This window comes from Vulpes vulpes, chromosome X, assembly GCF_048418805.1.
Source record: "Vulpes vulpes isolate BD-2025 chromosome X, VulVul3, whole genome shotgun sequence".
In the NCBI taxonomy this organism is placed as follows: domain Eukaryota; kingdom Metazoa; phylum Chordata; class Mammalia; order Carnivora; family Canidae; genus Vulpes; species Vulpes vulpes.
The window spans coordinates 40,838,170-40,982,348 of NC_132796.1; the positions used below are offsets into that span (position 1 = coordinate 40,838,170).

The 144,179-nt window shown below is 41.0% G+C and overlaps 3 protein-coding genes and 1 pseudogene across 15 annotated transcripts; 1 reads left to right on the forward strand and 3 right to left on the reverse strand.

Annotated features, from left to right (window-relative positions):
- Positions 1–5,571: 5,571 nt before the first annotated feature.
- Positions 5,572–54,084, forward strand: ZNF157 (zinc finger protein 157). 4 transcript variants are annotated; one of them, XM_072743279.1, is made up of 6 exons: positions 5,603–5,792; positions 7,579–7,785; positions 17,267–17,430; positions 47,440–47,566; positions 47,773–47,954; positions 48,942–54,084. In XM_072743279.1, the coding sequence occupies exons 5-6, from the start codon at positions 47,882–47,884 to the stop codon at positions 50,162–50,164; spliced, it is 1,296 nt and encodes a 431-aa protein (XP_072599380.1). In that variant the 5' UTR covers positions 5,603–5,792; positions 7,579–7,785; positions 17,267–17,430; positions 47,440–47,566; positions 47,773–47,881; the 3' UTR covers positions 50,165–54,084. The 4 variants fall into 4 exon arrangements, with proteins under 4 accessions (XP_025838273.1, XP_072599379.1, XP_025838271.1 ...); XM_025982488.2 differs by lacking the exon at positions 17,267–17,430 and having other exon boundaries at positions 5,572–5,792; XM_072743278.1 differs by lacking the exon at positions 17,267–17,430 and having other exon boundaries at positions 5,585–5,792; positions 47,485–47,566; positions 47,859–47,954.
- Positions 54,085–73,834: 19,750 nt separating this feature from the next.
- ZNF41 (zinc finger protein 41) lies at positions 73,835–119,986 on the reverse strand. 10 transcript variants are annotated; one of them, XM_072743241.1, is made up of 6 exons: positions 119,903–119,986; positions 101,294–101,334; positions 99,134–99,473; positions 86,421–86,547; positions 85,842–85,937; positions 73,835–80,708 (listed from the first exon to the last, which is right to left on the reverse strand). In XM_072743241.1, the coding sequence occupies exons 3-6, from the start codon at positions 99,203–99,205 to the stop codon at positions 78,679–78,681; spliced, it is 2,325 nt and encodes a 774-aa protein (XP_072599342.1). In that variant the 5' UTR covers positions 99,206–99,473; positions 101,294–101,334; positions 119,903–119,986; the 3' UTR covers positions 73,835–78,678. The 10 variants fall into 10 exon arrangements, with proteins under 10 accessions (XP_072599342.1, XP_072599349.1, XP_072599341.1 ...); XM_072743248.1 differs by having other exon boundaries at positions 99,422–99,473; positions 119,903–119,974; XM_072743240.1 differs by lacking the exon at positions 119,903–119,986 and adding an exon at positions 119,183–119,409.
- LOC140596048 (protein archease pseudogene) lies at positions 77,888–78,634 on the reverse strand (annotated as a pseudogene).
- Positions 119,987–140,337: 20,351 nt separating the features above from the next.
- On the reverse strand, positions 140,338–141,645 carry NOL12 (nucleolar protein 12). Its single transcript, XM_072743496.1, is given in 6 exon segments — positions 140,338–140,626; positions 140,628–140,748; positions 140,751–140,820; positions 140,822–140,983; positions 140,985–141,110; positions 141,478–141,645. Coding segments are annotated over 6 exon segments (936 nt in total).
- Positions 141,646–144,179: the final 2,534 nt, after the last annotated feature.

A 144,179-nucleotide genomic window follows, 5' to 3' on the forward strand; every position in this document is an offset into this window, starting at 1 on the left:
AGGAAAGGAAGTTTTCCAGGCTGGTCTCTTGCTGTGTCTACATTCCTCTTACAGCTTCCCCTGCCTGCTGCAGTGTGGTGGGGGAGGGCAGTCTCAGGCCCAGTGGGGAAAGAGAACTTCTCATGGCCACTTATTGTAAGCAGACTCTCAATCCATCCCGTTGTGGTTCTTGGGTTTGCCTCATGTTGTCAGAGGGACTTTCTTTTGATCCAGGGGAGAAATGAACCCACTTAAGCTGCCTCATGTTGCTAGGTGGGGCGTCATGTTGCTAGGCAGGGCCTGAATTCCCTTCTGTTGGGTGGGGAGGATATAAGATGCCCTGCAGTTGTACTGTTCCTCTAGTCCAGGAATAGTCCTATCCTAAATGAATTCACCTTTTTTTTAAAAATATTTTATTTATTTATTCATGAGAGACACACAGAGAGAGAGAGAGGCAGAGATACAGGCATAGGGAGAAGCAGGCTCCATGCAGGGAGCCTCATGTGGGACTTGATCCTGGGACTCCAGGATCACGCCCTGGGCCAAAGGCAGGCGCTCAACCGCTGAGCCACCCAGGGATCCCCGAATTCACCTTCTTTTTGCCACCCTTTCTAGTTTTCTGTTGATGCTTTCTTGTTTTATTTCTAGGGTGGATAGTTGTGCTTAGCAGGGAGAAACAGGCCTATGCTACCTTGTCTATCTTGTGGAGACTGGAAACCTCTTTTTTAACCATCAACACCTCTCGGGGCTGGCCTCAAACCCAAGCTTCTGTTAATTCTTCCACCAGCAGTGCTGCTTTGATCTATCCTTTAACGTGGGTTTCTGTCAACAACTCATCACCATTTCCCATCTTTTATAGATCTTCAACCCTGGCCTCTATGAACACTTTTACCATCCATGCCTACTGGTCCACAACTCAAAACCATGCCTTTTTAACTCGACCACCATCAGTGTCATATTGTCTAGAATCATGCCATTTGAAATGGGAGACACTAGCATAACATGTGATTATGCAGTACTTGAAATGAAGCTAGTGAGACTGAGAATCAAATTTTAAATTTTATTTCTTTTAATTAATGAAGCATTTAAAATAGATACTCAATTCAGTGAATGGAAAACTTTTCAAGTACGTTTGAACTAAAATGTGAATTTTTTTTTTATAGATTTTATTTATTTATTCATGAGAGACACAGAGAGAGGCAGAGACACAGGCAGAGGGAGGAGCAGGCTCCATGCAGGGAGCCCGATGCAGGACTGGATCCTGGGACTCCAGGATCACGCCCTGGGCCAAAGGCAGGCGCTAAACTGCTAAACCACCCAGGGATCCCTAATCTGTGAATATTAATCTAGGTTTTCAAATTTAAATTTTATGAAATCTAAAGACAGATCAAGTATTTCTGGTGGAAATTCAATATTCCAACAGACATGTTGTAAGTGTAAAATACACATCTGATTTTGTAGACTTATTTGCAACAACAAAAAACCCACCAAATAATCTCATTCATAATTTAAAGAATTGATGACAGGTCAAAATGATGTTTTGGATATGTAGTTTAAATAAAACACATTATTACGTTTCATTTGTTTCTTTTTCTTTTCAACAGGTCACCTGTCTGCAGCCCCTCATGCTAAGTTTCCTCCTTTTCTTACCCTTGGGTTGGACACTGAGACTGTCGTTTTGCATCAAAGTGATTTAGATTCTCCAGGCAACAGTGAGAGGCTTCATTCTTACTGATATGATTTGGAACGGCAAAGTTATTGCTGCATAGTAACAGGGATGTTCACATTTCATTGGCCAAGGAAACTAGAGTCTGCCTCGCATAGCCCCTCAGACTATGCCCTGCCCCCTCCCTGCATTGGACCGTGGGGACTTTGCTGGTTTACAGACCTAGCAGCCTTATTTGAGTAGGGAGGCCAGAGCCAGATTCTTAACGCTCAGCAACTCCCTTAAGTGCACCTTCAGTCTACAGTTTCTCAGGTGCCACTTTGGCTGCCTCATTTCCCATGGTCTTGGCGCTTGTGGCATAGTAACAGTTCACCATAGGCTGAAGAGGCTAAAGTCCATCTTCTCCAGCAGTCATTGGCTATTTGTCTGGAGCTACTCAAGTTAGACCCTGCTTCTCCTTGGCACATAGCAAAAGGGGCTTCGCCTTAGTAACAGGCTGCTGCTTCATCTCATTGGCCATCAGAGACTAGACCCCACCTCCCTTACACAGCCATTGGCCAGTTGTACCATCTATCTACAACCCACAGACTTGGTCTAGACAAGAGAGCTCAAATTGCTGGCTTCTGTTAACTCTTCCCCCACCACTTCTCATCCAGCTGGCCCTTGAACTTGGTCATTTGTTATCTAATCCACCATCAATAACTCTCTTGTCAAAATCTAAAATCCAGGCCCCTTTTAACACTTCTACCACTTCTGGACCCGTTTCTAACTTTATAGAATATTGTTCTAGTCTCTGACTTTAGAGCTCGGATAACTCAGTGCTTTTCTGGCATGGTTTAACGTTCAGCCTACAATTAATCATTCCTCCATCAATGCCCCTTTGATCTGGAGCTTCAGTCCAGGTCTGTGAAAATTTTCACCATCAGTGCACAGTAGGACTGATCTCAAACATGACCTCTGTAAACCCTTCCAACATTAACGACCTTGATAAAGCCTACCTGATAAAGACCCCTGGGGTCACATACATAGTCTGACATTAATGGGCTTATTAACTTGCTGCAGCAATGGAGACCACACATCATAAGAACTGAGGAGAATCTCACCTAGGGTGGCCAACTTGTTCAAGTTTACTTGCGACTTTCCTGGTTTCAGCAATGATTGTCCCTTGTCTCAGTTAATCCTTCGGTCTTGGGCAAACAGGGACAGTCAATCACCTTAGTCTTTGCAAACAAAGGAGGAAATGGGATTACTATAGGGTTTTGGGGAAGAGTTGAGTTTAGTTAAAATTTTAAATGAAAAAAAAATTTTTTTAATTGAAAGCAGAGTTTGGATTAGGCCAAAGCAAAGCAAGTTGGTATATAAGAGAGTCAATGTTTCTTTTTTTAAAAGATTTTATTTATTTATTCATAAGAGACACAGAAAGAGAGAAGCAGAGAACACAGGCAGAGGGAGAAGCAGGCTCCATGCAGGGAGCCTGATGTGGGAATCTATCCTGGGATTCCGGGATCACGCCCTGAGCCAAAGGCAGATCTCTGCTCAAGTGCTGAGCCACCCAGGCGTCACAAAAGAGTCAAGTTAAGTCTGGACTGTGAAATGGATTCAGGGGCCTTTTTATTTAGAAACACTACAGTAGGGCAGCCTGGGTGGTTCAGAGGTTTAGTGTTGCCTTCAAGCCCAGGGTATGATCCTGGGTCTCCAGGATCGCGCCCTGGGCCAAAGGCAGGCGCCAAACCGCTGCGCCACCCAGGGATCCCAGAGTAGGATGTTTTATTCTTACTGGTATAATTTAAAATAGCAAAGTTTCTGATAGTCTTTGATTACAGAGAATAAGTTTTCTTGGCAGAGCTGGGACTAGGGCGAGGCACTCACCTCAAAGTACAAAATTTAAGGGGGCACCAAAAAAACCCTCAGTAATCAAGATAAACAACATTTTAGTGCAGTGTTTTCAAAAGTCAGAATCAATACAAAAATCCACGATGAACAAAATACTAAAACTTAAAATGCCCTTATTGTTACCTATTGTGGCACAACCAATTACTCTTAAAACACAGAAATTTAACAAACATTTATTATCTCACAGTGTCCGTGGGTTTAAGAACTTGGGAGTGGCTTGGCTTAGAGATTCTGTCTCAGGGTCTCAACTGATGCTATCTTAAAATTGTAGCCTGGGGCTGTAGTCAGCTGAGGCTGGACGTTGGCTCATTTAGATGGCTAGAGGCTAGAGGCCTCCGCTCCTCACTGACTATGGGCAGGTGTGCTTGGCACTGGGGCCTCTCCAAAGGCTGCCTGCCTGGGTGTCATTATGACATAGCAGCTGGCTTCTCCCAGAGTGTGTGATATGAGGGATAGAAGGAGAGAGAGAGAACAAGATGGAAGCCTCAGTCTTTTATAATCTATTCTCTTAAGTGACAGACCATCACTTCTGCCTTTGAACTCTGGGCCTCCATTAACCATTCCATGTCTATACCTTAGGAAAACATGAACTTTTCAACATTTCTATCAGTCTCCCTGGTTTGAGCTAAAAACATGTTTATGGTTTTGCCAGAAATTACCATCTTGTTTTACTGGCTCTAAGTCCCAGCTTGTGAGCAATCTTCTACCATGAATGCACTTGTACCAGGATTTGAGATATTGCCCAGAAGTCACAACAAGAATGTTTTGGAAATTTCTGTAGAAGTGTGTGTGTTACAAAAATGTTCTCACATTTGCTACTTTCTTCCACTCAATTCACAAATAGAGGGTTACACTCTAACTTTCCAGGTTGTTGGGCTGAGACCTAGAGAGAGGGTATGAATGTCCTTAGGGGACCCAGCAATCCATACCCAAGTTTAGCTAGGGCCTGCCTATCTGTTCTGTTTGAAATGCCTGCAGCAGGCAAAAGAGCCCTCTACCTCTTGTCAGAGAAGGCCTACTGAGGAGTATATGTAGGAGTAGGCTTTGAAGAATGTTTAGGATAGGAGTTCAGAGGTGAAGAACCCCCCCCCTCCATTTTTTAAAGATTTTATTAATCTATTCATGAGAGACACAGAGAAGGAGGCAGAGACATAGGCAGAGGGAGAAGCAGACTCTCGCAGGGAGCCCAATGCGGGACTGGATCCCAGGACCCCAGGATCAGGCCCTGAGCCAAAGGGAGACGCTCAATCGCTGAGCCACCCAGGCGCCCGAAGATTTCTCCCTTTCTTCCAAGAGTACTAGTAGCTCCTAAATTCCCACGTAAGAGAGGTTAAGGGGCTGCAAACTGGTTGACAGGAGGAGTTAGGAGTGTGTCCCGGAGATGTGTTTTCAGAGAAAGTACATTTATGATGTTTTCTAAATATTTTTCTATTGATAATTTGCTTAAAAATATTAGTTGTCCATATCAATAGCTATTATTATTATTCCTAGCCATTATTATTTTAGTGGGGATAATGGAGGTAATGGAGATTGAGGGGGTTTCCATTACCCTCCAACCAACTGTCCAGCACATCAAAACAATGTATCCCCATGACTCCTCCCCACTCTTCTCCAGCGGTACCTCCAGGAAGAGGGCTGAACCACAGCGACGCCTCCCCTCTCTTGCCCAGCGGTATCTGCCAGGAGGGGGACTGTACCATTCTAATTTCTCCTTTCCTTCGAGTGACATCTTCCCAGGGGAAACTAATCCTGACTCCCCCCTCCCACGCCGTGTGGTATCTCCCTTAAAGATCAGGACACCTCTCCCCGAGCCTCGGCACCTCTGCTTTTGTAAACTTTGTACAGACCCAGAGAACCCAGTTCCAGACCAGCTCCTCCCGGAATGCTTGCCCGTAGGTTTCTACCCCGGAACTTCGCCCCCAGCCCCCGCCTCCCATGGAACAGCCCACTGTACGGAATGGGCGCAAAGATGGCGGCCCCCACGGAGGAACGCCTTCGCACAGCCATGTTCCTTTCCCGACACCACCACTCAAGGGCAAAGTCTCCGCAGATCCGTAAGCGTACGTCTCAGAGCGAGTAGACCGCAGCATCACAGCCCTTAGGATCCTGTGCGAGACCAGCACCCCAGAAGGGGCACTGTCGGGGTGGACAGGAAACGGAAGTGGCCCTCAGAGGACGTTTAAGTCTTGTTGGCGCGCGGCGCTAAAGCGAGTGCACGAGGTTTTATGGCGTGACAGTCATCAGTGATTTTGAGGTGATGGCTTTGTTGGCTTTGGGAATGATGAATTGTCAGTTCGTGAAGGTCCATTGGTGGGAAGTTAAAGACTGGTGAATGGGAATCTGTGCATGTCAGGGATGGGGCTTCTGGGGCAGTCAGGTTTCAGATTCCTCGCTGCGTCTTGTCAAGTCTTAATAGAGTGTGTGTTTAGATTTTTCCTTATCAGTCTCCCCGGAGGTGTGCTGATCTTACTAGTCTTTCCAAAGAACCAACTTTTGGCCTTGTTGATCCTCTCTGATGTACCTTTGTTTTATATTTCCTTAATTTCTGCTCTTTTCTGTATCATTTTAACTTTTTAAATAGTATGTTAATTCACTAATGTTCAGTCTTTCTTCTTTGTTATAAGCCATTTAGAACATGAATTTTTCTTTAAGGATCTCTTTAGCTGCATTCCACAACATTCTATATACACCATCTTATTATTGAGAGTTGTGTTTTTTTAAATTTATTATTATTTTTAAAGATTTTATTTATTTATTTATTATGAGAGAGACACACACACAGAGGCAGAGACACAGGCAGAGGGAGAAGCAGGCTCCATGCAGGGAGCCCGACGTGGGACTCAATCCCGGGTCTCCAGGATCACACCCTGGGCTGAAAGTGGCGCCAAACCGCTGAGCCACCAGGGCTACCCTAAATTTATTATTTACATTACTATAATGCTTTTGGGAGGGTTGACATTTTTATAACATCTTCTTATCCAAGGATATGGTATATTTGTGTGACTACTTTATATTTGTCAATTTTTTAATCGTAGAAGTTCAACTCCTTCAATGTATTTTGCGTATTTCCTGCTGTTACTAATTGGTCGTTCCCCCCCCCCCCCCATTTTCATTTGACCATTGCTATTATAGAGGAAAAACTATATGCTCTTATAATTTTATGCAGTATCCAGCCCCTTATCAAATTGCTCTATGAATGCTAGTACTGTCTTTTTCTATGTATAAAATCATATCATTGGCAAAGAAAGCCACATTTCCATTTCCTTACAACATTCATTCTGATTGTTTCATCTTCCATAGTGTGAGCTAGAGCCAGCAAAACAATTTTGAGCTGTGTCAGACATCCCTATGTTGTTGATAATTTTAATGGCAGTAGCCTCATCATTGTATTTTTTAGCATCATAGTTCAGGGCTATGTTTAGTAAATGATTTTTGTGATATTAAGTGATTTACATCTTCCCTAATTTTAATTGGCAGTCTTATTGGTAATGTCTCCTGAATTGTGTCATATGCTTTTCTGGTGTAAGTTCATAGCAGCATGGCCGTCCCCCCATTTGTTGATTAATAAATAATATTATTGATGTTGAACCGTCTTCTGGAAAGAAGAGGCTAAGAGCTTCCTGTAGAATTCAGGAGGGATTTTTCACCCTAAAATGGCAAGATAATTAAAGAGAGCAGAAAGAGATACCTTTCATTCAGATTGCCAGGTCTCCAGGTTTCCTGCCTCCACAGATACCCACCAAGTCCCCATGGACAAGCCCTCCCTCTATCCAGGGCTTAGGGCTTTAGCACCATTTGCTGCCCCATTTCTGCCTGCAAACCCAGATCTACCTTGAACCTGGAGTTGAGGAATAGGCTGGCTAGATAAGGTATGAAGCTCCCTGTGGAGCCACCCCAGTATAAAGGACTCTGAGATCATTAATTTGACTTCAAATATCATGATTGTTTCCATAATCCACCCTAACACTCAGAGTGGGGGTTGCTGAACTTTGTGGTGTAGATATGGAATGACACTGATGACATGGATACTGTCCTTTTAGGATTTCTTGGTGTCTCTGTGGAGCTGTTGAGCTTTCTCCTTACTGGAGGCTGCGGGATCTTCCATTCATTCTGATCGCAGCCCACATACAGACTCCCCTCCAGCTTTGGAAGGTGGTCTGAGACCCAGGGTGAACATGCCAGCTAATGGGAAATCACCCCAGAGGTTCCCTGCCTTGGTTCCAGGACAGTCTGGCAGATCATTTGAGGTAAGGAGGAGGAGCCTACTTTAAAATTTTTTTCTTTTGTTTTTTTTTAAGATAAATTTAATTTTGAGATAATTGTAGATACAAATGCAATGTACCATTTACTCAGTGTCCTCCAGTAGGAACGTCCTGCAAAACCTTGGTATAGTGTCACAGCCAGGATATTGACATAGGGAACATTTCCATCACTACAAGGACCCCTCATCTTGCCTTTTAATAGACACAACCACTTCTCCCCCACTCTGTCCTTAACCTGTAGCCATCATTAATCTGTGCTCTGATTCTATAGTCTTGTCACTTCAAGTAATGACATATAAATGGAATAATACGGTATATTACCTTTTCGGACTGGCTTTTTTTACTCAGCATAATTCTCTGGAGATTTGTGCAGATTGTTGTGTATATGGATAGCTTGTTCCTTTTTATTACCGAACAGTATTCCATGGCATAAATGTACCACAGTTTGCTTAACCAACCTCTAGTTGAAGGACCTATTGGTTGTTTCCAGTTTTTGACTATTATGAATAAAGGTGCTATGATTCGGGATGCTTGGATGACTCAGTTGGTTAAGCATCTGCTTTTGGCTCTGGTCAAGATCCCAGGGTCCTGGCATTGAGCTCTGCATTGGGCTCCTTGCTCAGCGAGGAGTCTGTTTCTCCCTCTCTCTCTGCCTGCCACTCCCCCTGCTTGTGCTCTCCCTCCCTCCCTCTTTGTCAAATAAATAAAATCTTTTTAAAAAAAGATGCTATGATTGTTTGTGTAAGGATTTTGTATGTGTTGAATGCAATTGCTGGATTGTATGCTAAGTGCATGTCAAACAATTAATTGATTTAATTTTTTTAGTAGAATTTTAGATTTATAAAATAGTAGAAAAAATAGTACATATACTTCCATGTACCACTCTGTATTTCCCCAGTTTCCCCCTGATTAATCTCTTGCATTAGTTTAGTACATTTGTTATGATGAATGGATTCGGATACCCTATTATTAATTATAGTCTACGGTTTTGTAGTAAGGTTCATTCTTTGTGTTGCACATTCTGTAGGTTTTGATAGAAGCATAATGACACATATCCAACATTATAGTTTCAATACAGAACAGTTTGATCTGTGCTTCAGCTACTCATCTTTTCTCTCCTATGCTTGGACTTCTGGCAACCACTGTTTTTTTTTTTTTTTTTTAATTGTCTCTATAGTTTTACCTCTTTTAAAATGTCATAGTTGTAATCATACAGTCTGTAGCCTTTTCAGATTAGCTTCTTTTGCTTAGCAATTTGCATTTTAACTTCCTCCATGTCTTTTCATGGCTTTATAGCTCATTTTTATCATTGAATAATAATTCTATTGTATGGATGTACCACAATTTGGTTATCCATTCATCTATTGAAGGACATTTATGTGTTCCTGGTTTTGGGCAATTATGAATAAAGCTGCTATAAACATTTGTATACAGGTTTTTGTGTGGACATAAGTTTTTTTTTTTTTTAGGATTTTATTTATTTATTCATGAGAGACACACATAGAGAGGCAGAGACACAGGCAGAGGGAGGAGAAGGCAGGCTCTATGCAGAAAGCCCAATGTGGGACTCGATCCCGGAACTCTGGGATCACACCCTGAGCCAAAGGCAGACGCTCAACCACTGAGCCACCCAGTTGTCCCTGGACATAAGTTTTTTTTTTTAATTTTTTTTTTAGTTTATTTATTCATGAGAGACAGAGAGAGGCAGAGACAGGGAAAAGCAGGCTTCTCACAGGGAGCCCGATGTGGGACTCGATCCCTGGACCCGAGATCATGCCCTGAGCCAAAGGCAGATATTCAACCACTGAGCCACCCAGGCATCCCTGGATGTAAGTTTTTAATTCACTTGGGTAAATAAGTAGGAGTGCAATTGTGGGTCATATGGTAAGACTGGCTTTATAAGAAACTGCCAAACTGTCTTCCAAAGTTCTTCACCATTTTGCATTCAAACCAGCAATGAATGAGAGCATTCCTGTTGCTCTACATCCTTGTCAGCATTTGATATTGTCGGATTTTTGGATTTTAACCATTCCAATAGGTGTGTAATGGTATCTCATTGTTTTAGTTTACAATTCCGTAATGATGTTGAATATAGTTGTATGTGCTCATTTGCCATTTGTATATCTTCTTTGGTCAAGTGTCTGTTTAGATCTTTTGTCCTTTTTAAAAAGATTTATGTATTTATTTGAGAGAGAGAACATGAGCAGGGGAGGGGCAAAGGGAGAGGGAGAGAGAATCTTCAGCAGGCTCCCTGTTGGGCATGGAACCCAACATAGGGCTCTATCTCACAACTCTGAGATCATGACCTAGGCTGAAATCAAGAGTTGGACACTTAACTGACTGAGCCACCCAGGTGCCCCCCTTTTTATCCATTTTTTTTAAAGATTTTATTTATTTATTCATGAGAGACAGAGAGAGAGAGGCAGAGACACAGGCAGAGGGAGAAGCAGGCTCCATGCAGGGAGCCCGACGTGGGACTTGATCCTGGGTCTCCAGGATCAGGCCCCGGACTGAAGGCGGCGCTAAACCGCTGAGCCACCTGGGCTGCCCCTTTTTATCCATTTTTAAAAAATATTTTATTTATCTATTCATGAGAGACACACAGAGAGAGGCAGAGACATAGGCAGAGGGAGAAGCAGGCTTCCTGCTGGGAGCCCAGTGTGGGACTCAATCCCAGGACTCTGGGATCACGCCCTGAGCCAAAGGCAGACCCTCAACCACTGAGCCACCCAGGCGTCCCTCTTTTATCCATTTTTAAATTGGGTTGTTTATTTTGTTATTGTTGAGTTTTAAGAATTGTTTGTATGTTTTAAATACAAGTCCTTTATCAGATGTGTGTTCTGTAAATATTTTCTTTCATTCTGTGACTTGTCTATTTTCTTAATGGTGTCTTTCATAGAGCAGAATTTTAAAATTTTAATAAAGTCCAACTTGTCAGTTTTCCTTTCATGAATCGTAATTTTGGTGTTGTATTTTAAAACATTTCCAAACCCAAGTCACTTAGATTTTCTCTTATTATCTTGTAGAAGTTTTATAGTTCTACATTTTACATATAGGTCTAAGATCCATTTAGAGTTAATTTTTGTGAAAGGTAAAAGGACCGAGTCTAGTTTTTTTGTTTGCATATGAATGTCCAGTCGTTTCAGCACTATTTATTTCCTCCACTGAATTGCTTTTTCTCGGGGATCCCTGGGTGGTGCAGCGGTTTAGCGCCTGTCTTTGGCCCAGGGCGCGATCCTGGAGACCCGGGATTGAATCCCACGTCGGGCTCCCGGTGCATGGAGCCTGCTTCTCCCTCTGCCTGTGCCTCTCTCACTGTGTGCCTATCATGAATAAAAAAAAAAAAAAAAAATTAAAAAAAAAAAAAGAATTGCTTTTTCTCCTTTGTCCAAGATCAGTTGATTATATTTGTGTGGGTCTATTTCCTGTTTCTTTTTCTTTTTCTTTTTTTTTCCTGTTTCTTTTTAAAGATTTTATTTATTTTGAGAGAGAGAGAGTGTGCACAATTGTGCAAGCGATACGGGGCGGGGGGGGGGGTGGGCAGTGGAGGGAGAGGGATAGCAGACTGATACTGAGCGTGGAGCCTGATGCAGACCTTGATCTGAAGACCTTGAGATCATGACCTGAGCTGAAATGAAGAGTCAGATGCTTAACCGACTGATCCACCTAGGCGCCCAGGTCTACTTTCTTTCTGTTTGTTCCATTGATAAAATTGTCTATTCTTTCTCCAATATGTTGTTCTTTTTAAAAAAGATTTTATTTATTTATTCATGAGAGATATAGAGAAAGGCAGAGACATAGGCAGGGGAAGGAGAAGCAGGCTCCATGCAGGAGTCCGATTCAGGACTCAATCCCAGATCCCGGGATCATGTCCTGAGTTGAAGCTGACGCTCAACTGCAGGGCCACCCAGTCATCCCTACCATGCTCTTTTTAAATTGAGGTATTCTTGACTTCAACATTATATTAATTTCAGGTATACAACATAATCATTCGATATTTGTATGTATTGCAAAATGATCACCACAATAAGGCTAGTTAATATCCATCACCAGGGATCCCTGGGTGGCGCAGCGGTTTGGCGCCTGCCTTTGGCCCAGGGCGCGATCCTGGAGACCCGGGATCGAATCCCACATCGGGCTCCCGGTGCATGGAGCCTGCTTCTCCCTCTGCCTGTGTCTCTGCATCTCTCTCTCTCTCTCTCTGTGTGACTATCATAAATAAATAAAAATTAAAAAAAAATATCCATCACCATATATAGTTAATTTTTTTTCTTGTGGTGAGAGCTTTTAAGATTTAGTCTCATAGCAACTTTTAAATATGCAATACAGTTTAATTAACTATAGTTGCCATGCTGTACATTACATCCCCATGACGTAATTTATTTTATAATGAAGTTTGTACTTTTTGACTCCCTTCCCCCATTTTGCCCCATATCTGGCATCCACCAATCTGTTCTCTGTACTGTGAACTTGTTTTTTGTTGTTTTGTTTTGTTTTTAGAACCCACATATAAGTGACCTCATACAGTGTTTGTCTTTCTTTCTTTCTTTCTTTTTTTGCATTTTAATATAGGTCTTTAATATATTTTTTTTATTGGAGTTCAATTTGCCAACATATAGCTTATCACTAGTGCTCATCCCATCAAGTGTCCCCCTCAGTGCCCATCACCCAGTCGCCCCAAGCCCCCACCCATCTCCCCTTCCACCACCCCTTGTTCATTTCCCAGAGTTAGGTGTCTCTCATGTTCTGTCACCCTCACTGATATTTCCCACTCATTTTCTATCCTTTCCCCTTTTTTCCCTTTCACTATTTTTTATATTTCCCTTATTTCACTTAGCAGAATGCCTTCAAGGTACATCCATATTCTTGCAAATAGCAAGATTTCCCTTTTCTTTTATGGCTGAATAATATTCTATTGTGTGTATACCGCGCATACACACCCCATATTTTCATTATCCATTCATCTGTTAATAGACACTTAGATCGGTTCCATATTTTGGCTATTGCAAATAATGTGGCAATTAACATGGGCTGCATATATTTCTTTGTTACTGTTTTTTTTTCTTTGTTACTGTTTTATTCCACTTTGAATAAATACTCAAGTGGCATTGCAGGATGATATGATAGTTCTAGATTTAATTTTTTTAGGAAACTTCATACTGTTTTCCACGGTGGCTGTACCAGTTTCTGTTCGACCAACAGTGCACAAGTGTTCCCTTTTCTTCACATCCTCACCAACACTTGTTATTTCTTGTCTTTTTGATACTAGCCATTCTAACAGGTGTGGGGTGATGTCTCACTCTGGTTTTATTTTGCATTTCTCCAATGATTAGATTAGTGATTTTTTTTTTTTCAGTAGGCTCCATGCCCAGTGTGGGGCTTAAACTCAACCCTGAGATCGAGAGTCACATGCTCTACAGACAAAGCCAGCCAGGTGCCCCTAAATTAGTGATGTTGGGATATTTTCATGTACTTGTTGGCCATCTGCATGTCTTCTTTGAAAGATCATTTATCTATTCATGAGAGACACAGAAAGAGAGAGGCAGAGACATAGGCAGAGGGAGAAGCAGGCTCCATGTAGGGAACCCGATGTGGGATTCAATCCCAGGACCCTGGGATCATGCCCTGAACCGAAGGCAGATGTACTCAACTGCTGAGCCACCCAGGCATCCCTCTGCCTGTTTTTAAATAAGTATTTTTTTTTTTTTTTTGCTATTGAATTGTATGGGTTCCTTATATATTTTGGATATTGCCCCTTATCAGATATATGATTTACAAATATATTCTACCCTTCAGTAGGTTGCCTTTTCATTTAGTTGGTAGTTTCCTTTGCTGTGCAGAAGCTTTTTAGTTGGATGTCGTCCCATTTGTTTGCTTCTGTTGCCTTTGCTTTTGGTATTAAATCCAAAAAAGCATCACCAAGACTGTCAGGGAGCTTACTGCCTATGTTTTCTTGGATTTTTTGGCTTAAGGTCTTAGGTTCAAGTCTTTAATCCATTCTGAGTTGATTTTTGTGTATGATATAAGCTAGTGGTCCCCAGTTTCATTTTTCTGAACTGGCTGTCTAATTTTTCCAATGCCATTTATTGAAGAGACTGTCCTTTCCTCATTGAAAGTTCTTGGGTCCTTTGTCATAAATTAATTGGCCATATATGCATGGGTTTATTTCTGAGTTCTCTGTTCTATTCTGTTAACTTATGTGTCTGTTTTTATGCCAATACCATATTGTTTTTTTTTTACAATATTGTTTTGATTACTATATAGCTTTTGTATGATAGTTTGAAATCAGCACAATGCCTCCAGTCCTATCCTTTTTTTTTCAAGATTGCTAGCATGTTGTTATTGATTTATAAGTTTTCTACATGTTTTGTTAGATTTATACTTGAGTATTTCATATTTCTAAGTGATTATAAATGATTTTATATTTTTAAATTTTGTTGTTTTTTTTTTATATTTTAAAATTTTTAAGTCCACATTTTCATTGCAAACAAATACAGTGAGTTTTTGTATTGTATCCTGTTTCCTGTGACTTCATTGAATTCAATTATTAGCTCCAGGAGGTTTTTATTTTTATTTTATTTTATTATTATTATTTTTTAAAGATTTATTTATTTATTTATGTATTCATGAAAGACACAGAGAGAGGCAGAGACTCAGGCAGAGAGAAGAGCAGGCTCCCCACAAGGAGCCCGATGTGGGACTTGATCCCAGACTCCGGGATCACACCCTGAGCTGAAGGCAGATAGATGCTCAACTGCCGAGCCACCCAGGCGTCCTGAGGTTTTTATGTTTTTAGAGATTTTTTGGTGATTTTTCTCCATAGGCAATCATTTCATTTATAAATAGGGGCTTTTTTCTTTTTTATTCTGTATACCTGTCATTTCCATTTCTTGCCTAATTTTACATTATTAGAACTTCTAGGACTATGTTGAATAAGAATTGTGAGAATGGATATTCTTTTTTTTTTAAGATTTTTAAATTTATTCATGAGAGACACACACAGAGAGAGAGAGACAGAGACACAGGCAGAGGGAGAAGCAGGCTCCATGCAGGGAGCCTGATGTGGGACTCGATCCCGGGTCTCCAGGATCAGGCCCTGGGCTGAAGGTGGCATTAAACCACTGAGCCACCCGGGATGCCCCTTGGATATTCTTGCCTGCTGTTTTTTTTTTTTTTTCTTGCCTGCTGTTAATATTGTCTTTCACCATTAAATATAATATCAGTTGTAGTTTTGGTTTAGATGCTCTTTATCAAGTTGAAGAAGTTCCTGTCTATTCCTGTTTCTGTTCATATTTTTGGCAGAAATGAGTTGAATTTTGTCAAAATTTTTTTTACATTGGTTATCATGTGATTTTTAAGATCCTGTTAATGTGAATTACATGGATTGATTTTTCTTTTTTTATTCATTCATGAGAGACACAGAGAGAGAGAGAGGCAGAGACACAGACAGAGGGAGAAGCAGGCTCCATGCAGGGAGCCTGACGTGGGACTCGATCCCAGGTCTCCAGGATCATACCCTGGGCAGAAGGCAGCGCTAAACTGTTGAGCCACCCGGGCTGCCCATGGATTGATTTTTTAAAAAGATTTTATTTATTTATTCATGAGAGACACACAGAGAGAGGCAGAGACATAGGAAGAGGAAGGAGAAGCAGGCTCCATGCAGAGAGCCCTATGTGGGACTCGATCCCAGGACTCTGGGATCACGCCCTGAGCCAAAGGCAGACGCTCAACTGCTGAGCCACCCAGGTGTCCCTCACCTGGATTGATTTTTGAATATGGAACCTGCCTTGCATTCCTGGAGTAAACTCCAGTTGGTCATGGTGTATAATTCTTTTAATATATTGTTGAATTATATTTGCTAATATTTTATCAAGAATTTTTTCCTACATATTCATGAGTGATATTGGTGTGTAGTTTTCTTTTTTATATTGTATTTGTCTGATTTTGTAATCAGGGAATGTATTAGTTTCATGTGTTTTCTGCAACAAATCACCACAAACTTGGTGGCTTAGAATAACAGAAATTGATTCTCTCATAGTTCTTAAGGAGGCCTTAAGTCCAAAGTAAGTATCCTTGGGCCAAAATAAAGGTTTTGGCAGGGCTGTCTGTACTCCCACTGGAGCCTTTAGGGGAGAATCTATTCCTTGCCTCTCTTCTAGCTTCTGGCTGGCTGCAGCTATTCTTTGGCTTCATTGTTTTATTCTTATGGCCAGCATCTTCAAATCTCTTGGCTCTGTCTTCACATCACTGCCTTCTGTGTGTGTGTGTCAAGTTCTTTTGCCTCTCTCTTATTGGGATACATGTGATTGCATTTAGGACCCACCTGGATAATTCAGGTTACTCCTCTCAAGATCCTTAATCACATCTGCAAAGACTCTTTTGTTCTTGCCCTATAAAGGTGATATTCACAGGTTGCCAGGATTAGGATGTGAATATCTTTGTGTGTGTGAGGTCCCTTTTTAGCCTGTCACAGGCAAATGGCATCCTAGAATGAGTTTGGAAGAATTACTTCCTCTTTTTCCTGTAAGAGGTGTTGTAATTGGTGTTAATTTTTTTTAAAGATTTTATTTATTTATCCATGAGAGACAGAGAGAGAGAGAGAGGCAGAGACTCAGGCAGAGGGAGAAGCAGGCTCCATGCAGGGAGCCCGGGTCTCCAGGATCACAACCTGGGCCAAAGGCGGCGCTAAACCCGGGCTGCCGGTGTTAATTCTTTAAAAGAATTTGGTAAGGGACACCTGGGTGGCTCAGCGATTGAACATCTGCCTTCAGCTCCTGGCATGATCCTGGGGCCCCAGGATGGAGTGCGCATCAGGCTCCCTGCATGGAGCCTGCTTTTCTCTCTGCCTATGTCTCTGCCTCTCTCTCTGTCTCTCATGAATAAAATAGAATCTTTAAAAAAAAAATTGGTAAAATTCTCCAGGAAAATCATCTAGGCCACAGATTGATTGATCGACTGATTTCTTTTTTGGTGAGTTTTAAATTATGGATTAAATTTCCTTAGTTGTTTTAGGGCTATTCAAATTATCCATTTCATATCAGTCAATTTGTGGTAGTTGGTGCTTTTTTTTTTTTTTTAAAGAATCAGTCCATTTCATCTAAATTATCAAATGTATATATGAAGAGTTGTTTATACTTGCTTCATCCTTTTGGTGTCTGCAGGGTCTTTAGTGATATCCTTTGTTTCATTCTTGATATTGGTAATTTGATTCTTCTCTTTTTTTCAGTCTTGCCAGAAGTTTCTCAATTTTATTGACCTTTTCAAAGAGCCACCTCTTTGTTTCATTGATTTTTTTATCTATTATTTTTCTGTTTTCAACCTTATTAATTTCTGCTCTTTTCTATTTCCTTCTGCTTGCTCTGGGTTTATTTTGGTCTTTTTAAAAAACTAAAATATAATTGTTATATAACATATAAGTTTGAGGTGTACACATATTGGTTTATTTTTATTTTTATTTTTTTTAAAGATTTTATTTATTTATTCATGAGAGAGAGAGAGAGAGAGACAGAGACACAAGCAGGCTCCATGCAGGGAGCCCGACACGGGACTCGAACCCGGGTCTCCTGGACTATGCCCTGGGCCGAAGGCAGACAGACACCCAACTGCTGAGCCATCCAGGGATCCCCTGAGGTATACACATACTGATTTGATGCATTTATATATTGCAATATGATTACTATTGTGTTTGCTAACATCTCTATCTCATTGCATAATTATCATTTCTTTTTTGTGGTGGGAACAATTTAGGTCTAGTTTCTTGACGATTTTGAAGTTTGGGGTGCCTGGGTGACTCAGTCGGTTAAGCATCTGCCTTTGGCTCAGGTCATGATCCCAGGGTACTGGGATGGAACCCTGAGTTGGGCTCCCTGCTCAGCTGGGAGTCTGCTTCTCCCTCTCCTGCTCCCCCTTCCCCCACCTTGTACCCTCTCTTTCTCAAATAAATGAATAAATGAATAAATCTTTAAAAAACAACTTTGAGGGATGCCTGGGTGGCTCAGTGGTTGAACGTCTTCCTTGGGCTCAGGACGTGATCCCAGGGTCCTGGGATCGAGTCCCACATTGGGTTCCCTGCAAGGAGACTGCTTCTCCCTCTGCCTGTGTCTCTGCCTTTCTCTCTCTCTCTGTGTCTCTCATCAATAAATAAAAAAAATCTTAAGAAAAAGCAACTTTGAAGTTTATAATGTATTCTATCATCAACTTGCTGTGCGTTAGCTCTCTAGTACTTATTTATCTACTAGTTTCAAATTTGTACCTTTAAACAACATATCCTTTTTTTTTTTTAATTTTTTTATTTTATTTTATTTATGATAGTCACAGAGAGAGAGAGAGGCAGAGACACAGGCGGAGGGAGAAGCAGGCTCCATGCACTGGAAGCCTGATATGGGATTCGATCCCGGGTCTCCAGGATCGCGCCCTGGGCCAAAGGCAGGCGCCAAACCGCTGCGCCACCCAGGGATCCCACAACATATCCTTAATATGGTCTTTTTTCTTAGGTTTTTGAGGTGCGACCTTAGACTTTTCGAGACTTCTCTCTTTTAAACGTACGCATTTAGTGCTGTGTACTTTTTTCTCAGTGTTTGTAAACACCATAGTGTTTTCTGCGGTGGCTGTACCAATTTATGTTCCCACCAACAGTGTGTGAAGATTCACTGAGCTTTTCTCTAAGATCCGGAAGAAGACAAAGATGTCTAGATTGATCTCTGACATTTTGGGAAGACATAACAGAGTAAGAAGTGCAATCAGACACATGTATTACAATGCCTCCATAGGGAAATCAATAATTCCTCTATAGTAAAGATTTCATGATACTTGAGGGTCAAAAAATCTTTTGATAGATCTTCATATGGATGATGGAAATAAGATCTTCAATTATAATCTATTTTTAATGATTTTATTTTTAAAATTTTAATTTTTTAAAAGATTTTATTTATTTGTTCATGAGAGACCCAGAAAGAGAGACAGAGACCTAGGCAGAGGGAGAAGCAGGCTCCCTGTGAGGAGCCTGATGTGGGACTTGCTCCCAGGACCCCGGGATCACAACCTGAACCAATGGTGATCACCATTGAGCCACCCAGGTGCCCCCTTTATAAAGATTTTATTTATTTATTCACAAGAGACAGAGAAAGGAGGCAGAAGCAGGGAGAAGCAGGCTCCCAGCTCTGTGGGGCTCCATCCCAGGACCCTGAGATCATGACCTAAGCTGAAGGCAGATGCTTAATGGACTGAGACATGCCGACATCTCTCTTTAATTACAGTCTTATTATGAATGGTATCACAGCTTTTCTGTGGCTTTTTTTATTTTTGAAAAGATTTTTCATTCAGTGTTTATAATTAAAAATGAGAAGATCTTCCTTGCAGTTGTTGTGTAATAAAAGAAAGGCTAAAACAGATTATCATATGATTGGTTAATGAAAATGTATCTGACCCAGAGTCAAGTTATTCATTGATATACCAGTTACTATGTGTGGACTTAAGAGTTTTAGGGCAAAATATTTCTTTTTTTAAAATTTTTATTTATTTATGATAGTCACAGAGAGAGAGAGAGAGAGAGAGAGAGGCAGAGACACAGGCAGAGGGAGAAGCAGGCTCCATGCACCGGGAGCCCGATGTGGGATTCAATCCCGGGTCTCCAGGATCGCGCCCTGGGCCAAAGGCAGGTGCCAAACCACTGCGCCACCCAGGGATCCCCAGGGCAAAATATTTCTAAGCAAAACATGCCATCTAAAAGCGTAGTGATACTGGGTATATGATATACTACATAAGAAAGCTGTTGGAAGTTACTTGTGTCAGACCTTTAGACTCTTTAGGCTTCTGACAGTTGGTTACCATATGCAGGGACTTCATAGCCAGTTAGTTATTTATCTTTTGACTTTTTCTAGTTACTCCTACTCCAGGGAAATTTATAGATTATAGATATAGATTTTTTAAAATTTTTATTTATTTATGATAGTCACACACACACACACACACACACACACACACACACAGAGGGGGGGGGGCAGAGACATAGGCAGAGGGAGAAGCAGGCTCCATGCACCAGGAGCCCGACGTGGGATTCGATCCCGGGTCTCCAGGATCACACCCTGGGCCAAAGGCAGGCGCCAAACCACTGCGCCACCCAGGGATCCCTATATATACAGATTTTTAAAATTAAAGCATAATTAACATACCACATTATATTAGTTTCAGGTGTACAACATTGATTCAGCAATTTTTTTAAAGATTTTTTTTATTGATTCATGAGAGACACACAGAGAGAGGCAGAGACATAGGCAGAGGGAGAAGCAGGCTCCCTATGGGGAGCCCAATGCTGGACTCAATCCCAGGACTACAGGGTCATGACCTGAGCCAAAGGCAGATAGATGCTCAGCCACTGAGCCACCTGGGAGCCCCCCAAAGCACTTATTTTAAATATATTCAAACAACAAAAGAAAATAATACTTTAACAAAGGTTTGATGACAATGTCTCAGCAAATAATAGAATCTCAATAATGAAAGCAGTGGGATAACATATTCAATATAACGAAAGAAAATAACAGTTAACCAGCAATCTAATATCCAGCAAAACTATTTTTCAGAACTGATTCAGCAATTTTATATTTGACTCTGTTCACCACATAAGTGTAGTCACTATCTGTCTCTCTATGTTATTACATTATTTTTAACTATATTCCCTATGCTGTTCTTTTTTTTTTTTTTTAAAGATTTACTTAATTATTTTAGAGAGAGAGTGAGAGAGCATGAAAGCAGAGGGAGAAAGAATCTCAAGTAGACTCCTCATTGAGCGTGGAGCCCAATCTCACAAACCTGAGATCATGACCTGAACTGAAATCGAGTCGGACACTTAACCATCTGAGCCACCCAGGTCCCCCCTCTGTGCTGTACTTTTCATCTGTGTGACTTATTTATTTTATAATTGGAAGTTTCTGCCTCTTAGTCCTCTTTATCTATTTTGCTTGTTCCCCCATCCAGCTATATATACTCTGGCAGCCATCAGTTTGTTCTCTGTATTTTGAGTCTGTTTTATTTTTTAGATTCCATGTATAAGTAAAATCATATGGTACTTGTACTTGTCTTTCTCTGCCTGACTTATTTCACTTAGCATAATACCTTCTAGGTCCATCTGTGTTTTCGCAGATGGCAAGATCTCATTCTTTTTTTTTTTTTTTTTTAAGATTTTATTTATTCATGAGAGACACACAGAGAGAGGCAGAGAAACAGGGAGAGGGAGAAGCAGTTTCCCTGCAGGGAGCCAGATGTGAGAATCAATCCCAGGACCCTGGGATCACACCCTGAGCCAAAGGCAGATGCTCAACCACTGAGCCATCCAGGCATCCCTCATTGTTTTTTTACGGCTGAGCAATATTCCATTGTGTGTGTGTATATATACATACCGTATTTTTTTTTATCCATTCATCTGTGGATGGACACTTGGGTTGTTTCCATATCTTGGCTAGTGTAAATAATGCTGCAGTAAACATATATCTTTTCAAATTAGTGTTTTCATTTTCTTTGGGTAAATGCCACTAGTGGAGTTACTAGATCAAATGGTATTTCTATTTCTAATTTAAAAAATATATTTTATTTATTTATTTGTCAGAGACAGCATGCATGAGCCTGAGCAGGAGGAGGGGCAGACAGAGGGAGAGGGGAAGTTGAGTTCTCAGGCAGGGAGCCCATTGTGTGGCTTGATCCCAGGATCCTGGGATCCTGACCTGAGCAGAAGGCAGACACTTAAATGATTGAGCCACCCAGGCACCTCTATTTCTAATTTTTTAAAAAGTACTTCCATAGTGTTTTCCACAGTGGTTGCACCAACTTACATTCCTATTAAGGTTCACTAGGATTTCTTTTTTTCCACATCTTTGCCAACACTTGTTTTTTCTTTTTTTTCTTTTCTTTCTTTCTTTCTTTCTTTCTTTCTTTCTTTCTTTCTTTCCTTCCTTCCTTCCTTCCTTCCTTCCTTCCTTTCCTTCCTTCCCTTCCTTCCTTCCTTCCTTCCTTCCTTCCTTCCTTCCTTCCTTCCTTCTTGATTTTATTTATTTATTCATGAGAGGCACAAAGAGAGAGAGAGGCAAAGAGACACAGGCAGAGGGAGAAGCAGGCTCCAATGCAGGGAGCCTGATGTGGGACTCGATTCCAGGACCTGGGATCACGCTTTAAGCTGCAGGCAGATGCTCAACCGCTGAGCCACCCAGGCGTCCCTGTTTCTTTTCTTTTTGATACTAGCCATTCTGACTGTGTGAGGTGCTATCTCATTGTGGTTTTGATTTATATTTCCCTGATGATGAGTGATTTTGAACATCTTTTTGGTGTCTGTCGGCTCTCCACCTGTCTTCTCTTGAAAAATGTCTTTTAAGTTCTCTGCCCATTTTTAATTTTTAATTAATTAATTTATTTTAAGAAATTTTATTTATTTATTCATGAGAGACACAGAGGCAGAGACATAGGTAGAGGGAGAAACAGACTCCTTGCAGGGAGCCCGACGTAGGACTCAATCCCAGGACCCCGGGATCACTATCTAAGCCAAAGGCAGATGCTCAACCACTGAGCCACCCAGGTGCCCCTTTCTGCCCATTTTTTAATCAGTTTTTTTAGTGTTGTGTTGTATAAGTTCTTTGTGTATTTTGTATATTAACCCCTTATCAGATACATCATTTGCAGATATCTTCTCCCATTAACAGGTTACCTGTTCATTTTGTTGATGGTTTTCTTTGCTGTGTGGAAGCTTTTTATTTTGATGTAGTCCCAATATTTTGTTTTCTTTCCTTTGCCTGAGGAGATATATCCATAAATATGTTGCTAAGGGTGATGTCCATGAAGTTATTGCCTATGTTGTATTTGAGGAGTTGTATTATTTTAGGTCTCACATTTCAGTCTTTAATCCATTTTATTTTTTTGTATGGTGTAAAGAATGGTCCAGTTTCATTCTTTTGCATGTAGCTGTCCATTTTTCCCAACACTGTTTGTTGTAAAGACTGTCTTTTTCCCATTGTATATTCTTCCTTCTTTGTTGAATATTAATTGACATGTATGTGTGGGTTTATTTTTGGACATTCTGTCCTCTTCTATTGATCATGTGTTTTTACCCACACCCACTAAGGGGATTAAGGATACATTTCAAAATATAGATTCCTTGAAAAAGGAAAAGGAGTTCTACTTCCCGAGTAGAATTTTTTAAAGTTTTATTTAAATTCCAGTTAATTGGGCAGCCCCAATGGCGCAGTGGTTTAGCACCGCCTGCAGCCCGGGGTGTGATCCTGGAGACCTGGGATCGAGTCCTGTGTTGGGCTCCCTGCATGGAGCCTGCTTCTCCCTCTGCCTGTGTCTCTGCCTTCCTCTCTCTCTCTCTCTCTCTGAATAAATAAATAAAATCTTTAAAAAAAGAAACTCAAAAAAATAATAGTATTCTGTAATAGTATATTACAGTATAATACTAGTTTTGGGTGTACAATTTAGCAATTCAAGACTTACATATAATACCCAGTGCTCATCACAAGTGCACTTCATTAATTCTCCCAGTAGAATTTTAGTTGCATTAAATTATTTATTTATTTATTATTTTTTTTAATTTTTATTTATTTATGATAGTCACACACAGAGAGAAAGAGAGGCAGAGACACAGGCAGAGGGAGAAGCAGGCTCCATGCACCGGGAGCCCGACGTGGGATTCAATCCCAGGTCTCCAGGATCGCGCCCTGGGCCAAAGGCAGGCGCCAAACCACTGCGCCACCCAGGGATCCCTATTTATTTATTTTTAAACAGATTTTATTTATTCATGAGAGACACAGAGAGAGAGAAAGAAGCACAGACACAGGCAGAGAGAGAAGCAGGCTCCACACAGGGAGCTCGATGTGGGACTCGATCCCCGGTCTCCAGGATCACACCCTGGCTGAAGGCCACGCTAAACCGCTGAGCCACCCGGGCTGCCCTAGTTGCATTAAATTATAAGTGAAACAATTATTAGTGTACATATTGTACTAATCTCATTACATCTGTTGAGTAGAATTTGAATTCCAAGTGTTTTCATCTTCACCATCATCTTGAGTCCTTAATCTATTACCTTTCATTTTTTAAGTCTTTCCTGTGCTTTTATGACACTCTGTTCTGGCTGTTTCTTTCTTTTTTTTTTTTTTAATATTTTATTTACTCATTCATGAGAGAGAGGCAGAGACACAGGCAGAGGGAGAAGCAGGCTCCATGCAGGGAGCCTGACGTGGGACTCGATCTCAGGACGCCAGGATCACGCCCTGGTCTGAAGGCAGGCAAGCCGCTGAGCCACCCAGGCGTCCCTGGCTGTTTTTTTTTTTTTTTTTTAGTTTTTTTTTTTTGTGAATTTCTGTATGGTGCACAACTTGAGAGCTGTGATGGTGTTCTGATGATGTTGTCCAGTCTGTGCAGGTAATCAGTATCCAGTTGCTAATCGATATTCAGATGACAAGTCATGGATAAAATACTGTCCCCAATAGTGCCCAAATGTCCCATTGGAAGAGTGAACCATAGAAACCAAACCATAGTTTGACTTTCTGCCTGTGCAGCAAACTGCCATGCTTTTTCCCTGATTAGAGTCCAGGGGAAACTGATTTATAAAGGAAGAACCATCAGGAAGACAGAATTGAGTTATCACAATAGTATTTCTTTCTCTTGCATAATTCTTGAGCTTATAAGATTCTTCCTTGATCTTGTGCACCTATTGCAACACTTCTAGCCTCTGCAATGCCTGCAGTGGCTCCATTGGCCTCTGCTTCTGGTCCCACTCTGATGCACCTGAGGCTCTCTGCCTTTTAAGTCATTCTTCCTTTTTTCTGGCACAGTGGCACACATTTACAGCTAGGTAGTTCCATCAGCTGGTTTTCTGCCTATAAAATTTTGGAAGGCTGGCAGCCTTGTCTCATTTTTTTTTGATGTTTGCCAGTTTATTAAAGGATAGGATAAAGTAAGCAAGCCAACAGCCAGATGAAGAGATGCATAAAGCAAGGTATGGGGATAGGGTGCAAAGCATCCATGCTCTTTAGGCACACCAGTCTCCCCACCTCCACATGTTCACCAACCTGGAAGCTTTCAGCATTTTCTCATTTTGTCCTGTATCTTTCTCTTTCAGTTCAAGCTGGCAGCGTTTCTATACATATAATGTTCTCAAAAGCCTTGTGACTCTCTTATGTATGTCTGCATTAGACAAAAGGGACCCCAATGATCTGTACTGGATAATCCCATCTCTGTTCCTAGATTTTTAAAAAGATTTTATGCATTTGACAGAGAGAGAGAGAGCGTGCGCACAAGCAGGGGGAGTGGCAGGGAGAGGAAGAAGCAGGCTCCCCACAGAGCAAGGAGCCTGATGTTCTGGACTTGATGGGATCATGATGATGTTCTGGACTTGGATCATGACGTGAGCTAATATCAAGAGCTGGACGCTTAACCTAGTGAGCCACCCAGGCACCCTCTATTCCTGGATCTTGCTGAGATGGTTCAGTGGATCCATTAGCCACATACCTAATCTTTCCAGGAAAAGATTATCTAGCTACACCCTTGGCTTTCCGCAGAAAATTTCCACAGACCATTGTTCTCAACAATGAATTGTCTAACCTTAGCCTTCATTACAATATGGGTAGGTTGAGAATATACCAAATCATCAAGTGTCGTTTCTTTTCTGTTAAATAGTTCCTTACTCAATGTATTCCTTTTGTCCTACTTTTTTACTATAAGCAGCAAGACGAACCCGGGCTGCGCCTTCAATACTTTGCTTGAAAATCTCTCAGCTAAATATCCAAGTTCATTCCTTACAAGTTTTAGTTCCTACATAACTGTAGAACACAATTCTCCCAAGTTTTCTGCCATTATATAACAAGGATAGTTTTTCTTTCAGTTTCCAGTAACATGTTCCTCATTTTATCTGAAACCTCACCAGAAGCACCTTTAATGTTCATATGTCTGTTAGCATTCTGTTTGTGATATATGTATTCTTTAAAATGATAGAAACTGGAGCGCCTGGGTGGCTCAGTCAGTTAAATGTCTGCCTTCAGTTCATGTCATGATCTTAGGGTCCTAGGATCAAGGCCCACATCAGACTCCCTGCTCAGCTGGGGGTCTGCTTCTTCTTCTCCCTCTGCCCCTCCCCCTGCTTGTGCTCTCATGCTCCCTCCCATGAATAAATAAAATCTTAAAAAAATAAAATGATAGAAACTTATCCTACTGTCTTTTTCACTTCCTTCTGAACCCTCTCCAGCAGTGCCTTTAACGTCCATATTTCTTCCCAACAGTCTCTTCGGGGCAGTCTGGTTTTTTTTCTGTCACTTGCTTGAAAATTCTTCTAGCTGCTACATAGTAGCCCAAGCCATAGCCACTTGCACGTTTTTAGGTATTTATTATAGCAGTACCTGACTTCCCAGTAAGAAAAATTTGTGTTGCTTTCATTGTTGTGCCATAACTAATGACCATAAACTTGGTGGCTTAAACAACAAAAATTTTTTCTCTCACAGTCTGGAGGCCAGGAATCTAAAATCAAGGTGTTGGCAGAGCCATGCTCCCTCTGAAGGCTGTAAGGGAGAATCCATCCTTGCATCTTCCACCTTCTTATGGGTATACATATTCCTTGGTTTGTGGCTGTATCACTGTAATCTCTGCTTTTGTTACAAGACCCTCTCCTTTGTGTCTGCCTTCTCCTCTTCTGTGTCTTACAAGGATTAAAGGCCCAACTGGGTACTCTGTATCAGTCAGAGTTCTACCAGAGAAATAGAGCCAGTAGGGGATATACACGTGTAGTGCTTTAAGAGATTTATTGCAAGGAATTGGATTAAGTAATTGTGTGAGTTGGCAAGGCAAGTCCAAAATCCATAGGCAGGCCAGCAGGAAAGTGGCGGGAGCTGACATTGCCATCCACAGGTAGAATTTCATCCTCAGGGACACTTCAGTTTTGTGGTTATCTTTTTAAAGATTTTATTTACTGGGATCCCTGGGTGGTGCAGCGGTTTGGCGCCTGCCTTTGGCCCAGGGCGCGATCCTGGAGACCCGGGATCGAATCCCACATCGGGCTCCCGGAGCCTGCTTCTCCCTCTGCCTATGTCTCTGCCTCTCTCTCTCTCTCTCTCTCTGTGTGACTATCATAAAAAAAAAAGATTTTATTTATTTATTCATGAGAGACACACACAGAGAGAGGCAGAGAGAGAAGCAGTTTCCTGGCAGGGAGCCTGATGTGGGACTCGATCCTGGGACTCTAGGATCATGCCCTGGGCCAAAGGTAGGCACTCAATCACTGAGCCACCCAGGCATCCCTTCAGTTTTGCTCTTAAGGCCTTTCAACTGATGTATAAAACTGGATCCAGATAATCAAGGATGATCTTTTCTACTAACGTTAGCTAATGGTACATGTTAAACACATCTACAGAAGAACTTCACAGCAACACCTAGATTAGTGTTTGATTGAGTAACTCAGGATTATAGCAGGCCCACTTGACACATAAAACTGACCCATCACAGTCCACCCCTTGTCAACTTGGTGCCCACATGCATCATCCTGAACCATACTCAGTCCCCAAATAAAGACAACAAAGTCATCCTTCTGCCTAACATGATACAGCCATCTTGTGTATAACCGAAAACAGGCTAATTCTTTCCTCAGAAGAGGATGCAAAGTCATTGAGTGATGTTTACTCTTCTCTTTGATATACCATGCATTTACATAAGTGACGTAAAGCTAACCATTATTATTTTTTTAAAGATTTATTTATTTATTTATTTATTTAAGATTCTATTTATTTATTCATGAGAGATGCAGTGAGAGAGAGAGAGGCAGAGACACAGTCAGGGGGAGAAGCAGGCCCCATGCAGGGAGCCTGATGTGGGACTTGATCCCAGGTCCCCAGGATCAGGCCCTGGGCTAAAGACAGCACTAAACCGCTGAGCCACCAGGGCTGCCCAAGACTTATTTATTTTAGAGAGCATGAGCAGGAGGGACAGAGGAAGTGAGACTCTTAAACAGACTGCGCACTGAGCGTAGAGCCCTACGTGGGGCTCAGTATCACGACCTGAGCTGAAATCAAGAGTCAGATGCTCAACTGACTGCATCACCCAGGTGCCCCAAAGCTAAGTGTTATTAATAGATTTTATGTTGGGTGATAGAGGATAAGAGAGGGCACAAAGCAAAAATAATTGTCTTATACACAATGTTCATAACAAAACAAGGAAGAAATACTAAAAAATTATAGCACTTATTTTTCTAACTGGTCAGGTAGTCATAACTGGTATTTATAAGTAAATCCTACTACCCATTACATATTCCCTTTGCTCTCAGCAATTACCTTGGTTGGTTCTTTATTTAGCGCAGTGACCCAAACTTTCATTCCTGCAGGGTCCAGCTATTAATAGTCTTGCCTGAATTGTGTTGTATAGTTTTCCATCGACTTTAGTCACAGAACATGACACAGAGTATGCCTTAAGGGGCCTTTTTTTTAAAAAAAGTAGGCCCCAAGCCCAGTGTGGAGCCCAACATAAGGCTTGAAATCACATCCCTGAGATCAAGACCTGAGCTGAGATCAAGAGTTCGATGCTTAACTGACTGAGCCATCACCCAGGTGCCCAAGGGGTCTTCTGTATTTCAGGCATATAATTCCTTAACCTCCGTTGTGTAGCAGCAGCCCAATTTTCTGCTGGGTGGCAATCTTAGGTTCTAGTGAAATGGAATCATTGTGTTTCCTGGTAGAAGCATTCATCCCTTTGGAAATAAGATTTCTATACTAGCAGAGCATAAGGTCATATGGATGAAAAGGGAAATTTTTGCTAGTTTTTCATTATGGGTAATAGTGGGTGGTGCCATTTTCCAATTCCACCCCTTGTGTTCTGGATCCTTGACTCCTGTCTATGGGAGAAACAGTACCATATATCAGATGCTGATTCAGAGGGTGTACAGCCTATTGGAAGACATTGCCTCAGCTTAGCAAGGTGTTACCACCTAGTTGGCACTGCAGCTGAGTCTTCTAAAGGCTATTCCACCATTCTGTCAAAGCCAGCTGCTTGGGGATGGTGGGAAACCTGGTAAGACAAGTGAATTCTATGAGCAGACTCATTGCTGCACTTCATTTGTTGTGAAGTAAATTCCTTCATCATTAACAATGTGTTGAATACCGTCATAGTGGATAAGGCATCATGTAAGTCTACAGATGGTAGTTTTGGCATGGTGTACAGGAAAGGCAAATCCATATCCAGAGTAACTGTCTATTCCAGTAACAAGAATGTGCTCCCCTTTCCATGATGGAAGTGGTCAGTGTAATCAACCTGCCACCAGGTAGCTGGCTGATTACCCCAGAGAATGGTGCCATATCAGAGACTCAATGTTGATCTCTGCTGCTGGCACCTTGGGCACTCTGCTGTGGTTGTAGCCAAGTCAACCTTGGTGAGTGAAAGTCCATGTTGCTGGGTCTGTACATAACCTCCATCCCTGTCACCATGGTCATTTTGCTCATGAGCCTCCTGGCCTCCTGTCTTCATTAGTAAAATTGGAGACAGTTCTAAAATCATATCTGAGTGTGGATCATAATGGCCAAAGGCATCAAGAGAGCTACTGTTCCCTTTCGTGAAGATGGCACTGAAGGCAAATAAGAAATGTAAATGTCCCTCCCAAAACTGCAAGTTTGACCACTATGCCATCATCAGGTTCCCCCCTGACTACCGAGACAGCCATGAAGAAAATGAAGACAACACACTCGTATTCATCGTGGATCTCAGGGCCAACAAGCACCAGATCACACGGGCTGTGAAGAAGCTCTAGGACATTGATGTGACCAACATCAACATCTTGATCAGGCCGATTGGAGAGAAGTCATATGTTTGACTGGCTTCTGACTATGATGCTTTGGATGTTGCCAATAAAAATGGGATCATCTAAACTGAGTCCAGCTGGCTAAATCTAAATATAAGTTTTTTCACCATTAAAAAAAGAGCTCCTGCTTTTTGCAATTGAGACAGCTTACTTTTTTTTCCAGGATCTTATTCGAATATGACCGTATTTGGGTAATTTTATAGATAGGAGTTAGTAATATCCATAGACATGGAACATGTGTCTTGCAGAATCCAAGTAAGCTGATTAGGTGCTATGTTGTTTTGCTTAATACCAGCAGTAGGCAACTATATATATATATATATATTTTTTTTTTTTTTTAATGTGTTCACTTATTTTAGTTACACTACATTTACCATGTTATCACCATGGAATGTAAATTCAGGTTAGACAAGAGAATTTCACAAGTTGCAATAACATATTCTGGAGTATACCAAGGTTTGTGTGTAATGTTTGACCAAACAAGCTTGCTCATAAGTCATTAATCACTTCCACTGTAGGTAATTTGTTAACATTTATGAGTCTTATAGGAGAAATAAACATACTTCATACGTTTAAAAATTGTTTTTCATTTACCTTTGCATTAGCACTTAAAAGACATTTCTATTTCAAAAGGACATTTAAAAATTATTCTAATATAACAGCAGCATAAATATAATTCTGCAGTTGCAAAAGAGCTAAACTGGGATCCATAATTATTCTCATGTTTGCAACTATGATCCTTCTTGAAATAAGCACTACTTCTAAGCAGCCATTTTATCAGCTTTTTAAGGTTTGGTTTAAACACACATTTTCAATTATGGGGAGGCTTATAATGTTATATTAACGCATTGTTCTAAAAGGGATCATCAATAGCTTACCAGCCCTAAAGTACTCAGTCCACAGAGCAGGCAGAGAAAAGTTAAATTAACTGCAATAAGTAGGATTCCTACATAACATGAAATGCATGTGATATTCTGCAGCAACTGGAAATACATCAGGACTGGCATGTTGTCCTCTTTAAAACTAATTTCGTCAGAAGAGTTTAAGAAGGTAACCATTTTGCCACTATCAAGTGCATTTATGTATTTATTTATTTTAAATATTTTATTTATTCATGAGAGACACAGAGGCAGAGAGAGAGGCAGAGGGAGAAGCAGGCTCCATACAAGGAGCCCGATGTGGGACTCGATCTCAGGACTCTAGGATCACTCTCTGAGTTGAAGGCAGACGCTCAACCACTGAGCCACCCAGGCGTCCCTATGAAGTGCATTTAAAAGTAACTTTTTTTGGTACTAATGTGACTCCCCTGAATGACCTGGTTAGTGAACTAGTCACTAGTAATTTGGTCACCGGGGAGATCAAGCCTGCAAGAAAGGAAGTCAGTATTCAAATCACCATGTTCTTGTCTGACCCACTCTAATGATTTATTTTATTTTATTTTATTTTTTTAAGATTTTATTTATTTATGAGAAATACAGAGAGGGAGAGAGAGAGAGAGGCAGAGACACAGGCAGAGGGAGAAGCAGGCTCCATGCAGGGAGCCCGACGTGGGACTTGATCCTGGGTCTCCGGGATCACGCCCTGAGCTGAAGGCGGCACTAAACCGCTGAGCCACCTGGGCTGCCCTCTAATGATTTATTTTCAACATGAACATATAACCTCAAAATGAGATGTCTAGCTAAAGCAACTACCACCAAGCATCTCTTCTTCTAAGGTTTAGGCTTTGCTCAGAATTCCTTATGCAGGATTAGCCCATACCAAGAGTCATTGCTCCCACAGCAAAGCCTTTGGCTGCTAGGCACATGTGGATCAGGTGAACAGAAAGGTACGGTTTTACCGTACCTTTTAGCATTTGCCTTGCTCTTCAATTTAAATAATACACACAAAATGCTGCAAGACCCGCCATTCCAATGGGAACACATGGTACCTCTCTACCTTTCTGGGTAAGTTTAGATCCCTGGTCTTTATCGTAGGAAGAGAAGTATCTGTGCTGGTTGACAAAGTGACTGCAGAATCCTCCTTTCAGGAAGAAATGTAAATTTCATCACAGATGCTTTATACAGGGCCTGAGGCCTGCTTATGTTCCAAGAATGACAGCCAGTTTCTGGCTCTCGCCCATGCTCACAGTCCAACAGTAGTTCATTATTTGTTGCCTGTGGAATGTCATGAAGAGCTCCTGCCCTGGGGATTCTGATGAATTTCACCATTTGAGTGGGCCCTTGGATTTTCGCTGGATTTATCAACTCAACTCTGTCCCCGTGTGTCACTCACTGCTGGTCAGTCCTGGCTTGATTTTCAGTGTCTCTCGTATCATGATGTCATCAACGTAGTGTATTATTATCCTTGGGACCTGTATCAAATCCAAATCTCTTCTAACCAAGTTTTGACAGTTGGATTATGACATCTGGTGAATTCAGAGAACACTGTGGTAGTACTGTAAATGTAAATTAGGATCCTTCCCATATGAAAGCAGAGGGCTGCTTACTGTTTTCCTATCTCAATAGATGGAGGACAAAGCCTTTGCAGGATCAGTCACTGAGAACTAGTCTCCTTAGCTTTCTTTGTTTTTCCATTGTGGAAACCATATCAGGAGCTACTAACGCTGTCAGGTGTTACTAATTTATTTAAGCCGTGACAGTGTGGTGTTGTCTGTGTCAACCACCTTTTTCACAGGGCACACAGGGCTATTCTAGGAGAATTTTTTGGACCAGCAATTCAGCCTCTAACATGCCACTAAAGTCGTCATCTCTTTTTGTCCACCACGTATTTTTTTTTTTAAGATTTTATTTATTTATTTGAGAAGGAGAGAAAGAGATAGTGAGAGAGCACGAGCAGGGAGGGGGAGAGTCAGGGGCAGAGGTAGAGGGAGAAGCAGATTCCCCGCTGAGCAGGGAGCCTGATGTAGGGCCAAAGGCAGATGTCTGATCGACTGAACCACCCAGGTGCCCCCTCACCACGTATTCTGTACTGCTTCAGAATAACAACTTGTATGGGTTTGGGCAATTCTAAAGACTCTCATTTATCATGTACAATTAATACTGCCCAAAGGGTGAACTTACATTCTTTTTGTTTTACCGTACTAGACAGGAGAAATATTCCCTAGTCAGACATAATATCCACCTTAGGAATATATTTATTTAATTTTTAAAAGATTTTATTTACTTATTCATGATAAACAGAGAGGCAGAGACATAGGCAGAGGGAAAAGCAGGCTCCCCACGAGAAGCCTGAAGCGGGACTCAATCCTAGAACTGTAGGATCATGACCTGAGCTAAATAAAGGCAGATGCTCAACCACTGAGCCACCTAGGTGCCCCTAGGAATACATTTAGATGAAGGAGATGCATCTACATGTAAAGTCCATTCAGACATTCCTATTTTCATCCAAACTTCCACCTTAATTCCATCAACTGTTGTATCCCTCTATCCTTCTGATCTGACTATGGCCCCTGTTAGGACTTCGCCAGCAGATTTTGGAATTACAGTTTTGTGTAGCACCAATTAATAATGTGGGAAGATTGAGAGTTAGAAAAATAACCATTTTGAAACTATTAAAGTAATAATTGAGTCAAGCAAGAATCACTGATGGATGCCAAAGTTATTGGGTGAAAGTTGAATGAGGAACAAAATATTTACATTGTCTCAAGTTACATCCCCACAGATTAGTCATTGGTTACATAGGGACAATTGGTAACTTTATAATGGAGAAACCTGTTAGTTACCACCTTCACTAAATGACCAGAAATATAAAAATTTTAATTTGAACATTCCTCATAGTCTCACCTTCTGGAGATAATCAGTCTTAACAGTTGAATAAGATCCTTCAGGAATTCTGAAGTTTTTTGGATATGACTAACCAGTTGTCCAGAGAGATTTGTTGAGAAGAGTGTTCTTTCTTCCCTGAATATCCTTGACACCTTCGTCAGACATCAATTGACCCAATATGTGGGTTTATTTCTAAACCTTACATTGTCTTGTGTATATCTTTACAAAACTGCCACACTGTCTTGAGAACGATAACTTTATAAGTCTTAAAATGAGGTAATATAAGCTCTTTAACTTTTTTTTAAGATTTTATTTATTCATGAGAGACACAGAGAGAGGCAGAGACATAAAAAGAGGGAGAAGCAAGCTCCCTGCAGGGAGTCTGATGTGGGACTCAATCCCAGGACCCTGGGATCACGCCATGAGCCAAAGGCAGATGCTCAACCACTGAGCCGCCCAGGTGCCCCTTTTCTTCTTTTTCAAAATTGCTTTGGCTATCTAGGCTCTTTTTTCCCGTTTTTTTTTTTTTTTAATATATGAATTTTTTTTAAAGATTTTATTTATATACTTATTCCTGAGAGACAGAGAGAGAGAGAGAGAGAGAGAGAGAGAGAGAGGCAGAGACACAGGCAGAGGGAGAAGCAGGCTCCATGCAGGGAGCCTGACATGGGACTCAATCCCGGGGCTCCGGGATCAGGCCCTGAGCTGAAGGCAGACGCTCAACTGCTGAGCCACCCAGGCATCCCTAATATATGAATTTTAGAATCAGCTTATTAACTTGTAACTCTTAAATTTCTTTACTGATTGTAATTTGTGTTTGTAATAAATATTTTAAGGAACCTACTGAGATTATCTTTTTTTGTGTCGTACTGTATGATCAGTTTTTGTGACTGCTGCATGTGTGCTCAAGAGAAACTATATTTTGTATGATCTGGGTATAGTGTTCAATATATATAGATCCAAAAGTTTCACCTTATTGATTATATTGCTTGGGTCTTTTGTATCTTCACTTATTTTTTTGTCTACTTAATCTGTCTCATTTTGTAAGTGGTATGTTGAAAGTCTTCCCTTCCTTAGGGAATGCTTGTTTTTTGCATTCCTAACATTTTTGGTTTATATAGGCTTTTGCTGTGTAAGTTTGTGCATAGGTATCTTCACATATTTTGTTGTTAAAGCTTCATTTCTTAAAAAGATTTTACTTACTTATTCATGAGAGAGACACACACACACACAGAGGCAAAGACATAGGCAGAGCAGGAAGCAGGCTCCCTGCATGGAGCCCAATGTGGAACTCAATACCAGGACCCTGGGATCATGCCCTGAGCCAAAGGCAGATGCTCAATCACTGAGCTGCCCAGGCATCCCTAAATCTTCATTTTGGACAGGGCTTTTAACATTACAAAGTATTCTCCTTTGGCTCATATAACTTTTGGAATGCTACTTTGACATCAGGATTCCAGTTCCTTCTTTTATATTGTTTTCATTTGGTAAATGTTTGTCCATCTCTTTAATTTTAGCCTGTTTGAATGACTGTGTTGTAAACATGTCTCTTGTGCACAGCATTTCTGGGTTCTGCTTTATGAGGCAGTGTGGAAACCTTTCTTGCTTAATAGGTGAGATAAGCCTATTTACACTTGTTTCTGTTACTGTTTGATGATATAAACAATTCAAATGTGTTTCATCTCAATTCTTTCATCTTCTGATGTAATTACTGTGCATATGTGTTATATTCACTGTATTTTGTTCTCTGTTGAGTGTTTCTTCTAATTTTTTTTTTGTAATTAGGAAGGTTGTATTTAAAAAAAAAAGGAAGGTCGTATTTTTATGTTGTTAATCTCCTTTGTGTTAATACTTTTTTTCTTTTTAGAGAGAGAGTGGGACAGGGGAGGGGCTGGGGGAGAGAGAATTTTTTTTAAAGATTTTATTTATTTGTTTTAGAGAGCATAGAAGTGGGGAGAAGAGTGGAGGGGGGAGCAAGATGGAATGGGAAAGAATCTCAAGCAGACTACATGATGAGCATGAAGCTCAAGGCAGGGCTTGATCTCAAAACCCTGAGATCATTACCTAAGCTGAAACAAAGAGTCAGCCCTTTGACTGAGCCACCCAGGTACCCCATAAGAGAAAAGGAATCTTCGGTAGGCTCCATGCTCACATGGAGGCCATAATAGGCTGGATTTCATGGCTTTGAGACCATGACCTGAGCCAAAATCAAGAGCCAGAAGCTTAACTGACTGAACCACCCAAGCGTCCTTTGTGTTAATACTTCTTATAGTACCCTTAGTCAACCCTTCTCTCCTTCTATTTACTTATTCATAAAATTTGTATATATATTCAAGGTATACAACATGATTTGATACACATATACATATCGAAATGATTATTATAGTCAAGCTAATTAACATCTCCTCATATGGTTACCATTTTTATTTATTTATTTATTTTATTTATTTCTGATAGTCACACACAGAGAGAGAGAGAGAGAGAGAGAGGCAGAGACACAGGCAGAGGGAGAAGCAGGCTCCGAGCACCGGGAGCCCGACGTGGGATTCGATCCCGGGTCTCCAGGATCGCGCCCTGGGCCAAAGGCAGCCGCTAAACCGCTGCGCCACCCAGGGATCCCGGTTACCATTTTTTAAAACTTGTATTTAAGTAATCTCTACACCACATGTGGGGCTTGATCATGAGATCAAGAGTCACATACTCCTCCAAATGGGCCAGCCAGGCACCTCCAAAGTTACCATTTTGTGTGTGTGTGATGAGTACACCTATAATTTAGTTTTTTTAAAACATATTTATTTCTATTGTTCAATATAGTATTATTGAGTATAGATAGACTTCATGCCTGTATATTAGATCTCTAGAATTTTTTTTTTTAAGATTTTAAGTATATCTCCATACCCATTGTGAGGCTTGAACTCACAACCTTGAGATCAAGAGTTTCATGCTTCACTGACTGAGCCAGCCAGGTGCCCCATAGATCTCTAGACATTCATTCTACATAATTGACTTTGTATTCTTTGACCGACATCTCATTTCCCCCATAACTCTGGTAACATTCTACTCTGCTTCTATGAGTTTAACATTTTTTTTTAAAAAGCTTTCCCATATAAATGAGAACATACAATATCTGTCTTTCTCTGTCTGATTCATTTCACTTAGCATAATGTCCTTCAGTTTCATCCATGTTCTTCCAAATGGTTGAATTTGCTTCTTTCTCATAATTGAATAATACTCAGAAATATCCATCTTTATCCATTCATCCATCAGTGGGCACTTAGGTTGTTTTCCATATCTTGGTTATTCTGATTAATGCTGCAGTGAACATGGGATTACAGATATATCTTTGGGATACTGATTTCATTTCCTTCAGATATATACCCAGAAGTGGGACTGCTGGATCATATAGTAGTTCTATTTTTAATTTTTAAAAAATATTTTATTAATTTATTAATTTATTTATTCATTCATGAGAGACACAGAGAGAGAGAGAGGCACAGAGACACAGGCAGAGAGAGAAGCAGACTCCATGCAGGGAGCCTGATGTGGGACTTGATCCCGGGGCTCCAGGATCATGCCCTGGGCCAAAGGTGACGCTAAACCACTGAGCCACCTGGGCTGCGCTATTTTTATTATTTTTTTTAATATTTTATTTATTTATTCATGAGAGACACAGACAGAGGGAAAAGCAGGCTTCCTGTGGGGACCCCAATGTGGGAATTGATCCCAGGACCTGGGATCATGACCTGAGCCAAAGGCAGATGCTCAACCGCTGAGCCACCCAGATGTGCCTATTTTTAATTTTTTGAACAGCCTCCATACTGTTTTTCCATAAGGGGTGTAGCAATTTACCTTTTTTAAAGATTATTTTTAAGTAATCTCTACATGGACTGTGGGGCTCGACCTTATCAAATCCATCTAATTTGTCTCTCACCTTTCCCTTTATAGCAGTCCATGATCTTTTTTTTTAAGATGTAAAATTTGTTCACTATTTTTTATTTTTATTTTAAAAATTCTTATTTATTTATTTATGTACATTTAAATTCAATTTGCCAACATATAGTAGAACACCCAGTGCTCATCCCATCAGGTGCCTTCCTCAGTACCCATCACCCGGCTACCCCATCCCCCCACCTACCTCCCCTTCTGCAACCCTTCTTTTCTTTTTTTTTTCTTTTTCTTTTTTTATTTTTAAAAAATTTTTATTTATTTATGATAGTCACATACACACACACAGAGAGAGAGAGGCAGAGAAACAGGCAGAGGGAGAAGCAGGCTCCATGCAGGGAGCCTGATGTGGGACTCGATCCCGGGTCCCCAGGATCACGCCCCAGGCTGCAGGTGGTGCCAAACCGCTGCGCCACCGGGGCTGCCCCTCATTGTGGTTTTGATTTGTATTTCCCTGATGGCAACTGGTGTGGAGCATTTTCTCATGTGCTTCTTGGCTACGTGTATGTCTTTGGAGAAATGTCTGTTTGTCTTCTGCCCATTTCATGACTGGATTGTTTGTTTCTTGCATGTTGAGTTTGATAACTTCTTTATAGACCTTGGATACTAGCCCTTTATCTGATACTTGGAAATGTCTTCTCCCATTGTGTAGGTTGTCTTTTAGTTTTTTTTTTTTAAATTTTTTTAAATTTTTATTTATTTATGATAGTCACAGAGAGATAGAGAGAGGCAGAAACACAGGCAGAGGGAGAAGCAGGCTCCATGCACCGGGAGCCCGACGTGGGATTCGATCCTGGGTCTCCAGGATCGCGCCTTGGGCCAAAGGCAGGCGTCAAACCCCTGCGCCACCCAGGGATCCCAGTCTTTTAGTTTTGTTGACTGTTTCTTTTGCTGTGCAGAAGCTTTTCATCTTGATTAAGTCCTAATAATTCATTTTTACTTTTGTTTCCCTTGCCTTCCTAGATGTATCTTGCAAGAAGTTGCTGTGGCCAAGTTCTCCTCTAGGATTTTGATGGATTCTTGCCTCACATTTAAATCTTTCAGCCAGGGCAGCCCCGGTGGCGCAGCGGTTTGGCGCTGCCTGCAGCCTAGGGCGTGATCCTGGAGACCCTGGATCGAGTCCCACGTCGGGCTCCCAGCATGGAGCCTGCTTCTCCCTCTGCCTTTGTCTCTGCCTCTCTCTCTGTCTCTATGAATAAATAAATAAAAAATTAAAAAAAAATAAATCTTTCAGCCACTTTGAGTTTATCTTTGTGTATGGTGTAAGAGAATGGTCCATTCTTCTGCACGTGGCTGTCCAATTTTCCCAGCACCATTTATTGAAGAGATTATCTTTTTTTCAGTGGATATTCTTTCCTGCTTTGTCGAATATTAGTTGACCATAGAGTTGAGGCCCATTTCTGGGTTCTCTATTCTGTTCCATTGATATATCTGTCTGTTTCTGTGCCAGTACCACACTTTCTCGTTGATCACAACTTTGTAATACAGCTTGAAATCAGGCATTGTGATACCCCCAGCATTGGTTTTCTTTTTCACTCTTCCTCTGGCTATTCGGGGTCTTTTCTGATTCCACACAAATCTTAAGATGATTTGTTCCAACTCTCTGAAGGAAGTCCATGGTATTTTGATAGGGATTCCATTAAATGTGTGAATTGCCCTGGGTACCACTGACATTTTCACAATATTAATTCTTTCAACCCATGAGCATGGAATGTTTTTCCATCTCTTTGTCTCCCTCAGTTTCTTTCATAAGTGTTCTGTGGTTTTTAGGGTATAGATCCTTTCCCTCTTTGGTTAGGTTTATTCCTAGGTATCTTATGCTTTTGGGTGCAATTGTAAATGGGATTGACTCCTTAATTTCTCTTTCTTCAGTCTCATTTTTAGTGTACAGAAATGCCACTGATTTCTGGGCATTGATTTTGTATCCTGCCACACTGCCGAATTGCTGTATGAGTTCTAACAATCTTGGGGTGGAGTCTTTTGGGTTTTCTATGTACAGTATCATGTCATCTACAAAGAGGGAGAGTTTGACTTCTTCTTTGCCAATTTGCATGCCTTTTATTTCTTTTTGTTGCCTGATTGCTGAGGCTAGGACTTCCAGTACTATGTTGAATAGCAGTGGTGAGAGTGGAGATCCCTGTTGTGTTCCTGATCTTAGGGGAAAGGGTCTCAGTTTTTCCCCATTGAGAATGATAATCCCTGTGGGCTTTCCATAAATGGCTTTTATGGTATTGAGGAATGTTCCCTCTATCCCTACACATTGAAAAGTTTTAATTAGGAATTGACGCTGTATTTTGTCAAATGTTTTCTCTGCATCTATTGAGAGGATCATATGGTTCTTGTTTTTTCTTTTATTGACGTGATCTATCCCATTGATTGTTCTACGAATGTTGAACCACCCTTGCATCCTGGGGATAAATCCCACTTGGTCATGGTGAATAATCCTCTTAATGTATTGTTCCATCCTATTGGCTAGTATCTTGTTGAGAATTTTTGCATCCATGTTTATCAGGGATATTGGTCTATAATTCTCCTTTTTGGTGGTGTCTTCGTCTGGTTTTGGAAGTAAGGTAAGGCTGACCTCATAAAACGAGTTTGGAAGTATTCCATCCCTTTCTATCCTTTGGAACAGCTTTAGTAGAATAGGTATGGTTTCTTCTTTAAACTTTTGATAGAATTCCCCTGGGAAGCCATCTGGCCCTGGACTTTTGTGTCTTGGGAGGTTTTTGATGACTACTGCTTCAATTTCCTCCCTGGTTATTGGCCTGTTCAGGTTTTCTAATTCTTCCTGTTCCAGTTTTGGTAATTTGTGGGTTTCTAGAAATACATCCATTTCTTCCAGATGGCCTAATTTGTTGGTATATAGCTGCTCACATATATTTTTAAAATCATTTGTATTTCCTTGGTATTGGTTTTGATCTCTCCTCTTTCGTTTATGATTTTATTAATTTGAGTCTTTATTCTTTATAGTAAGACTGGCTAGGGGTTTATCTATCCTATTAATTCTTTCAAAGAACCAACTCCTGGTTTTGTTGATCTGTTCCACAGTTCTTCTGGTCTCTTATTTCATTGAGTTCTGCTCAAATCTTTGTTATCTCTCTTCTTCTGCTTGGTGTAGGCTTTATTTGTGGTTCTTTCCCCAATTTCTTTAGGTGCGAGTTTAGCTTGTGTATTTGGGTTTTTTTCCAATTTTTTGAGGGATGCTTGTATTTGTGATATATTTCCCTCTTAGGACTGCTTTTGCTATATCCCAAAGATTTTGAATGGTTGTATTTTCATTTTCATTAGTTTCCATGGATCTTTTAAATTTTTCTCTAATTTCCTGGTTGACCCATTCATCATTTAGTAGGATTCTTTTTAACCTCCACGTGTTTGCGTTTCTCCCAAATTTCTTCTTGTGATTGAGTTCTAGTTTCAAAGCATTGTGGTTTGAAAATATGCAGTGGACAATCCCAATCTTTTGGTATCAGTTGAGACGTGGTTTGTGACCCAATATTTGGTCTATTCTGGAGAAAGTACCATGTGCACTTGAGAAGAATGTGTATTCTGTTGCAATAGGATGGAATGTTCTGTGTATATCTGGGAAATCTCTTTGGTCTAGTGTATCATTTAAGGCCCTTGTTTCTTTGGTGATGTTCTGCTTAGAAAATCTGTCATTTGCAGAAACTGCCATGTTGAAGTCTCCTGCTATTAGTGTTTTATTACCTAAGCATGTCTTTACTGTGGTTATTAATTGATATGCTTGGTAGCTCCCATATTAGGGGCATAAATATTCATGATTGTTAGGTCCTCTTGTTGGATAGACCCTTTAATTATGACATAGTGTTCTTCATCTCTTATTAGAGTCTGGTATAATCTCTAATTTATCTGACATGAGGATTGCCATCCCAGCTTACTTTTGAGGACCATTTGAATGGTAAATGGTTCTCCACCCTTCATTTTCAGGCTGGAGGTGTCCTTAGGTCAAAAATGAGTCTGTTATAGGGATCCCTGGGTGGCGCAGCGGTTTAGCGCCTGCCTTTGGCCCAGGGCGCAATCCTGGAGACCCGGGATCGAATCCCACGTCGGGCTCCCAGTGCATGGAGCCTGCTTCTCCCTCTGCCTGTGTCTCTGCCTCTCTCTCTCTCTCTCTCTCTCTCTGTGTGTGTGTGTGTGACTATCATAAATAAATAAAAATTTAAAAAAATGAGTCTGTTATAGACAGCATTTAGATGGGTCTTGCCTTTTTATCCTGTCTGATACCTTGAGTCTTTTGATGGGATCATTTAGCCCATTCATGTTCAGAGTAACTATTGAATGATATGAGTTTAATGTCAGCATATTACCTATACAGTCCCTGTTCTTGTGGCTTATTTCTTTGGGCTTCCTCTTTCTTTTACAGGATCCCCCTTAATATTTCTTGCAGAGCTGGTTTGGTGGTCACATATTCTTTCAGTTTCTTTCTATCCTGGAAGCTCTTTATCTTTCCTTCTATTCTGAATGAGAGCCTCGCTGGATAAAGTATTCTTGGCTGCATGTTTTTCTCACTTAGTACCATGTATATATCCTGCCAGCCCTTTTTGGCTTGCCAGGTGTCTGTGGAGAGGTCTATTGTTAATCTGATGTTTCTCCCCATATGAGTTAAGAATCTCTTGTCTCGAGTTGCTTTAAGAATTTTTTCTTTATCTTTGAAATTTGCAAGTTTCATTCTTAAATGTCAAGATGTTTAACGGATTTTATTGTTTTTGTTAGGAGGGGTCCTCTATCTCTTGGATCTGAATGCCTGTTTCCCTCCCCAGATTAGGGAAGTTCTCAGCTATGATTTGTTCAAATATACCTTGTGGTCCTCTTTCTCAGCCACTTCTGGAATTCCAGTTAGACATATGTTCTTCCTTCTGTAGCTATCATTTATTTCCCTAAGCCTTTTCTCATTGGTTCTTTTTTTTAATTTTTTTTAATTTTTATTTATTTATGATAGAGAGAAAGAGAGAGAGAGAGAGAGAGAGAGAGGCAGAGACACAGGCAGAGGGAGAAGCAGGCTCCATGCACCAGGAGCCTGACGTGGGATTCGATCCCAGGTCTCCAGGATCGCGCCCTGGGCCAAAGGCAGGCGCCAAACCGCTGCGCCACCCAGGGATTCCTTTTTTTTTTATTTTTTTTTATTTATGATAGTCCCTTCTCATTGTTCTTAATTGTTTTTCTCTTTTTTACTCAGCTTCCTTCCTTTCCATCAACTTGTCTTGTATGTCACTCACTCTCTCTTCCATCTCATTACCCTAAGAGTTAGAACATCCAGTTTCGATTGCATTTCGGTTAAAGTATTTTTAATTTCAGCCTGATTAGATCTCAATTCTGTAGTAACACAGTCTCTCGAGTCTTTATGCTTTTTTCCAGAGCCACCAGTAAGTTTATAATTTTGCTTCTGAGTTGGATTTCTGACATGGTATTTAAATCCGCGTTCAGTAATTCTGTGGCAGAGCATATTGCTTCCGGTTCTTTCTTTTGTGATTTCTGTCTTCTAGTCATTTTGTCTAGTGCAGAGTGGCTATATGAGTGAGCTGAGTCAAAAATATGAACCATGACCTATGTAAAAATACACCCTAGACAATTCCAAAAAGGTCAGAGACCAGAAAATAAAAGAAAAAGAAGAGCAGAACAAAATAAAACAAAAAGGCCACTAAAATGAAAAAGAGATTTTAAAACGAAATAGTAAAAATAAGAAACCAAAAGCAAAGAATAAGAATAAGAAGAAGAAGAAGAACGGGTGGTGGTGGTGAGGAAGTGGTGGTAGAGAGAGAATATCTCCCCGAGGGGACCTAGAGGGTGAGCCTCTTGGTTCTGAGTGTATTTTGTTATGTATGTTAGAAGATGCTCAATTCCAAATTCATATAAACCAGTAAAACTTATATAAAGACCCAACATCGACTCCCCAAGCATAAACAATATAAGAGGGGGGCAGAATGGGAAGGAAGAGAGAATATAGTCTCACATAATGAACCAAAATGGTGTTCCACTTGGTTCTGGATGTATTTTGGTCTGTGTGTTAGGAAGTACTAACTTGCAGCATTGTGAAACAAAACAAAGTGGAAAAAACAGCAGACCAAAAATCCATATCTCATATATCTACCAAAATTAAATTGAGCATGTTGAAGGGAATCCAGAAATAAAAAATATATCTAGGACATATAATTGTAGAAATATGAAATTCAAAAAGGAAGACGCTTAAAAACGAAGAGTTGATAAAATATTATAGTTAAGGTGGGAAAAGAGAGAAAATATTGGAAGTTTTTAACCTGATATAAAAATGGGTTGTAATGAAAAAAAAAAAAAACAACAACCCTCTAGTTCTATATATTATTTTCCTTCAGTCCTAGATCTTTACAGTGCTGCTTGTTCAGTAAACTTGCTTTTCTGTTATTCTTCCTGGAGTTCTTCTGGGGGAGGGGTCTGCTGTGCTGACTCCCAGGTGTCTGTGCCTGGGCAGAGATGCCCGGCCCCTTGCCAGGTGCCAGACTCAGTATAAGCTGTTTATCCAGTGAGGCCTTTGTTCCTTAAAGGCCCCGCCTCTCCCAGTGAAAAAAAGTGGTGGCCAGATTTTCAGCTCCAGAGCCAAGGGCTCCCTGTCAGTACCTAACCGCAGCCTCCCAGTCCACACTGCCTAGATGCTCCTGGGGTCAGTCATGGATGCACTGATCTGCACAGCTTGCCAGGCACCCAGTGGCAGAGTTCTCGCTTTCCTGTGACCTCCCTGCTTCCGCCTGTCCTGGGGTAACGGACGATGGCTTTGTCTGCTTCGGCGCCCTCTGATCATGGACCCTGTGCCACGGGACCCGCACTCCCAGGGATCGCCTCTGCCAGAGAGAACTGAGGCCAGCCGCTTCTGTCCATTGCTGGGCTCTAGGGTAAAGGGAGCTCCAGAGCCACCCTGCATAACCGGCCAGCTTCTCCCAAATGCCCTGGAAGGTTGTGGACCATGGTTTGCGGTGAGCTTTCTCCTGGGCGCCCCTCCTTTTACAGTATCTCCTGGAATCTTGATGCTTCTCTGCCCTCCTGCGTTTCTGCCCTATTTCTCTGCTGAGCACTTTTCAGTCAGGGAAAACTCAGGGGCGGATTTTTATAGTTCCCACTCGTCCAGGGCTGGGCTTTTGTGCCCTGGCGGCGTTTGTGGCTCCGCTTTTGCCCAGCTTGTCATGGCTTCTCTCCCCCACTTAATTTTTTCCACCTTCCTACCATGTCAGAAGTGAAAACTTTTCTCTCTGTAGCGTTCTACCTGTTCTGTCTTTACATCTCAGGTCAAATTCGTAGGTGTGCAGGATGTTTTGAAAGTTATCGAGGTTTGGGATCCCTGGGTGGCGCAGCGGTTTGGCGCCTGCCTTTGGCCCAGGGCGCGATCCTGGAGACCGGGGATCGAATCCCACGTCGGGCTCCCGGTGCATGGAGCCTGCTTCTCCCTCTGCCTGTGTCTCTGCCTCTGTCTCTGCCTCTCTCTCTCTCTGTGTGTGTGATTATCATAAATAAATAAAAAAAAATTAAAAAAAAAAAAGAAAGTTATCGAGGTTTGTTAGTGGGACCAGATGAGTTGAGGACGCTACTCTTCCGCCATCTTGCCTCCCTCCTCCTTAGCGGTCAATGATCATATTCATCTTTTCTCTTTCTCTTTCTATTCTCCTTCTATTTTTGGTTGTTTTTTTATTTTGTCAGAACAACTTAATGTTTATGCATTATCCTTCAACCCATGACCCCAGCCTTGTTTCAGCCTTAGCTTTACAGCTTTACAGCTTTAAGTATATGAAATGCTTGCTGTTAGGCTTTTTCCAGCATTTTCCCATTCATTGGTTTTGTTTGGATGAAACTCATTATTTGGTGTAATTTTGGTCAACAGAATTTCCTGCAGTGATGAGCATGTTCTGTATCTATGCTGTCTAGGATTGTAACCAGCTCTGTGTGGCTGTTGAACCCTGGAAATATGCCTGATGTGACTGAAAGACAGGATTTTCTGTGTTGTTCCATTTTAATTAATCAAAACTTAAAAATAAATAGCCACATGTGGCTAGTGGCTGCCAAATTAAATGGTGCACCTCTATTAAATTCCTTAGGAAGGTCACAAGCACTTTGGCATACTCAGCTGTTCTTCTAATAGCCTTGGTACTTGAAGAGTATCTTGGCTGGATATAATTTCCTTCATTTGTACTCTTCCCCCTTAACTTTCTTGACAATACTGTATTACTATTACTTTGTTTTTGATAAATTAATGGCAGTTTAATTCTCTTGACTTGGCATTATTTCATCTTTTTGGCTTTGAGACCCTGAGGAAAATTTTCTTTGTCTTTAAATTCTAATTGTCTGATTAAGATATAGCTCAGAGTGGGTTGTTCCAGATCAATGTTCCTTGGTACTCGGTAGGTCTTTGTGGTGAGGTTTGTTTTAGGATGCTGAGTATGTTCTAGCTTGAGGAGTATTCCACGTGTACTTGGAGAAACTTAATTTCTATATTTTTGAGAGGAATGGTGTGCACAGTCAATTGGTTGATGGGTGATGTTTTTTTTTTTTTAATCCCTATTGATTTTCTGTCTACTAGTTACCTTTAATACTAAGAAAAGTGTTGAAAGTCAGCAGCCCTCAGTGTGGATTTGCCCAATTATTTCAGGTCTGTCATTTTTGCTTCATGTTATTCAGACCATTTTATTCGGACAGTCTTCCCCACAATCCTGCTCCCCCACGATCCCCTCCATGGTCTTTTGGCTGGACAGTTAGGGCTTTAGTCTCTCTGCTTTGGCATTCATTTTCTATAACTAGGTTTGCCCTTGGGGCCAAGTGGTGGGCAGTTACAAAAAAGGCAATAGGATCCTTTCTACACTCTTCAGACCACTATTCTCCTTGCCAAGGAAAGGAATTTCTCTTCCTTACAGTATGAGGTTTCTTCTGCTAGAAGGTTGGAGCTTTGGGTCTGGGGAAGGACTGCATTAAAAAACAGTTCTCTCATTTTCTCTGTCCCACAGGGACCCTCTTCCTTCAATTTTCATGTAACTTAGGTGTCCTTGCTGAATCAGTACTTGGTACTTCTCTCAAGCTCTTTCTTTTGTCTTTGCCATCCAGTTTATTCTGGTGGCTTCGCCTCATACTGAAATGCTATTGCCTTCCCATCCTTGGCCTATCCTAGCCTTTTTTTCTGAGCTTCAGAACCATATATCCACCTGCCAGCTGGATGTCCATCAGTATGTGTCATAAACACTCCAGCTGAGGTCCAAGATCTATTTTAATTTCCCTTCTGCCAACCCAGTATCTCTCTAGTTTTAATCTTGCTAGCCTCAACCCATCTGCTCATGCCATTATCCTGGGAGTAGTAGTCTGTGCCTCTCTTCCACTTGAAGGTACTTCTGTTTAGTTTATAGATACAAATATATTGTGGGAAGGTCAGAAAATATTCTGATGGTGTAAGGAGTCAAGAGTCTTAGAGACTGAGGATCCGTAGGAAAAAAGAGTCGAAAATCCTCCCACTCTCTGGCCCCTAAATGTCTTCTACAGCACTTTATTTCATCAGAGCCTGAAGTGCTGTTTTTCTGTCATGCTTCTCTATGTGTAGTTCTATAACTCACTCTGTGTATTTCATGTTTACCTGCCTTTTCTTATGTTATTGCCCCATATTTTTTAGGGAAATTATATTCTTATTTAAGGATTCAAAGCTCTGTCTCCTCAAATTAAGTGAAATCTGCTAACACCAAGTGGAATCCTATTCCTCCCTCATGAAAGCCCATTGCACCCTGTTATACATGTCTAGCACAGCTCCCATAATACCTCATTGCAAGAATGTTTTTATATACAAGTCTCTTTATTTTGGGGTATGAGCTCTTCGACAACAGGCACTCCATCTTCTGTCTTTTCTTTTAACCAGCAACTGAGACAAGTCCGGGTACAAAGTATTCACTAAGTAGTTAGTAGTCTTTTCTTCATGGATTGGTAAATTAACACAATAGCATGGCTGTTCTGGAGTTTCCCCCCCAACAATGTATATCAAGCAAGACAGAAAGTCAGATGTCCAGTGTAGCTTCTAGTTAACTCCTAATGGTGCTCTATGGTGAGAGTTAGTTCCCATACATCTTTTGTGTGTCCCATTCTGATCATTGTAGATTGTTGTTACAGGTATCTGTGTCATTTGAGGACGTAGCTGTGGATTTTACCCGACAGGAATGGCACAGACTGGACCCTGCTCAGAGGACCATGCACAAGGATGTGATGTTGGAGAACTATAGCAACCTGGCATCTGTGGGTGAGGATTATTGTCCATGTAACTCCTAGTAGCATGTGTTTCCTTTCTTGGTTACTGTAATGTGTGCAACTGTTGTAGACTTTAATGATACTCTAGTGCTAGATTCAAGGGTCACAGATGATTCATCAGTTTGGGGCATCAGGAAGAGTGTGTGTGTTGTCACTTCCCCCAATGAAAGGTTTAAATGGGCCCCCTTCCTTGTGCAGCTCATGAGGATGCACCTTCCTCCTTCATCAGAGGCCCTAAAACTCAGACAGCTTGGCCCATGTCCTGTGCCATTTCCCATTAACAGGCCTCTGCGTGGCCAAACCAGAGATGATCTTCAAGTTGGAGCGAGGCGAGGAGCTGTGGATATTAGAGGAGGACTCCTCAGGCCATTGTTACCCAGGTGAGTGTGCAATAATCAGACATATGGAAACAGGGGAAATAATAGCCCGGAAATTCAGGGCAATACACTTTGGACAGTGTTTTTCAGTAATCTCTTTTTAGAGGCCCCTGCTCTTTGAAAATGACTGGAAGGTCTACACACTTCAGATACCTAAATCACACATGCCATTATTATGCTCACACTTAAGTTTTCGGTCTTATTTTATTTTGATTTTTTGTAGTTATCTACCACTCTTATCCATCCCTGCCTGCCTAATCTTAGACATTCTTAGCTAGACTGTCTCTCTTTAGTATTCTAAATTACCTTCCTTCCCTCCATTGTCTTGAATGGCTACTGTTGTCAGGCATTCACTCATACATTCATTTAGTGTTCCACCAAATCTTAAATGAGTATCAACTCTAATCTGGTCATGTTCTAGGTGTGGGGGTCCAGCAGTGAATAAGTTGATATCTCTGTTCTCCGGGAACTTGCAGTCTGATGAGGGAAAGAGACCAGAAACAAATGTTTGGTGGTGAAAAGAAAATCAGTTCAAGATAAGAAAGATAGACAATGATGGTTGTGTGCTTGTGGAGAATGTGCTCAGGGAAGACTTTTTTGTGAGGTTGAAATTAGCGTGCCAACATCGGTGATAGGAGACAGACAGAACCATGTAGATTTTCAAATTCTGGGTAGAGAAAACAGTATGTATCAGGCCTGGTCTGAGTGATATATCCTAAAAATAGCAAAGAGGCCAGGTATCTTTTTTTTTTTTTGAGGCTGGGTATCCTGATGGTGGGTGGTGAGGGTGGTAAGAGGCAATATCAGAGAATTAGCTGGGGGCCAAATTATGTAGTTTTTTAGGATATGTTAAGCACTTTTTATAGGATATGCTTTATAAGCTTTGTTAAGCACTTTAATTTGATGCCATTTTTGAGATTTAAGTGAAAGAATGATCTGATTTGTTTTCATTTTTTATTTTATTTTATTTTTTCTGATTTGTTTTTAAAGGATCTCTCTCACTGCTGTGTGGCAACAGTTCTGTTGGGGGTAATGCCCTCAGGCATGATAATGACCTTCAGCATCAGAAAATTCAAACTTTGGATCAAACTGTTGAATATAACGAATATGGGAAAGTCTTCTACAAGAAAACAGGCTTTGTTGGACACAAAAGAACACACACAGGAGTAAAAAACTTTGGATGTCATGAATGTGGGAAAACTTACTGCAGGAAATCAAATCTTATTGAACATCTGAGAATACACACAGGGGAGAGACCCTATAAATGTGGTGAATGTGCAAAGACCTTTAGTGCAAGATCATACCTCATTGCTCACCAGAAAACTCACACAGGGGAGAAACCCTTTGAATGTAATGAATGTAGGAAGTCTTTTGGCAGGAAGTCACAACTCATTCTACATCAGAGAACGCACACAGGAGAGAGACCCTATGAATGTACTGAATGTGGGAAAACCTTTTCTGAGAAGGCAACCCTCATGATTCATCAGAGAACTCACACTGGGGAGAAGCCCTATGAATGTAGTGAATGTGGAAAAACATTTCGAGTTAAGATATCCCTTACACAACACCAGAGAACTCACACAGGGGAGAAACCATATGAATGTGGTGACTGTGGGAAAAACTTCCGTGCAAAGAAATCCCTAAATCAACATCAAAGAATTCACACAGGTGAGAAACCATATAAATGTGGTGAATGTGGGAAATTCTTCAGAATGAAAATGACTCTCAATAATCATCAGAGAACTCACACAGGTGAAAAACCCTATCAATGTAATGAATGTGGGAAATCTTTTAGGGTGCACTCATCTCTTGGAATACATCAGCGAATTCACACAGGAGAGAAACCTTATGAATGTAATAAGTGCGGTAATGCCTTCTATGTGAAAGCACGCCTCATTGAACATCAGAGAATGCATTCAGGAGAGAAACCCTATGAATGTAGTGAATGTGGAAAAATCTTCAGTATGAAGAAATCCCTTTGTCAACACCAGAGAACTCACACAGGAGAGAAACCCTATGAATGTAGTGAATGTGGAAATGCCTTCTATGTGAAAGTACGCCTCATTGAACATCAGCGAATTCACACAGGAGAGAGACCCTTTGAATGTCAGGAATGTGGGAAAGCCTTCTGCCGGAAAGCACACCTCACAGAACATCAGAGAACTCACATAGGCTGGCCCTTGTCTTGTACTATGGAGAAAGCTTCTTTGTGAAAACTCCTATTACCATTTGATCAATCCCTTTGGGTCATCTAGTCACCACACACACAGAGTATACCTGTTATAATTGGCTCCTACACTGGTGTGAAAATACATCCTGATTCTCTTTATGGGACAACTCATTGATTTCATTTCTTTTGGATTTCCCTAATTAATGATGAGGTGGAATATTTTCTTACCTGTTGATTGGCCATTAGGATTTTTCTTCTGTGCACTGACTGTTCTATATCCTTTGCTCATTGTTTATAATGGGCTGCTTATCTTATATTTGCTTCTTGGTTTAAATGTTGTTGTTTTTGTTTTTTAATATATGAGAATATAAAAATCTTTTTTTTTCCAGTCATATGTGTTGCAGATAATCTGCTCATGGACTGTGCCTGGTTACTTAATTTTGTTAACTCTTCTGCTGAGGCTTTATGTTTGAATATTACCAGTTTCAAGTTGATAATATTCTCCTGTCCTTTCCTCTGAGGTTAAGGTTTTCCTTTCAACATTTAGAATTTTTCATCTACCCTAAGAGTTTTTGTGTATGTGTATAGTGTGAATTGTACAATATATAATTCTCTATTGCTCTTAAAAACTTTACCTAAAGGATATCATACAGTGTTGAAACTCTGTAGCTTGCTTTTTTCATGAAATGTTACCTTTCCAAGGTCCATCTATGTTGATAAATCTAGGTCTGTTTCGTTCATTTCTCTCTCCATTCCCCTAGTGCAAGACATTTGTATTTTTTCTATGTTTAGCATCTAAATCTAAAAGTGGAACTGATGGGTCATAGAGTTAGAGTATAGGGAGTGTTTAAGTGATTAAGCTCTTGTGCCCTCGCTCTGACACTCCCCTTCAACACCGTTCTCTGTGATGCTGGGGCTATGACTCTACAAAACATATTTCTTTCTTGCCATCTGCTTCCTGTTGGGCCTTACCAGTAAGAGATACTAAATACACACTTTGAGTGTGAGGAAGGAAAAAGGGACCTGATCCTTTCCTCCCCCTTCCCTTTAGCTCCCTGTTTATATGAATGTCAGCTCAGGATTGTGTCTTCCTTTGGGCAGCAGAAGTTCTTCACGGCGGCAATAGTTTAATTCAGGTTGTAGATTACCAGTACTCACAGAACAGCCTGCTCACCTCCTCAGAGACACTAGCAGCAACTGCTTGGTGCCATCTCTTTAGAGGTATGAGTCCCACCCACATGACACTACTCCTCCAACCTTTCAATGTTTATTAATTCCAGTTTCTTCCCTTGTTATCTTAGCTCAGCTGCTTCCTGCAATTGCTACCTCCATGAAAATTTTAAGTCTCTTTCTGTCTTTTCAGTTACATGGTTAATAATTTGTGAGTAGTTAAACATTCTTTCTAAGACATTCTTTTCATTAAAATAGCTGGTATTGCTTCTGTCCCCTAGCTGGGTTCTTCTGATTGATACATAAAGTTTTTCAACTTTATTAAATAATTGGATTTTTCCGTCTAGGTTGTACTAATTTATACTGTCATGAGCAGTTGAGATGAAGTTTATATTTTCCCACATATTCACCAGGACTTATTATCAGTCTTTCAAATTGCTACCAGTCTGAAAGGTGCAAAATGGCTTTAAGCCATTCTATCCATAAATATGGTTTATCTTTTTATTTTTTAACTCACCTTTTTATTTTTTATTATTTTATTTTATTTATTTTTTATTGGAGTTGAGTTTGCCAACGTACAGCATATCACCCAGTGCTCATCCTGTCAAGTGTCCCCCTCAGTGCCCATGACCCAGTCACCCCAACCCCCCGCCCACCTCCCTTTCCACTACCCCTTGTTCGTTTCCCAGAATTAGGTGTCTCTCATGTTCTGTCACCCTCTCTGATATTTCCCACTCATTTTCTCTCCTTTCCCCTTTATTCCCTTTCACTACTTTTTATATTCCCCAAATGAATGAGACCATATAACGTTTATCCTTCTCCGATTGATTTATTTCACTCAGCATAATACCCTCCAGTTCTATCCACGTCGAAGCAAATGGTGGGTATTTGTTGTTTCTAATGGCTGAGGAATATTCCATTGTATACATAGACCACAGCTTCTTTATCCATTCATCTTTCGATGGACACCGAAAGTTTGGCTTCCTTCCACAGTTTGGCTATTGTGGACATTGCTGCTATAAACATTGGGGTGCAGGTGTTCTGGCATTTCACTGCATCTGTATCTTTGGGGTAAATCCCCAGCAGTGCAATTCCTGGGTCATAGGGCAGTTCTGTTTTTAACTCTTTGAGGAACCTCCACACACTTTTCCAGAGTGGCTGCACCAGTTCACATTCCCACCAACAGTGCAAGAGAGTTCCCCTTTCTCCACATCCTCTCCAACATTTGTTGTTTCCCGTCTTGTTAATTTTCCCCATTCTCACTGGTGTGAGGTGGTATCTCATTGTGGTTTTGATTTGTATTTCCCTGATGGCCAGTGATGTGGAGCATTTTCCCATGTGCTTGTTGGCCATGTCTATGTCTTCCTTGGTGAAATTTCTGTTCATGTCTTTTGCCCATTTCATGATTGGATTGTTTGTTTCTTGGGTGTTGAGTTTAATAAGTTCTTTATAGATTTTGAATACTAGCCCTTTATCTGATAGGTCACTTGCAAATATCTTCTCCCATTCTGTAGGTTGTCTTTTAGTTTTGTTGACTGTTTCTTTTGCTGTGCAGAAGCTTTTTATCTTGATGAACTCCCAATAGTTCATTTTTGCTTTTGTTTCCCTTGATTCATAGATGTATCTTGCAAGAAGTTGGTGTGGCCAAGTTCAAAAAGGGTGTTGCCTGTGTTTTCCTCTAGGATTTTGATGGATTCTTGTCTCACATTTAGATCTTTCATCCATTTTGAGTTTATCTTTGTGTATGGTGTAAGAGAATGGTCTAGTTTCATTCTTCTTCATGTGGCTGTCCAATCTTCCCAGCACCATTTATTGAAGAGACTTTTTGCCAGTGGATAATCTTTCCTGCTTTGTCGAATATTAGTTGACCATAGAGTTGAGGGCTCATTTCTGGATTCTCTATTCTGTTCCATTGATCTCTGTGTCTGTTTTTGTGCCAGTACTACACTGTCTTGATGACCACAGCTTTGTAGTACAACCTGAAATCTGGAATTGTGATGCCCCTGGCTCTGGTTTTCTTTTTCAATATTCCCCTGGCTATTCGGGGTCTTTTCTGATTCCACACAAATCTTAAGATGATTTGTTCCAACTCTCTGAAGAAAGCCCATGGTATTTTGATAGGGACTGCATTAAATGTGTAAATTGCCCTGGGTACTGTTGACATTTTCACAATATTAATTCTTCCAATCCATGAGCATGGAATATTTTTCCATCTCTTTGTGTCTTCCTCCATTTATTTCAGAAGTGTTCTGTAGTTATTAGGGTATAGATCCTTTACCCCTTTGGTTAGGTTTATTCCTAGGTATCTTATGGTTTTGGGTGCAATTGTAAATGGGATTGACTCCTTAATTTTTTTTTCTTCAGTTTCATTGTTAGTGTATAGAAATGCCACTGATTTCTGGGCATTGATTTTGTACCCTGCCACACTGCCAAGTTGCTGTATGAGTTCTAGCAATCTTGGGGTGGAGTCTTTTGGTTAACTCACCTTTTTAACCTTTAATTGTATCTTATGGTTTTCTCCAAGAAATTGTCTTTTAAAGGTAATTTAAAATTTTTAAAATTTAAATTCAATTAATTAACATATAGTATATTAGTTTCAGAGGTAGAGTTTAGTGATTAAAGCTAATTTTTAACAGAAACTTTGCTCATATAGTTGTATGTACATATATATTTCCAAATATAATGATGTATTATGGGGTTTATATAAATAATTATATGTAATATATGTGTGTATATACATATACACACACATACACACACAGGCAAATACACACTCATAAATCCCTTGAAAACATTTTTGTTTTATATGTTCATTTCATTTTACCCACATGTTTACCACCCTGGTTGCTCTTCATTCCTTTCTGTATTCCATCCAGGATCAATTTCTTCTTTGCCTGAAAAATATTGTTTAGTGGAGATCTATTAGTGACAACCCACTGAACTTTGAGAATGTTTTTTTTTTTTGAAGCATATCTTATATAAAAAATTTTTTTTAAGTAAGCTCTAGTTTGACATGGGGCTTGAACTCATGACCCAAAGGTAAGAGTCACATGCTCTACCGACTGAGCCAGCCAGGCCCCCCAAGAATGTTTCTAATGCACCATTCCTTATCAGCAGAAGTCAATCCTTTACCATTAGTATTTGGTAGCACTCTGCTATAGTAAATTGATGCTAAATTAAATACTTGTTTTTTTGTTTAGTTTCCTGGATATTCTGTAATAAATATGAAGATCCAGGGCATTTGAATTAATCATCAGATGCTCCCAAATATAGCATACACTTGAATGTATATATTACACTTTCTGCATTTTGTAAACAGTGTGCCCTCACCCTCATTTATTATTAATTACATTTATCAAGATGTTTTCTCATTGATTCTTTTAATCTTCAGCTCATCCTTTTTAAACATTTCAATTTTAGGGGTGGCTCAGTTGGTTAAGTGTCTGTTTTGGCTCAGGTCATGATCTTGGGCTCCTGGGATCCAGCTCCACATTGGGTTCCTTGTTCAGTGGGGAGCCTGCTTCTCCCTCTCCCTCTGCCTGCCACTCCTCCTGCTTGTGCTCTCTTTGTCAAATAAAATCTTTTAAAAAATACAGAATTTCAACTTTCTGTTTTAAAATTATTATTATTGTTATTATTATGGAAAGTGTCAAACATAAATAAAGTAACCTGTAGTGACAGAAAGCAGATCAGTGGTTGCCCCTGGGATGGGGATTAATTCCTAAGGGATTGGATGGAACTTCCTCGAGTGATAGAACTATTCTGTATCTTGTTTGGAATGTGTACTAATAGTTATCAAATGAGTAAATTTAGGATTTGTGCACTTCATTGTTGTAAATTGTATCTCAACTAAAATTTAAAAATAAAAAAGTTAACTGTTCCCGTACCAGGAGCCAGATGTGGGCTGCCAGGGAGAAAACCAGGAATCTTGACTGCTAGATCAGATAAAAGACACTAGCAATGGGACACTTAGTCCTCCCAAGGCTTTAGAAATGGCCTTGCTCCATGAAAATGACCTTCACTGAGGCCCCATGATGGATGGTAGTCGCCCTCCACTATCAGCTATCACCTATGTGGTGATCCCTCAGTGCCAACCCTCCTATGTGTATTCGACTCCTTTTTTTTTTTTTTAAAGATTGTATTTATTCATGAGAGACAGAGAGAGAGAGAGAAAGAGAGGCAGAGACACAGGCAGAGGGAGAAGCAGGCTTCCCTCAAGGAGCCCCATGTGGGACTCAATCCCAGATCCCAGGATCATGCCCTGAGCCTAAGGCAGACACCCAACTGCTGAGCCACCCAGGTGTCCCAACTCCTGTGTAAGCACAATCCCTCTTGATCCTCCATTAGCCACCACCACAGTAGTTTACCCCCAGGATATGTCAGCATGGTGTCTACTAATACACCATTAACTTGCAGCTCTTCTTTTTACTTCTGTTAGCCTGGAGCACAGTGTCTGTACAATGACCTACCAGCAGGTCACCATATCTTGTCTTTTTTTAAAATCTTTTTTTCTTTTTTAAGATTTTATTTATTCATGTGAGACAAAGAGATTGAGGCAGAGACATAGGCAGAGGGAGAAGCAGACTCCCTGTGGGGAGCCCAATGCAGGACTCGATCCCAGGACCCTGAGATCACAACCTGAGCCAAAGGCAGATGCTCAACCACTGAGCCACCCAGGTGCCCACAATATCTTGTCTTATCACAATTTTCTGCTGACTCCCTATTATCTCGTAGCATCATTTCTCACCACCCCTTTTAGCTGCCATTACAATTTTTGCTGACCCATTTGCTCACCAGAGTGTCTTTTCACCCTTTTAGCCTCCAGGTTTGTGACTGATGATCCTCTATTAACTCAGTATCATGGAATTTTTTTGCCTTCCTTTAGATTCACCATGGTGACTGCTGCCCATTAACTCAAAGTAATGTGTCTTGTCACCTTCCTTTAGACCTAATGTAGTGCCTGTTGCTCCCTCATTCGGCTGCCGTTACAATATATTCAATCCAATGTGTTCTAATTACGGTGTCTACTCATCCTATGTTGGATGCTATCGTTATGGTGATGTTTATTAGCCACCAGTAGTCACTGTCTGACCCCCCCCCCATGAACAAACAGCACAGCACAGTTGCACCAGTATCTATCTGCTGTTCCCCAATTATCCACCAGTGTGGAGAGTTTGATCCTTCTGAGCCCCAACGCAATATCTGCAGAACTCAGATGACCTTGTCACTCTGTCTTCTGATCCCGTTTACCAAGGTTCAAGTTTTTTAATGTTGAGACCGAGTGGTGTCCACTGAAAATAGCCCCCATCACTGTGTCTTCTGACCTTACACTACAGCCTGTCAGTGTATCTGCTGACCATACACTAGTGTCTTTTGACTGATTGATTTTTAAAGATTTATTTATTAGAGAGGGAGAGTGCATGAGCACAGTGTGGAAGGGAAGAGGGAGAGGGACAGAGAATCTTACGCAGATTCTGTGTTGAGTGGAGCCTGACATGGGACTCAGTCTCATGACCTGAACCAAAGCCAAGTTGGAAGCTTAACCTACTATGCTGCCCATGCTCCCGAAAGTGTCTTTTGATTTATTAGGCACATGCAGAGTATGAATTCCTTGAGGATGCATCACTATGTTTTTTGCCTTTACAGTAGTCAAATCATTGTGTCTGCTAAATCTCTTCCTTAACCACTAATATTGTGTCTGACCAGTTGAAGCCGCAGTAGTCTGCTGACTCCACATTAGCCCCTGTTATGGTGTCTTTTGATCCTCCATTAACCAATACTAGTTTCTTTGACGCCCATGAGGCACCAGCAGTGTATTTGCAGATCCTTCTTAGCTACCATCCCTCTGTCTGTTGATCCCCAATTAGCCAGAAGAGCTGAGACTAACTTCCATGAGCTTCCAGTACAGTATCTGTTGATTCCACATTAGCCCTACCTTGCTGATCACCCTTTAGCTATAAGTACAGTGTCTTTGACCTTCCCAAGTTCCAATCATGGTGTTTGTGACTCCATTAACCCTCATCACTGTGTCAGCTGATCCCTCATTAGCCAGTAATATAGTGTCAGAATGCATTGATGGGCCAGCAAAGTGCATGCTGACCATACATTAGAGTTTATCACTGTGTATGCTAACACCATATTAGCTTCAACACTGTGATTGCTCACTAGTTTAATCGTTGCCTCATGCTTGTCAGTCCTGGCACTGCCGCTCACCCTGTATTTGTGTTATCACTATAACTACTAATATTGGTCACAAATGCAGTGGTTTTCATCCTAAAAAATCAACCCTTAGCCCTTGGTCACTCTACTGATTAGCCATTAGCCACCACTAAAGTGATTTTGTCTCTGTCTCAGCATCAACTCATTTACTACCCCCATCTTTGTGAATGCTGGTCCCTCATTATTCCCTAGTATGGTGTATTGGCCTTATGAACCTCATCCTAATGCCCGGGACTCATTAGAACCTACCCCACATTAGAGCCCTTCATGGTTCAGATGATCCTGTATTAGCCATCAGTACAGTGTTCTTGACTCCCAATAGTCCCCCCTATGTGCCTGCTGGCACTATATTAGCTCCCATGACTATCTATTGAATTCCCACTAGTCATAAGTATAGTGTCTTTGATCTCTGTGATTACTCCCCACATTTTCTGGTGACCCTATGTTAGGAGCAGCCATTTTCCCCTGATCTTTGTATGCTGATTTGTTGGCTATTGTTTCAATCCTTGCAGTTGTTCCTTGGACTCTGGTGGTTCCCCAGTCCCTCCGACTATTTTATTTTTCTGTTCCTTGCACTTGAGAGCCCACTTCTTGGTGTTTTTTGTTTGTTTGTTTGTTTGTGTTTGTTTTTGTTTTCGTTTTTATGGCCATGGGCTTATCCTTAGGGTCTATCCCCTGTTGCTTTGGCTGTTTTGCAGTCCCTCTGATTATCTTCTAAATACAAGGACTATTTTGTGATCTCTCCAGATGCTAAATGATCCTGCTATTCCTCTCAGGTCCAGACACTGTCCCCTTGTCCCTCCAGCTGTTTCTTTGTTTCTCTGACTATTCCCTCAGCCTGAGATTTTTCCCTTATCTCTTGGGCTGTCTCCTTGGTATTTCTGGCTGTTGCATGACATTTAGGTATGACTTCCTCTTCCATTTGGCTAGAGTCTCTATGGCTGTCCTCTAACTATAAGGACTGTTCTCTGTCCCTCTGGCTGTTTGGTAGCCTGTTTGTTTCACATCACTGCAGTGACTGTTCCCTGTCCCTATAGCTGTTTTCTAGTGTCCTGGAATATTTCTTCGACCCTAGCTTATTGTCTGGAACCACAGACTGTTCTTGCTGCTTCTGGTTATTCTCCAATGCCTGGAATAATTGACCTTACTCTCCCAGTTGTTATCCCAATCCTAGGTATGTTCACACCTGCTTATTTTCTGGTTTATCCAACTGTTTCTCAACACTAAGTTACTCTTATATAATACACTGGATGTAGCTGGGGGTATTAAACAGCAAGGAGTTTCAGGGTGCAGATGGGAGCACCTTCCTTCCAGGTAGTTCCCTTTAGTTGTGGCTGCCATGGAGAAGCATACTTTACAGAGAGGCTTCCTACTTCAGGGTCTTTGTATGGCTCTTGGCAGGCTATGTGTAGTCCTGGGGTTGCTGCATTTCCTCCCATTACCCTTCTAGAAAATCCACTAAAGTGAGTAAAGTGAGTTATTCCCACCTGGGATTGAGCCCTGTGTTGGGCTCCCTGCTCGGTGGGGAATCTCTCTCTCTCTCTGTCTCTCTCTGTCTCTCTCTTTCATGCTCTTGCTCACTCTCTCAAATAAATAAATAATCTTAAAAAGAATAAAACAGACAAATTGGATTTCATCAAAATTAACAACTTTTGTTCTGCAAACAATACTGTCAAGAAAATAAGAAGTTAACCCACAGAATGGGAGAAAGTATTTACAAATCACATATCTGATAAGAGATTTCTATCTAGAATTTATGTAGAACTCTTATGACTCAATAATAAAAACATAAATAACTCAACTTAAAAATGGGCAAAGGATCTGAACAGACATTTCTCTAAATGAGATATACGAATGGCCTAAGCACATGAAAAACTGCTCAACATCATTAAGCATTAGGAAAATAAGAATCAAAACCACAATGAAAAAAAAAACCACAATGAGAAAACACTTCACACCTACTAGTATGGCTAGAAAAGAAAGTATAGACAACAACAATTGTTGGCAAGGATTTGGAAAAATTGAACCCATCTTACACTGCTGGTGAAACATAAAGTGGTACAGCCATTTTGGAAAACAGTTTGAAAGTTTCTCAAAATGTTGAGCAAAGTTATCATATGATTCAGGAATATCTTTTTTTTAAAAAAGATTTTATTTATTTATTTGTGAGACACACACACACACACACACAGAGAGAGAGAGAGAGAGAGAGAGAGACATAGGCAGAGGTAGAAGTAGGCTCCTTGTGGGGAATCTGATGCGGGACTCAATTTCAGGTCCCCAGGAACATGACCTGAGCCAAAGGCAGATGCTCAACTACTGAGCCACCCAGGTGCCCCTGATTCAGGAATTTTAATCCTGGGTATTCACCTATGAGAAATGAAAACATGTCTGTATAAACACTTATATACAAATGTTCTCAGCAACATTATTCATAATAGCCCCAACATGGAAACAACACAAATGTCCATTGACTGATGAATAAATAATCAAAATATGGTATATCCATACAATGAAACATTCTTCAGTAATCAAAAGGAACGATGTCCTGATATTGTTACATCATGGGCAAAATTTGAAAATATTTGAAAGAAGCCAGTCACAAAAGACTATGTAATTGTATGACTCCATTTATAAGAAATGTTCAGAACAGGCAAAACAATGGAGGCAGAAAGTAGATTAGTGGTTGTCTATGGCTGGAGTGGGAGGAGGTGGGAGCAATGGAGAGTAGACTGCTAATGGGTACAGGGTCTTTTTTTGGGATGATGAAAATATTCTAAAATTCTATTGTGATGGTTGTGCAACTTTGTGAATATACAAGATTTAATTGTCATGTTAAATGGGTAAATTTTATTGTATGTGAATTACACCTCAATAATGTTTTAAAAAGAAAAATATTATAAAAATAAAAAAGATTTTAACTAGGTCAGTATTTTAAAATTTGAGTCCTTGTAATTTTTTTAAAGGAAAAAAATTTAATTAGTGTCTGCTTATAATTTTGACTAAGAAAATCTTATCTTTTCCTTGTTCTAGCTGTGTGTCCTTAGGGAAATTATATTATCTCTCTATGCCTCAATTTTTATATCTGTAAAATGGGAATTAAATATGCCTAACTCATAGGAACAGTATGAATATTAAATGAAGTCATATATATATAAAGTGCTTAAAACCATGCCAGGCACCTAGTCAGCTCTCTGTAAGTATTAGTTATTATGAGTAGTAACAGTAAATATAATTTATAATTTAGTAGTGATAAGTCCTAGTAAATTATTTATAATATATAATATTGCAAATGTTTTATTAAGAATGATAACTTATAAAAAAAGAATGATAATTTATATTAGAGATAATGTGTAATGCTAGGAGTAATAATTTCATGCATGCTGGCACCTTTATTTTTTTTCAAGATTTTATTTATTCATGAGAGACACAGAGAGAGAGGCAGAGACATAGGCAGAGGGAGAAGCAGGCTCCCTCGGGGGAACCCGATGTAGGACTCCATCCAGGACCCCAGAATAATGCCCTGAGCCAAAGGCAGATGCTCAACCACTGGGCCACCCAGGTGTCCCCTGGCACCTTTAATTTTGATGGTATTTCCTCAAAACATTACAAATATTAAGATGCTCATTTGTAATGTCTTTTTTTTCTGATGGTGATGCTCATACACTAATTTCTAGTGTGTAAATATCTGCACTGACAAATACCAACGTTTTCAAAGACTTCTTTTTTTTTTTTCAAAGACTTCTGAAGACAACCATCCCCCCATTGATAATGTTCTGTTACTATTTCCAAGTAAGGTCACATTCTAAGGTACTGGGGTTAGGGCTTCAATGTACCTTTTTGGAGGACACAGTTCAACCCATAAAATTAGTTCCCCTTTATGCAGTCCCCATTATAGACAAATCCCAGTGTTTATAAATCTCAACTATTGCCAAGATTGCAGATGACAAATCCCCAAGCTGTTGGTAAATAGTTGCCTTGAAACGTCTTCTCTTTGTGGCATATCCCCTCTTTCATAAATACCCAACTGGAAAATAGTTTATCAGTTTCCTATTGCTGTGTAAGAAATTACCACAGACTTGGAAGCAAAGCAACATTCATTTATTATCTCACATTTCTGTAGGTCCAAAGTCCAAGTGAGTTTGGCTGAATTCACTCCTTAATGGTCTCACCAAATGAAAGTTGACCACAGTGAACTCATTTGAGGCTCGCAGGAAGAATGAGTCCATTTCCAATCTTGTTCAGTTTATTTGCAGAATTCAGTTTCTTGCAGTTGTAGTAAAAGGTTCCCAATTCTTTACTCAGCCAGGGCTTGTTCCCTGCATTTAGAAGCCAATCTCATGCCTCACCAAATGGGCCTCTTTGTCTTCGAAGCCAAGAAGGATGTGCCAAATGCTTCTCATGCTTTCAGTTTCTCTGATGTCCTTTTATGCCACCAAAAGGAGAAAATAGCATTTTTGAAGGGCTTCTGTGCTTAATTAGATTAGGCTCAATTGGATAATCTCTCTATTTTATGGTCAACTGATTAACCTTAATTTCATTTGCAAGATCCCTTTTGCTTGTTAATGTAATACAGTCATGGAGTTATATGTCATCATATTCACAGGCTCCACTTACATTCAAGGGAGGAGCTTATGTAAGGGTGATAGAGATATTAGGTTTCATTCTCAGAATTCTGCCTACCATAGCCACTTTTGTGCTACCTACTTATTAATGAATATTCTACTGGCATATCTCTATTTATGATTCCCATTGGTAAATCTCTCCTTTCATAAATACCTACCCATCAGCAAATCTTTCATCCATTAACCTCTTGGGAAAAAAATCACTCCATTCAAAAATACCCATTAAAACATATCTATTCATGACCCCTCTTGACAAATCTCCCCACTGAGAAATAAAAACCATTGACATATCACCCATAGATGTCTGCCATTGAGAAATCTTATTCATAAACACCTGTTGGCATATTTCTTTTTTAGGAGGGAGAAAGAGAGGAGGGGAGGGGCAGAAGGAGAGGGAGCAAGAGAATCTTAATCAGGCTCCATGTCCAGCATGGAGCCCAGCAAGGGGGGGTCAATCTCTCAACTCTAAGATCATGAACTGAGCTGAAATCAAGAGTCAGATGCTTAACCAATTGAGCCACCCAGGTACCCCTTCTTTTTTTTTTAAGTTTTATTTTTAGGGGATCCCTGGGTGGCGCAGCGGTTTGGCGCCTGCCTTTGGCTCAGGGCGTGATCCTGGAGACCCGGGATCGAGTCCCACGTCGGGCTCCCGGTGCATGGAGCCTGCTTCTCCCTCTGCCTGTGTCTCTGCCTCTCTCTCTCTCTCTCTCTCTGTGACTATCATAAATAAATAAAAAATTTTAAAAAAAAGTTTTATTTTTATTTGGGTAATCTCTACACCTTACATGGAACTCAAACTCATGACCCTAAGATCAAGAGTCCCATACTCTTCCCACTGAGCCAGCCCACCACCTCCATTGGCATATTTCTTTTTTCTTATTTTATTTTAAGATTTATTTATTTATTTATTCATGAGAAACACACACACACACACAGAGAGAGACAGAGACAGAGACAGAGACACAGGCAGAGGGAGAAGCATGCTCCATGCAAGGAGCCTGATTTGGGACTGGATCCCTGGTCTCCAAGATTACACCCTGGGCTGCAGGTGGCGCTAAACCGCTGCACCACCGGGGCTGCCCCATTGGCATATTTCTTAATTTATAACTCCTGTTTAAAAATCTCTCTTTATTGGGGTACCTGGGTGGCTCAGTTGATTAAGTATCTGACTCTTGATTTCAGTTCAGGTCATGATCTCATGGTCATGAGATTGAGTTCCAAGTTGGGCTCCTTGCTGGGCATAGAGCCTGCTTAAGATTCTCCCTCTCCCTCTCCCACTGCCCCTCCCCTCCCCTTGCATGCACATGTGCATGAGCACTTTCTCTCTCTCAAAAAATCTCTTTATTGATAACCTATATAATACATACTCCATTGTTGCTTGCCTTTGAAAAAAAAACCTATATTCTTAAATATCCACCTGATTGTATAACTTGTTATCTTTAATGACAAGTTGCCTTATTTTATAAACACTTGCCTACTGACATATGCCCTATTGCTCAGCTTATTTTACATAGATACCCATCATAATACCCCTATTGACGTATACTACATTGGTGTATACAATACCTATTGTATATCTCACCATTCATGTACACCTATCAACGTATCCCTGATTGGTTGCTCCATATTTATCAGGATCTATATTCCTAAATACTGCCCCTTCCACTTGTATAACTCCATTGATGATCACTGGTGAAAAATCTCTTTTTTCTTAAATACTCACCAAGCATATCATTGACAACACAATTTACAGATCTGATTTGTAAATGCCTGCCCATTGGAATTTTTTTTACTTTGAAAATCTGTTGAACATACTCATAGATTTTCACCTACCGGAGAATATTTTTCTTTCTTTTTTTAAGATTTTGTATTTATTTGAGAGAGAGAACACAAGCAGGGAGAGTGGCAGGCAGTGGAAGAGGGAGACGCAGGCTCCCCACTGAGCAGGAAGTCCCAAGAGGGCTTGATCTCAGGACTCTGGGATCATGACCTAAGCCTAAGGCTCCACTGACTGAGCCACTCAGGCTTCCCTCTTTTGTTTTTAAGATTTTATTTATTTATCTGAGAGAGAAAGACCACAGGCAGTGGGGAGAGGGAGAATCAGGCTCCCTGCTCAGCTACCTTCCCCTGAGCAGGGAGCCTGATGTGGGGCTCAATCCCAGTACTCCGGGATCATGACCTGAGTCAATGGCAGACATTAAACTGACTGAGCCACCCAGGCACCCTGAAAATATATTTTTTAAAAAGATTTTATTTATTTATTCATGAGAGACACAGGCAGAGACATAGGCAGAGGGAGAAGCAGGCTCCATGCAGGGAGCCTGATGTGGGACTTGATCCAGGACACCGGGATCACACCCTGAGCCAAAGGCAGACTCTCAACCACTGAGCCACCCTGAGAATATTTCTTATTGACAGCCTACATTCACATATCTCCCCTTTCTTTAATACTTCTCAATAATCCCACAGCAATGAGCACTCAATCGCTGTAAGTTCCCCATTCATTGATACAGGTTCGTTGGCACACTTGTCTCAAACTCAGGATGCAATGTTACCTATTCATAAAAAATCACACTAACTCAAATATATCTCATATTGGTGACCTCCACTGACGAATCTCCCCATTTATAAATTCCCTTCTGTGACTTATTCCAGCCAAGATGGAGTCACAGGGACTGGATTTCCCTCAGGCCTGGAATAAACAAAGAAAACAAACAAACAAAACCAGAGAAAATACATTAACCCCCCCCCCCCAATTTTCATGGTGCTGGATATCAGGCAATGAACAATGGTGATCCATGAGGAAAGAGAAACAGGAAATGAGCCCTATGATTGGTCTAGCTTACCTCACTGAGAGACTACCCAGGGCACTGCACAGAGTGGGGGAACTCGGGAAAAGGCTGATAAATTCCCTGACTTGAGAAGGAATGGAGAGTCTAAGGAGAAGAAGGCAGCTAGAATTCATAGGACACACTACCAGAATGGAGAAAACTGCACAGAGAGAAGATCCAAGTGATCTCTCTAGGGTCCTCCTTGAGTGTTCAATAGAGTACCACTCAGGCACACATGTGTGAGGAAACTGAGGCCAGTGAGAGAAGCATCTGAAAGAATAAGAGGAAATGGTGTCTGATGCTCACACATCACTCTGAATAGTGTCTGTGATCACCAACCAGGCTGGAAAAATAGGCATCACATAAAAAAATCCAGAAGCTATTGCCCCAATAGTGGAGAATAGTTACCCCTAGGTTGAGCACTCCACCAGATACACCTAAAAATTATATAAGGAAGACCTGACCTGTGAGGGTAAAACTATTTCCAAGGAACAAACTCGTGTCCCAGAACAAAACTGAAAATAATTTATAAAAATGCATATATACCCAGTATCCAACAAAGTAAAATCCACAATGTCATTACATCAAATATTAATAGGCATGCAAAGATGTGAGAGAACAGCACATATAATGAGAATAATCAAGCAATCAACTAACCCAGAACTGACACACGTTAGAATGAGCAAATAAGGGTATTTAAAAAGTTACTATCAATTTCTTGCACAGTGGCTTCTCTTCCCACCTCTTTGGTCTTGGCCACCTAAATGAGATGATGAAGGGGAAGTCTCCTTCATCATTTGGAAAGTGTTCCAATAAGATGCACACATTGTGGCTCTAACACCTACCACCTTCAGAAGTTGACCTGTGGCAAATGTGGCTATCGTGCCAAACAGAAGAGAACGTACAACTGGTGCTCCAAGGCTGAAGGATGAAATACCACTGGGACCAGTCAGTCGAATGAGGCACCTAAAAATTGTATGCCACAGATTCAGGCATGGATTCCATGAAGGAACAACAAACACTGAAATCCAAGAGGGCAGCTGTAGAGCATCCAGTTCACCTGAAGGATTTCAAAGATTAGTCACACAGTAAATGTTCTGGTTTAATTAATAAATGAATGAATGAATGAATGAATGAATGAACAAATGCATTGCATATCCTCAGAAAGTTAGTAGAGACTTGGAAGAAATATATATAAAAACCCGATATAGGATTTCCACTTCTGAAAAAATGGAATAGATGCCCTTTTCCCTATCTTTCCCACAGAGTACATAAAAACCCCCTGGAAATGATGTCTAGAAAATCAAATGTAAGATGACTCTGAAAGGTGGAATAAAAAATGCAGACTGGCTAGGGATCTCAGAACCCAAAAAAGAGCACACTGGTGAGTTCCATGGGTTTTTTTTCTTTTTTTTTTTTTTTTTTTTAAATTTTTTATTTATTTATGATAGTCACAGAGAGAGAGAGAGGCAGAGACACAGGCGGAGAGAGAAGCAGGCTCCATGCACCGGGAGCCTGATATGGGATTCGATCCCGGGTCTCCAGGATCGCGCCCTGGGCCAAAGGCAGGCGCCAAACCGCTGCGCCACCCAGGGATCCCTTTTTTTTTTTTTTTTTTTTTTTTAATTAATTTTTTAATTGGTTTTTTTTCTTCATGTATTTGAGACTGTGCTGGGGAACCTGGCAACGTGGGAATGCCAGTGGTCCCAAACAAGAAAAATGACCTTACCAAAGCTTGCTTTATCTTGTCAAAGAACCAAGAAATGGGTAGTCTAATGAGAGTAAACTTTTAGAAAATAGTTACTTTACTGAATCAAAACAGTGTAGAAAGAAATGTGGCCTGATTTCCATCCACAACAACAGATGCCAAGTAAAGAGCTTATATTTTCATCCTCTACAGGCTGTAAAATTCATGCCCAACCCCTGCCAAGGTGGTCTCAGGAAAGACTGATTATAGAGCTAGGACTTTTGTCTTGACCAGGTTGTAACAAGCCTTCCCCTGTGTGGTGTCAGTGGAGACCATGTGGGGAGCCTTGACTTGCTCTCTCACTTGGCAGTATCAAGAAACCCCTCCCTTTCCCTGGAGGGTGGTATCATTGGAGGTCATGTAGAGAGCAGAAAGGAGGCACTGCTACCTCTTCCATTGAGAGAAATACAACTGGAGCCCTACTTGTGAGTGGAATTCCAAGCCCTACCCAATAGTAACAATGAACCTCCCCTCTCTGTTATCAACAGAGGCCAAGTGGGGAAACTAGACTTCTCCCCCTGCCTGGCATTAGCAAACTGGCACCCTCCACTCATTTTCCTTGCTGGGATGGTATCAGAAAAAGCCAGTTTAAAAAGAAGGCTTAAATAAGAACCAGAGTTTCATAACATACCTAAAATGTTCAGCTTTAGATTGGAAATCACTTGTCATACCAAGAACCAGGAAGATATCAAACTGAATGAAAAAAGACAATCAATGCGTGTGAACACCAAGATGATAAATTATCTGACATTATCTGACAATAATTTTTTAAAAGATTTTATTTATTTATTCATGAGAAACACAAAGAGAGAGGCAGAGACACAGGCAGAGGGAGAAGCAGGCTCCCCACGGGAAACCCAATGGAGGACGTCCTGAGCTGAAGGCAGACACTCAACCACTGAGCCATCCAGGCATCCCTGATAATACTTTTAAAGCAGCCATAAGGGGATCCCTGGGTTGCTCAGCGGTTTGGCACCTGCCTTCGGCCCAGGGCATGATCCTGGAATACCAGGATCAAGTCCCACGTCAGGCTCCCTGCATGGAATCTGTTCTCCCTCTGCCTGTGTCTCTGCCTCTCTCTCTTTCTGTGTCTCCCATGAATAAATAAATAAAATCTTTAAAAAGAAATAAAGCAGCCGTAATACAAATGCTTCCTCTTCCTCGGCGCTGCCTGTGGAGGTGGCAGCCATCTCCTACTTGGTATCATGGCTGCCCTCAGACCTCTGGGGAAGTCCAAGATCATTAAAAAGAGGACCAAGAAGTCCATCAGGAACCAGTTAGACTGATATGTCAAAATTAAGCACAACTGGCAGAAACCCATAGGCATTGACAATAGGGTGCCCAGAAGAAGCAAGGGTCAGATCTCGGTGCCCAACATTGGTTATGGGAGTAACAAGAAAACAAAGCACATGCTGCCTAGTGGCTTCTGGGAGTTCCTAGTCTATGTCAAGTGTTGCTGATGTGCAACAAATCTTACTATGCAGAGATTGAAAGCTCATAAAGATCTCCTCCAAGAACTGCAAAGCGTTTTCTTGTGGAAAGAGCAGCCCAGCTGGCCATCAGTGTCAACAAACCCAATGCCAGGCTGCACAGTGAAGAAAATGAGCAGACAGCGTATGTGCATATTGTATTTGTGTTAATGAAACCATTAAAAAAATGCTTCAATGAGCAGTTAAGAACACTTGAAACAAATGACAAAATAGACTCAGCAAAAAAAATAGAAAGTCTATCAAAGATATAGAAGTAAGTAAAAAAAAAAAAAAGATATAGAAGTATATATAAAAACCACATGGGAATTTAGAACTGAAAAATACGATAACCAAAATAAAAACCTCAAAAGAGCTCAGTGGAGGAACAAATGAAGGAATTGGTGAGTTGGAAGTAAGTATGGAAATTATCCCATCTGAACAACAGAGAGGGAAATATAATTTAAAAAACGAACAGATCTTCAGGGACTAATGAGACTATAACATAGTATTTATTTACTTATTTACTTCATTCATTTTTAAAAGATTTTATTTATTTGTTCATGAGAGACACACACAGAGAGAGAGGAGAGACACAGGGAGAGGGAGAAGCAAGCTCCCCACAGGGAGCCTGATGTGGGACTCAATCCCTGGACCTGGGATCATGCTCAGTCTAAGGCAGATGCTCAACCACTGAGCCACCCAGGCACCCCTTTAACACAGTATTTAATAATCATGTCATCAGAGTCCTGGAGGAAAGGAGAACTAGGACATGACTAAAGAATTCAAAAATTACCAAAAAATTCCTAAATTTGGTAAATAGTGGATTTACAGATTCAAGCATCTGGGTGTTAATCTGGGAATACATTTATTCTTCCTTCATTTAAAAAATTATTTATGTTTTTTAAAGATTATTTTTACTTTTAGGGGCTCTTTGGTGGCTCAGATGGTTAGGCATCTGCCTTCGGCTCAGGTCATGATCCTGGGGTCCTGGGATTGGGGTCCTGTGTCAGGTTCCCTGCTCAGTGGGGAGCCTGCTTCTCCCTTTCCTTCTGCCTCTCCCACACTGCTCATGCTCTCTCTCTAATAAATAAATAAAATCTTTTTAAAAAGATTTTTTTAGTCTTAAATAATCTCTACACCCAACATGGGGCTCAAACTTACAACCTCAAGACCAAGAGTTGCATGCTCTACTGTCTAAGCCAGCTAGGTGCCCCTCTTCCTTCATTTTTTTAAAAATTTATTTTTATGTTTTATTATTTTATTTAGAGAGGGGGAGAGTGACAGTGGGGGGAGGTGCAGAGGGAACGGGAGAGAGAGAATCTTAAGCAGGCTCCATGCCCAGCGTGGAGCCCAACATGGGGCTGGATCTCACAACCCTGAGGTCATGGCCTAAGCCAAAATCAAGAGTTGGATGCTTAAGTGACTGAACCACTCAGGTGCCCCCCTCTTCCTTCATCTTTTTTCCTTCCTTCATTTTAATTTTTTTATTTTTTATTTTTTAAAAGATTTATTTATTTATTTATTTATTTATTTATTTATTTATGATAGACATAGAGAGAGAGAGAGGGGCAGAGAGAGGCAGTGACACAGGAGGAGTGAGAAGCAGGCTCCATGCAGGGAGCTCGACGTGGGACTTGATCCCAGGACTCCAGGATCGTGCCCTGGGCCAAAGGCAGGCGCCAAACTGCTGAGCCACCCAGGGATCCCCCCTTCCTTCATTTTTAAAAGATAGTTTTGCTGGATATAAAATTCTTTTTTGGCTTTTTTTTCCTTCAATACTTTGGATGTCATTCCATTGCCTTCTGGCCTCTATTGTTTCTGTAGAGATTCAGTTGTGAAGGTTATTGGGGTTTTCTTCTATATGCCCAACCATTTTCCCCTTGCTTCAAGATTCTGATTTTATATTTGCCCTTTAGCATTTTGCTTGGATGTGTCTGGGTGTGGGTCTCTTTGAATTCATCCTACTTTAAGTTTGTTGTGCTTCTTGGATGTGTAACGTCTTTCAGCAAATTTGGAGAGGCTACAAATGGGTCCTGACAGGAAGAGACACTCTGAACTAAGTCATACATACCTGATGGTAGATGCAAATGTTCAGAGTACTATAAAAGGACCAGAATGGAAGAGATTGTACCAATTTGGGCCATCAATTTACATTTCTTCAGACCTTGGAATAAACTTTACAACTGTATTAGTTTACTTGGGCTACCATAATCAAATACCACAGATTGGGTGACTTAAATAACAGAAAATTATTTTCTCACAGTTCTGAAGGCTGGAAGTTCAAGATCAAGCTGACAGCAGGGTTGGTTTCTGATAAGACCTCTCTTTCCAGCTTATTGGTGACCATCTTCTCATTGTGTCCCCACATGGCATTTTGTCTATGTACACACAGCACTGGAGTATCTTCCTCTTTTTTTTTTTTTAACATTTCCTTTTCATTTAAAAAAAAACTATTTTTAAGTAGATTCCATGCCCAATGTGGAGCTTGAGCTCACGATCCTGAGATTAAGAGTCCCATGCTCTACTGACTGAGTCAGCCAGGTGTCCCTCTCTTATTCTTTCCATAGGGACACTAGTTCTATTGGATTAGGGCTCTACCTTTTTTTTTTTTAAGTTTTTATTTATTCATGAGAGACACACACAGAGAGGCAAATACATAGGCAGAAGGAGAAGCAGGCCCCTGTAGGGAGCCTGATGCAGGACTTGATCCCAGGACCCCATGATCACACCCTAGGTTGAAGGCAGATGCTCAACCACTGAGGCACTTGGGTGTCCTGGTTATGTGAGAATTCTTAAGGGCCTAATGTGATAGATTCTGCCTTCACCCCATCTGGAAAAATTGGGGTTCACAATGAATGCAGCTGATTTACTTAGAGGTTGAAATACCCTGCTAGTTCTGAACCTGTGTAATGATTCCCTATATGAATGGGAGTAGATTGAAGGGCAAGCATTTGCTAGACTGGCATTGCTGTTGGCAATCTGGACTAGGACAGTGGCCAAACCTATTGTCTCTCCTAAGGGTGAAAAATTTTGATCAAATTCAATGATAAACGGAGAGGAGGAATGGTAGCTAAGAGTAAAAGAATGAATGGAGGGACACCTGGGTGGCTCAGTGGTTGAACGCCTGCCTTTGGCTCAGGTCATGATCCTGGGGTCCTGGGATTGAGTCCTGCATTGGACTCCTCGCAGGGAGCCTGCTTCTCCCTCTGCCTACGTCTCTGCCTCTCTCTGTGTGTCTCATGAATAAATAAAATCTTTTAAAAAAAAGATACTAATATTTCAGAAAAAAACGAATGGATAGGTTATGCAACAAGGAAAATCCATTAAATTGGTACATGAAAGGCTCAGAGAAAGAGATAATATTGTCTCTTAACTCAATTATATCAGATGCCTGAAAGAATGAAGCCATATGTTACCAAGACTGGCACTACCTTTGGAACCTGACAAGGTGGAAGGGAGCCTACAAACTGTGTGGCATTCCTTTGGGAGATGAGCTGGACCAATTGTTGATGACTGAATAGGACTCTAGTAATGTGCCAGTATCTTTTAGGCATTTTATTTTGGAAAGAACACTTAACAGGAGATACACAAAATTCTAAATGTGCAGTACCTTATTGTTGACTCTAGGTATAGTTTTGTATGCAAGTTATATTTACTACCATACTGCGATATGGTGTAACACTGGCATTGTTGCTAATATTATATTTATATTAATGATCAAATATATTGATTAAGTGAGCTAAAGACTTTTCAGGATATAATTCTGATGGCTTGAAGAGCTGGATTTATTTGTTTTTTTAAGATTTTATTTATTCATGAGAGACACAGAGAACAGAGAGGCAGAGACATAGGCAGAGGGAGAAGCAGGCTCCTCGCAGGGGAGCCCGATGTGGGACTCGATCCCGGGACCCCCAGACCACGACCTGAGCTGAAGGCAGACACTCAACCACCGAGCCACCCAGGTGCCCCTAAGAACTGGATTTAATTAACCATCAGCTAATTTCCATCCTAAAGAGTTCATCACAAGTACATAATAAGGTATAGATAGAGGGAGATCAAAGGGGAAGTGTAATCAGATAAACATAAAAACATGAAAATGTATACAATGGCCTTATAGGATGGATTTGCTTTTTACTCTTGCTGACATTATATAAATATTATACTAAAGGTAGGTGCCTAGGCAAATATATTTTGCTGTGAAAGAGCCTTTGCCAAATTTCAGGGGTTGGCCTATATTTTAAATAACTTAACCTTACTCTGGGAGGCCTGGGTGGCTCAGCGATTGAGCATCTGCCTTTGACTCAGGTCATGATCCTAGGACTCCGGGATGGAGTCCCACATCAGACTTCCTGCATGGAGCCTGCTTCTCCCTTTGCCTATGTCTCTGCCTCTCTCTCTCTCTCTCTCTGTGTGTGTGTGTGTGTGTGTGTGTGTTTGTGTGTGTGTGTGTCTCTTATGAATAAATAAAACTTTTAAAACTTAACCTTATTCAAAGAGAAGTCTGGCCTTTGCCCTCAGATTCTGGAAAATAATTTCTAGGCCCTTGGAATGTCATACCTGATAGGAATGTCTTTATTTATCTGGGGGCCTTATGCCTTCCAGATAGCAACTATGTGATTTAGGGTGAGGGCTCAGAGCCATATGAACAACATAATGAAGTGTGGGGTCTTTGGTTTATGAAGCTTGGCTTCTTGGGGGTTGGAAACTGAAATCAGCCATGTGAACAGTCAACCATGCCTATATGATGGAACCCCTTGAAGACTCTGGATACCAAGGCTTGAGTGGGTTTCCCTCGTTGGCAGTATTCCATGCCATTGTCACATAGCAATGCCATGAAAGTAATATCTTGATTCTGTGGGGAGAGGACAACTGGAATCTCTTCCTTCCAACTGGAAGCTTACCTTCTAGGACTCTGTTCTATTCACTTCTTCCCTTGACTGATTTTAATTTCTATCCTCTAGCTGTAATAAAATGTAACCATGAGTATTAACAGCATTCAGTGAGTTCTGAGAGTCTAACCACCGAATTATTAAAACTGAGGGTGGTCTTGGCGACCCTTGAACTTGCTATTGCTGTCCTAAGTGAGGACAGTCTTGTGTGAGGGCTGTTTCCACGAACTTCTGCACAAGATAAACATATAAACATCAACTGACTTTCTATATACTAGTAATTAACAATAAGAAGTTTAAATCAAAGGGGCACCTGGCCGGTTCAGTCTGTGGAGCATGTGACTCTTGATCTCAGGGATGTGGGTTCAAGTCCTACACTGGGTATAGAGATTACTTAAAAAAAAGAAATTAAAAAGAACAACCAATATTACACAATAAAGTGTAAACAAGACAACAACAAGTTAAAAAAGCATCAAAAATATGAAAGACTTAGGGAATCATTTGTCAGATGTGAAAGACCTGTATATTGAAAACTACAAATGTAATAAAATGTAACAATATTAAAGAATACTTAGAGAAATGGAGAGATATATCTTATTTATGAGTAAGAAAACAATATTGTTAAGATTTCAGTTATCCTCAAATTGATCTATAGATTCAAACTAATCCCAATAAAAACCATGGCATTATTGTTGTTGAAATGGACAAACTTATTCTACAATTCATATAGAAATGTAAAGGACCTAGAATAGGCAAAACAAACTCTGAAAAAGAAACAGCTTTATTGAGGTATAATTTACATTCTATATTTAAATTGTACAGTTCAATGACTTTTTTTAAACAAAAGTTTATTCTTAAATGTACAACAGTTCATTCTAGCTATAAGTGGCAATAGATGTTATGGCAGGGAATCCAGATGTTTAAAAAGGAATGGAATTAAGGATCACCTCAATGACCTTTATTAAATTTACCTAGTTGTGAAACCATCACCACAATCAAGTTCTAGAACATTTATATCACCCCAATAAGATTTCTGTACTAATTTACAGTAATGATCATTCCTATTTTCAGCCCCCAGTTAACCAATAATCTACAGATCTTTATAGATTTTTCTGGAAATTTCATATAAATACAATATACGAATATAATACTTGATCTCTTTTGTCTTGCTTCTTTCACTTAGCACATTTTGGAGGTTCATCAATGTTGTATTATTTATTAGTATTTGTTACTTTTTATTGCTGAGTGCACTACATTTTGTGTATCCGTTTGCTAGTTAATGGACATTTGGATTGTCTCTACTTTTTGCCTTGTGTAAATAATGCTGTTACAAATAAGTGCAAGTGTTTGTGTGAACACATGTTACATATCTTTTGGGTAGATACTAAGGGTGACATCTCTGGGTCTTATGGTAAATTTATGATCAACTTTTAAGGAAACTGCCACTTTGGAAAAGTGGCTATACCACTTTGAAGCATCTACACCAGAAATGTATGCAAGTTCCTAATTTCCATATCTTTGCCAACATTTGTTGTGGTTGTCTTTTTTATTATAGCCATTTTACTGCATGTAAAGTGGTATTTCATTGTGGTTTTCATTAGAATTTCCCTAATGACCAATGATGTTGGGCATCTCTTTATTTGCTTACTTGCACTATGTCTTTGGTGAAATGTCTCTTCAAGTCTTTTGCCCATTTTTATTTTATTTTATTTTTATTTTTTTAAGTCAATCTTTTTTTTTTTTTAAGATTTTATTTATTTATTCATGAGAGACGCAGAGAGATAGAAAGAGAGAGAGAAGCACAGACACAGGCAGAGGGAGAAGCAGGCTCCATGCAGGGAGCCTGACATGGGACTCGATCCCAGGTCTCCAGGATTACACCCTGGGCTGAAAGCAGCGCTAAACCACTGAGCCACCTGGGTTGCCCTTTTGCCCATTTTTAAAATGAGTTGTCTCTTTTTATTGAGTTGTAAGAGTTCTTTATGTATCCCATATACAAGTCCTTTATCAGACAGGATTTACAAATGTTTTCTCCTAGTCTGTGTTTTGTCTTTTAATTTTATTACTGGTGTCTTTTGAAGCACAAGTCTTTTTGAGTTTTGGTTTAAGTTGTTTATTATTTTTTCTCCTAATGGATCATGCTCTTGGTGTCCTAAGAATTTCTTGCCTAAAACAAGGTCACAGAGTTTCTCGTGTTTTCTGCTAAAATTTTTATAGTTTTAGCTTTTACAGTTATGTTTATGATCCATTTTGAGTTGTTAGAATGGTGTGAAGATTTAAATTTATCTTTTTTTTGCATGTGAATATCCAATTATCCCTGCACCAAATGTTGAAGGGCTTTTCTTTCCTCATTGAATTGCCTTCACACTTTTGTGAAAAAAAAATGTTTACCATAAGTATGAGGGTTTATTACTGGACTCTATTCTATTCTGTTGATCTATGTATCAATCCCCATGCCAGTAGCATACTGTCGCAATTACTGTAGTTTTGTAATAGTTTTGAAATTGGTAGGTAAATGTCCTTCTACTTTGGCAAATTCCTTTTTGCTATTCTTGATCCTTTCTACCTCTCTCTATATTTTGAGGATTAGTAGATCAGTTTTGGGGGAAGGAAGACTGCTGAATGTTTGATAAAATTGTATTGAATCTGTAGGGCATGTGATTTTTCTTCTTCAGTTTGTTAATATGATTACATTGACTGATTTTTTAAAAAGATTTTATTTATTTATTCATGAGAGACACAGAGAGAGAGGCAGAGACACTGGCAGAGGGAGAAGCAGGCTCCACGCAGGGAGCCCAACATGGGACTTGATCCGGAGTCTCCAGGATCACACCCTGGGCTGAAGGTGGCGCTAAACCGCTGAGCCACTCAGGCTGCCCACATTGATTTTTGAATGTTGAAGCAGCCTTGCATCACGGAATAAACCTCACTTGGTCATGATGTAGAATTCTTTTTTATGTTGCTAGATTCAATTTGCTAATATTTTGTTGAAGGTTTTTTCACATCTTAAATTCATGAAGAATATTGGTCTGTAGTTTTTTGGTTGTTGTTATGTATTAGTATGGCTTAAGTATCAGGGTAATACTGGCCTCTCAGACTTGGGAGAGTGCTCCTTCTTCCTCTATTTTTTGAAAGATTTTATTGAATTTTGATATTATTTATCCTATAAATGTTTAATGCAATTAACCAGTTAAGCCATCTGGCTTTAGTCTTTTTTGTATGGGAAGATTTAAATTTACTAATTGCTTACTACTGTAATATAAATGGTGCAGGCATGTGAGGACCATGCCTGGGTGTCAGATCTCAGATATCAGTTAACTGTCTTGGGGAGCTACTATGGTGGGATTGGAAGATAAGAAATAGTAACTAAAATCACACTGCAATCACTATATAGTAACCATAACATACATATATATATATATACACACACACACACACACACATACATATACACACATACATACATATATATATTCATTCATACATATATATGCAAGATTTAAATGTATCTTTTCGTGTGTGTATATATACATGCACATATATATACACACACACATATATATATATATACACACACACACAAATATATATATGGGCTAAAGTAAAAAAGATGGAAAATACCAAGTGTTGGCAAGAATGTGGAGCAACCAGAACTCATATACTATGCTGGTGGGAGTGTATATTGGTATAGACACTTCGGAAAACTAGTTTTATAAACTGAAGCTGAGCATATCGATACTGTACGACTTGGCAAATCAAATCCTAGATATATGCCAAACAAATTCATAAATATATTCATTAATATATAGGTACCAAAATATTTATAGCACCACTATTCCTAATAGCCAGAAGCTGCAGACAACCCAAATGTCCATCAACAGTGGAATAAACATATTGTAGCATATTCGCACAATGGAACATAACATGACAATGAGAATGAATTGTCTGCATTCAACAAAATGGATGAACCTCACATTTACAATGTGAATGAAAGAACTAAAGATTATATTACTAAAATATGAAATATAATTGTTTGACTTAATTTATTTAAATTACCAAAAAGACAAAACTAATCTATGCTGTTAGAAGTCAGGATAGCGTTTATCTTGGAGGTTGAGGGGCAAGGCCTGGAAGGGAGCACAGGGAATGCTTCTGGAGTGTTGGGTGTTTTGTTTCTTGATTTGAGTATGTTCAATTTGTGAGAGTTCATTGAGCTGTTTGCTTATATCTGCATTTTTTTGTATGCAGTATATGTTAATAAAAAGGTTTAAAAATAAAACTGTATGCTAGAAAACCCCTTTTCTTATGAGTATCATGAAAAACATTTAAGGGAAAATGAGAAAGTATCTATATATCAGTGCTTTAAAATAAAGCAGTGCTCTTTCTAGAGAAGTCTTCCAGTTATTCAACTATAATCATATCTTAAACTAACCAAATACAGTGCAACATGATTTTATCCCATAGCAATCTACACAATACTACTCTAATGTGCATGTAGAAAATGAACGTATTTCACCAAATTGAAAGAAAACCAAAATCAAAATGTTCTGTATTGAAATCCAATTTATCAACCACTCCTTTTCAAAAAGAAATCCCAAGGAAAGCAGAAGCTTCAGTGCATGAGACCAGAAGTCCAGTGTGTTGTGGCTCAGTTCCATTGTTTTAGGGTTAGTTACAAAGGGGATAATAAGTCTATGGTGTTCAGCTTACATAAATAATAGCTTTTGGGGTACAGGTTAGAAGGTATGCAAACCTTTTTTGAATGTGAATCACCTGCTGCCACAGCTTGTAATTAATGAGGGAACAACTGCCACCCTTAGATGTCTGTAAGGTTTATTAACTGTATTATTCCTGTAACATCGGCTAGAGTTATGCCTGATTTGCCAATGCATAAAGTCATTTTAAACTTAAAGTGATACTTCAAGTTTAAAAATTATATTTCATTTTTTAAAAATATATTGTGGTGAAGGGAAAAGAAAGAATAGTTCCTCATGGCAATCTTTTCTGTATTTTAAATGTCAACGATCACAAAAACTTCTGGCTTCTACTCACAGATCTGCATTCCTGAATAGGTTTTTGCCTTGACTTTGTTGCTCTGCAGGTGTTTGGACAATGAAAACTCTTCTCCCCACCCTAGAAATTTGAAAAAAAAAAAAAAAAAAAAGGTGGCCAAAATATTGAGGACTTTGACATCCCAGGGTATGAAGAACAAATCAGTGCTGAATTTATAGAGTCCTTTATCTAAAAAGTGAAACAGAGGTTACAAGTCATCCTCTGGGGTCTCTATCTCTACCATTTGTAGGAGCTTGAGGGTCTCTGTGTGAATCATGCAACCAAACAGGACTATTGCTCAAATGCCTTATCAGTGTCTCCCTATGCATATAATTGCATGTCAACTGTGGTGATGCAGGTACTTATATTTCCAATTGACTGAAGGATGCTACTTGGCTTTGTTTGCCTTCTGTTCACTTAAGCTGTAGTTTGCCATAACATACCTATTTCCCCCTGCACAGTGATTGCAGCATCCGGCACCCCCTTCCCCACTACGAGACATCTGATGCATACCCAGTTGTGAGTTCCAGCTGAAGGCTTTTTCAGCTAATGGCTTTATAATTTTTCTCCACTATGAGTTTTCTGGTGTTTAATGAGATTTGATCTGTCAGTGAAGGCCTTCTGACATTCTGTACAAGCATAGGGTTTCTTTCCTGTATGAATAATCTGATGCATACTTAATGTTGCTTTCTGGATGAAGGCTTTTCCACATTTATTGCATTCATAGTGTCTTTCTCCAGTATGAGATTTCTGATGGATGGTGAGGCGGGACTTCCAGGTAAAGGTTTTTCCACAGTCACTGCATTTATAGGGTTTCTCTCTAGTATGGATTTTCTGGTGTGTTATAAGATTTGACCTGTCAGTGAAGGCCTTTCCACATTCAGCACATATATTGGGTTTCTCTCCTGTGTGAATCTTCTGATGTACACGGAGTTGTGACTTCTTAGTAAAACATTTCCCACAGTCACTGCATTCATAAGGCTTCTCTCCAGTATGAATTCTATGATGTGCAATGAAGTGTGATTTCTGGATGAAGGCCTTCCCACATTCAGGACAAACGTAGGGTTTCTCTCCTGTATGGATTCTCTGATGTACACTTAGTGTTGATTTTTGGATAAAGGCTTTCCCACATTCATTGCATTCATAGTGTCTCTCTCCAATATGAGATTTCTGATGTATTTTGAGGCGTGACTTCCATATGAAGGCTTTTCCACAGCCGTTGCATTTATAGGGTTTCTCTCCAGTATGAGTTTTCTGGTGTTTAATGAGATTTGACTGGTCACTGAAAGCCTTTCCACATTCAGCACACATATAGGGTTTCTCTCCAGTATGAGTTTTCTGATGTGTAGTGAGGTTTGTCCTATGAGTAAAGACCTTTCCGCATTCTGTACATATATAGGGTTTTTCTCCTGTGTGAATTCTTTGATGCACATGGAGTTGTGACTTCTTAGTGAACGATTTTCCACACTCACTGCATTCATAAGGTTTTTCACCGGTATGGATTCTCTGATGTGTATTGAAATGTGATTTCTGGATGAAGGCCTTCCCACATTCGGTACATACATAGGGTTTCTCTCCTGTGTGAATTCTCTGATGCATTCTAAGTGCTGATTTTCTTGTGAAGGCTTTCCCACATTCACTGCATGCATAGTGTTTCTCTCCGGTATGAGTTTTCTGATGTATATTAAGGTCTGAATTCTGGGAGAAGCCTCTTCCACATTCACCGCATTCATACGGTTTTTCTCCTGTATGAATTCTCATATGTCTAAAGAGATATGATCTGTGGAAAAAGGCTTTTCCACATTCACTGCATTTATAGGGTTTCTGCCCCGTATGAATTTTCTGATGTGTAATGAGGTTTGACTTGAGAGTAAAGGCCTTCCCACACTGAGTACATATATAGGGTTTATCTCCTGTATAAACACTTTGAGATACATTAATCTGTGGCTTTTGAATGAGGACTTTGTCACTTTTATGGCAATCATGGGATTTTTCCTCAGCATGAATTCTCTGATGCTCAAAGAGATATGACTTCTGGGGGAAGCTTTTTACACACTCAGTACATACATACAGTTGCTCCCCAGTCTGAATTTTCTGATGGTGGATGAGAACTTGTTTGTTGCCAAGATGTTTTTCACATTGATTAATTTCACAGGAATTTGCTCCCGTATTAGCATTCTCAGTAGAGGAAGAGCTATGGGCAAGATTATCATTTCCAAAAATCTTATCAAGCTTCTTTGTTACACTGCTTTTATTATGATTATGTAAGTTTAAAGTATGCTTCAGACTCTTTCCAAATGTGTCATAGTTATGGAGTCTTTTAATTGAAGGAACAACCTTGGTACTCACATGAATTATTTTTTCAATATTTTTATATTCATAGCCCCTCTCCTTAATCAGTACTTTCACATGACTTAAAGGGTTGTTTTGGTTTTCTTGAGATCTCTCTAGCTGGTTATTATTTTGCCACAATTCTTCTAAAATGGAACATAATGGATTTTTTCCTATGGATTGACCAAATTTCTCACAGTGGAACAAAACTTTTCCAGGAATTCTCTGTTGTTGCATTTCCCCAACATCCTCATCTACAAAGAAAAAGAACTAAGTGAAAATGATGCAAAGGACAATTAGCAGAGGGTAGGGGGTACATGTAGTTCAGATAAGAACATAGAAGTGGAAGAGTTCATATGACAATAATGAAAATAGTAATATATAGTAATACAAAATTCATCTAAAGCACTTACTATATACAAAATAATTACATACCATTTATGATGCACCAGGTACCATTCCAAGTGCTTTACAGCTCATTTAATCCCCACTGAACCCTAAGAGGTAGCCATCATTACCAATCACATTTCACAGATGAGAAAATGGAAGCACAGAGGTTATGTAACTTGCTGAAGTTCAAATTGCTAAATAAGGGCAGCCTGGGTGGCTCAGCAGTTTAGCGCCGCCTTCGGCCCAGGGTGTGATCCTGGAGACCCGGGATCGAGTCCATTGTCGGGCTCCCTGCATGGAGCCTGCTTCTCCCTCTGCCTGTGTACTTTGCCTCTCTCTCTCCCTGTGTGTTTCTCATGAATAAATAAATAAAATCTTAAAAAAACAACCCCCCCAAATTGCTAAATAAGTGAGGGAGACAGAATTTGAATCCCGGGGACTCATATCCACTATGTAGGAGGTCTGGAGAGTGAGTCTAACCAGAAGAAGAAACTGAAGTCTGTTAAGGGGAATCCTAGCATGGAAGAAATATTTCAGGTTATATGTCTTTGTCACTTATCAGCTCTAAACCTTTCTAATCTCTTTGCTTTCTCTTGCTTTTCCATCTGAACCATATGAGCACCAACATTAAATTTATGTGGCCCAAAGACCCATTCCTCTATAGCTATGGGAAGCACCATGGCAACATTAGTTATCCAAATAGTAAATAGGTATCTGTGCTCCAACTCTATAGCCAGCTGCAAGTTTTCCCTGGTCCCAGGGATATATGTTTTCAACAAGTGTCAAATAGGAGAGGGAAAGCCATCTATGGCAGAAACTGCAAGCCATCCACTGAAAACTATTTGCATTTGCCTCTTCTTTTATACTACTAGAATGCAGCTGGGCTTAAGCCTCACTTTGTTCTCGCCAGTAGAAGTGATATGTACAGCTGCCAGGTTGGCCCTTAAGACAGTGGGCAAAATTCTTCCCCTCTCTCTTTCCCACTGGACTCAACAATGACCCAACATTAACCATGCAGCTAAGAGCAATGCCCTAGGAGATGGCAAAACAATGACTTGGAACATGGTCCCTGAATGACCCATCGTGATCAGAGTTGACTTGTTGAATGAATCCATTTACCTCAGAATTCTGATATAAGAGAGAATATACATTTATACTAGGCCTGTTATTTTGATCCTCTGCATATTTAGAATGTATTATCCTTGATATTAGCTCTAACTTCAGTATACTTCTAGGGAGGTTATACCTGCTATGAATTTATAAAGCAGAGATGGTACTACTCATATCGATACTTAATTTGGCACGGTTTTCTTTTGTAACACAAAGGCTGAAATTGTTAACATTTCATGCAGCTGTCTTCCCTTTCCAAATATAATCTATGGCCCTTTGAATTCCCCTGAGCAGACATTTGAAAAATACTTCTGAAAGAGAGCAAAATATCCTCTCTGCCTCAAAATATCCTCTCTGCCTAACTCCTCAAATTCAATAAATTTAAGTCTACCAAATATTTTCCATGCTTTGCTTCAGAAAACTGAAGAATAAATGTGCCAGGCATCAACATATTGCCTCTCAACTCTAAATTCACTCCTCTTTGTCTGCTCTACAAAAATGGATCTGAGTCTCTTTAAATATGTTTTTTTTCCCTTTGCCATCTGTCATGATGTTGAGGCTTTTCAGCACAGGTGATGGAGAAACTGCAGGAGAAAGGGGTTTTGCTTCTTGGTTCTGGTGGGCTCACTTAGCAGGTTCCTCCAGCAAGGGCAGCTTGTCTGGCACCAGGCTCCTGCAGTGCAGGTGGCTTCGCCAACACTGGGCTTCTGATATACACGCAGCTTCCCAGGCACCCAGGTCTTGCAGTGTGGGTGGCTTCTCTAGACCTCAGCTCCTACAGTGTGGATGACTTTTCTAGCACCCAACTCCTGCAGCTCATACAGCTTTCCAAGCACCCAGCTCCTACAGTCCTAGTAGCTTCTCCAGCTCCAGGCTTCTACACTGTATTGCAGCCAGCAGCACTCAGCAGCTTACCCTGGCACCCCTCTCAGATGATGTGTAGACTACCTCTAGTGAGAAGCTTCACCATGATCAGCTTTCTCTGGAACCCCAGAGGGCAGAATTCCAGCAAGTTCTGCCAGCAGAGGACCACAGTAACTCTTCTTCCATGCTCTGAGCTGTGGCTGGGTCCTTCAATAAGATCTGGATTCATCCCTGGGAACAGGGGAGGCTTTTCCTTGGGTGCTCCATCAAAGTCCTAGAGGTACTGACTGTTTCTTTTATCTGCTATTCCTTTATTCTTTGGATTTCTCTTTATTTTTACTAGCTAATCTCTTGTCACTTTAATCTCATCATAGCTAATAATGTTTTATGTTATGCTTTCCCTGTTCAAATTTGTATGTAGTTTCTCTCTCTTGATCAGCCCCTGATTTCTATAACAAGAAATGGGCTCTGAATTCTGGGAACCTTCTAAAGAGAATGAGGTAAAAGCCTCAGTTACCACATAGACTAAAATCTGTGTTTTTTTTTTCTGAGTTCCTGTGGAAAGAAAGGCAAGAAAAAGGAAAGAACCACATATGCTGGAGTAAGTGAGCCATTTCATGGAACACCAAAATCTGATTACCAGGTGAAAATGTATCATCTGAATAGACAGAGCACAGAATATTAAAGAGTCAGATTCATGGTGAACACTACTAAATGTGGTAGACATCAAGAAAATGTTAAAAATGCACAGCCAAAGCAACAATCAACAAAATGAAAAAGCAATCTATGTAAGGGGAGAAGATATTTGCACACCATGTATCTGATAAGGAGTTAAAATCCAAATTATCTAAAGAACCCATACAACTCAATAGCACAAAATAAGCAAACCAATTAAAAAGTGGGTAGAGGAACTGGATAAATAGTTTTCCAAAGAATACATGCAAATGGTTACTGAAAGTGAACTAATAAAAAGAATGAAAAAAAAAGAATGGAATCAGCAAGTTCAATCAGGAATAAAATCATCATAGTCCAGGCATAAGAAAATATGGAGCTGGTTTTAGGTGATATTACTGGGAACTGAGAAGATGAACTGAGAACTGAAAATGATATTTATAAAAATGGAAAAGCGCTAGGAACTAGAGGGTAACTAATTTTAAAAAAAGGCTAAAAGATTTAAGAAGCACTGACATATTGCAACAGAATTTGGAAGGTGGGAAGGCTAAGTGTGAGATGATGATTCCAATTTCCAACGTACTGAGGGTCAAGAGAAACATCTCATCGGAACTTTCTGGGTAGTTAAATCTAGTACTAAAGTGAAAACCAGACTGGAGGTGTCAACAGCAGAGTCATCAGAATTCAGTATGGATGGGGCAGCCTGGGTGGCTCAGCGGTTTAGCGATACCTTTGGTCCAGGGCCTGATCCTGGAGACCCAGGATCGAGTCCCACATCGGGCTCCCTGTATGAAGCCTGCTTCTCCCTCTGCCTGTGTCTCTGCCTCTCTTTCTCTCTCTCTGTGTGTGTGTCTCTCATGAATGAATAAATAAAATCTTAAAAAAAAAAGAATTCAGTATGGATGAATCTTTGCATGTATACGAAGAAAAGATTGGTGAACAGTAGACAGGGTCCCTAGGGCAGACTCATTGTAGGGGGACAAGGAGGAGGAGAAGGCTGGAAAAAAGGGCAAGTAATAAATTATATGCAAAGCAGTATGAAACAGACAGGAAACTCAAGTGAAACAAGGGGAACACGAACAAGGTCACTCATAGAAGAAAACTCAAAGAGACCACAACAGGTCAGTAATGAAAGGCTGAAACTAGGTATACGAGAAATGCAAAAAAGAAGAAAAAATATAATACCACTTTATACTGATTATTGGCTAAAAAATGAGAAACTTTGGTTCTATTAATTGTTGGCAGAAACTCTAGGAAAGCAAGAACCTTTGTGCACTATGGTTAGTATAGATTCATGCAAATCGGAGAATAATATGGTGGTGCTCAAATTCAGGATAAAATTACGCAATGGTTAGGAAAATCCCCTTTTCTATAAACATTCCTAAGAAATTCTCACCCTCCCAAATGTTCCCAAAGGGAACATTTCTGTAGAAATCTATCATAGAATTGTTTGTATTAGCTGGGATTTTGTATTAGCAACAACCTTAGGTTCCACCCCTGGGTGAATGGTTAAGTAAGATGTGGTGCTGACACACTGTGGAATAGTATGCAGCAATTTGAAAGAATGAAGCCAGATGTACACGCTGTAATTCAGACAGACCTTACGAATGAGGGAAAAAAGGAATAGAATTAGACATGTGGCACCGTATAACTTATATATATTAAAGATACCTACTCATAAACCAATATTTCAGGCTTTAAAGGAATACTACACAAATTCACAGATCAAACACAGTAGCTCAGCTGCCCCTGGGAGGAGGTATAAGGAATGAACAGGTGGAATTGGAATAAAAGGGAAGAAATTTTAAAATACCTGAATGTACAAGGAAAGAATCTAAGATAAAGGGGGGGAGAGTGGAGTAGGAAGAATAAAAAGGTCTTAGATAAGATAGGGTAGTATATATGTGATCCAGAGTACAGAGACTAGAGGCAGCTCTTCTGTCAAAAAGCCAAACAATGAAGACAATTCCAAAAGTCATACTCGGGGGCAGCCTGGGTGGCTCAGCGGTTTAGTGCCTGCCTTCAGCCCAGGGCCTGATCCTGGAGACCCAGGATCCAGTCCCATATCAGGCTCCCTGCATGAAGCCTGATTCTCCCTCTGCCTGTGTCTCTGCCTCTCTCTCTCCCTCTGTCTCTCATGAATAAATAAATAAAATCTTAAAAAAAAAGTCATACTCGGAAAGATCATTTAGGTATCAAAGGAGCTTCTGTCAACTATCTCCAATAAACTACAGAAGTTTAGAACTTTCAAGGGCAGGTTATCTTCATAGCCTTTCAAAGGTATCAGCCTCTTCTAGAAAAAGTGAGATTTACTTCCATGTCCCCCATCTGCCTGAGTCACACTCACTCACCCAAACAGCTCTGATGTGGGGTTTTTGTCTCCAAAATCCATGGCTCCTCTCCTTGTTCCAACTTGAAGATGACCTCTGGTTTGGGAACCTGGTACCCTGTTAACAGGAGATGATACAGGATTGGGTCGAGCTACTTGGATTTCAGGGGACTTTCTTTTCTTTTCTTTTCTTTTTTTTTAAAGATTTTATTCATTTATTCATGAGAGACACAGAGAGAGAGAGAGGCAGACACAGACAGAGGGAGAAGCAGGCTCCATGCAGGGAGCCCGATGCGGAACTCGATCCCCAGTCTCCAGTCTCCAGGATCACGTCCTGGGCCGAAGGTGGCGCTAAACCACTGAGCCACCCGGGCTGCCCTTCAGAGGACTTTCAATGACATTTCCATTTGCTCTTCAGAAAAGTAATCACATTTCACTGGGAACAGAGTAATAATAATTGTGCTGAAAAGGGACTGAAGAATCTTGGACAAATAAAGGATGATACCATCATACACTTAAGATGTTCCAGGACACCCAGCAGCTGAGAATGGAAATAGCCACATTGAGGCCTCTGGCAGACACACAGGGCAGCTGTGCTTACCCACTGAGCACAAATGGCTGTAATTCTCCAGTGTCACATCCCGGTACAGTCGTCTCTGAGCAGAATCCAGGTGCTGCCACTCCTCCCTGCTGAAGTCCACGGTCACATCCTCGAATGACATGGAGATCTGTAACAACACAATCCTGTTCAAGGTGACATGGTCAGCACTGGGGGTTGGAAGAAAGACAAATAGGAAGCTGTTTTTGACGTTTGCCATAATGTAGTACATAGGGTTTTCACTCAGTACCTGGTTTTGTATTTCATCTTGTGAGAGAAAAAAACTTATTGAAGTATCTTGACATTCACTGTGTTTGTAATACATTCAATCATTTATTTGTTCAATCATTCTTTTGCAAAAATGAGGATTAAAATAGTCTCTCTTTAAGTTCTCTAGTTAATGTAGGAACTACATATGTTAACTGGTTGATTATGTGCCAGGCTATGGCAATATAGTATTGAATAAAATAGAATTGAATAAAAAGAAACATATAGGGAAATGGCAAAACAATAGAGCCTTTAAAAACAATACAGAAAATTCGTTCCTGGGTTTTGGCACCCCCAAAAAACACAGACAAAAGATAATATAGACAAACACCTTCATGATCTCAGATTAGGAAAATAATTCTCAAACAAGATGCAAAAAACATTAACCATAAGGAAAAAGATTGATGTCTGGCTACAGTAAATTTTAAAAATTCTATTTATTTAAAAGACAGCATTATATGGGCAGCCTGGGTGGCCCAGCGGTTTAGCGCCGCCTTCAGCCCAGGGCGTGATCCTGGAGACCCAGGATCGAGTACCACATCAGGCTCCCTGCATAGAGCCTGCTTCTCCCTCTGCCTCTCTCTCTCTCTCTCTAATAAATAAATAAAACCTTAAAAAAAGACAGCATTATAAGAGAAGAAAATGAAAGCCACAGGATAGAAGACATTTGTAACAGATATTACTGTTGAAGGGTTCATATCTAGAGGTTGTAAAGAACTCTTACAAATCAATGAGAAGAAAGGAGACCAAGTAGAAAAGACATGATTCTCTCTATTTCTGCTGCTACATACAGCTAAAACCCCTGCACATTATATATGAAACACAGCTAAGAACATTCTGTCAGCTGGAGAGAGGGAGGTAAACCCATGATCCTCAGAACCTGAGGAATGACACACTGGTGATTTCCCGGAGTTTCTTTTTTCTTTTTTTAAAATTTTATTTATTTATTTGAGAGGAAGAGAGAGAAAGAGAAAGAACACAAGAGCAGGGGAGGGAGAAGCAGACTCCCCATGAGCAGAGACCTCAATGCAGGGCTCAATTCCAGGACCCTGGGATCATGACCTGAGCTGAAGGCAGATGCTTAACTGACTGAGCCACCCAGGCACCTCAGCTGGTAATTTTTTTTTAAGATTTTATTTATTTATTCATGACAGAGAGAGAGAGAGAGAGAGAGAGAGAGAAGCAAGGCTCCATGCAGGGAGCCTGACTTGGGACTTGATCCCGGGTCTCCAGCATCAAGCCCTGGGCTGAAGGCGGCGCTAAACCGCTGAGCCACCCGGACTGCCCTTCCCAGAGTTTTCTTTTTTGCCACACATATCTTGAACTAGGTGCTCAAGAAATTGGCAACCTAAAATGTCAACTGGCACAAACAGAAACAGCCCCAGAAAGCCCACTTTCATTAGTTTAAGTACCAGGAAGAAGGCAACATAGCAAGAGAGAACAACTTAGATAATACTGCCCTGTTCCAGCCAAGCATCACAGAAAAAAACTGTGCTCTTACTCCCATTCCCATCAGCAAAGGCTGAATGGGGAGCCTAGATTTTCATACCAGTCTGAGAATAATGAGACCTCTCTCCCACAGTGTCAGTTTAGCCTGTGTGGGGATTCTCCTTTTCTAGTAAAAAAGTGTCAGAGGAGGCCTGTTAAACACAAGATTGAAACAATATTCAGAGTCTTAGAGTTCCCAAAATATCCAGGACATAACTGAGAATCAGGCATCATGTGAAGAAGCAGAAAAATCTCAACTGGAATGAGAAAAGACAATCAAGAGACACCAACATTGAGATAACACAGATGTTAGAGTTATCTGACAAGAATTTTAAAGCAACTATCATAAAAATATTTCAATCTACTCAAATGTTTTAAAGATTTTATTTATTTATACATTAGAGACACACAGAGAGAGGAAAAGACATAGATGGAGGGAGAAGCCGGCTCCCTGTGGGGATTCTGATGCAGAATTCTATCCTAGGACCCTGGGATCATGACCTGAGCCAAAGGCAGACACTTAACCACTGACCCATCCAGGTGCCCCATACTCAAAAGAAATTTGAAAGTAGAAAGTTTTAGCAAAGAAAGAAAAGATATGAAGGTGAATTGAATGGAAACTTTAGAACTGAAGAATACAATGACTGAACATTTAAAAGTCCACTGTGGGCTCAAGAGCAGAATAGAGAGAACAGAGGAAAGAATCCGAGAACTTGACAATGGAACAATGGAAATGATCCAATATGAACAGAAAGAAAACTGGCTGGGGAAAAAAAAGAGCCGAGCCTCAGGGACCTATGAGACTATAACAGAAGATCTGGCATTTGTGTCATCAGAGTCCCAGAAGGAGAGGAGAAAGAGTATGGGCTGAAAAAGTATTTGGAGACATTGACTGAAATTTTCTCGAATTTGGCAAAAATATCAACATAGAGTTTTAAGAAGCTGAGCAAACCCCAAAAGGATAAATCAAAGAAATCTACACCAAGACATGTTATAATCAAACTTAAGAAAACAAAAGACAAAAAAAAATCTTAAAAATCAGCAAGAGAGAAACCATAATTTACCTATGCGGGAAAACTAAGTGACAGTGGATTTCTCATCAGAAGCCATGGAGGAGGGATGCCTGGGTGGCTCAGTGGTTGAGCGTCTGCCTTCAGCTCAGGGTGTGATCCCGGGATCTGGATCAAGTTCCACATCAGGCTCCCTGCAAGAAGCCTGCTTCTCCCTCTGCCCGTGTCTCTGCCTCTCTGTGTGTCTCATGAATAAATAAATAAAACCTTTAAAAAAATTCTAGAAAAAAAGAAAGAAGCCATGGAGGAGAGAAGGAGGTGACACAACATTTTTCTTTCCTTTTTTTTTTTTTCAATGACTTATTTATTTTACAGACAGGGAGGGGCAGGGGCAAAGGGAGAGAGAGAATCCTTAAGCAGGCTCCCCGCTGAGTGCAGAGCCTGATGCGGAGCTTGATCCCAGGACCCTGACATCATGACTTGAGCTGAAATCAAGAGTCAACCACTTAACTGACTGAGCCACCGAGGTGCCCTAGTACAACATTTTTCAAGTGCTGGAAGAACAGAATTGTCAACTCTGAATTGGCAAACCTATCCTTAAGAAATGAAGTGGGTGGGGGTGAGCATGCCTGAGTGGCTCAGTGGTTGAGCGTCTGCCTTTGGCTCAGGTTGTGATCCTGGGGTCCTGGGATCAAGTCCCACATCAGGCTCTTCACAGGGAGCCTGCTTCTTCCTCTGCCTATGTCTCTGCCTCACTCTGTCTCTCTCATGAATAAATAAATAAAATCTAAAAACAAAATAACACAACAAAATGAAGTTTATTTAAAAAAAATTAAGTTTGGAGGTGTCTGGATAGCTATGATGATGGGGTGGCTACCTGTGATGAAATACTACCTCACATCCACTAGGATTGCTAGAATCAAAAAGTCAGAAAATAGCAAGTGTTGGTGAGGATGCGGAGAAATTGGAACCTTCATATGCTGCCGGGGGAGTGTAAAATGCAGCTGCTTTGGGAAAAAATCTGGCAGTTCCTCAAATGATTAAAATAGTTACCATTTGACCCAGCAATTCTATATCCTCAAGATATGGCTATGTAAAAACACGTACACGTATGTTGACAGCAGCATTACTCATAATAGCTAAAAGGTGGAAACCACCCCAGTGTACATCAGCTGACAAATGGGTAAATAAAATGTGACACATCTATACAATGGAATATTACTGAGCCATAAAAAGTAATGAAGTAGGGATGCTTGTGTGGCTCATCCCTACCGTGGTACACGTGGTATAACATGTATACATACAACATGATACACCTCGTCCCTGTCTGTATCTACATACAAATATGGGCATATGTCCAGGCATATGGACTGGCAACTCCATACTTATTCATCAGGTTATAATCTATTACTATCATTATTTATTTTGCTACTCAATTTGTCCCAGATTTGGCCAGAGGGAGCTCCTTGAAACATGATGCTGAGTGAAAGAAGCCAGACAAAAAGATCACAGGTTATATGATTCTATCCAGTATAGTGAAATCTATAGAGACAGAAAGTATATTAGTGGTTGCTTAGGGTTGGGAGGAGGCAGGGAACAGGGGGAGGGTGGGGAGGAGTGATGGCTAAAGGAAATGGTGCTTCTTTTTGAGGTGATGAAAATGTTGTCAAATTGATTGTGGTGGTGGTTGCTCATATCCATAAATATAAAAAACACTGAACTGTACACTTTAAATGGGTAAATTGTATGATATGTAAATTATATCTCAGTAAAGCTGTTATTAAGAAAGGAGAAATGCAAAGGAAATCAAGCTATCCTCAGATAAAGGAAAACTAAAAAAATATGTTGCTAGCAGACCTACCCTAAGTGAATGGCCAATGGAAGTTCTTTTTTCTTTTTTAATTAATTAATTTATTTATATCAGTCACAGAGAGAAAGAGAGAGGCAGAGACACAGGCAGAGGGAGAAGCAGGCTCCATGCACCAGGAGCCCGACGTGGGATTCGATCCCGGGTCTCCAGGATCGCACCCTGGGCCAAAGGCAGGCGCCAAACCGCTGCGCCACCCAGGGATCCCGCTAATGGAAGTTCTGTAAACAGAATGGAGACAGGGAAGCCTGGGTGGCTCAGCAGTTGAGCGTCTGCCTTCAGCCCAGGGTGTGATTCTGGAGTCCCGGGATCGAGTCCCACATCGGGCTCCCTGCATGGAGCCTCCTTCTCCCTCTGCCTGTGTTTCTACCTCTCTGTGCGTCTCTCATGAATAAATAAATAAAATCTTAAAAAACAACAAAAAAACCCAGAATGGAGATAATAAGAGAAGGAATCTTGGAACATCAGGAAAGAAGAAAATGGAAAAAACAAAAATATGAGTAAACACAATAGACATGCCTTCTCCTCTCTTTCTCCTCCAACTATGTTTGAAGGTTGAAGCAAAAAAGTCTAACATTGTCTGTTGTGGATTTCCATGTAGGTAGGGGAAATATTTAAGACAATAGTATTATAATATAAACTGGTGAGGGTAAAGGGATTTAAAGGTAGCAAAGTTTTCTATACTTCACTCTAACTGGTAAAATGTCAACACCAGTAGGCTTTTTAATTTTTTTTTTAATTTTTATTTATTTATGATAGTCACAGAGAGATAGAGAGAGGCAGAGACACAGGCAGAGGGAGAAGCAGGCTCCATGCACCGGGAGCCCGACGTGGGATTCGATCCTGGGTCTCCAGGATCGCGCTCTGGGCCAAAGGCAGGCGCCAAACCGCTGCGCCACCCAGGGATCCCAACACCAGTAGGCTTATTTGGTGATGGAATTGTTCTGTATCTATATTATTACTCAGGAATTGATACATGAATGGCAGAGATATACACACACACTGTAGCAATGTCAGTTTCCTGTTTGTGATAATGTACTCTAGCCATGCAGTATGTAACCACTGGCAGAAACTGGGTAAAGGGTTAACATGAGACCTCTCTATACCATCTTTGCAACTTCCAGTAAATCTAAAATTCCAGAACCCCAGGATCACGAACCCAGCTGAAGGCAGATGCTTAACCACCCAGGCGCCCCCCAAAATAAAAAGTTTTAGCAAGCTACCAGTATTATCCTCAGAAGGACTGGAGTAGTGGGCACACCAGAAACGATCAGAATGGTATCAAAAAGAGGCATTCATTTCTTCCCTATCAGCCTGCCTACCTACAAACCTATCAACCTATCACATGTACTGGGGACTCACTGCTTTATTCAATGGGTTATCATCTATGGCTATCATTATTTATTTTCCCAAATTGTCCCAAATTTGGCCAGAGGGAGTTCCTTCAAGGTGGCTCCTGTGTTCTTTCCTCATGCCCCCATCTTTTGAGCACTTTTTACTTTCCAGCACAATGAATTCTTCCAGGATCATTTTGTACTCTCTCTGCTCTACCCCTGGAGTTGGTCATTTCCCCAAGAAGCTCTAGTTCCTATTAGTGACTAATGACAAATCAAGGTGCGCTCATTGTGCCTGGTGTGTAATTGTACTTTCAGCAGTCAGAGCGAGGGATGTTTTTCCTTACCGTAGAATGCCCAGCTAATCAATGTGGAAGAAATGATGGGATTAGAAAAATGTCATTAGGGAGACAGCGCAGTAATTAATTGTTACAGGCAAGAATCATCACTGGATGCTAAAAGCAGTGAACAAAAGCATGAGAAATAGGATATTTACATAGCCTCAAAGTATCTCCCCACAAATAGTTATTAATTACATAGGGAAAGACAGTCACGTTGCAGTAGTTGACAGACACCATCTTAGTCATGGTGATCAAAGTTAATATTAATAAAGGATAAATTGATACTGAGTGACTACTGACATGAAGCGGTGAGAAGAACACAGCATTGTTTCTGTGATATTCCTGAGAAAAAAAGGAATAACCTAAGTTGAATTATGAGGAAGCAAGAGACAAATCCAAGTTGAGGGACATTCTTCCAAAGGGTCCATGTAATGAAAGTCAAGAGAAGGCTGAGGCACTGTTCCAGATTAAAGACTAAAGGGAAATGATAAGTAAATGCAATACATGAACCTGGATTGCATCCTGGATCAGGGGAAAATGCTATAAAGGACCTTCTTGTGACAATTAGGGAAACTGTATATTACACACTGTATATTAGATAATTACATAACACGTGGTATGTTAGTACTATAACAATGTGAAATTTCTGGATTCTGAAAACTGTACTGTGGTAACAGAAGAGCATGTCCTTGTTCTTAAGAGAGACACATTGAAGTATTTAGGAGTAAACGGGAACAGTGTCTGCAAATTGCTCTCAAATGGTTCAGAAAATAGTTTTAAATGTAGCTGTGTTTATACACATATACACATACAAACACATGCATAAATCAAGAACAGAATGAAAGCAAATGTGGCAAAATGTTAACAGGTGATTTTTAAAAAAAAAGATTTTATTTATCCATTCATGAAAGACAGAGAGAGAGAGAGAGAGAGAGAGAGAGAGGCAGAGACACTGACACTGGCAGAGAGAGAAGCAGGCTCCATGCAGGAACCCAATGTGGGACCCGATGCCCGGTCTCCAGGATCATGCCCTGGGCCGAAGGCGGTGCTAAACTGCTGAGCCACCGGGGCTGCTCAATAGGTGATTTTTGGATGAAGGGCATACATAGTTCTTTGTGATGTTTTTGTAACTTCGCTCTAATTTTTAAATTATTTCAAAACAATCAAAATTTTTAAAAAAGCACTGAAATTCTTGGTAGAACATTTAGGTGAATATTTGTTTATTAGGCCTTGGGGTGGGTGAGGATTTCCTAAACGAGTGGGAAAACGAGTGGGAAAAGGCGCTGAGTATCAAAGAAAAGATCTAATGATTTGACTATGAGGAAATGAGGCCTCCTTCCCCTTGTTAGTGAATGTTCAGGGGCACCAAGCATGAAGGGAACTCATAGTATCTGAGAGGAGCACCTCCACTTGAGCCCCTAGCAACACATCTGACCTATGCCCCCTTCATCACCCAGTCAACCAGGAGGTCAGGCTTGAGGGAAGCTCTCATTCTGACTGTCTGTCCTCCTGACCAGCTTGCCAGTTACCCCAGGATAGACCAGCAGGTGTGTGGGTCACCCAGTGGGGAGGAACCACAGGGGGTGGGGGGCAGGACCGGAGTGGCTATTTACCATCCAGGATGAAAGAATGAAAATATTCCATCATTTGACATCATTAAACATTTTATCACCTCCAGTGGCCCAAGCTGGTGGACAAAAGACCATTCTCATCTGTCTCTCTCTCCCTAGGAGTCACTAAAGCCATGTTCTCAGGGAAAGTACACAAAGACCGTGACAGGCATTATCAGCATTAACAGATACAAGATGAATATATACAAGGTTACTGCCCACAGATGCCCCTCTTTGATCCCTTTTCCCACAAAAAAAAAATTAGAAGCTTTGGGAGGGGGATTTTGGCACTAGAAATCTGGGTAGAAAGTTGCTAATACACACTCACCCAGATTCCAGCCTCACCTGCCACATATGAGAAGGTTGGATTTTCTGGCCCATTTCTACCATTGGAGGATGGCATGTATGCCTACCACCACCAGGATCCTTACAAGGACTGCCTCATTCTAGGTGAGGATCCCCATTCTAGCTCCTCACGGCTCTCCAGTGACTCACACAGCACTGTCTCCCCATCTGAGCCAGCACACTATGTGCTTTCGTCCCCAAGGTGTGCTGGGATGCTAGGATTGACCACACACTATCCATTGTGTCCCTGGCCATCTGCTCTGTCCCATCCTGCAGTCGGCTTAGGGCTCAGTATTCCCACTTCTGGGCTGCCCTTACTCCTGCCCAGGAACACTTCTACATCACCTCCTGTGATATGATCCTGCCCTGTCCTAGCCTTGAAGGGCTTTCATGGTGCTTACTAGGATGGCTGAAAGTGTGCAATGAGTTCTTGGCTCACTGTGCCCTCCCAACCCCCCGCCAGAGGTCAGATACCCAGCTTCTTTGTATGTTTGCCCTTGGCTGGGGTTGCCCTGATCTTTCCTGCTCCCTCTGACTGTTCTCTGTACCCCTATGCTCCTCCTTCTTGCTTTCCTCTGTTTACCCAGGCCACACCTGTCCCTTACTTCTCCCTGTTGCTCCCTCTGCTGGTCCTTATTCCTTGTGTCTAGTCCCCATAGTACTCTTCCTTGGTCTGTTTACTGTTCCATCTAAATGTTGCTTGCTCCTTCTGAGTGCCCCCTGGTCTCTTTCCTGAGCGTCCCTGGGTTCCTCTAACTGTTCCACACCTCCTATTTCTCCTTCCCTTTGACTGCTCTCTGGTGTCTCTGAGTGTCCTGTGTTTCCTTTGACAGTTTTCCCTCTAGCTGATCCTTAATCTGTGGCACCGTTCTGATTGTGCTCTAGTCCATCTGGCTGTTCCCTGGTCCTGACAAGCTTTCCTTACTCCTTCCAGTTGACACAGACTGACTGTCCTTTGAGTCCCCTGACTGCTGTCCCATCCCAATTCTTCCCTATGCATTTCTAAGACACCCTCACTTAATACTCCTGCATTTGGTTTCAGGGAAATCCATGCTTTGCAGAGAGCTGGTCAACCCGGCCGACCTGGCTCCTAGCCTAGGCTCTTGACCACCAGTCTGCTAGTTCTGTGCACTCCACTGTGCTTGATTATGCACTCTCACCTTCTCCATCACTTACATCATGTCTATTTGCTGGATCCTCTGGTTGTTTCCTGGGTAGGGTGACCAATTATCTCATTTGCCCAGGACATTTCCTATTTTTGCACTGAAGTCCCACATCCCAAGAAACCCCTGTCACCCCAGTCCAGGCCACTCCAGTTGTTCCTCAACCTCTCCTCAGCTTCTGCAACTTACCCCAGTGCCTGTTACATGGGGCCTCTGGCTGCTAACTAACTTCAGGAATGGATATTATGCCTTCCAGCTGTTCTCTGGTCCCTCTAGCTGTTCTCTGGTCAGTCAGGCTGCTCTCCAACACCAGAAAAACTTTTAATGCTCTTTTTATTTTCCCCTAGCCCTTTGGTTAGCTCCTGGGATGTCTAGTAGACGCCCAGTGCCAAGTACAACTTTGCAGTTCCCTCTGGCTGTTCTCTGACACCAGAGACTATTCCTTGTTCCATGTGGCTCCTGATGTCCTCAGCTACTCCTCAACCTGAGAGGCCTTTCTCTGTCTTTCCAACTGTACCATGGGTCTGTCTCCTCCTCACCCCTCCACCTGTTCTACAGCCTCAGTAGCTGGTCCTTGCTTCCTCTGGCTGCTATCCATCCCCTTCCAATTCATTCCTGTTTTTTGGTCCCCCAGTACCTCTACCTTTCCCTATCCCCTCAGATTCTTCCCTAAATCCTGGTGCCTTGTGAAGTTGCTTGTTCCACAGGCTCCTGCCCAGAACACCAAACCTATCTGCTGTTCCCATTTTAGCCAAATCTTCTGTTTTCTCATCCCTCTGGATATTACTTGGTCCCTCTGCCTTCTGGTCCCTCCTTCTATTTTGAGACCCCTCTGTTGTACTTGGATCTGCTGGCTTTTCCCTATTTTCCACTTTCCCAGCCCCTGATGACTTATTTCCTGGTCTCTCTGATGCCCTTGGCTTCTGGGCTTCTGTCTCCCGTTACACCAGTTCCATTGCACTCTCATCTGTCCCCTGGGCCCCTTGGCTATCCTCCATCTCCAGTAAGTGCACCATGGTCCCTTCAGCTGTTCCTCAGCCCTCTTTCTCTTACTGACCCTTCTGCCTATTTTCCAGCTTCAGCTACTATTTCCTGGTCCTGCTGGCTATTCCCTACCCCTCGGGACATGTTTATTGTTATTGTTATTTAATAAAAATAAAAATAAATAAATAAATGGTATCTCTGTCCATTCCTTGCTCCCTGACATTTAATGAAAAAACAAAAAACCTAACAAACAAATAAGCGAATAAATAACATTCAACAGGGCCATTTCCATTTCTTCTTGCAAAGGTGTAGAGGTCTGTGGCTGGGAAGGAAAAGATGAATGGAGAAATATGCCTTGTAGAGGCCAGAATCTAGAATTTCCCACACACTGGCTGGGCAGGAGGCCACCTGCAGAAAGACTGGGGAGAACCACGTTGTTGTGGCCCCAAACTGTGGGTCTGTGATTGATATGATGGAGCAGAGCCTCAACACTTCCATAGGTGGAAGTGCACTATGGAAGTGGTTAGGCAGCCATTCGTTTACCATTCAATCCCCTTATACCTTTGACACAAATATAATCTCAGTGACTTAGGCAAAAAGATTTCAGCGCAGGAATTTTACCAAAGCAGTGTTAATCACAAAAGAAACATCCTAAATGCACATACAGTGGATTGGTTAAATTAATTAAAGTTTATCCAAAGGACGTAATGGTGTGCGCTATGTGTATATGAAGAAAAAAATATTTAATGCCTAGAAAATCATTATAAACTGTCAAATTAAAAAGGAGGCAACTAAATACTGTGATTCCATTTTAAAACTTGACCTATAGGGCAGCCCGGGTGGCTCAGCGGTTTAGCACTGCCTTCAGCCTAGGGTGTGATCCTGGAGACCCGGGATCGAGTCCCATGTTGGGCTCCCTGCATGGAGCCTGCTTCTCCCTCTGCCTGTGTTTCTGCCTCTCTCTCTCTCTGTCTCTCATGAATAAATAAATTCAAAAAATCTTAAAAAAAAAGATTAAAAAAATAAACTTGACCTATAGAATGTATATGTATATGGTACGTACGCACACCCACAGCCCCACACTTATGCCCACATACGTGCACGCGTGCACATACAAAGGAAAAATCAACTGAAAGGAAAAAATAACTAAATTAACAATGGTTAATTTGGGGTAATGCTGGTATTACAAATAATGTTTTATTCTCTTCTACTTGTTTACCTGTATTTTCTAACTTTTTAATGAAAGGATGAAATAAGAAAAATCAAAATAATTTTTAAAGTTTAATATTATCCTAATGACATGACCCTGAGTCCCTGTGACAAGGAGCCCATCCCAGAGGTGAGTGTATCCATAGGAAGGTCTGAAGAAGAGCTGTCAGGCAAGATCTGGCTCTCTCATTGTCTTCCCTTGTTTACAGATTCTCAGGGGGAACTTTTATTTTTATTTTTTAAAACATTTTATTTATTTATTTGAGAGAGAGGGAGAAAGCACAAGTGGGGCAGGAAGGGACAGAGGAAGAAGGAGAAGCAGAGGGAGGAGGAGACTCCCTGTTGAACAGGGAGCCAGACATGGTGGGGGGGGGGGGGGCGCCTCAATTCCAGGACTTGATCCCAGGATCATGATTTGAGCCGAAGGCAGACACCCAACAGACTGAACCATCCAGGCGCCCCACTTGAGAGGAACTTTTAGTGGGCAACTTGGTCTTGGCAGTGGTATGGTAAGGATGGAATACATATTCAGGAGCCCTGGTTCCAGTCCAATGCTGTTATTCACAATCCAAGAGGCCTGGGCAAGTCACGTCCCTTCTCATGCCATTTTACCACCTTTGAAAGGAGGAGGAAGAACTAGAAGGACCTTGAGACTATTGTCCTATTACCCTGCCATTCTCTCAGTTCCAGAGGAAAGGGATTTTTCTGCCCTAGATCAGGATAGAGGAGAAATCTGCAAATCCCCAGAGAGAAGGGGGAAGGGAGGCTGGAGTGGGGGGTGGGATCAGCTGAGCATCTGCAAAGAGCCAATGGAGAGTGCAGGGCCTGTGCTGGGGGTCGGGGGTAGCATCTCCTTGGGTATGACTCCAGATGTGGGGTGACACTCCCATCCCACATGTCCTCCATCAGCCACATCACGTGTCCATTGAAACACACAGGGCTCTGGATGTGGTACTCACACAGCAGAAAGATGGTGACCTGGTAGCCTGGAATCTGCCACTTCTGTGACCCATCTTCCCCTTCCCTGAGGCCCTGGTGACAGGTCAGGGCTGTCTCCTCAGAATGAATTCCTGTCTCTGGAGTCCTCTCCCTCCTCACCTCACACGAGCTGCCATGTCCCTCTGCAGCCAGGACCGAGGACCACTGGGGAGCACTCCGGTTAGCTGACATGTTCCTGCTGGGCCTCAACTCCCAGGCTCTCTTGATGATGACTCTGCTCTCTCTGGGAGCCTGAAGTCAAGGGTATACCTGTGGACTCAAATCAGCTGCTGGGGCTGCAAGGTAGGTCCTATAGCCTCTATTATGGGGTCTGGCCCAGGCACTCCGCAGAGACTCCAAGAAACCCTGGAAAGCCAGTGTCCATGTGGTCAGTCATTCAGCACTCACCCCCACAAATCCTTCCTGGGGGCATCAATGGGGCAGCTCTCTGTGCTGGATACTGTGAAAGAGAGAAGTTCGGTAAAACCAACACCAAGTATTAGTGTATAATATTAAACAAATACTCATAAGGCTTGGTATAAAATGAATGAGGGTTTGAATTCCAGATCTACTACGTTCTAGCTAGCATCTGGGGAAGTCACTTTAGTCTGAGTTTCTTCATCTTAAAACTGAGGATGAAAACACTTGTCTCATAGGGTTGTTAGAATTAAATGATATGATGCCTCTTAAAGTACTCACTCCTACTTGGTACCTGGAACATACTCCATTGATATTAAATGCTGTTATTATTACAAGGTGCAAGGCAGGTACCTCATTTAACTTTCAAACTCATCCTGTGAACTAGATATTCTATTATTATTATTTCCATTTACTATCAAGTAGAGATGTTCAGACATATTAAGAAATTTTCCCCAAGGTCACTCAGATTAGGGGAAAAGACAGGGACTCCAGTGCAGGTATGCCTGGTTCCAACCTACATTTTCTTAACTACTATGCCATATGGTACTCCGTGCATGGCAGAGTCACAGAAAACATGATTTCTATTTCCTGCTGCCCCTAAAGTGCTCTAGCTAGGAGTGATCATGTCATATGTGCATAAACTGAACTTCCGTATAATTCAGTGTATGTTCTGGGCAACTTAGAGAGCCCACCCTCTTCTGCCATAGACGAAAACATAAACAAAATGCCTCCCTTGCTCAACTCCCATCTGGGCCCTGAAAACCAGCATGTCTGTATGGGCTCCTAAATCAGTAACCCACACTGCTTGACAAAACTGTGTCCCAGATGGTACCAGCAACTGGTTTCCATAGGCTCCTCAAATAATCACCAACACAGGCAATACACCCTCAATAGAAAACCAACCAATGATCTACTCAGTGCTCTTTGGGGATCCCATAACTCACAGCCTATATATAGAATTAGTGACTCCCATAAAACCTCCCATAGTAGTCTGTCACATACTAACTCACATAGTCCTGCATTTACCGATATTCACAGGTCCCAGTCAATGATTTGGATAGGGCCACCAAAATTGACTCCCCAAACTTGTAATCCCAGGCTTGCAAGCAATCATTCGCTACCTCAGTGTTCCAATCAATAACTCTCATGGGCTAATCAATGACTTCAATGCTAATACTTGCATCTCCAACTCTCAGAAAACCTCAAGAATTTCCCAAGACTGTCACTCACTGCCCCAGTATGAATCACATCAATAGGCTTTAGATTATCTAATCCTATTGGACCCTACCTCATTGATCCTTCCCTACAGAAATCCCCCCAATCCTTGACTCCAGAGGAACCAAATAAACCCCAAATCTGATTTAGCACTGACTTTAAAGAATAAAGGAAAACCTAAAACACTTCCAGGAAAACAACATGGAGAGGGCTCACAATGGCACTAGACTTTTTGTTTGCAGTGATAGGAATCATATTAGAAGAAAATACCTACAAATTACTGAGAGAAAGGGGCTTAGAGCTGAGAATTTTAAACTCATCCTAGCTAAATACTAATCTTCTGTCGGAGTAAAAGACAATTTTAGACATTATATTAAGTCTAAACATTAAGTGCCACCATTCCTATCTCAAAAGAATACTCAAGGGACTAGTATAAGCAATTATAAATTGAATAGTTACAGAAACCTCAAAATCAGAGGATAGCAGTCTTGAGAAATGATTCTTGTAATATATAGTTACATATGAGAACAGAAAAATAATGTATTTGGGCATATGGAATAAATAAAATTATTACTAAGTGGAAATTTTAAAACACCCTGGAAAAATCTACTGAGTGATATGGGGAGGGGAAGGCAAATCACCTACCTCTATTACTAGATCCAAAGACTATTACAACATTATTGGACCTAAGAATAGAGAAAATATAGATAATTATATTTGTAAGGAAGGTGAAGGCAACCACTAGCAGAAATTGATAAAAATAATCAAAATTCCAAACTATCAGAATTCCAAGATAATGAGAACCTAGAGGGGAATTAAAAGAAATGTGACCACACCAGCAAAAATAGGAAAAGGAAAGAGTGGAAATATAAATCAAGTAAAATAAATAGTAAACATAAAATAAAAGAAGGCACAAAATTTACTATGCTACAATTCAACTAAATTGAATGAGCTGAATCCTGCCATAAAAGATAGCGACTTTGGGATTGGTTAACAACAACAAAAAAATACAGGTGCCACACATTTAAAACACAAAGACAAAGATGTGAAATGAAGCACTGGAAAGAAACATGCCATGCCATTTACCATTCTTTGTGTTATGGCTGGCACTCATTATGTCTTAGTTATGAAAACCTTGCCTACCTCAGGGTCATAAAGATGTTTAATGTTTTCTTCCAAATTTGTATTGTTCTATCTTTCACATTTATTTATAGCCTTCTTGGGAAGGATTTTGGTATATATATGTGTTAGGGTCAAGATTCATTTCTTCCATATGTATATCAAGGTGATCCAGCATAGCTTATTGAAAAGACAATCTTTTCTCCACTGCTCTGCAGTGTTGGTTTGTGACTATGTAGAGGTTCATTCCTCTCTGTTTCCATTGGTCTGTTTGTCTATTCTTGGACCAATACTACAGTGTCTTAATTAATTTGCTTCATATCAAGGTTTGATATCTTGAGCCTGACTGGCTCAGTAGTTGATTGTCTGCCTTCAGCTCAGGTTGTGATCCCGGGGTCCTGGGATCGAGTCCCACATTGGTCTCCTTGCAGGGAGACTGCTTTCCCCCCTGCCTATGTCTGTCTCTCTGTGTGTGTTTCTTATGAATAAATAAATAAAATCTTAAAGTTTTGATATCTGGTAGAATAAGAGGTTATTAAATTAGACTACACTAAAATTAAAGACTTTGGTTCACCAGAAGACAAAATTAAGAGTGAAAAGGCAGGGGCAACCCCGGGTGGCTCTGTGGTTTAGCGCCACCTTCAGTCCAGGGCATGATCCTGGAGACCTGGGATGGAGTCCCACATTGGGCTCCCTGCATGGAGCCTGCTTCTCCCTCTGCCTGTGTCTCTGTCTCTCTCTCTCTGTGTCTCTCATGAATAAATAAATAAAAATGTTTTTTAAAAAAAAGGCAAATCCCACAGTGGGAGATGACTGTAATACTAGTATCTGACAAACAATTCATATCTCAAATACATCAAGAATTCCTAGAAATCAATAGAAACAATAAGAAGAGTAAACTTCTTATTAGGAAAGAGACATTTCCCAAAGATATGCAAGCAGCAAATAAGCATAGGAAAAGATGCTCAACTTCATTAGTTAGCAAGGAAGTATAAATTAAACTACAATCAGATCATCCTTCTTATCTACCAGAAATGGCTCAAATGAAAATGATGGAAAATAACCAAGAGAGCTAGTGAGGATATGAGCAATAGAAACTGAATATATTGTTTTTGAGGAGCATCAAACAGTACAAAACTTTATAAAACTGTTTGGTGTTATCCACAAAAGCTGAACACATGCAATAGCCTGTGAGCTAGCCCTTCCACTCCTAGGAATATACTTAGGAGAAATATGAACATATACTGACTGAAAGACAAGTATGATGATGTTGAGAGTGGCTTTATTCAAAACTGAAAATTATGCAAATGATCATCAACATCAGAATGGATAAACAAGTTGTCCTATATTCATATAAGGAAGTACCATACAGTAACAAGAATGAGCAAATTGCCACACACGACAGGCATGAATTTCATCTCATGAATATTATGTTGCCCAAAGAAGCCAGACCCAAAGAGCAACGAATCAATACAATATGATTATGTTTATATAAACTTATTTTTATATAATTTATATGATTTTATATAATTTATATTATAATTTTTATATGATTAAAAATATAATTTATATTAAAACTATATAAAATTATGTAAAAATTAAAAAATATAAAAGACATATAAAACTAATCTATGCTGTTAGAAGTCAGGCTGTTGGTACCCCTTGGGAGGAAGTTAGTGATTGGAAAGGAACACAAGGGGGTGTTTCTTGGGTGCTAGTGATGTCCTATTTCTAAATCTAGGTGGTGGTTATGCATGTTCGCTCAGTCATTTAAAAAAAGACATCAAGCTAAATGCATAATCTGTGCAGTTTTCTGAATTATGTCATAATTAAATAAAGACTTTATACAATACACTGGACAAATGTAATAAAATGACAGCACATCTAGAAATATAATTATTGAGGTGGAAATTAAGTCCAAAGCACTCAATAGATTATCAAAGGGACCCTTTTTATTTTATTTTTTATTTATTTTTATTTTTTAAAGATTTTGTTTATTTATTCATGAGAGACACAGAGAGAAAAAGAGGCAGAGACACAGGCAGAGGAAGAAGCAGGCTCCATGCAGGGAGCCTGATGTGGGATTTGATCCCGGGTCTCCGGGATCAGGCCCTGGGCTGAAGGCGGTGGTAAACCGCTGAGCCACCCGGGCTGCCCCAAGGGGTCCTTTTTTAATAATAAAATATATAACAAAGAAGTACAGAAGCCTCTGCATAAATCCTTAGGGCCATTCAATATATACAAATAAAACCAGCACAAATGTACAAAACCGCATAAGGTCTTAAAAATCAGGGATGCCTGGGTGGTTCAGTGGTGTGATCCCGGGGTCCTGGGATCAAGTTCTGCATCAGTTTCCCCACAGGGAGCCTGCTTCTCCCTCTGCCTGTGTCTCTGCCTCTCTCTCTCTGTGTCTCTTATAAATAAATAAAATCTTTTTAAAAATCATAATTATAGGGACTCCCTCTTCTGGAGATGGGAGTAGATATTAGTTTACCTATTCTTTCTGCTAAATACAACTAAAAAATGTAGACATTATATATAAAACATAGGAAGATTCTGAAAGGTAGAGTGAAGAGGACAGATTGGCTGGTGATCCTGAGACCTCCAAAATGATGTGGCAGTGAGTTCTCTGGGTTTTCTTTTAGCCTCATATATCCTAGACTTGGTGCTGGAGAAGCCAGCAACCTAGAAAGGCCAAAGGGTACAGACAAAAACTGCTCCAAGAAAAGCCTGCTCTCTCTAGTCAAAGGACCAGGAAAGAGGCAGCCTACCAAGACAGAAAACTTTTAGACAATGATGGCTCTACTCAGTCCAAATACCACAAAAACCACTGGGGGCCCACCACCATTACTAATAGCAAAGGCCAAGTGGAGAGCTTAGACTTCCACCCTTGACAAACTATAAGAAGGTATCCCAAGCCCCTCCCCCCTCTACCCCCTGCCCAGGTGGTATTGGAGAAAGCCCATTAGGGTGCTGGAGCTTTCTTCCTTGCTGCCTCCTTACCCCCACCCTTTGGGGACAGTAGAGATGATGTGGGGAGTGTGGGCTTCCACCCTCACCCAGAAATGACAGTGTCTTTCCTCCTCCCCACTGACTGATGTCAGGGGAGGCCTATGGGAGCATTCACCAGGGCACAGCAGTAACAAGGGCACTTCTGCCAATAGTGTCAATGGACATCAAATGGGAAGCAGTGACAAGGTACCCCTCTCCCTCCCAGTCAGGGTGATATCAATAAAGGCTTAGTGGGAGCATGAACTCCTACTCCCACTAGGCAATAAAAAGGAGCCCATCCTGGGGCACCTGGGTAGCTCAGTTGGTTAAGCGTCTGACTCTTGATTTCGGCTCAAGTCATGATCTCAGGATTGTGAGATTGAGCCCCGTGACAGGTTCCAAGATGGGTTTGGCGCCTGCTTAAGATTCTCTCTCCTTCTCCCTCAGCTCCTCCCCTCACCATTAAAAAAAAAGACACCCCCCAAACAGAAGAACTTGGACTTCCATCTCCACCTAGCAGTAATGAATGAGGTGACATCTCCCTTTACCAAATGGAGCTCTGTCAAGGGAGGCCTATTAAAGCACAAGAGTTAAATAAATTACAGAGCCTTTTAATGTAATACGCAAATGTCCTGAACATAATGAAAAATTAGATGTCATACCAAGAACCAGGAAAATCTCAACTTGAATGGGAAAAGACATGAAGGAGATCCCAACACTGAAATAACACAGATGTTGGAATTATCTGACAAGGATTTTAGCTTTTTAAATATAATTTTATTACTTTTTAAAAGATTTATTTATTTGAGGGGGGAGGGGTAGAGGGAGAGGGAAAGGCAATCCCAAGCAGACTCCCCATCAAGCGAAGAGCCTGATGCAGTGCTCAATCACATGAGCCTGAGATCATGATCCCAGCCAAAATCAAGAGTCTGATACCCAACTGACTGAGTCACTCAGGCACCCCATCTGACAAGGATTTTAGAGCAGCCATCATAAACATGCTTAATTGGCCAATTACGAAAAATTTTTAACACAAATGAGACAATAGAAAATCTCAGCAAAGAAATACAGGCATACCTAATTTTATTGTGCTTGCCAGATATTGAAGTTCTTACAAATTGAAGGTTTATGGCAACTGTCAAGTAAGTCTACCAGTGCCATTTTCCCAATAACATCTGCTCACTTCATGTCTCTGTGCCACAATTTGGTAATTCTTGTAATATTCCAAACCTTTTCATTATTATTATACTTATTATGGTGACCTGTGGTCAGCGATCTTTGATGTTACTATTATAATTGTTTTGGCACCATAAACCATATCTATATAACCAGACACAACATTCCCTTAAGTCAAAGCCTAATCCAGATCAAGGCCCTAATTCTCTTCAGTCCTCTGAAGGCTGAGAGAGGTGAGGAAGTTGCAAAAGAAAAGTCTGAAGCTAGCGGAGGTTGGTTCATGAATTTTAAGGAAAGAAGCTGTCTCCATAACATAAGGTGAAATCGCAAGTGCTGGTATGGAAGCTGCAGCAAATTATCTAGAAGATCTAGTTAAGATAATTAATGAAGGTGGCTACACTAAACCACAGATTTTCAACATAAATGAAACAACCTTCTATTGGGAGAAGATGCCATCTAGGACCAGAAGGAAATGGCACATTTTTCAAGTGCGGAAAGAAAAGAATTGTTAGGTGGAGGTGGGGGGGGGGGGTGGTGGTGAGAAGAAAATTGTTAGCCTAGAATCCTATACCCATAGAAAATATCCTTTAGGAAGGATAGAGCTGTCAAGATATCCTCAGATGAAAGAAAACTAAGATTTGTTACCAGCAGACGTACCATAAAAGAATGGCTATAGGAAGTTCTCTAACCAGAAAGGAAATGATAAAAGAAGAAATCTTAAAATATCAGTAAGGAAGAAAGAACATGGAAAGAGGGAAAATATAGGTAAATATAATATGCTCTCCTTCTCCTAAGTTTCCTAAATTATGTTTGACCATTGAAGTGAAAATTATAACACCACCTAATGTGGTGCTCAGTGTATGTAAAGGAAGTATTTAAGACAATTATTTATAAATAGGGGAGGATAAAGGGACATGAGGTAAGGTTTCCACACTTCCTTGGAAGTGGTAAAATGATACCAGTGGACTCTGATAAGTTGTGTATATATTACATGATACACAGAATATCCAAAAAAAGCTATATAAAGTAAGATTCCCCTGAAAACACCAGATAAAATGGAATTCTTTAAAATGTCCAAATACCCCAAAGAAGGGCAAAAAAAAAAAAAGAGAGAAACAAAAACAGAGAGAACAAATAGAAAACACAAAATATGACAGATCTAGATATTAACATACAAATAATTACATAAAGTGTAAATGGTATAAATGCACCACTTGTAGACAGAAATTAGCAGATTTGATCTCAAAAATCATGACCCAACTATACACTGTCTACAGGAAACATGCTTCAAATATAATGATATATGCAGGTCAAAAGTAAAAGGATGAAAAAAATATATCATGCAAATGTTGATTAAAAGGAAGCAGGAGTGGATTTATTAATATTGGATAGAGTAGACTTCAGAGTAAAGAAAATTACTCTGGTACTGACAGGGACATAACATAATGATAAAAGGGTCAGTCCACCAAAAAGACATAGCAATCTTAAATGTGTATGCATCATGCAATAGAATTGCAAAATATATGAAGAAAATTTTGATAAAACTGAAAGGAGAAATAGGCAAAATCACAATTACAGTTGGAGACTTCAATACCCTTCCTTCAACAACTGATAAAACAACTAGACAGAAAATCAGCAAAGTTGTAAAAGAATTCATGAACACCTTCCACCAATAGGATCTAAGTGACATTTACAGAACATTCCACCCAACAGTAGTAGAATACACATTCTTTTAAAGTGCCCACAGAAAAAAAAATAAAGTGCCCACAGAAAATACATCATTTGGCCATATCCTAGACCATATAACAAACCTCAACAAATGTAAAAGAATTGAAATCAGTCACAGTATGTTCTCTGACCACAATGGATGAAACTAGTAATCAAAATAAAAAAGGTAACAGGAAAATCCCCAAACACTTAGAAACTAAACAATATACTTCTAAAAAACCCATGGGTCAAAGAAGTCTCAAGGGAAATTTTAAAAATACACTAAACTGAATAAGGGGTATATACACCCTCACCCCTTGACCATATAAGAATGGTCTTTGGGCCTGGAACACTTACTTACCAAGAGACCAAGAACCCACACAGCCTATGTTGGGCTATTGCCTTGTGTGGGAATATTTTTTCCTTACTGCAGACTCAATGTGTGCCATTTTTTTCTGCCAAAGTTTGTACATCAATGGCCCTTAGGCATGCCCCTAGCTTTCAGTATTTCAGTCTCCATAGTGGGGGGTGGGGGAGTCCTTCCACTGCAATGAGAGGGTTGTGAGTAGTATCTTAGTTCAGTTTAATTTATATTTCCTTGCTAACTAATGGAGTGAAGGATCTTTTCCTATGCTTACTTGCCATTTGGCTAGCTATAAGGAAAGGATGCACTATGGATGCTGATCTTGCTCTGTCTCTTCTCTATTCAAGTAAAGCATTGTTCCATTCAGTGTTTCACTGTGTTGTGTTTTCCTTGGTGACTTTGATACCAAGATGCAGTGGGCAGAAGTGTTTGGAGTCCTCCCCTGGGACTTGATAACCAGTGCACAATACTCTGCTCCATAAACTAAAGCAGTGTTGCTATAAGGAAAATTTATGGCACTAAATGTTTACATGTGAAAAGAGAAAAAGCCTTAAGTCAATAATCTAAACTCTCATCTCAAGAAATTAGAAAAGAAGGGGGAGTCTGGCTGGCTCAGTTGGTGGAGCATGCAACTCTTGATCTCGGGGTTGTAAGTTTGAGCCCCATGTTGGGTGTAGAGATTACTTAAAAATAAAATTTTGGGCAGCTCAGGTGCTCAGTGGTTTAGCGCTGCCTTCAGCCCAAGGCCTGATCCTGGAGACCCGGGATCAAGTCCCATGTTGGGCTCCCTGTGTGGAGCTTGCTTCTCCCTCTGCCTCTCTCTCTCTCTCTCTCTCTCTCTCTCACTCTCTCATAAATAAATAAAATCTTAAAAAAAATAAAATAAAATCTTAAAAAGAAATTAGAAGAACCTGTGGATTCTTCTAAAATTAGAAAGAACCTTCCACAAAACCTGTGGAAGAAAGGAAATAAGAGTAGGAGCAAAAATCAATGGAATTGAAAACAACAGAAAAATACAATAAACCAAAGGGCTGGTTTTCCAAAAAAAAATAAAATAAAATAAACAAGCCTCTAGTAATATTGACAAAGAAAAAAATTAGAGATACAAATGATTAATATTGGGAATGAAACAGGGGCTATCACTACAGACTCTGCAGATATCAAAAGAATAATAATGGAATACAATAATAAATTTGACAACTTTGATGAAATGGATCAATTCCTCAAAATGTACAAACTATCACAACTCTTCTAATATCAAATAGTTCATCTGAATAGCCTCACAACTATTATGGAAATCAAATTTGCAATTTGAAAAATAACTCTTTTTTTAAAAAAAGATTTTATTTATTTGAGAGAGAGAGCCAGAGAAAGCACGAGCAGAGGGGAAGGGCAGAGGGAGATGGAGAAGCAGACTCCTTGTTGAGCAGGGAACCCAATGTGGGGCTCGATCCCTGCACCCCAAGATCATGACCCAACCCAAAGGCAGATGCTTAACCACCTGAGCCACCCAGGTGCCCCTAAAGAACAACTCTTGAAATATAAATCTCTAAGCCAAATGGTTTCACTGGAGACTTCCACCAAATTTTCAAGAAGAATTAACACCAATCCCACACTATCTCTTCCAGTAAATAGAAGAGGGAATTCGTGTTAACTCATTTCCTAAAGCCTGATACCAAAAGTAGAGTACAAAAGTCACATTCTTGATGTGCTAATGTTTTCCCACTGAATTATACATGGTTTGCATAGTAAATTTTGCACATTTTGTCATCACCTGCATTTGAAAATAGGGTGTTTCTTGATGGGGATGCCTAAGTGGCTCAGTTGGTTGTCTGCCTTTGGCTCAGACCATGATGCCAAAGGTCCTGTGAGTCCTGCATCAGGCTCCCTGCAGAGCAAGGAGCCTGCTTCTCCCTGGGAGCCTGCTTCTCCCTCTGCCTCCCTCTCTCTGTCTCTCAGAGTAAATAAAATCTTTTAAAAAAGGATGTTTCTTGATGAACTATTCCATTTCTTAACCAAAAAAGTATAAAAAACCCTACAGACCAATATTCTTCATGAGCATAGATGCAAAAATTCTTAACAAATTATTACAAATATAATTTAGCAATATACAAAGGAAATTTTTATTTTTTTAATATTTATTTATTTATTTATTTATGAGAGAGAGAGAGAGAGGCAGAGGAGGAGGGAGAAGCATGCTCCATGCCGGGAGCCTGACGCGGGACTCGATCCTGGGACTCCAGGATCGTGTCCTGGGCCAAAGGCAGGTGCCAAACTGCTGAGCCACCCAGGGATCCCCCAAAGGAAATTTTTAAAAAAAGGTTTTATTTATTTATTCATGACAGACACAGAGAGAGAGAGGCAGAGACATAGGCAGGTGGAGAAGCAGGCTCCCCGCAGGGAGTCCGATGTGACACTTGATCCCAGGACCCCAGGATCACCACCTGAGCCAAAGGCAGACACTCAACCACTGAGCCACCCAGGTGGTCCACAAAGGGAATTATATACCATAACCAAGTGGGGCTTATTCCAGGAATGCAAGACTAGTTCAATATTTGAAAATCAGTCAATGCAATCTACCATATTAACAAGCCACAGAAGAAAAAAAAAATCACATGATCATATTAATTGAGGCAGAAACATGTTTTCACAAAATCCAACAGCCATTCATGATTTTTTTTTTAAAAAAAACCTCTTAGAAAACCTGAAATAAAGGTTAAATTTGTCAACTTGATAAAAATAAGATCTACAAAAAAAAAAAAAAAACTATAACTAGCATTGGGGTGCCTAGGTGGCTAAGTAGTTCAAGGTCCCAGGGTCCTGGAATTGGGCCCCATGTCGGCTCCCTGCTCAGTGGGGAGCCTGCTTTTCCCTCTTCCCCCTGCTTGTGCTCTCCCTTGCTATCTCTTTCTCTCTCTCTCAAATAAATAAATAAATAAATAAAATCTAAAAAACCTACAAAACTATAACTAACATCATACTTAATAATGAGAGACTGAATGTTTGCCCCTTAATATCAGGAACTATACAAGAATGTCAACTATCACTACTCTTATTCAATATAGTAATGAAAATTTTAGCCAAGGCAATAAGGCAAGAATAAAGAACAAAAGGCATAGAGATTGAAAAGGAAGAAATAAAAACGGATCCTATTTGCAGATAACATGATGGCCCAGATAGAAAATCTCTAGGACCCTACACAAAAACCTCTAGAAGTAATAAGTGACTTCAGCAAGGTTATGGGACACAAGAACAACATGTAAAAATCAGTATTTTTATTTACTACAAATGAACATGATGAAACAAATGCACAATACTTTACATCACTCAGAAAGTAAAATATTTAGGTGTAAATGTAACAAAACATGTATAGGGGTTACATGTGGAAAACTAGAGAATGTTGATAAAAGAAGTAAAAAACATCTAAATAAGTGGAGATACTGTATTTATGGTTGGGTAGCCTCACTGCAGTAAAAATATCAATTCTTCACAAGTCAATATATAGGCTTAATATAATTCCTATTAAAATCTCAGTAAGAATTTTTTGTAAATACAGGCAAAATTAAATTTATGTGGAAGGACAAAGGATCTACAACAGCTAAAACAATTCTGACAAAGAATAAAATGGGAGAAATCAATTTACCTGACTTCAAGGCTTTTTATTTAATTACAGGAATCAAGACAATGTGGTACCAATGAAAAGACAGAAACATAGATCAATGAAACAGAAGAGAGGGCCCAGAAATAGCCCCACACAAATACAGCCAACTAATTTTTTTTTTACAAAGGTGCAAAAACAATTCAATGGATGAAGGAAAGTCTTTTCAACAAATGGTGCTAGAGTAATTGGATCATTCATAAGGAAAAAACAAAATAAATTTCAATCTAAATGTCACACTTCACAAAAAATTAACCAGAGGGGCGCCTGGGTGGCTCAGTCAGTTAAGGGTCTGCCTTCAGCTCAAGTCATGATCCCAGGGTCCTGGGATCGAGCCCCACATTGGGCTCCCCACTCAACGGGAAGCCTGCTTCTCCTCTCCCTCTGCTGCTCCCTCTGCTTGTGCTTTCTCTAATAAATAAATAAATAAAATCTTTAAAAAATTAACCAAAATGGATCATAGATTCAAATGTAAAACTATAAAACTGTTAGAAGACTACAACAGGAGAAAATCATCAGGACCTAGGGCTTAGTAAAAGTTCTGAGATAGGACACCAAAAACATGAGCAATAAAAGAAAAATATACAGATATTTGACTTCAACAGACTAAAAACTGTAGCTCTGCAAAAGATGCTGTTAGGAGAATGAAATGAAAAGCTACAGGCTGTGAGAAAGTATCTGACAAAGGCTCATAATGATAACATATAAAGAACTCTCAAAAATCAACATCCAAGAAACAAACAATCCAATTAGAAAATGGGCAAAGGACATGAAGAGACATTTCACCAAAGAGGATATACAGAGGGCAAAAAAGTACATGAGAATATGTTCAACACCCATAGACAAGCATATTCTAGAATTTACATGGAAATGCACAGCCCCTAGAATAACTAAAGCAGTCTTAACAAAGAAGAGTAAAGTGGGAGTAAACAAAATAATTTAACTAAGCATTACATGCAGAATATAAAATTCCCAGAAAACACAAACCAAAATTAATCTCCCAAAGTAGAGATCTGTTAAGACCAGTAATCAAAGAAAGTAATTACAATTTACCATTTTAAAGATTTTATTTATTTATTTATTTATTTATTTATTTATTTATTTATTTATAAGAGAGAGAGTAAGCACATAAGTGGGTGGGGGGTAGAGGGGTAGAGAGAAGCAGACTCCCTGCTGAGCAGGAAGCCCAATGTGGGGCTTGATCCCAGGACCCTGAGATCATGACCTGAAAACTGAAGTCAGATGCTCATCCCACTGAGCCACTCAGGCATCCCTGCAATTTACCATTTTAAAAGACCAGTTCTGAATGTAAATTGGTATAGCCACTGTGGAAACAGTATGGATATTACTCCAAAAATGAAAAAATAGAAATACCATATGATCTGGTAATTCCATTACTAGTTGTTGACCCAGATAAAATGAAAACACTAATTAGAAAAGATATATGCACCCCTATGTTTACTACAGCATTATTTATACTAGCCAAGAGATGGAAGCAATCCAAGTGTTCACACATGCATGAATGGACAAAGAAAATGGCTGAACTTTAAAGAAAATAATCTCCATGCCATTTTAACATATAAAAAGATAGAAATCGCCTGAATTCCTGTTAAAAACTGGCATAATTTTAATAGCAACATATATTAAATATAGTATAAAAACAAGAAAACTACAAGTACTTTTTTTAAAAAGATTTTATTTATTTATTTGAGAGAGAGAGAGAGCACGAGCAGGGAGGGGAGGGGCAGAGGGAGAAGTAGACTCCCCACCAAGTGGGGAACCCAATGTGAGGCTCGATTCCAGGACCCCAAGATCATATCCTGAGCCGAAGACTGATGCTTAACTGACTGAGCCACCCAGGCGCCCCTAAGCAGTTTTCTTATAATGGTAAAACTTCTAATTTTTTTAAGTAGACTCTACACCCAGCATGGAGCTCAATGTGGGGCTTGAACTCACAACCCTGAGATCAAGACGTGAGCTGAGATCATGAGTCAGACACTTAATCAACTGAGACACACAGATGCCCCCTGGCAAAACTTTTAAATAAAATATTACTAACTCAAATCGAACCATGTCTCATACGAAAAATTCCCCTTGACCAAACTAAATTATCCAAGGAAAGCAAAGTTGGGGCCACATTATATATAATTCATTACAGCAACCAATTAAAGAGTACAACACCATAAGACCATTAATATCAAAAAGCATCTGACACAATTCAGGAGCCATTCCTAATAAAAACACAAATTAAAAGAGCAATATAAAAGTATTACAATGACTACCAAAAAACCTACCAGAGAACATTATGCTAAAAACATATCCAGATCAGAAGACTTAATACCATTAGGGTAGTAATAATCCCCAAAATGATGTTCAGACACAACATAACCCCTATCAAAATCTAAGCTGGCATTTTTACAGAGGGTAACAAGCTGATCTTAAAAATATATGGAAATGCAAAGGACTCTGAATTTCCAAAACATTGAGTAAGAACATGTTGGAGGACACATTTCCCTATTTCAAAACTTACTACAAAGCTACACAAATCAATACAGTGTGGTACTGGGTACACATACAGATGAATAAAATAGAATTGAGAGTTCAGAAATAAAAACTTGTACATTTACAGTAAATTTATTTTATTTTATTATTTTTTAAAGATTTATTTTATATATATGAAAGAGAGCACAAGCAGGGGAGGGGCCAAGGGAGAGGGAAAGAAGCAGACTCCCAGTTGAGTGCTGAGATGAAGAGTCTGATGCTTAACTGACTGAGCCACCCAGGCAGCCCTACAGTCAATTGGTTTTAGATAAGCATTCCAATATAATTCCCTGGGGGGAAAAAAGTCAATGATATCAAAAGCACAAGCAAAAAAGAAAAAAATGGATAAATTCAACCTCATCAAAATTAAAAACTTTTGTGCCACAAAGTCAACCACCAAGAAAGTGAAAAGATAACCACAAAATGGGAGAAAATAAATGCAAATCACATATCTGAAAAGGGACTTGTATCCAGAACATATAAAGAGCACTTACAACTCAATAATAAAAAAATCAAATCACTCAATGAACAATAAGCAAAGGATTTGAATTAATATTCCTCCAAAGAAGATACACAAATGGCTAATAAGGACATTGTCAGTGACCTCAGGCTGCTATAACAAACTACCACGTACTGGGTGGCTTAAATAACAAACATTTTTTTCTCATAGTGCTTGAGGCTGGGAAGTCCAAGATCAAAGCACCAGCAGATTTGGTGTCTGGTGACAACCTTCTTCTTGTTTCATAGACAGCCATCTTCTTACTGTGTTCTCACATGGTGTAAAGGGGAAGGGGGCTCTCTGGGGTCTCTTTTATAAGGGTACTAACCCCCTGCATGAGACCTCCACCCTTGTGACCTAATCATCTCCCAAAGACCTCACCCCTAATACCATCACATTGGGAGTTATGTAAACATATGAATTTGGAAAAGACTACATTCAGTCCATTGCACACATTAAAAGATATTCAATATCAGTAATCATTAGAGAAACAGAAATCAAAACTACAATGAGATACCACTTCATACCCACTAGGATGGCTAGATTAAAAAAAAAGACAGTAACAAGTGTTGGTGGGGATGTGACTAATTGGAACCTTCATACATTCCTGGTGGGATATAAAATGGCACAGCCATTTCGAAAAACAGTGTGGCAGTTCTTCAAAGTGTTAAACATAGGGGTACCATGTGATCTAGCAATTCCACTCCCAAGAGAAATGAAAATTTATGTCCACACAAAAATGTGGACACAAATGTTCATAGCATTTCATAGTATTTAAGAGTGGAAACAATCCGAATGTCCATCAACTGATGAATGGGAAAACAAAATGTGGTATATCCTTACAAAGGAATATTATTCAGTAATAAAAAAGGAAGGAAGTACTGATACATGCCATAGCGTGGATGAATCTTGAAAACATTATGGTAAGTGAGAGAAGAGAGTTACAAAAGACCACATATAGTATGATTCCATTTATCTGAAAAGCTCAGAATAGTTAAATCTACAGAGACACAAAGTGGGTGCCTGCAGCAGCAGGATACAGAATGGGAATGAAGAATGAGTACCGTATTTCTTTCTGAATGTTCTAAAATTAGACTGTGGTGGTGACTGAACAACTCTATGAATATACTAAAAACCATTGAATTGCAAGCTTTAAATGTGTAGTTTGGGGATACCTGGGTGGCTCAGGGGTTTAGTGCCTGCCTTCAGCCCAGGGTGTGGTCCTGGAGTCCCAGGATCGAGTCCTGCATCAGGCTCCCTGCATGGAGCCTGCTTCTCCCTCTGCCTGTGTCTCTGCCTCTCTCTCTCTCTGTGTCTCTCATGAATGAATAAATAAAATCTTTTTAAAAAATGTGTAGTTTATGGTAGGTGAATTATATCAATAAATCTTTTTTTTTTTTTTTTTTTAAAAAAGATCATGTAGCTAGTAAGTGGCCATGCAGCATTTCAAACCCAGTATCTTGGCAAGCGGAAGGTATTCAGTAGATTTTTGTTGAATGAATGAATGAATGAATGAATACCTTTCACTTTCAAATGAGCAACAAAATAGGGATACCCTGTATCAAGTATCATTCAACATTGTTCCAAAAGTGCTAGTTAATGCAAGAGGAGATGAGGTAATCAGAATAAATATTTGGAAGGAAGAGAGAGTATCATTGTTAATTGCCTGCAATATGATATTCTATCTAGGAAAACGAAGAGACCATAAAAAGCAACTAGAACTCACATGAGAATCTAATCATTGCATTGGATAAGAAATAAAATACAAAAAAGAAAATAAAAATGGACAGATTTTTTTTTCCATTGGAAATAGAAAAAATAGGGATCCCAGGATGGCGCAGCAGTTTGTTGCGTGCCTTTGGCCCAGGGCGCGATCCTAGAGACCCGGGATCGAATCCCACATCGGGCTCCCGGTGCATGGAGCCTGCTTCTCCCTCTGCCTGTGTCTCTGCCTCTCTCTCTCTCTCTCTCTCTCTCTGTGACTAACATAAATAAATTAAAAAATTAAAAAAAAAGGAAATAGAAAAAATATGCTTTTCACCATGGTGACAAAAACAAATGTAAAATATTGAAGTATGCATTTTTTTTAAAAAAAGGTGTTGGGTCTATAAAAAGAAAACTATAGGGGCACCTGGGTGGCTCAGTCCATTAAGCCTCTGACTCTTGGTTTCAGCTCAAGTCATGATCCCATGAGTGGTGAGATGGAGCCCTGTGTCAGGCTCCATGTTCAATAGGGGGGAATCTGTTTGACATTCTCTCCCTCTGCTCCACCCCCGACTTGCGCACACACACACTCTCTCTCAAATAAATACATCTTTTTAAAAAGGAGAAAACTATAAAATATATTATTTTAATGGTTGTTTTGAAACAAAACAAGATGGTTTTAACATTCATATGAAAGAATTAATGCTAAAGAATACTAAAGAAAACAACCAAAAAAGAAAGAAAAAGAACAGTGAAGGGGCTAGCACTATTTGATATTAAAAGTATTTCTAAAAGTCAATACACTTTTTTGAAAGGCAATATATACATATATTAGAAGGAAAAATAGAGCTCAGAAATAGAGCAACTTACATTTGGAAATCTATATGATAAAAGTGGCATTAGGTTGAGTTAGAAAAGTGGGTTCACTTAATGATTGATGCTTGCAAATTTTCTATTCAAATGGAAAATACACACTTCAGTCTCATCTCACACCACACACCAGAGTAAATTCCAGGTGGACTGAAATTTAATTTTAAAAATTAAAACATTAAAAATGTTAAATTTAAGGTATATATTGCTTTAAGCACTAAGTGGGGAGAACTCACTAGGCAAGATAAGATACTCAGAACCTTAAAAGGAAAAAGACAGATATCTCTAATCAGATGATTATTTTCTCTAATTATATGTGAAGACATCTTTCAAAACTCAAGTTATAAAGAGAGATAAAGGGAAAAAATCACAATAAATGACAGAAGGTTAATATTCACAAATTAGAAAGACAAACCACCTAAAGGAAAAAAAGAGCAAAGGATATGAAAACTTTTTAAAACATATGAGAAGATATTCAACCACTAGTTGCCAGAAAAATGCACATCAAAGTAAAACAAGATACTATATACCATTTACTTTACCAAAGTAAAAACAGATATCATTCTGTTTGTCCCTCAGAATGGCGAAAATTTAAAAAGCAGCAATATTCAGTGTGGGAGGGGATATTAAAGTCTTTTATTTTTTTCTATTCTTTAAAGATTGTATTTATTTGTTTGAGATAGAGTGAGAGCACAAGCGGGAGAGAGGAGCAGAGGGAGAAAGAGGGAGAAGCAGATTCCCCCACCAGTGTGGAGCCCAAGTGGGGGATTTGACCCCAGGACCCGGAGATCACCACCCCAGCCCAAGTCAAATGCTGAACCCACTGAGCCACCCAGGCACCCCAGAGTGAGCCCTTTTATATGGTGCTGGTGGGGAATACCAATTTTACAAAAGTTTTGGAAAATAAAGTTCAAACACATACCATCCACTTTAAGGAACATCCATTTCTGCACCTAATAATCACTCAGATGACAGTCTCTGAGTGTAGTTTAGAAATCAGTAATAAAAATGTCAACTTTTTGGGAAATCAGAATCTCATATCTAAACAACTATGGAGTCAGAGAGAAAACCACAGCAGAAATTAGAAAACATGTTACATATCAAAATTTGTTACATGGAGCTAAAGTGTTCTCAGAGAAACATTCAGGAACTTAATGCTTAGAAAAATGATTGAATATTAATGAGAAAAGTATTCAACTTAGCAATTTTAAAATAAGAATAACCCAAAGAAGAGAAATAATGAAATCAAGGGGAGAAATTAATGACGCAGAAAACAAAGATACGGGAAGCCCAACAAAGTCAAAGTAGGGTTTTGAAACAATCCCATCTCAGTTTAAGACCACCCATCACTGACTCCGTGAGGCCGCATGTCTGATTCCACTCCCCTCCATCGCTAGTCTCCAATAAATGCAAAACTGACACCACAGAAATCTTGACCATCCACTCAATAAACCCCATCACACACGTCATAGACCGTGCAATACTCACCCCACGGTTCGTTCATTGATTCTTCAATACTCACCCCACAAACTCTCCACCATTCACTCCACAGCCCAACCATTACTCCCTAAACACCCTCACCATTCACTCGCTGAACTCCAATCATTTATCTTGCAGGCCCCCTATCACTTACCCCACTAACACTCTATGATTCAGCTCACAGACGGTCATCATTTATCCCACAGGTCCAATCACTTACCGCGCAGACCCCATCAACGACCTCTGAGAATCCTCACCGCTGTTCCCATAGACTCCTCATTGCTCACCTTAGAGAACCCCTAGAACCTCACTCATCGCACAGACTACCCATTTTATTCCCCCCCCCCCCCATCACTCACCCCACAACCCTGCCACTCACTGCACGCTCCTCCTACTTGGGGATCTCTGAGAAGCCTCATCACTCACCCTACAAGGTACCATCATTGAGTGCGAAATCCACGTCATCACACCCCTAGAATCATGTCAGTGCTTTACTGGCCCAACTATGCTGCCTGTTAAACTCAGTCCAGGAACCCTAAGTGTTGAAACTACGTGGGAGGGACTCTTCCGTGTCTGGACCTCACCGCGCACATGCTCAGTGTCTGCCGGCCGCCCGCAGTCCCACAGGGTGCATTCGCGCGGGGTTGGCGCGTGTGCGTGGCGGAGGAGAGGCGGGCTTTCAAATGTTCTTTGCTGACTTTGTCAGGCAACTAACATGGCTGATCCCTCGGGAGTGTCTCTACGGGAGCCGCCATCTTGGAAGGGTGGGCGTTTCGGCCGGGACCCGCGCACCCTGCCCCTGCAGCATTTCCCGGGAGCAGAGCCGGCAGGAGCGCGGGCTGTGCCGCCGGCACTTCTCCCGCGCGAGGGTCATTCTCCGCGGCGCCCGCCCTTCCCGGCGCTCAGGGGCCCCGCCCTCGGGCCGCATCCCCAGGGGGCCGCGGCTTCCTCAAGCGCCGCTAGGCTCCCCCTCCGAGTCCCGCCGCTCCGGTCCCCGCTGGGAAGTCTCCTGCAAGCGGCGGGCCCGGAGACTGGCCCGCCCCGCTCCCTCCCCGGCCTCCTTCTAGAGGAAAGGGAACGGCTTCTGACAGGCGCGGGTGGCTCGCGGCGGCGGCGGCCGGGCTCGAGGCGCCGCGACGTGCCCACCTGCCGGCGCCTCTGTCCCCGTGTCGGCCGAGGGCATCGCCGGGCTCCTCGACTGTCACTGGCCCTGGGTGGTTGCCGCGGGGCGGGGGGGGGGGGAGGAATAGTACGTGTCAGATTTAGGCCAGGAAGCGGAAGTCGCCCGCAGCGAGAGTTTAACCACTCGGGGCGCGGGGCGCTGAGGTGATTTAGCGCCAGGGACCAAGTATCTGTGGAGCAACTCGTTGGGGGACCTGTGATGTCAGTGGAGGGGCACTTCACCCAATTTTTAAAAAATCCAGTAGTCCGCCTTCCTGGTTTCCTTCTAAAAGCATTAAGGCTAAAGTTCCAGAGATCCAGGTTTTGATTGATTTTCATTAGTGTTTGGTTTCAAGTGCTAATTTGTCACTTTTTCCCCTTTTGCCCCATTAATGTTTTAGAAGTCCGTTGTCCAACTTGGCAAAACTTCTCCGAGACTCACTGGACAAAGGAATGGGTACTTTATTCAGGCTGCTGCGACAGGGAGAAAGGCCCAGCCCAGAGTTTCCTGGAGCACGAAGTGCTCTATAAGGGAGAGGAGTTTTATATATATATGTATATATATATATATATATTCAATTTGCCAACATATAGCATAACACTCAGTGCTCATCCCATCAGGTGCCCCCCTCAGTGCCTGTCACCCAGTCACCTCCACACACACACACACACACACACACACACGCCCACCTCCCCTTCCACTACCCCTTGTTTGTTTCCCAGAGTTAGGAGTCTCTCATGTTCCGTCTCCCTCTCTGATATTTCCCACTAAGTTTTGGGAGAGGAGTTTTATAGGGAAAGGGAACCAAAGCGGGGCGGGGGGGGGGGGGGGCGCTTTGGTTCACAGGTGTTGGAATGCTGCCCCCAAGGAAGGGTTTGTGATTTGACTCATCTCAGTATGTCACATATTCCTCTTGGAATTAATGACTCCCAGAAGGAATTTAGAGGGAGTACAGAAAAATTTTACAGTTCTGGACACCATTTTTCATTTTCCCAAACAAACACAAAGTTAATCTGATGCTAGTGATTTCTCACCTTAATTGCGTCGTGCTCTGGGAATATTGTCAGAATGATGTTGAGTCTTTGAAATGCGTTGAAACTTGCCTTAAGGATGAAGCATGGGCCCAGTTTTCGAACGTGTTTCATCTCTTGATTAAAAAGATTGCATTTTCCAGTTGTCGGGTTTAGCATGTATGTTTGTTGGCTCAAACTTGTTAGTTGGGCCTTTAGAAATGTATTTCCTTCCTGATGATTTTCTTCTGCTTGCCCCATGAGTTCCTGATGGAGGAGAGAGATTCTCCCACTATATTGTCAGGTCAGGGTTTCATTGTGCTAGTCAATTTTTGCTTCTGTTTTGAAGTTTATTATTAAATTCAGGTAAGGGTATTTTGTTGTCAAATAGATACAGCCAAATCACTTCCCCAAAAGATTGTAACATGCCTACTCCTGCCAGCAAAATATGAGTTCATTGAGGCAAATCTGGATGTTGGTGCTGTCTTTCACGTTTGCCAGTGTGAGGGCCAGTAGTATTTAATTGCTTTAATTTGCATTTTACTGACTACTGGAACACAGGATCTTTTTCTATTTGTTGACCACTTAGATTTTCTCTTCTGCAAATTTTCATATCTTTTGTCCAATTTACTTTGGAGTGATTTGTCTTTTACCGATTTGTAGAAGCTCTTTGTGCATTAGGGATATCAACCTTCTGTGAGTTGCGTTGCAGTATCCCCACCCCCTTTTTCTCCTTGGCATTTTATAGGTGTTCTTCAATATGTAATTAGAAAGATATTCTCTCATCAGAAATGTCTAAACTTTCTTTCCTGGCTTCTGTATTTCCTGTCTTGCATGGTCCTCCTCCCCCATTCCAGGTAAGCCTAAAGAGTCTTAACATTTATTTAATTTTTATTGCTTTGATTTTTTTTCTACTTAAACCTTTAATCTAGTTGGAATTTACTGTGGCATATGGTATGAAGTCAAGGTCAAGCTCTGTTTTTGCTGTATCAAATAGAAATAGAAAGCTTCCATTTCAGAAATCTGCAATTATCTCAAAAACCAAACAGAAAAGGGCTTCTCTTTTAGAGACTGAGTAAGGAGGAAGCAAGGTGAGATAAGCAGAATCTGTGGAGGAGAAGCTGCATAAGCAGCAGAATGGCCAGTGGGATCCGATAGGGAAAGTGCCCACTGTGATCAATGGATTCCCTCCCAGAAGAAGCTAAGAAAAGAGGGCACCTTCACAGTTTTTTTGTGTTTTCTCAGGCTTGGGGACAAGCCAGGTTCAGGAGCCTGTAGGGAAAAGAGAAGCTCCACTGAAATTTGGCTAAACAAGAATTTTTGTTCTGATTAAATCAGTGTTCATGAGGCAAGGAATGGGAATTTGGAAAGCCTGTGTCTGTCCTTGTCATAGGTAAACAACAGGAGCATCCATGAGTCCTGTTTAAGACTTGTAGGGGAGGGAGGTTCTTTGCAGGAAGCAGGTTTTCCAGAACATGAAAAGAGTAAGGGGATTTCTGAACCTTCACTGTTTATCTGGATCACAAGGCTTAGGTAAAATTCAACAATATCAGCTGGCACTCTTTATGGAACACACTGCCCTGTATCCACTGAATTAAAAATCAGTCTTGTTATATAAGGTCACAAATATGTTTTGCTTGACCTGAACTCAATATTTTACTTTAAAAAAATTTTTTTTTTAATTTATTTATGATAGTCACACAGAGAGAGAGGTAGAGACACAGGCAGAGGGAGAAGCAGGCTCTATGCACCGGGAGCCCGATGTGAGATTCGATCCCGGGTCTCCAGGATCGCACCCTGGGCCAAAGACAGGCGCTAAACCGCTGCGCCACCCAGGGATCCCTTGACCTGAACTCTTGATTGTGTCTCTGTAATCTGATTTCAAAGGAGTTTTGTTCTGGCAAATTAATTTTTCTAAGAACTCCCTGAAGTTTAAAATGAAGTTTCAAAATGAATGCTACCCTCCTCCCAACAACCCCAACAAAACAAAACTATTGAGATTCTGTTTGGAACTGTATTACCCTAAAATAATAGTTTGGGAAGAGTTAATGTTTTTTGTTACAATAAGCCTTTGTATCTAGGGATTTCATGTGTCTCTATTTGATTATGTCTCATATGCTGCAATGACATTTTGTAGCCTTTTAAGTCTATCATCTTTTTTGGTTAAATTTGTTCTTAGTCACAATATTTTTGTTGTCATTGTTAAGGCTTGTTTGCTAATCTTATCTGTTTACTGTTAGTATAGGAAGAAAATGCCTATTTTTATAATTTTATCTTGTATCCAGCCCCTTATCAAAACCACCTACCAATTCGGTTAGCTTCTTAGTATAGTCTCTCAAGTTTTCTAATTGTACAACATATCAGAAATAGATAATATTCTCTCATTTTTCCAATATTTGGTGTGATTCTTTGTATTGTATTAGCTGTTCAGTAAAGTAACCACTAAGCTCATGTGGCTATTTAAATTTAAATTTATTAAGAAACAGACTCTTAAAAAAAAAAAAGAAACAGACTCTTAATTATAGAGAAGAAACTGAAGGGTACCAAAGGGGAGGTATCTGGGGTGATAGGTGAAATAGGTGATGGGGATTAAGGAGGGTACTTGTGATGAGCACTGGGCAACGTATGGAATTGTGGAATCACTATATTGTACACCTGAAACTAATATAACACTGTGTGTTAACTCACTGAAATTAAAACAAAAACTTAAAAAGCCTAAAAAAGATTTCAATTTCAATTTATTTAAGCCAAATAAATTAGAATTCAGTTTCTTATCTAGCTACGTTTCAAATGTTCAATAGCTGCATATGGCTAGTGGCTACTGTATTGGACAGCACTAAATATAGACATTTTTGGGAAGTTGTATTGGATAGTGCTGAAATACAGCCTTCAAAACAATGTTGAACAATACATGTGTTAGCATCCCTTTCTTGTTGCCAGTTTTAATAGAAATGATTTATACATTTTACCATTTAGTGTAAAGTTTTCTGGCAATTTTTGGAAAGTGGTTTTGTCAATTTTAAGTAGTTTCCTTCTATTGCTCTTTTGAATTTTTGTTATTAATATAATGGTTACTGAATTATATCATATACTTTTAAAATATCAATAGCATTATGTAGCTTTTCTAAAGTATTGTTGTAATGAATTCTGTTGATTGACTTATAAATATTAAACCACACTAGCATTTCTAGAATCATCTTAATGATTATGGTGTATTTTTTTCTTTTTATATATATAGAGAGAACACATGTGCAAGGGGGGAGCAAGGTGGGGGGTGGAGGGGCAGGGGGAGAGGGAGAGAGAAAATCTTAAGTTGGCTCCATCCTGGGCATGGGTCCCGGAGGTGGGGTTCCATCTCAGGACTCTGAGATAATGACCTGAGCCAAAATCAAGAGTTGGATGTTTAACCAACTGAGCCACTCAGATGCCCTTTTTTTCTTGAGACGTATCTGGGTTTGATATGTGGATATTTTATTTTTTTAAAGATTTTATTTATTTATTTATTCTAGAGAGAGAGAGAGAGAGAGAGAGGCAGAGACACAGGCAGAGGGAGAAGCAGGCTCCATGCAAGGATCCCAATATGGGACTCCATCCCGGGACCCTAGGATCACGCTCTGAGCCAAAGGCAGACACTCAACCACTGAGCCACCCAGGCATCCCGTTAATAAATTTTTTTTTTTAAAAAAGAGAGAGAATAGAAGGGAAATAGAAAGCCTTTGTCACTGAGCCATTTTGCAACCCAGCAGGACAGATTTCATTAGACTTTAAGGCCTGAGAATATCCTTCATAGCTTGAGGACCAACCCTATTGGCATAAAACCTCACTCATTCATGCTTTTTCTTAAAAAGTGAGTGGTTTTGGAACCCTGTTTCTTGTTTTAGGAGTCAACAGCCTTTCTCCATCTCATCCTGTCTTTGTTCCTTTCAGTCCTCACTGGCGGTGTTTCTGATGGTGTAACATTCACAGAAATCTTGCAGGTCTCCTCTGTATGTTACAGGGATTCACGCCATCAGAGAATAGGAACCTCCACAGGTTTTTCCTCATTAACTCCATTTCTACTCCTGGCTTCTGCTGTAAAGGTTGAGGGGATCTATAAGTCACATGCTTAATCATGTCGGTACTAGCAAAAGATTATCTAGCCACACTCTTGGCACCATCTCCAGAACATGCCTTTTGGAACCTCCTAATTCTCGTACCTTCTGCAATATGGATAGGCTGAAAATTTCTCAGGTCATCAAGTGCTGGTTCCTTTTTGCTCAGCAGTTCTTCCTTCAGTTTTCCCCTTTCCTCTCACTTTTTCCTATAAGCAGCAAGGAGAAACCAGGCTGCACCTTCAACACTTTGCTTAAAAATTTCCTCAGCTAATAAAACTCAACACCCCCAAACAAATAATCCATTTTACAGATGAGCAGAAGACATGAATAGATATTTTCCCAAAGAAGATACCCAGATGACCAATAGACACATGAAAAAATGCTATCACTCATCATCAGGGACATACAAATCAAAACCAGGATGAGATACCACCTCACACCTGTCAGAGTGGCTAAAATCAACAATATGAGAAACAACAGGCATTGGTGAGGATGTGGAGAAAGGGGAACCCTTGTGCACTGCTGGTCGGAACACAAACTGGTGCAGCCACTGTGGAAACACGATGCAGGTTCCTCAAAAAATTAAAAATAGATATACTCTATGATCCAGCAATTGCACTACTAAGTATTTACTTACAGAATATAAAAATACTAATTCGAAGGGATACATGCACCCCAATGATTATGGCAGCACTATCAACAATAGCCAAATTATAGAAAGAGCCCAAATGTTCACTGACTGGAATGGATAAAGAAGATGTGCTGTATACATATACAATGAAATGTCACTCAGCCATAAAAGGAATGAAATCTTGCCATTTGCAATGATGTGGGTAGAGTTAGAGAGTATTATGCTAAGCAAAATAAGTCAATCAGAGAAAGACAAATACCATATGATTTCTTTTTTGTTGGTGGTTTTTTAAAAAAAGATTTTATGTATTTGAGAGACAGTGAGAGAGAGAAAGAGCAAGCATGAGCGATGGGAGGGAGGGTCAGAGGGAGAGAGGGAAGCAAACTCCCTGCCCAGCAGGGAGCTGGATATGGGGCTTGATCCCAGGACCCTGAGATCATGACCTGAGCCAAAGGCAGACACTCAACCGACTGAGCCACCCAAGTACCCCACATATGATTTCACTCACATGTAGAATTTAAGAAACAAATAAACATGGGGGGAGCTGATGGTTACCAGAGGGGAGGTGGGTGGGACGGATGGGTAAAATAGGTGATGGGGATTAAGGGGGGCATATGTTGTGATGAGCCCTGGATAGTGTGTGTAAGTGACAAATCACTGAATTCTATACCCGAACTAGTATTGCACTGTATGTTAACTAGCTGGAATTTAAATACAAACTGAGGGGAAAAAATCTCCTCAGATAAATATCCAAGTTCATTGCTTATACATTCTGCTTTCCATACCACTATATGACACAATTAAGCCATGTTCCCTGTTAAAAGATAAAAGGATCACTTTTCTTACAGTTTCCAATAATATCTTCCACATTTCCTTCTGAGCCATCATGAGTAGCACTTTAATGCTGATATTTGTGCCATTTTGTTGAATATATATGTAATATATATTCTCTAAAACAATATAGGCTTTTCTACCATGTTCCTCACTTCTTCTGAGCCCTCACCAGCAGCACCTTCAGCATTTGCATTTGTACCAACAATCTGTTTTAAGGCAATCTGGACTTTTTTCTCTCCTGTTCCTTAACATTCTCCCAGCCTCTACCTGGGAGAGTTACCTATTACCTGATTCTGAAGTCACTTTCACATTTTTAGATATTTCTAATAGTAACACTGTACTTCCAGTACCAAACTGTTTCCTATCACAGCTAGGACAAATTACCACAGACTGGGTGGCTTAAAACAACAGATATTTATTCTTTCACAGTTCTGGAGGTCAGAAGTTCCAAATCAGTATTGCTGGGCCAAGATCAAGGTGCTGGCAGGATCATGCTTCCTGGGAGCTCTAAGGGAGAATTCATCCCTTGCTTTTTCTAGTTTTTATGGTTGCTGGCATTCCTTGGCTTGTTGCCCCATCACTCCAATATCTGCCTACATAGTCACATTTCTTTCCCCTTTTCTATTTATGCGATCTCCTCTTGCTTCCCTTGTACAAAGACACTTTCCATTGCAGTTGGGGCTACCTGGATAATTCATGATAATCTCTTTACCTCAAATCTTTAATTACATCTGCAAAGTCCTTTTATGGTAACATTCACAGGTTTCAGGGATTAGGATGTGGGTTTCTTTCAGGGAGATGTAATTCAGCCTACCTCAGTAAGGAAAGAGAATGTCCAGATAAAAAGTAGGTGAATAGAGCCAAGAAATCTCAGAAACAAGTTGCCATAATTTTTAGCACTATGCAAAAACAACAGAAGAGGGAGCTCTGACATTTAAGAAGCTACCCTGAACCCCACCTCCCTCCAAAAGTTAAGGAAAACTAATTTTGTATAAAGAAGAGCAACGAAAATGTAGAGGGGAAAATCTCATACAATGTCACTACAAGAATAAAAGAAAAGGAGTAGAATACCATCCTTAGAGACAATGAAGACATGCTAGAAACACATGGTTACAGAACAGATCAAAGCTATAGCCAGCTATTTTGAACAAGCTAAAAGACATTAAGAAAATGGAGGCACCTGGGTGGCTCAGTGGTTGAGTGTTCTGTCTTTGGCTCAGGGCCTGATCCCAGGGTTCTGGGATTGAGTCCCACATCGGGCTCCCTGCAGGGAGCCTGCTTCTCCCTCTGCCTGTGTCTCTGCCTCTCTCTCTGTTCTCTTACGAATAAATAAATAAAATCTTTTAAGAAAAAGACATTAAGAAAATAATGTAAGGGGGGCATCTGGAAGTCAGTGGAACATGTGACTCTTGATCTTTGGGCTGTGGTTTTGAGCCCCATGTTGGGTGTAGAGATTGCTTGAAAATAAAATCTTTTTTTTTTTTTGAAAAAGAGAAAATAATGTAAGACAATGAAAGAGAACATAAAATAAGTACTAGAAAAACTCAGAAATGACTTGATAGATCTCAGGAAATATTTGGAAATAAAAGAAAAATATCACTTCAGAATAGAAGATTAAACTACAAGGAACACAAATCAGATAAACACAACATATGGTGTCTTAAGAGAAATAGAAGGTGACAAGGAGGAACTTTTTTTTTTTAAAAAAAGAAGTAAAAAGATTTGAGAACAAATGACAAATACCAAAGTTAGAAAGACAAGATCCAATTCCAGACACTGTCAGGGTCCCTGAAAAAAGAAAACAAGATCAAGGAAATAAAACAAATACTAAAAACTATAATTCCATAAAACTTCCTGGAGCAATCATTAAGAAAAAACCCTACATACTGAAAGAGCAGCACACCAGACTTTCTACTGCTTCTGACCAAGATTGAGTAACAGGTAGTAGATTTACCCTCCCACCTAAAACAAGTAAAATGATAAGATACATGAAACAGTGGTCTTCAAGATGATGGACATCAGCCAACAAAGAACAGTGATCCTTGTGAAAAGAGAAACAAATAAAGTGAGCTCTACAAATGCCTCAGCCTGGATAGTTTCCCATCATGACACTGAGAGGGGAATCCAGGCAGAGCCTGGTGCTCTCTCCTGGTTAAGGAGATGGACCTGGGAGTCCGAGGAGACCACAGTGGCTGGAGGTCAAGGATAAGGTACTAGAGAGGAGAGAGCTGCATTGAGTTGAAAAGAGCTCCAAAAAAAAAAAAAGAAAGAAAAGAAAAGAAAAGAAAAGAAAGAAAAAGGAAGAAAGAAAAAAAGAAAAAAAGAAAGAAAGAAAGAAAGAAAGAAAGAGCTCCAGAGGTCCGTAGAAGGTCCCATTCGAGTCTTCAGCTAAATACTCTTCAGCTCTTGCATGTGAGGAAACTACTGAAGGCTGGGCAAAGAACCACCAGAAAGGATTAAAGGGAATAATCCTTTGAGTTCACAGAGGGCTGGCAAGAGTTCCTGATCTCACAAGACAGAGAGGAAAACCTCATAATTTACAGAGGATTGAGTAGAGTATTTAGGAAGCTAGCAGTAGGGGCAAAATTAGCCCTAGAGTAATACTGCTCTGCCTCTGCTCAACAAAGCTTAAAAGCAAGATCCAAAAGAGTCAAACTGTTCCCAGATACATTAACTGTGTTCCAGCTTACAGTTTAACTACATTCATAGGAATACAAGAATATCCAGCTCCAGGCAAGGTAAAATTCACAATGTCTGCCACCTAGTAAAAAATATCCAGGTATGCAGTGAACCAGGAAATGATACATAGTTCGGAGAAAAATAAATCAACTCAAATTGACCCAAAAATGATAGGGATTTTGCATGAATAATGAAATACATTAAAACAGTCATTATAACTCTATTCCAAATGTTCAAAAGCCTAGGTTAAGCATATTGAGTAGAGACATGGAAGATTTTTAAAAGGCCCAAATAGAACTTCTAGAGATAAAGACAAAGTTTGAAATAAAAAAAAATGCATAGATGGCATTAACAGATTAGACCTTGGAGAAGAAAAGATTAATGAATTTGAAGGCAGAGGAATAGCAATTACCCAAATTGAAATGTAGAAGGTAGAAGGACCAAAAAAATGAGCAGTGGGTCAGCCATGGGATAAATTCAAGTTACCTAATGTGCATGTGCTTGATGTCTCTGGCTGGTGGGAGGCACAAGAAAAAGATATTTGAAAGGGCACACCATGTACTTGAGAACATCCATGCAGAGTGACTGTGACCGGATCATATTCTCATAAATGATTGGACTTTAAAATAAAGAAAAAAAGAAAAAAATCTTTGAGCCTCTGGGGGAAAAAAAAGAACAAGCAATGGATAAGGGTAAGAAATTTCGATCATCATCAGATGGTGATGGTAGCCCTTTATGTTAGGATACAGTGGAGTAACATTTAAAATAACAAGAAAAGAAAATGTGAGCCAAGAACTTTATACCAAGAAAAGCTGTCTTTCAACAAAATGTTATCAACATGCAAAGACTCAAGAAATATTGTCCTTTCTAAGGAATCTATTAAAGAACAAGCTTCAGAAAACCACAAGGACTCAGGATTCTTTGACCTAAGGGCTGGTAGTAAGCATCGAACTAAGAATTAAGACTCAGTAGCAGTTCAAAGGGAGGGGCACCTGGGTGGCTCAGTGGTTGAGCGTTCAGGTCCTGATCCTGGGGTCCTGGAATCAAGTCCTGCATCAGGCTCCCCCGCAGGGGTCCTACTTCTCCCTCTGCCTATGTCTCTGTGTCTCTCATGAATAAATAAAACTTAAAAAGAAAAAAGTTCAAAGGGAGAGGTTAGTACACAATAGTTCAGGTAATGTAGATACAATGCAACCAAGGAAAAAAATGGGGTGGGGGGAGAATGTGCTTGTGTTTTTAAATTATTCGTGGTAATCAAATCAGTGGTGGTGGGATTAGTATTATTTTCCTGAGATTGAATAGCATGGGTGCCCAGAAAGGGGTTAACCTAGCAAGCCTGCGACTGCTACCCTTGGAAATATCTGCTCACAAGATTTGCCCTTGGCTGGAGTCTTGGAACTTGGATTTCGACAGGGTTCCCACCATTCCCTGACTGATAAGGGTGGCTCATTATGCATAGACAGTGCAAGCGATGATGTGGTTTGTGCCAAACGTCTGCTTTCGTGTGGGGATCCGGAATATTAGTACATGCTCTGCAGAGGGTGCCTAGTGACTAAGTCCCAATAAAACCCTTGGGCAGTGAGTCTCCAATGCAGATTCTCAGGGTAGTGCTGCATTTTTGTTGCCGGGGCAACCGCAAACTATGTGTGACCCCTCATGGGAGGGAGACAGAGTGAGGAGGTCTGTGCATGGTATCCTCCTGTGTCATTTTCCCTTGTAGATTCGACCACATATTTATTTGCTGTTATAAACCTTCACTGTGCATGCCACTATATCCCAAGTCCTATGAGTTCTCATAGTAAATCATTGGATGCAGTGGCAGTGGAGGGACACCATAGAAAAACCCTGACTCACTGAAATATGGCTACAGTGTTGCTTAGAAGAAAGAAAAAGGAATGGGGGAACCATAAAATCCTGGTGTCTGAGTGGCTGTGGAGTGACTGACCAACCTACAGTGTGAAACAGTAACTGAGGGGCGCCTGGGTGGCTCAGCAGTTGAGCATCTGCCTTTGGCTCAGATCGTGATCCTGGGGTCCTGGAATCGAGTCCCACATCAAGCTCTCCACAGGGAGCCTGCTTCTCCCTCTGCCTATGTGTCTGCCTCTCTCTGTGTGTCTCTCATGAATATATATAAAAATAATCTTAAAAACAAAACAAAATAGTAACTGAGCTGCCATCTCTCCCGAGGGGTGAGGCTCCCTCTGGAATTTGAAGACCATAAATCCAACCACAGGCCAGTTGGCTTGCTAGAAGATCCCCCTGGCTGCTCTTGGTCCTGCCAGCTAAAGGGAGGAAAAAGAACAATTCTGGGGATGGTGGCTTTGGGTTCTGTTCTGTCCTCTGAGTAGAGGAGAAAGGGCCTAAATATTGCGCCCCCCCTCCCCAAATGAGCTTTGTATGAGTTAAAGACAAATCAAAATTAGCTTGTTGTTCCTTGCTCTCTCCTCTGGGTAGGAGGGGGAAGGATCTCACAAGTCCCTAAGGCAGATTTTGGGGTTGGCCAAAAATGTTCAGCGTGTTTTCCTCCCTCCTCCAAGTGGAAGAAAAATAGCCACATTGGATCCGAGGGCTGGAGCAAAGCTTTAGATAAACCAGAGGGGGTGGGAAATGGCAAAGAAAAGGAAAGAAAAGAACAACAAAACCATTCTAGCCTTTTCTTTGGCTTAGCAGCTGACCCCCCCCCCCACCTAGTTAGTTCCACTTGGATGGGGTGCGGGACCCTCCTTACTTGGCCCCTCAGAGGTCCCGGCAGCTTGAATGTTAACCCTGTAAATGCTGATTTCACAGTGAGCTGTTGGAAGAAACAGGGAGGGGAATTCTTAAAAAGACGCTGGATTCTGTGGCTCCCGCATCTGGGGCTATGATAAAAATGGATGGAAAGTGTCAGACGGTTCATCAGCACTAGGCAGGTCATCCCGATTGATAGAAGGAAGCTGTAAAGGAAACAAAAAGCACCGGTGGCTCACTATCTCCCTGGTGGCAGAGGGCAGTTTGGAATCTTTGAGGATCCGAGACAGAACAAGACTACCTAACGAGTGGTTTTTGCCTGCTGGAGTCTCTGGAAAAAAAGCAATCTCTGGGTAGAAAGGGGGGCCCTTCTGGAGATGGGAAACTCAGCTGTCAGTTTGCTAAGGCGCTGTCGTGGAAACGAGATGTCTGGCCGGTTAGAGAGGTTGCTGCGGGCTGGTCAGCCCCGTGCATGTATGTTTCAGTGGGTCCCCCTGGACTGTAAAATGGACAAGATCAAAAGGGCTACTAGGAAAGCTTTGCTTGGCCCTTGGGAACACAACTGTCTGGCCCTTCCTTGGTTTGGCTTCGCTGCTACTGAAGAAAAGCTGCTGGCTTTGAATAAAAAGAAAAACAACCTGGGTTCCCAGATCCTAGTTGCCTGGGCCTGACTGTTAGCTGAAAGCTGATACTGGCTTCTGCTTTGTGCTGAACGGAAAGCACATCTCAAAAGACAGAACTCAGATTCTAGAACGTTCGCCTACTTAAGACAGCCCCTGTGGGGCCTGTGGATATATCGTGGGTGCTGATGGAATAGGCTATCTGAGCTTGTTTCATTTTTATCTTTTATTATTAAAGGATGGTTGACAATGTCCTATTAGCTTCAGGTGTACCTTGTAGTGATTTGATGAGTATGGTCACCATCTGTCACCATATGGCGGTTGCTGCAGTATTATTGATGATATTCTCCATGCTATACTTTTCACCCCTGTGACTTATTTATTTTATAACTAGTGGTGTATCCCTCTTAATTCCCTTCACCTGTTCCACTCAGCCTCCATCCCTTCCCTCTGACAACCACCAATTTTTTCTCAACGAATAGACAAACGAACCAAACAAAGCCCCTAAATATCAGAAAGAGACTCATGGATCTATTTGATTATCATACAGATGCCCACAGGAGAGGGCTTGTTCTCTGAAATGGAGCTGCTGGTTGGCTTTATATTATTCATATGGGGACTAATTTGGGGAGGGGGACATCACAGAGAATGTGACCCTTTCCCCACTCCCAACGATCAGACTCCTGATCCTCATCTTGCAGATGTCTCGTTGCTGTTGACTTGGCTGTGTTCAAATTTCTAGATTACTTGCAGTTACACCCTTGAATTAATTGCCTGACTCTTCGTCTTTCTCTTGCACGTTTGCCAGGCATTTGATTATCAAATGCAGCTGTCCCCAGCAAGGGTTTGATTTTTTTCTAGGCCGTTCACTGGGGAAATGATCAGGACTAAAGGAATGGGAGGTTATGTAAATGCATTTTGAAAAAAAAAAAAAAAGAAAGTTGAAAATTCTTCCCGACCAATTCCAGGACATGATGCATCTTTCTGGTTAAATTGTATGACAGTGTTTATCCGGGGAAAATCTTTCTGTCCCTCTTGCATGCAACCCTTCCAGACAAAAGGTTTGGTGGAGAATAAAATGCTTGGGAAATGTTAGGTTAGGTCACTGAGTGAGACAGGCTGATGGTGTAACCATGGAGAAATAAGGAGACATCTGGGAAGGAGCCAGGGAGTACAGCAGGCATTAATGATCATTGCTTTTCTGAACTGTTTCTGGAAGCTTCCCATATTCTGGAAGAAAAATGCTCTTGGTGTTGCATTTCCAAGCTGCTGTGAGCAACTCGAATGCACATGGACTGCTGAGCCCACGTCATTCCTGCCGGGGCTCTGATACCTCCAGATGTCATCCACACTCACAAGAAGGAAGACATATGTCTCAGACAAGCAGAAACGATGGAAACTGGCTTGCTTTCAGGCAGTCTCTCTGAAACCAAAGAACCAAACGGAATTATTTGGATTAGACACTGGGGGCCCTGTTAACCCATACTGCCCCATGTCTGTCCTGTTTGGGGTGCCCTAATAATTGCAAACTGTTCCCTGGGGTGCCACATGTAATCTCTGGGATAGCACTTCCTGAGTATGGGCCCCGATTATCCAGGCACTGCCTCAGCCTGGAAGACTTTGAGGTCAGCTTCCACTACCTGGCCAGAGTATGCCCTATCTGAATGGATGCCATGAGCCAGGTCAAAGAGGGTTAATATAGAAATTTAATGAGGAGTGGCGTCTGGGTAGCTCAGTGGTTGAGCATCTGCCTTCAACTCAGGTTGTGATCCCGGGGTCCTAGGATCGAGTCCTGCATCAGGCTCCCTGTGGGGAGCCTGCTTCTCCCTCTGCCTATGTCTCTGCCTCTCTGTGTCTCTCATGAATAAATAAATAAAATCTAAAAAAAAAAAAAAAAAGAAATTTAAGGAAGAAGCCACCTAGATAGATCTTTGTGGTTAATGCTATTTGTTTTAACTGGTGAAACCTAAGATCCCTGGAAGGTACAGATGAAGTCAATACTACAGGTTGGTCTCACCCTGCTGTATGGGGTCCTACTGATAATCTTGCTGTAAAGTTGACTTGGCCAAGGGCTGAGGGGCGGACTATCCAGAAAGAGGTTAATAAAGCAGGCCAGAGACTGGTATCCTTTGAAAGGACTGCCTGCAAGGTTGGCTGGGAACCTGGTCCCACTATTCCTTGACTGAGAGGAATGGGTCACTGTGCCCTCTTTGTTCGAACAGTGTGATTTATGCCAATCATCTGCTTTTCTCTTAAGAGTCCGGAATTTTGGTATGTTCTAGGCAGAGAATACCTAGTGACCAGCCCCCATAATTGGGCACTGAGTCTCTAATGGCTTGCCTGGGTAGAAACATCACACATGAGTCACTGGAATTTTTGTTGCTAGGGAACAGTGAGCTTTGCATGACCCATCGTGGGAGGGAGACAGTATGAGGAAGCCTGTGTGTGGCCTCTTTTAGACTCTGCCTATCTATGTCTTTTTCCCTTGCTTTTCCTGTCACCAGTCCTTTTGCTGTAATAAACCTTGGCTGTGAATACGACTATATTCCATCCTGTGTGAGTCACTGAATGTGAGGTGGTCTTGGGAACCCCTAACACAATGGGATAAAAATCAATGAATAATTATGAGATATTCTATCATCCCCTGTTATCTTGAGAACCTGTGTTTTTGGTGGGAAGAAGGAAATATGGATATAATATAAAGAGGTTAAAAAAACAAAAAAGCTGCGTTCCTGAATTTGAATTGGAAATATCAGTATGATCGCATAAGATCATACATTTAAAAAAAGAAGAATGTGTGCTTGCGTGTGCAAGCATGTGCTTTCTAGTTCTGTCTGATGAAGAGGCCTAGAAACAATGATCAATTCAGTAGCTAGCAACCTGGGCACCCAAATTATAGGCATGAAATACCATTTCCCATGAAAATAAATCAGAATTTCCTAGAGAAATGGCTGATTCCAGGTCTGGTGCTAAAAACGTACAAGATGACCCTAGAATCTTGTCATTTTTAACAGATTATGAGGAAGCCTTCAAGGCCTACTAGGGTCATGGCCAGAGGACCTGGGAGCCAGCTTCAGGCTCTCATTGGCCACAGATGAGATAATTTGAGTTTCAAGAAGATAATAATTGCAATTTGATTGAAACCCATCTAATGTTTAAATTAATGACTTCACAGTTACATTTAATCAAGTAGTGACGTCGGAAGATGATAGGGAATCAAACCATTTTCTTGAAAACTAGCAAATAAAGGGGAAAGAATAAAGCATTTATCCTGCTCTTCCTATATGAACTATATAGCATTGGTAACCAAATGACAGATAGCTGAAAGCATTTCTCTAAAAGCATTACAGTGAACAAATGAAAAAGGATTGTTAAAATTTGAATATCATTATTTTGCAACCACTGGTGAATGGATCTAGGCCTTTGAGAATCTCAGCTGCTGACAGCACAAAAAGAATGACAATCAGACATTACATGCCCTCTGATGAGAAGACATGGCCCTATCTGTAATATTACTAAAGAGATCAAACCTGAACCAGATCTGGCCTCTGCATCCAGCTGCCAATTTGCAAAAACAAGAGTACAGAGAAATATGTTGTACTGCATGGGAAATAACAGAAAAACAACAACTATATTAGTCTCTGTGTCTTGGTTCCTGGCACAGATCTCCTAAAATCCTTGTAATTTCCAAAGCAATAAGAGCATTAGGAGCGTCTATTGTTCTTTTTTTTTTGGAGCGTCTATTGTTCTAATATTTGGCCTTTGACCCTGGTTCCTGACACAGAGTTCGTAAATCTTTCGGAATTTCCCTGGGTGATAGTAATGTCTTTTGTTTTAATGAGATGTCTCTAGGTGAGTCCTGGATGGAAGCTGGTCACCAGAAAGACTAAGCCATGATTAGAAGATTGGGATTTTTAGCAACCCCCTCCCCACAACTACTCCAGAGAGGAGAGTTAATCATTGATCATGCCTACATGACAAAGCTTTCACAAAAACCCAAAAGTACAAGTTTGGAGCGCTTCCAGTTTGGCGAACATGCGGAGTTGCTGGGAACATGATGCCCCCAGGGAGGATATGGAAACTCCCCCATCCCTTCCATATACCTTGTCCTACCCGCCTCTTCCATCTGTATCTCTTATCATATCCTTTTATAATAAACTGATAAACAGTAAGTAAACTGGTTTCCTGTTAGCCACTCTGGCAAATTAATCAAAACTGAAGAGTGGTCATGGGAACCTCTGATTTGTAGCCTACTGCTCAGAAGCACAGGTGATAACCTGGGCTTGGGATTGGCATTTGAAGGGGATAGAAGGGAGCAGTCTTGTGTGGGGCTGAGCCCTTACCTTGTGGGATCTGACCCTATCTTCAGGTAGTACCAGATCTGAGTTAAAGGGACGCCTAGATGGCCCAGTGGTTGAGCATCTGCCTTTGGTTCAGGGCATGATCCTAAGGTTCTGGGATTGAGTCCTACAGCGGGTTCCCCGCAGGGAGCATGCTTCTCCCTTTGCCTATGTCTCTGCCTCTTTCTCTGTGTCTCTCATGAATAAATAAATAAAATCTTTAAAAAAGTCACTGTAATAGTTGATGGGCTGGATTTGGATGAGGCTTCTGGGATGAGTGGCAAAGTTCTTTCTTGAATTTGGTAGTGGTTACAAGGAGGTTTGCCTTATAATAAACCCCTTAAACTATACTTTTGTGATATATGGCTTTCTCTATCTATATTTTGTTTTATTTTTTCATAAAAATATTCAAGCTCTGGGCTATCATTGTTTTTTCTTCTCTCATAGCAGAGACTATTTATCTTAATTGCCCAGTCATCATCCATTTAGATTTCATTTTATACATATATTACAAGAGTCATTTCTTGCTACCATTTTCCCCATTTTGAGATTTCTGTTCTAAGGTTAGAGAATTTTGTTGAATATTTTTCTCAGGCCCAGAACGCTGATGGTAAATTCTTTGTACTCTTGGTCTGAAAATACCTTTGCATTAACGGATAGGAATTTTCATACACATCTTTGAGACACAGTAAGTGAAAATTACCTTCTTTCTATTTCCACATCTAAAAAGAGGAAGAACTAAAATGGAAACTTGTTAATTTTACTTAGTTTTGTGGTAGTTCCAGTATTTCGGGGTGATTAAAATCTAGAGTCAATTTTTACCACACTTTGTATAGCATATCCAGCACTGTGGCCCCTCTCAAGTGCCTCCCCAGCATATTTTCCCAGTAAATTTAAAAATTACCCCCAAACCCCAGAATTGTGGTAAAACATGCATAAACATAAAATGTACCATCTTAACTGTTTTTAAGTGTATGGTTCAGGAGTGTAAAGTATTTTCACACTGCTGTGCAGCCAACTTCCCGAACTTTTTCATCTTGCGAAACAAACTCTGGACCAGTTAGATGTTAACCCTTCCCTTCCCCTCCCTGCACCAGCCTCTGGCACCTACCATTCTACTTTCTGTCTCTACAATTTTGACTTCTCTAGGGACCTCATATATGTGGAATTGTGCAGTCTCTGTCTTTTTGTGACTGGGTTATTTCACTTACCATGATGTTCTCAGGGTTCATCCCAGTAAAAAAAAAAAAAAAAAAAAAAAAGTTAAAATCCTTGTACTTTGGAAAATTGCAAACACACACAAAAACGAGAGAATGGTATAATGAACTCCTATGAACTGTTGTGCAGTCCTAACAATTGGCATCAACTTGCCATTTTTGTTTCATATATTCTGGGAATTATTTTTTGTTAGAGTGTTTTCCCCAATGTTTTATTATGAAAATTTCAAACATCCGGAAAAGTTCAAAGAATGGTGAATACCCATGTATCTATGTTTTGCTATATTTAAAATTTTATTTATTTATTTAACACACACGCGCGCGCACACACACACACACACACACAGCTAGAGATCACAAGCAGAGGGAACAGCAGAGGGGTCCCCGTGGGGCAAATTCACACTTGCTGTCTTGGCTTGAGGACCAGAAGCACCTGGAAAGATCGGTAACAGTCCTCATGCTCTGTCCAGGGTGGAGGAAGCCAAGCAGAACGAGTCACCTCACCCCAAGCACAGGGAAGCAGCAGGAAGAGCAGACAGAGGTTGCTGAGATGCCCAAGTGTGGTCTAAAGACCCTCGCTTGCCATCATCAGACATCACCAGATGGTAGGCTGTTTTTTTTTTTTAAGATTTTATTTATTTATTTGAGGGATCCCTGGGTGGCGCAGCGGTTTGGCGCCTGCCTTTGGCCCAGGGCGCGATCCTGGAGACCCGGGATCGAATCCCACGTCGGGCTCCCACGTCGGGCTCCCACGTCGGGCTCCCACGTCGGGCTCCCGGTGCATGGAGCCTGCTTCTCCCTCCGCCTGTGTCTCTGCCTCTCTCTCTCTCTCTCTCTCTCTGTGACTATCATAAAAAAAAAAAAAAAAAAAAAAAAAAGATTTTATTTATTTATTTGAGAGAGAGGGTGTGGGTGCACAAGTAGGGGGAGGGGCCGAGGGAGAGGGAGAAGCAGACTTCCCACTGAGCAGGGAGCCTGATGTGGGGCTCCATCCCATGACCACTCCCACCCCCCCACATCATGACCTGAGCTGAAGGCAGATGTTTAACCGACTGAGCCACATAGGCGCCCCCAGATGGTGGTTTTTGATAGTGATGTGGGAGGGCCCCTGTCCACCTCCAGGTACAGCATAACAGAGCCACCATTCTCGAGCCTACACAAAGGTGGGCTGGGGCTGGAGGCCCTTCATGGGGGGTGGAAGGCTTTCCCTGCAGAGCCCAGCTCCCTGCTCGCTCTCCTCCAGGGCTCCCACATCCAGGGCTGGGGGACACCCTACCACTGTGCTGCCATCACAGCACTGCCCTGTTACCTTGACCATCTCTCTCACTAGTCCATAAAATTTGCGGGCAGCTGAGGGCACATCTCATTCCCTTTCGCATCCTAGTTGCCAGGACCCAACATAGGTCCCCTGACCAGGGTTATATAACCCGAGATTCCTGTGCTCTGGCCCCAGAATCAGAGGAACCAGAAAGTGGCAGGGAGGGGTCCAACAGGTCCTCTGAGAGTCCTCGCTGGCACCACATCTACGTGATGCAGGTGGAACTGGATTCTGTCAATGGCCCTGCTCAGTCAGGAAAACTGTGCTGCGTGCAAGTGAGGTGGGCCACTCCTAAGCCTGGATAGAGAGGGACAGGGCTGGTTTTCACCGCTGGATCTGGAAGGAGTGTGAAGAAATGACAGCCCCCGCAGAGTACCAGCTGGCCTGCTGAGGGCCCTGCTCTGAAAAGGCCAGGATTTCAGGCCAGTAGAGATGCACTTTCTTTTAAAAAAGCATTAATCACTCCTTCCTTGTCGCTCCCGGCTGAGAGCTGCTGGGAGCCTGGGGGAGCTGCCCATGTTTGGGCGTGGGGAATTCAGCTGTTTCCACCATTTCAGTTTCAGCTGAGGAGACCAGGAGGCCAGGAGGCAGAAGGGATGGGCCCCAAATCTCAACCAGTAAGTGCAGAGCCTGGCATTGCTCACCCACCTGCCCCAGTACCTGCTTTCCAGAGCAGCAGGTGGACTCTGGATTCTGCCAGTGGTTATGCTGGTCTTCACTCCTGGTTAGGGACCCAGATCTAACACTCTCTCTTCGTACCCACGGAGAAAACTACTGGAGAATGAGGACGGACCCACTTGCCCACCTGTTCCCACTACCCCAGAAACCTGCCCTTGGCACAGCGTCTAGGCCAAGGACAAACCAGCCACAAGTGCACTTAGTTTCACAAATCTGATGAAGGCCGACGGCCTCAAACCTGGCTCTGAAGGAAGCCTGGAGAGACCAGCTCTCAGCTACCTGCCCCTTCTGGGGCCCAAGCCCCAGGCTGGAAAGGTGCTGGCATCCCAACTTTGGGCTGTGGACTCATCGCCCCAGTGTGGGCTGGGTCACGGGAACAACTATACTGAGACAGGACGAGTCCTTGCAGCCTAGGCAGGGAGCATGGCCTGGTTCTGGGGCTCACTCCCTGCTCTGCTAGGGCTTTGCCTCTCAGCTGGTGGGGCTGGGTCTTCCTGATTCTCAGGTACTTTTTGGTGGAGTCTGGGGTCAGTCCGGGGTGTTTGCTCTTGACCTTCTTGTGACGCTACATGCAGCAATACTGTGAGAGAGGAGATATGCCGGGGTAGCTTGGAGGCTCTGGACTTCCTGGGTATGGCTCTGGTTGGCTTCTCCATGGATAATGCTGCCTCCATGGACTCCAGCCTGGTCCCTTGCTCGGACAGGTCCCAGACAGGTCCCTGTCGCTGATGGTGGTCACAGTGGTTGTGTGATTGGTTAGGGTGGTCATACTGCACCGGCTTGGTCTTTGTGGTCACCAGCCCCTGCAGCTCATCTCCCACTTCCAGAGCCCTCCCCCTCTCTGCCAGCATCTTTAAGTATTCCTGGTGGCCCTCCTCACAGAGCTTCTGCTCCTTGAACTGCTGCTTGATTAAGGACAACAGCCTCCTTCTTTGGACTTCTGTCTGACTTCCTATTGGGGACACATGTCAGGTACTCCTTCTGCTTTTCCTTGAAGCTGAGAATGAGAAGGGCTCCCTGGTCACGAGCATCTGCCTTTCGTGGCTGCCGTGGCCCAATCTACCTTGTTTCTTAATGTGTTGCCAAATAAGTTGCAGACATCAGTATATCTTGCCCGTGCTAGAGTATTTTTTTTTAAAAATCCCGGATGTTATTTCACCTATAAATACTTCGGTATATACCTTCAATAACTAAATACTGCTTGTCTTAACATGACCACAAAACCCTTACACACCTAACAAAGATAGCAATTCCTTAATACCTACCTCCTATCCAGTACATGTTTAGATGTTGTGGGGGGTGAATGCTGAATGACCATGTCGACACTGGCTTTCCAGGGTTTCTTGGAATCTGCGGAGCACCTGGGCCAGACCCCATAGTGGAGTTTGTAGGACCTACTCACAGCCCCTACCTCGTGGCCCCCACAGCTGGTTTGAGTCCACAGGTGCGCCCCTGACTTCAAGCTCCTGGGAAGAGCAGAGTCATCAGCAAGAGAGCCTGGGAGTTGAGGCCCAGCAGGAACATGCCAGCTAACCAGAGTGCTCCCCAGTGGTCCTCGGTCCTGGCTGCAGAGGGACATGGCAGCTCGTGTGAGGTGAGGAGTGAGAGGACTCCAGGGACAGGAATTCATTCTAAGGAGACAGCCCTAACCTGTCACCAGGGCCGGAAGAAAGGGGCAGATGGGTCATGGGGGTGCAGATTATAGATTCAATGCACCTGAGGTAGATCACTATCTTTCTGCTGAGAGTGAGGACCACGTGGCTGGGGTCCTAGGACATGGACATAAATGAACAAGTTCTGGCTGGTTTATCACTTCTTCATCGATTTATTATTACCTCCTTTGGTTTTCATTGAACTTTAGGATTTTTCTAAGATGCCATATAACTAAGCGGCCGAAGTAAATTGGTAAAATTTATGATCAGGGAAAAGAGAGGGCAAACTATCAACACCAGGACTGTGAACTGTAGATGTGTCTCTAACTAGAAAGCGTAATGAGAAACAAAATGAAATCAACAAATTAAAAACATATTAGGTTACTAATTACAGAAATGAGTTATATCAAGGTTACACCTCTCACTGACTTATTTCACTTAGTATTATGCCCTCTAGGTATGCCCATGTTTTTTTATTTTTTATTTTTAATTTTATTTTTAATTGGAGTTCGATTTGCCAACATATAGCATAACACCCCACCCAGTGCTCATCCCGTCACGTGCCCCCCTCAGTGCCAGTCACCCAGTCACCCCAACCCCCTGCCCACCTCCCTTTCCACTACCCCTTGTTTGTTTCCCAGAGTTAGGAGTCTCTCATGTTTTGTCTCCCTCTGATATTTTCACTCATTTTCTCTCCTTTCCCCGTTAATCCCTTTCACTATTTTTTTATATTCCCCGTGAATGGGACCATATAATGTTTGTCCTCCTCCGATTGACTTACTTCACTCAGCATAATACCCTCCAGTTCCATCCACGTCGAAGCAAATGGTGGGTATTTGTCATTTCTAATGGCTGAGTAATATTCCATTGTATACATAGACCACATCTTCTTTATCCATTCATCTTTCGATGGACACTGAGGCTCCTTCCACAGTTTGGCTATTGTGCAGGTGTCCCGGTGTTTTCACTGCTTTTGTATTTTTGGGGTAAATCCCCAGTAGTGCAATTGCTGGGTTGTAGGATAGCTCTATTTTTACTCCTTGAGGAACCTCCACACAGTTTTCCAGAGTGGCTGCACCAGTTCACATTCCCACCAACAGTGCAAGAGGGTTCCCCTTTCTCCACATCCTCTCCAATATCTGTTGTTTTCTGTCTTGTTAATTTTCACCATTCTCACTGGTGTGAGGTGGTATCTCATTGTGGTTTTGATTTGTATTTCCCTGATGGCCAGTGATGCAGAGCATTTTCTCATGTGCTTCTTGGCCATGTCTATGTCTTCCTTGGTGAAATTTCTGTTCATGTCTTTCGCCCATTTCATGACTGGATTGTTTCTTTGCTGTTGAGTATAATAAGTTCTTTATTAATCTTGGATACCGGGATCCCTGTGTGGCGCAGCGGTTTGGCGCCTGCCTTTGGCCCAGGGCGCGATCCTGGAGACCCGGGATCGAATCCCACATCGGGCTCCCGGTGCATGGAGCCTGCTTCTCCCTCTGCCTATGTCTCTGCCTCTCTCTCTCTGTGACTATCATAAATAAATAAAAATAAATAAAAATTAAAAAAAATCTTGGATACTAGCCCTTTATCTGATAGGTCATTTGTAAATATCTTCTCCATTGTGTAGGCTATCTTTTAGTTTTGTTGACTGTTTCTTTTGCTGTGCAGAAGCTTTCAATCTTGATTAAGTCCCAATAGTTCATTTTTGCTTTGATTTCCCTTGCCTTCCTAGATGTATCTTGCAAGAAGTTGCTGTAGCCAAGTTCAAAAAGGGTGTTGCCTGTGTTCTCCTCTAGGATTTTTTTTAAAGATTTTATTTATTTATTCCTCTAGGATTTTGATGAATTCTTGTTTCACATTTAGATCTTTCAGCCATTTTGAGTTTATCTTTGTGTATGGGGTAAGAGAATGGTCCAGTTTTATTCTTTTGCATGTGGCTGTCCAATTTTCCCAGCACCATTTATTGAAGAGACTGTCCTTTTTTCAGTGGATGGTTTTTCCTGCTTTGTTGAATATTAGTTGACCATACACTTGAGGGCCCATTTCTAGGTTCTCTATTCTGTTCCATTGATCTATGTGTCTGTTTTTGGGCCAGTACCACACTGTCTTGATGATCACAGCTTTGTAATACAACTTGAAATCCGGCATTGTGATGCCCCCGGGTCTGGTTTTCTTTTTCAGTATTCCCCTGGCTATTCAGGGTCTTTTCTGATTCCACACAAATCTTAAGATGATTTGTTCCCATTCTCTGAAGAAAGTCCATGGTATTTTGATAGGGATTGAACTGAATGTGTAAATTGCCCTAGGGTAGCATAGACATTTTCACAATGTTAATTCTTCCAATCTGTGAGCATGGAGTATTTTTCCATCTCTTTGTGTCTTCCTCCATTTCTTTCAGAAGTATTGTGTAGTTTTTAGGGTATAGATCCTTTACCTCTTTGGTTAGGTTTATTCCTAGGTATCTTAT

Bases quoted from the DNA above. Each gene is read 5' to 3' on its own strand.
- ZNF157 (XM_025982486.2), top strand. From the start codon at position 7,714: ATGCCAGCTAATGGGAAATCACCCCAGAGGTTCCCTGCCTTGGTTCCA. The intron at 7,786-47,439 runs GTAAGGAGGAGG...TTGTTGTTACAG, and splicing joins AGTCTGGCAGATCATTTGAG to GTATCTGTGTCATTTGAGGA. The intron at 47,567-47,858 runs GTGAGGATTATT...TCCCATTAACAG, and splicing joins TAGCAACCTGGCATCTGTGG to GCCTCTGCGTGGCCAAACCA.
- ZNF41 (XM_072743241.1), bottom strand. From the start codon at position 99,205: ATGTCAGCTAACCGGAGTGCTCCCCAGTGGTCCTCGGTCCTGGCTGCA. The intron at 85,938-86,420 runs GTAAGCACAGCT...TCCTGTTAACAG, and splicing joins CAGCCATTTGTGCTCAGTGG to GGTACCAGGTTCCCAAACCA. The intron at 80,709-85,841 runs GTGAGTGAGTGT...TTTTCTTTGTAG, and splicing joins CCCACATCAGAGCTGTTTGG to ATGAGGATGTTGGGGAAATG.